At 44.6% G+C, this 121896-nt stretch overlaps 1 protein-coding gene and 1 non-coding gene across 2 annotated transcripts; both read left to right on the forward strand.

Moving 5' to 3' along the window:
• Window positions 1-61002: 61002 nt before the first annotated feature.
• Window positions 61003-61086, forward strand: LOC147678956 (small nucleolar RNA snR60/Z15/Z230/Z193/J17). The gene has a single exon (XR_015302010.1). It is a non-coding gene; the product is annotated as a small nucleolar RNA snR60/Z15/Z230/Z193/J17 (small nucleolar RNA).
• A 6790-nt stretch (window positions 61087-67876) lies between these two features.
• Window positions 67877-121397, forward strand: LOC147678957 (cofilin-1-like). The gene is made up of 4 exons (XM_086942691.1): window positions 67877-68002; window positions 77069-77370; window positions 83325-83401; window positions 120337-121397. Exons 1-4 carry the CDS (start codon window positions 68000-68002, stop codon window positions 120447-120449), a joined length of 495 nt encoding a protein of 164 aa, XP_086798817.1. The 5' UTR covers window positions 67877-67999; the 3' UTR covers window positions 120450-121397.
• The last annotated feature ends 499 nt before the right edge of the window (window positions 121398-121896 follow it).

Below are 121896 nucleotides of genomic sequence, written 5' to 3' on the forward strand. Positions count from 1 at the left end.
GTCCTTCATCCCAATACACCTTATGGGTACCTTGAGCATTCCCTGCAGCCTCAGCAGCAGCTTGCTGTCTGAGGGGTTCAAGTGAAGGGCAATCTAATTGAGCCTGCCCCAGGTCTGCCCTTGAGGGTCCCCCTGTCCCCAGAAACTCAACCTGTTCAGGTTCAAGCTCATCTGAGACAGTCTCCTCTTGGACTGCAGAATCAGTTTCCTGTGAAACTTGATCCTCAACCTGGGGCAAGTGGGAAGGCACAGCCTTAACCCTCTTGCTCCTCCTCTTGGGTTGTGGTTGGTCTATTGTTTCAAGATCCACCACTGGTTCAGGAAGGCACTTCTTAGCCTGAGACCTTGTCACTGCAAGGACATGAGCTGAAATCCCTAGCATTTCTGCATGAGTCCTGTACTCCACTTCTGACCAAACTGAGCTTTCAAGATCATTGCCTAACAGACAGTCTACTGGGAGGTCTGCACTCACAACAACTTTCTTTAGGCCATCTACCCCTCCCCAGGAGAAGTTCACAACAGCCACACTATGTGAAGTAGTGGAGTTGCTTGCATTGGTCACTAGGTAATTTTCACCTAGTACAATCTGACCAGGGTCCACAAAGCCAGGTGTCACCATAGTGACACTGGCACAAGTGTCCCTGTAGGCCTGAGCCAGTTTCTCATTGATTAAGGGAGTCTGCCTATATTTGCCCAGGTTACTGGGGCTTACTGCAGTGGGCAAAGGTAAGTCCACATCATATAGGAGAACTGCCTGTGTGGGGATTCTGACTAGGCCAGATTCCACCTCAGTGCCCAGGGTCAACCCTACTAAACCCTTTGGCTGTGTACCACCACTGTTAACTGTACTAGGGGGTGCAGGTGCTTTAGGAGCTGCAGTGGTGGGGACTGGATTTTTCTTAGTGCATTCACTGCCCCAGTGTGAAACTGATTTGCAGGTATTACACCAAGGTTTCTTTGGGCCATCATTCTTCTTTTTCTTGTTTCCATTTTGGGAACCCCCCTCCTTATTACTAGTTTGGGGGCCTGAAGACTTCTGGTCCTTTTCTTTATCTTTCTGATTCCCACCCTTCTGGTCTGTTTTCTTCTGGTCACCTTGGTTCTGGTTTTTCTGCTTAATCCTTGTTCTGACCCATTTGTCTGCCTTCTTTCCCAATTCTTGGGGAGAGGTCAAATCAGAGTCAACAAGGTATTGATGCAACAGCTGGTTCTGACAGTTATTAAGGATCTGTTCTCTCATCATAAGATTGTACAATCCTGTATAGTCTGAAACTTTACTTCCCTGCAGCCAACCCTCCAGAGCCTTAGTGGCACAATCTACAAAATCAGTCCAGTCCTGAGTCTGTGCTTTTTGGGTGTCTCTGAACAACAACCTGTATTGCTCAGTGGTTAGGCCAAACCCTTCAATAAGAGCACTCTTCAGAACAGAGTAGTTTTTGGCATCCTCAGGTCTAACAGTGAGGAGCCTGTCCCTCCCTTTCTCAGAAAAGGAGTACCATAAAATTGCTGCCCACTGGTCCTCAGGGACCTGCTGTACCATGCAGGCCCTCTCAAGAGCAGTCATCCATTTGTGGATATCATCCCCTTCCTTGTAGGGGGGCACAATTTTTGTCAGGTTTCTATTGTCATAGGCCCTGTCTTTTTCTTTAGGAACTTTGCTGCCACCAGTGGCATCTAAGCCACTTAATTTCTGTTCCCTAGCCAAGGTAAGTTTAGCTTGAGCCAAGGTAAGTTTAGCTTGAGCCAGAGCTACCTCCTCCCTCTCTATCTGGAGTTGGACAGCCCTCATTCTGGCCCTATGCTCTTTCCTCTGGGAGGGAGTCATCCCTCTCTGAGATTCTCTTGAGGCACTAGAAAGGTGAGAGTCCCCTGATAGAGATCTCTCCCTTCTGTTACCTGGGAGAATTTGGTTATGAGATCTGGGGAGGTGCTGGCCCTCTCCATTCCCATGTAGGTCTAGGTTGGCCTGGTTAAGCCTGGCAACCTGTACCTGGTTTCCCCTCTGATCCTGATCTTCAGGCTCTTCTACATCAGAGCCTTCCTCTTCCTCTTCCTCCTCCTCTTCTTCTTCTGGAAGATTCTCATTCTCAGGGGAGTTTATCCCTTCACCTGATTCTAAGGGAGCCTGACTCACCTTATCTAGGTCATCCTTTTCTAGGAGAGCTATTAGGGAAGGAATGGTAGGGCCTCTGCCCTTTTTTAGCCCCCTGGCTGTGCACAAGGCACTCAGGTCTTTGTGGCTAAGGTTGTCATATCTGGATGTTGTCCCTATAGGATCAACTTCTACAGGAGCAGAGCCTGAGGCTCTACCTGTATCAGACATGACTGCTAGTGAGGTGTAAGTGATGCACTTACCTACACTAAGTGTTTTCCTACTGTACCTTGCTAGTGAGTTGTAGTCAGGGTGTGCTAATCCCTTTAATCTACAACTACTAAGTTCAGTAGAACTTAATATGCTAAGCTTTTGATTTATATGTACCTAGAGGTACTTGATGTGATCTTTCAATTTGATAAAGATTGCAATGGTAAAACAAACAGCAAGCTCAAATCCGCACCGCTGCACACCAATGTGAGAAGTTGGCCTGATATGTAGTGTTTCCAATTCTGGAACCACTGGGTATCAGTCCAAACAAACCCCAAAGATGTCAGGTTGTAAGTCAACCTTGTAGACAAGCTATCCTAGTGGTAGCATGGACTAAGCAGCCTTAAAGGCTTAACTTAAGAGGTTGTGTTAAGCGAGCTGTTTTACCACATACAATCCTGTAATCAAATGAAAGGACACCACACAAGTATATATTGTAAAAATATATGTATTTATTTCTAAATTACTCCCCAGTACTCTTTATGAGGAAAGGGGCACAAGCGTTAAATCAAAAGCACAGTAAAACATATAAAGTTGCACAATTATGGATGAGGGCGGGTGGCCACTCAAACCATATACTAAAAAAATGGTATAAGGAACACTTATCAAACAATGGTTAGGCCTAGGGCCTAGAGATTCGCTGGGAGCAGTCAGGACTAGCAATGATGAAGTCGGGAGTAGCCCACAGGAGACGGGTGCAGCACGGAAAGTGCGGCTCGCACCAATGCAAAGTCAATGGTGCGTAAAAGTTGGATAAAGTGAATTAAATGATACTTCCGCTGAACCTAGGAACACAAAACTTTAGACACAGACCCTAGAGGTGTGTACCAGTGTAAGGACACCGGCGTTGCAAAGTTACCTCACCCACAGGCCGTGGGTACACAGGGTCGAAGTGGCGTCGGGTTCTGCCACGCAGGTTCTTGGTGCTTGAAGCTGTTGCAGCTGCAGGCGCTGTGAAGCAGAAGTGTCCGGTGCGATCCAAGGGTGGATCGAAGTAGAAAAGTACCTGAAAGCAGAGGGGACAGAGTCTGGGTCACTCAGCAGTGACCATGGTGGAACCAGGACGGAACCAGGCAATGTCGGGCGCAATCAGGCGGTTGTTGATAGGCTTCTCTCCGCTGTCACGTGGGCTCTGGGGCATCTGCGACGTCCAGGAGCAGGTCACGATCTGTCCCACGTAGGCTCTCGCCGTCAGCACCGTCGGCTTCAAGATTGCAGCAACCAGCACTTGGCAAAAGCAATCCACGCAGAACCGGGAGATTGCTTATCACTCGAACCAGGAGGGTCAGAGTGGGGGCTCCTTTTTACAGGAGCTGGTGCAGATCTGGAGCAACCAGAAAAGCGAGTCGTATTTCAAGTTTCGTTGGCACAGGGGCCACAAGCCAGCTGGCAAGTGACCGGGCCAACACGTCGAGCACACACAGGCAGAAGGGCCCCACGCAGCACTCGTCGAGTGTGGGGGGGTGAGCTTTGGTGCAAGTGGAGCTCGGGGCTGGGGCTTCTCAAACCCCGGTGTACAGCTTCGAGGGTCACTCGTGGGCTGCACGGTCAGCGTCTCGTGGCCTTTTCAAGATGGCGTGCCCCACGCTTCCGGTCGCCTCCACGGGTCTCAGCTCTGCAGGGACTGTGGATCGGGCAGGTAGAAGGCAGGCAAGCTTGATCTCGTCGATCTCTGTTGCTCGAGTTCCGGCGGGAACTGCAACAAAGCAAGGGTCGAGGGCTGGATGGTGCCTGTTTGCACAGGGTGGTCACTCCTTGACCACAAGGGAGATTCTTCAGTCTTCTCACGTCGTGTAGAAAGTCGAAGGGTCCAGATTTCGTTTCTTATGTTTCTTCAGGATGATCTGAGGTCCGTTGGGACTGCTCCCCCTCTTATTCGAATCTAGGGGGTTGGACATCCTGCTAGGTCCCCTCCTATGGGTGGGACCCAGGAAGGGGGTGGTTACACCCCTCTCCTTTGATCCTGGCCGCGCTGGGACAGGGGCTGGGAGGCCCCAGAACCGGTTTGGCCGGATCCTGCAAGGGGCAGCCTTGTGCTCCCCAGGCAGTGTCTGGTTTCTTTGAAACCTCCCTACTCCAATCCACTATCTCCTGTCTGGGGTGGTTTGACACCGCCCTGTGACAGGAAACTCTTTGTCCAGGCCTTCTCTGCCGGGTTTCGGTCAGCAGCAGGAGGCCAGACCCGTGTCTGTGGCAGGGGCATCCATTTTGTGGATCTGAGGCTCATTTTAAATCAACCGCGTTTCAGTAAAGTAACATGTCTTCTCCCTCTAGAAGGGTGGAAGGCTACCCCCGTCGCCAGAACTGGCGAGGGGGTAGTATTCCAATTCGTATGACACCTTACACAACATGTTTTGATAAAGCCAAACCAAAGTTGCTATATAACCGCGAGGATTATAAGGCGCTTAAGAGTATATGGTATGGCATTATCCCGGATCAGCTTAGGGAGTTGTTCCCGACAGCTGCAGACAGGCTCAGCTCATGCCAGAGCTCCATCTCACATAAAACCACGCACTCTGCCTCCAGGATTGATGAGGCCTTCCATAGGAGTGGCTCACAGGTTATATATGTGTCCAGATATAGGTTTAGATATAGGTATACTATATCTAAGCAAGGGGTGATTACACCCACTTGCCCCAGCTGAGTGATCAGCCAGTTGTGTCAATTTAAGAACCAGCCAGGGGTGGCAAAAGCTATGCTTCAGCCCCTGGTAGGCCTTGGTGGCACCTATGCCCTGAGCACCTATAGTGCATGGTACAGGGGCTGACAAGGAGTCCATTTCCAATTGTGGTATGTACCTATAGCACATGTATTATAAATTTAGAGAGAGAACAGCAGGCTGGGGGTCTGATTAGCAGGCCCACAGCCTCAGTAAGTCGAAAACCAGTGAAGCAAAAAGCAAAAAATTGGGGTGACCATAGGATAGCAGACCCTACTCTCCTACAGTATGTTGTCCCCGTCCTGGGGAAACACCGCACTTATCTCCTGAGTCAGGAGCAGCCTCCGATGATGCAGTTGGGAGCCACTTATCAATCCAGTACCCTGGGGCAGAATAGGTTTTTATTGGGGCAAGCAGCCTGTGCTACTCAGGCGGCAGCGTTGCCAGTATGGAGGGTCGTTGGAACGAATGACCCGCTCGGCGGGGGATGGGCCTCCCCCAAGCACCGACCGTCCCCGCTCCGCTCCTCTCGCTCGCACTGTAAGCACTCGGCGGCTCCTCACCTCCTCTCAGCCGAGCCCTTCTCCGTCAGCCACCATGCGTATGCTGGTATCTCGGCAGGGCTCTCCGGTTGCTTTGTTGTTGTCGGCGTGCGCAGCACTCTATCGCCGCCGTTGCAGTCCGTTGCCGCCATTTTCATTGCGGCGCCTCAAGCTCGTTCTGGGTCGCTGTTCGCATCAGTGAGCACCTCCGGTCCGGCTATGGGGGTTCTGACAGCGATATCTGCCCGTTGATCCGCGGCTACACCATGGGGGATCCGGCTGCGGGAGCTTCAGGAAGATCTGTCCGCCATCTTAGGCGGCTAAGCCACACCCCCCAGGTCATGCCATAGACTTAATGGAACAGCCACCGGAATCATTTGAACTCCCCCACCAAAAAAGGGTACAAAGCAATTGGTTTTAATACAAGGAGTCAAGACAGTGATCAAAAAAAATTCCACTTCTTGGGTGCCAGTGCGAGAGTAGGCTAGGGCACTGACCCTATTCTGGTCCAAAAGGCATCAGGGCACATCGTCCAGTGTAGAGCCTGAAGTGGGTGAGCTACTGGATTAAGTTATCTCAGCTCCACAAGATAAAGCTGCAGACCATAATACCTATGACCAGGAGATATTATGGAATCAATAGATCTGCAGAATGCCTGTCTGTATGTGCCCATTAAATCCTGCTCATCAAAGGATCCTTTGTTTTGCCTTTGGAGATGATGATTTCCAGTTCATTATCCTTCACTTTGGGTTCAAATCCTCCATGAGAGTTTTATTAAGGTGTTACCTCTGCTGGTGGAAAATCATCATGGTGAGGAAAGTTTTGCTCACCCTTATCTAGACGATTGGCTTGTACAGTCTTCAGGAGGAGTCATGCTCTTTACCACATAAAAAGAGTGATGGCTAGACTTCAGGAGCATGGATTCCTTATCAGTTGGGAAGGGTTCTCTCTAGCTCCTTCTTAAGACCTGATTTTTATAGGAGCTTATTTCCAAACTCGACTAGGCATAATTTCATTTCCAGAAACAAAATCGCTCAGGTTAAAATCTCATGTTCTACAGCTTCAGGATCACAGGCGCCCAAACATTTTTGACTGTCTTCAGGCCCAGGTAAAGTTTGCTTCAACTATGTTCATGATCCTTTGGGCAAGGTTCCATTTGCACAAGTTCATGAGATGTATAGTGGAAAGTTGATTGCCAAGTTGAGGAACTATATCAGGTGGTTGCTGAATCATGATCATCTTCTGAAAGTGATTCCATTGAGTCCTCCTGTCCTGGTTGTCATCACTACAAACACCAGTTGGTCAGGATGGGGCTGGCAAAAGAATTAGGAAGTGTATGGCTTCTGACTAGGTCGGAGGCTCTAAACGCATCCAACTGGAGATAACTCAAAGCTGAGCAATTGACTCTTTGAACAAACAGTCATCAGATTCTGAACAGGTGGTCTGGTTTGAAAAGACAATAAATTCACGAGTGGGATGGGTATACTCAGACATGAGTACCATTCTCTGCACACCACTGGAGTCAAGCTATCCTGGCTGAAGACGGCTGATAGCCAGAAACCGGTCCTAGGATGCTTGATTCCAGTCCAGGAAAGACATGGCTTGGCAGTTCGGGCTGGACTGTTCCCATGAGGCACAGGGTCAAGGCTGATTTGCATATGGCCATGTCTGAACTGGGGTGGTGTGGAGTGCAAAAAAACGATGGATTTAGGCCCAGATCTCTGTACTGGGGTGAATGTTTGACATTGTTCTGCATTCTGTCCATCAACTGTTGTTTTTGCATTTGTCACTGCGAGTTGGATGGGTATGCTCAGACGTGATCCCATGCTCTCCACACCACTGGAGTCAAGCTATCCTGGCTGAAGACGGCTGATAGCCAGAAACCGGTCCTAGGATGCTTGAATCCGGTCCAGGAAAGACATGGCTTGGCAGTTCAGGCTGGACTGTTCCCTTTAGCCACAGGGTCAAGGATGATTTGCATATGGCCATGTCTGAACTGGGGTAGTGTGGAGTGCAAAAAAACGATGGATTTAGGCCCAGATCTCTGTACTGGGGTGAATGTATGACATTGTTCTGCATTCTGTCCATCAACTGTTGTTTTTGCAATAAATTCACCAAGGCTTCTAACAACAAGCAAGGAGGACCAGATATTGCACCTAGAACACCATCACAAAGGCGATTCTCGATTGGGCTGCATATTTCTCTCCTATCTGTATCTGAAATTCACATACAGAGTGTATCCAATGTGATGGTGGACTATTTAGAGAGATTCCATCTTTTCTGGACTTTTCTTTTCATCCAGATCTGTTTGTGGCTCCTGATAGTGCCTAACTTCTGAGATTCTGCTAAAAGGAGACGAATGACTTAGCATGGATGGTGGTTGGTCTGACATGTCCGTGTACTTAGGGGTTAGTATAGGCATTCTCTCCTTTTCCCTCGATTAGGTAATTTCTTGTGCAAGTGAGACAGGAAAAGACTCAAGTTATGATGATCACTCCTCATTTGCTTCGCACAGATTGGTTTCCCCTTTTACAGTCCATGAGGGTTTCTCAGGATTGGAGGTTTCCCATAGTTCCACCTCATCTTGACTTTCCGGTGATGTCTGAGGACAATCTGCTCAAACTCAAGTTGACGGCTTGGAGGTTGAGCGGAGAGGGTTAAGAGATCAAGAGTTGCCCAAGGATCTTGCGGTTACGGTTCAGGCTTCTAGGAGAATGTCTACACTTCTCTCTTACAGTAGGCATTGGAGATCATTTTCTCGTTGCTATGAAGTTAAAGACTTAGGGGCTTATTAACACGCCCCTAGCGCTGCTGGGGCATCACTTTTTGTTACGCACCGGCAGCTCATTTTGCTCCCCCATATTTACAAGGACAGGAAAAGCCAACCCTGCATGTCATTTCCTGTCCTTGTAAATATGGCCCCTTTACACACAGCACTTTGCGTGAAAGGGGTGTTCCATAGGTGTTCTTGTGGGTGTTCCCACGCAACACCCATGGAACCTGACACATTTCCAGATTTATGAGAAATCGTAAATCTTGAAATGTGTCTTAATGCTACGCCTCCCCAGGTGAGGCATCGGAAGGGGCAAAGAGAAATGTATTTATTTCTCGTTTTTTTCCTGTTTCTATGCGTGCTGCATTCTGTGGCACACAGAGAACAAGGAAATAACCTATGGTGATAGTTTATGTACAGGAAGGTTCCCCTTCCTGCACATAAGCAGTCATTAAATAAAATGCTGTTTTGCAAGTTCTATGTGTGCTAAGGCAGCACACATAGAAGTTGAAAAACACCTTTTCAGATAGTATATGTGCAGGTAAGGGACACCTTCCTGCCCATAAACAATCATCCCAGTGATACAGACATCCTTGCACCATGGTGTAAAGGTGCCGATGATGATGGCCCATGGCAGCCAATTGTGCACCAGCACAGGGGAAAGCACAGGGATGCAACATATTATTGTAAATATGTTGCTTCCCAGTGCTTTGAAAGTGCCACAGCGTGACACAGCCAAAGGGCTTGCGGTGCCATGCTGTGGCATATTCTTGTAATTGAGGCCCCCAAATCCCACTTCAGTAAATTTGATTTTGGTAGTGGAACTTTTACAGGAGGGATCCAAATTGGGATTGACAGTCGCAACCCTTAGGGTGCAATGGGCAGCAAAAGGGCTTTTGAAGTTCTTGGAAGAATCTGGCAGATGAGATTGGGCTAATTCTCAGATTTCTTAAGGGATTAGCAACTTTGTATTCAACTTCTTCTCAGCAATTTCTGACTTCAGACCAGTATGTGGTTGTGGAAGCTTTGACTGTTCATCCTTTTGAACCTTTAGAAAAGGTAGATTTGAGTACTTGACTTTGCAAGACTTGCTTTCTCATAGATAGTACATGAGACAGAAAGTTGGAGGTATTATTAGGTTTGTCTTGCAAGCATCCATTTTGTAGGGTCTACCAAGATAGGCTGGTAAAAGGTCAGATCCATTTTTTCTTTCCCAAGATTAATCCTGCATTCCACAAAACAAGAGGAAATCTTTTTTTTCAGAATATTTTCCTTCTCCTGCTTCAGATGAAGAGGTCAAGGTATACTGCTTGGATTTTAGGGGATCTCTGATTCTTTATTTGGAAAGGTGTCCTTCAGAAAGTCTGAGGCTTTGTTGGTTAACTTTGGGCCCAGTAGGAATGGGAAGAGGCCATATATTTCTACTCTGAGCAGATAAACTAGGTTTGTTTGCCAGGGTTTACGAAGTAATGCACAAAATGCACCCTTCCAGAATACAGGGCAGATTTGCCCACAGCATGTCTTACTCTATTGGGAATTGCAAGGGGCCTCAGTCTGCAATATTTAGGGCAGTTACATGAGCTACACCTTCAACCTTTGTGAAACATTACAGGGTTGCAGAGGGTAGAAACATTACTGATGTTATTGTTCATTAAGTTATCTCCTCTGTGAAGTAATAGGGGGAGTATGCTCTGGGAAAACATAGTATTTGCTTTGGAGAATCCAAATCAGTTGTCTGGTTCCTTTTTATTGCATACGTCTCACTGGTGGTGCATTGAAGGGAGGTAGAGATGTGGATGTAATGTTTCAATGACTTACAGATAATCACTTTACTCCTAGTCTTACTCCCTTGCTTTAATTTACAGACCCTCTTGCCCTCCCAATCCGGAGCAACTGAGTTGGTCTGTGTGGTAAGCTCATTTACGAACAGGCGGAACTGGCTGGGGGAGCGGGTTTTATTACTGAGATTGGCTTAGGACTGTTGTCTGAGGAGGCAAAGAAGCCACACTGGTGCAAAATAAAAGCATAGAAGTAAAGTAATTACTGGTAAGGAATTAAACCATTCAGAGCAATTCTAAGAGTCGTAAGTATCAATGGTGCCGTATACGTACTGGCACAGAACCAAAGTTATTGTTATATTCAATTCAATTCAATAGAGACTTTATTTTGGTTATATTTCACACCATAAAAGTACACATATATACAATACAATTAAAAAACATTAGTCATAGTATTACATAATTTATAGTTGCATAAGAAAGTCATATTACACGTGGCCCAATGCCAGTTAAGTAAACCGGGTAAATAGTAAAGTGCAAATGGTGCCGGGTATGATACCGCAAAAAAATATCTTTCAATAGGTAGGCTGGACGGTCATTGGGAAATACAGTATCACTTGTCCCAGCAGTTTCTCAATTTAACAGTTAGTTTTAAGAATTCTATTACCTGGAGAACACTGTCACTGTACAAAAGCTGTAAATATATAAATGCTGGTCTGATTTGCTTAAAATTAAGTTTTCTTAGGAGGGCAACAAGATAACGTCTGCGAGGATATTCATAAAACCTACATAAAAACATAAAATGCAGCATATCCTGTGGAGACTTCCCGTTGCAGCCACAGGGAGCTGCAACCTGGTTAAAAATGTCTGACTTTGGTCTAATTAAAAGATGATGGAAAATATTGAATCTAAACCTTGACAACAAGAATTTTTCGTGAGAGGTAAAAGTACGCATTAAATATGGCTCCATACTGTCACAGGTTTTTAACGTAACATATTTCCTAATACTTGGTTTCATGAGCTCCTCACTTTCTCTTTGGGCCAGCCTGTCCTTGTAAAAAGCGTGTTTGATTGCAGCTACATCCCCCTTTACAATCCCGCTTGGGTTTTCAAACAAGTTCAGACAACCCAGCCTGGAAAAGCCAATTTTCAAGTATTTTAACCAGGGGATGCACATGCAATTATCCTGAGACACAAGGTCTCTTACAATCAAATGGGTAAGAGGTATATCTTGGTTTATCCATAGTTTTACCCAGCAAGTCAGAGGCCTTCGAGCAAAGATATCACATAGATACTGTGTCCCCAGTTCTTCGTGTACTGCCAGGTTAGGTGTACTGGTGGGGACACAGAGAAGACGTTTTAGGAAATTGTTTTCAACAACCTGTAACTGTTCTCCAGTTACATAACCCCATAGTTCACTGCCATATGCAGCTGTTGCAACCGATTTAGCATTATAGAGTTTAATCATTGCGTTAATTGGCTTCTTCCCCAATTTTGTTGCAAAGTTAAAAATAGAGGCATTAACCCTCGTCAATTACCCTTTCTTTTTAGCCAGATGAGGGCCCCAGCTAAGCTTGGTATCAAATAAGACACCAAGATATGAGAATGTTTGCGTGACGGGGATTGGAACATCATCCAGTTTAAAAACAAATTCTTTTTAGGTTGAAGGCCAACATGCCTAATGTATGATTTAGAGTTATTGACCAGTAGGTTTCTGTCAGTCATAAAGATGTTAAAAGCATTTAAAAGCACCTGGAGTACCTTCTCCGTTCTAGAAATTAAAACCGCATCATCTGCGTATAAAAGAACTGGAATACCCCGCCTGCCAACTCTAGGGCAATCTGCCTGTACCTTCTTGTGCTGACCGGAATTTTGGCTCTATTTCTGAGTGATGGTGACTTTAAGCTTGCTACCATCCTGGATCCCTATTCTTAGCTTGTTTTGGTCCTTTTCAGGCCTTTTTTCAGACCTAGAAGCATAAACTAGAGGATAGCCACTTTATATGATGATAGATCCCTTTTTCCTGACTCTAATCCACCTATTGCCTATTGGCTTTGACATAATTATGTGTCCTTTCATCATCCTACCTATAGTAGAGGGTGGATCCTGTAGTCCTGACTTTATATTACATATTGGTATGGTTTGTGTATGTACTCTAATAGAGTTAAGTCCTTTTCGGGCCTACAAGGCCCAGAACCAGAGAGACTCCATTTTGCTTCTGACTACTCCAGACTGAGATGCTTGCAGGGTAAAGGTGATGTTTAAAGTTAATCCTGTTATGTGCTAGGGGAAAACCAGCAGAGACTGGATCTTATCGAAAAGAATGTGTTTGTCTCTTGGGCCCAGACGTAACATGCAGATGGTCACTGCAGGCTGCGCAGGGAGCCTCGGAGCTGGCACAGGAATTCGGTGGGAGGCAGCTCTCTGTTGGACATTTCCATGAGGGGAGAGCATTCCATATTAGCAAAGTGCAGAAGAGGCGGAGCAGTCAGTCGGTTCTTGGGATGGTTCAAGTCAGTTGGAGCTGGAGAGAGAAGTGAGTTGGTGTTTTGGATTGGTAGAGAGAAGGCAGTTGGTGTTTGGAGCTGGAGAGAGAAGGCAGATGGTGTTTGGAGCTGAAGAAAGCAGTCAGAAGCAGTTACTTATCAGAAGGAGTTGTGATCAGCTGGAGCAGGCAGTTAACAGCTGGAGTCTGGAATGATGCCTTTTGGAAGAGACTGAAGTTATATCGTGGATTAGCCTGTTGGAGCAGCTGGAGTGAGTTGGACATTGGAGCTGGGATAATCAGACAGAGTGAAGAAGCTAGTGGAGCGAACGGTTATCAGAGCGGCAGAAACTTTATCATTAGACTGAAGTTGGAAGGTGAAGACAGTTCGTGGGGGAGAGGAATCCAGTGCAGAGTGATCAGCGCAGATGTGTGTCCAAGAGTGCAGGGGAGAATCTGAAATGAGCCAAGGCACAGACGAGAGAGGAACCCAGATGACAGCTAGAACAAGACTTCATATTAATCAGGTGATATCTGTCCTGTTATATTAGTTCCCATATACATTAATCTTGTCTTTTATTTCCTAGGCTAGATTCCCTACTGTATTGCTAATCCTTTTTCTTTCAGCGGTGTGCAGCCTGTTATAATTAGTAATAAAGCTTTCCATTATAATAAAGAGACCCCGCAGATCTGTGTATGTGTCTATTCCCCTTTACTTTTCAGGCTATGTCTAGATTGCTAGTTATTGTGATGTTATAATAATAAAGGAACCCCAGTTCTTAGTGAACAGTTGTGCGATTATTATTTCCTTATGATAAAGTTAACCTTTCTTCTAGCCAGATGCTGTAATGGTAACTGATGGATCAAAAGGGAGAAGGAGCGCCTACATCAGGGAATAACCTTTGCATATAGTACCATTGTGTAACTGTTATTATTCATAATAAAGTTAACCTTTCTTCTAGCCAGATGCTATAATGGTAACTGATGGATTAAAAGGGAGTAGAGGAGCACTTGTATTTGATAATAACCTTTGCATATTGTGATTTGGCCATTCTTGTGTACCACATAAAATATAGCAATTGTATATGAGACATCCCCAGTAGATATTAGATGTATGAGAGAAACTTCCCAACAGAGAGAGAGAGAGCTGAAGGTATTCATAGGACAGAGATTGCCACTAGAGAGAGAGTGGCATTAGTGAGAGCACTGATTGTGGTCAGTGTGTATACCCACAGGATTGTGGCTTGTGTATGTATGAAATAATGAGAGCACTGATTGTGGTCAGTGTGTATACCCACAGGATTGTGGCTTGTGTATGTAGGAAATAACAAGAGCACTGATTGTGGTCAGTGTGTATACCCACCGGATTGTGGCTTGCGTGAGCACTGATTGTGGTCAGTGTGTAATGGTAAGTTATCGGACCTGCCCCCTTCACTATGAGTAGGAGGGTAGCATAGTCTGGGTCTGAGTTGCCTCGAGACTATAAGGTATGAGTGTGGTGTAGAGCATGGACGTCCTTAGTAATCAGTGAGTATTCCTAGTAATCCCTATAGATTTAGTGGTGTTTTCGATGATATGAGCTTGCAAATTGCTAATTCCCCATCCTCAGGTAGGTACCCAGGTGCCTGGATAAATGGGTCCTGAGGAGGGAGATGGTTACGTTTCGGCTGGATTGGTGGTGTTTTGTGAGCTGATTCTATCTGGTCCGAAAATCCGGTCGTCACACTTCTGTAAAACAGCATCTAACTCATTAATATAAAAGTTAAAAAGGAATGGGGCAAGAAAGCAGCCCTGACGCACTCCTTTCTTAATGTCAAAGTTGCCAGTGGTATCCCCATTTACAGAATACCTGACGTTAGCACTGGTATTACTGTGCATTTCCACCAAAAAATCAACTATCCCTGTGTCCAAACCTTTCTCCCTCATGGACTGCCACAGCCTTCCCCTGTTAACCCAGTCGAAGGCTGACGACAAGTCCATGAAGGCGAGGTGGACAGTTCCCTTCTGCACAACAGTGTATTTGCTCAGTACAAGAAAGAGGTTAAGGCACTGGGTTATGGTGGAGCGCCCCCCCGCAGAAACCATACTGGGAGATTGACATGATGTTATTCTCGGACGCCCAGCATGTTATTCTCTGCAACAGAATTCTCCCCATAATTTTGACCATAGAATCAATTAATGAAATTGGCCAATAACAATGAGGACTACCCTTGTCTCCTTTTTTAAACACGGGAACAATCGTTGATAGTCCCCAGGACATGGGACAGCCCACTGTGGCAGCTGCATTAAAAACTGCAGCCAGGATGGGCGCCCCAAAACTCGGGTCAGACTTATACAGGTCTGGAGGGATCCCATCAGGTCCTGGGGCTTATCTAGCAGTAAGTCTTCTATGGCTTCCAAAACCTCACTGCTATCAAACCTGATAGTTCCTCTCCTAACGCCAGGGCGTGACTCAGCTTTTACAGGGGCCACTGAAAAATACAGTTGTTTAAAGTGCAATTCCCACTCCTCCTTGGTTATGCAGCAATCCAGACCGTCACCCAGCTCTTCAACCAAAAATGTTTTTTTAACTATTGCCCAAAATCTGGAGCTACATTTTAAGGTGGAGGGGTCAAGTATCTCGCTCCAAGCCTCTTCTCTTAAAAACTCCTTATGGGATTTGAGAACAGACTTATATTCTTTACGGTGCAATTTGACATTCTCCTGGACTCTCGGGGTAGCTGCCAGGGCTAACCTAAGGTTACGAGCAGCTTTGGAACAATCGTGATTAAACCACCTTGGCCCACATTTCTCCATACTCCTCTTTACTGGAACCAGCATCAGGTCTGACACCTTCTCTGACAGATTTTGATAAGCAATAAGTACCCGCCTTGGCTCTGCCCCCTCCTGGTTCACAATATCCTCAGTGCATGTATCTACAATATTTTTATATAGTAGATCTGGGGTAACCATTGACCATTTAAGTCGCTGCCTCCCGTCTGTTGTAACCAACCTCCCTAAACTACATGTCTGTTTTTCCTTGGTAGTACAAGGTCCCTTCAGGCGAATTATTAAAGGATTATGGTCACTGAATTCGCTTTGGACAATATCAAACGAATCCAGAAAAGGCAGCATTGACAGTGATAATAACATATGATCAATGAAGGTGCCCCTCCTGTGACCCTTAAAGGTAGGAGTTTCAAAACATATTAAAGGATCCCTAAGTGTCCTAGCGAGTGAGAGGTCCAGATTGTCCAGTAAAGCATTGCAGAGTTCCCCATCCAGTGTGTGTTCCAGATGTAAACCATCCATGCGCTCACAGCGTAATTCTGCTAGACATTTCTTCAATGGATCTCCACACGGGTGCACATTAAGATCACCCATTACCATGAGGTTATGACTGAAATCCTTCAAAGAGGAAGTAATAAAAGCATACAAAACAGATATAGGATTAGGTGCTGGAATAGCATTGGTAGCATTATAAAAATTCACCAGACCGACTCGACAATTTTCTCCAATTAGAGCTAAGCCATCATACCAGAGTGGTATGCATCAATTCTGCGAATTTTAAAGGTGACAAGAATAGAAACAAAGATCACCAGTCCTCCCTTTGGTCTGCCTCTAATTGAAGGTATAGCAGATACATAAAAGGCCTTGTACCCTTCTAAAAAGAGATCATACTCAACCAGCCATGTCTCTTGTAGGCAGATAACCTTAAATTGCTTAATATAATTGACCCAGTTTACGTCTGCCATTTTTGCAGCCAACCCCGCAATATTCCACGAGACAACATTACTACCACAAATTTTGTCCTGTGAGTTCACAATGGGTACTAGTTCATCTGAAATTATGGTACCCTGACCCGCAGGTACCTCATGTTAATCCCACATATCCAGGCCAGATAAAAGCTCGTACCTATTCTGTGTATTAACATTAAACCCGTGCATTAAACCCGTGCTGAGGATGACCCATGAAATTGATTTTATTCTGTGTGTTAGGAACATTTCCAGGTCCGCTCGAGTTAACAATATTGTATAAGAAGCGGGTGTCCATAACCGGGGTCTGGGTTTCAGCCACACGTCTGATTAGCCTTTGTTGAGGAGGTTATTGCAAAATGTGCATAGAAGTACCCCAACGGGTGCACACATATACTGCTCTTATTGTATATCAGCGAAGATGCTCTTAAGAGAACAGTGGCCACATGTTGGGGATGTTTAAAGTTCACAACGATGCAGTCTCCACTTCCTCTTTTTTTCGACGGGCCCACCCAGTTCACCCTCCTTACTGCCATTATCTGGTCTAGATACGCAATTGGGAAGCCACAGTTTTTGTTAAGCCATGACACTGTTTTATTTTTAAGTGAGGCGTGCGATTCATCATGGGGTGAGGCAGGGTGGGTACCGCAGGGTGGGACATTAGTCAAGACCACCACGAACGGTGCACAGTCAGGTGGTAGATTAAGGTAGCGGTTGCTCCTATGAGGCCTAATATCTACTCCATGCCTTGGGACTTAATTGGGCTGCGTCTGCAGGTCAGCTGTTGCTGGGGTGGCTGGTGTAATTACTGTTGTTGGTGCCCCACTCACAGTGGTAGGTGCTACTGCAGTATTACCGGTGTTCAACTGAGCTTTACCACGCGCCACCACTACCTGCCTTCCTTCCCCGGGATTGACCCTTATGCCGGTGGCTGCAGCCTGATAAGAAGATACCAGGCCACCAAGCCTAGCCACCTCCGTGGTCAGGGTGTCTATCCTAGTGGTTAATGGTCTAATCGCCTCCTCTAACTTAGCCTCTAATTTGGCCTCTAGGTTTTTTATAAGAGTAGCACATTGTTAAATATTTAGGTTTAAACTGCCTTCCTTATTTCCAGTGAATACAAAGGAGTTGATCAGTGGGGCATTACTGATAGCGGGTTCTACGTCGGTTCTTTTTTTATTCTGTTTCCACCCCCTTTTTGTCTGCGCTTTCCTACAAGTACGCACCGGCCTTAAGGCAGGTGAAACTTCCTCCAGTTCCTCACTTGATGTGTCATGATGATCTAGGTGGACCTCAGCCCTCACCGCAATCGGTGTTATCAGATCTTTTCTAACTGTGCCATTGGTACTTGCCTCACCCTCAGCGTCCACCGCTAACGGAGGCGGCTGAACCAGAGCCAATGGTGGGCTCCCCTTCCCTAAAGAAGCCAGACGTTCACTATTAATCTGGCTAACTTTTTATATCATGTAATTTTCAATAGTGCTGTGGCCAGTGGCAGGTTTGTAATTTTTAGATTTAGACATCCTATAAAAAAATATTAACAGTACGTATTTAGGAAATAAAGCGACTTATACACAAATATTAAGAATTAATAAAGTCTCACTTGATGAAATGATAATATGGGGATTGTTCAAAAAGACCAGGGTCTCCGGCCCAGTCCAGTCTCTTCAGGCCTCTGAGGGCCACAGAGGGCCCGCCCTTTGCCTGGTGCTGCCCCGCGCGCTCCTGCGCCGCGGGTACAGCCGGTGATTTTTAAATGCGCCTCCGGGCGCTCCGCCTTCACTTCCTGGTCCTGGGGCACCTGGGAAACGTAGTCTCCCTCCGCTCGGCGGCCGCGTTGGTAGTTGCGGCGGCGGGAGGGAGACAGGACAGCAGCAGGACCTCTGGCTCCGGTCGAGGTAATGGCAAGCTCTCCCCTCACAAAGCACAGCCCCCGCTCCACCGACACAGCCGGTGATTTTTAAATGCGCCTCTGGGCGCTCCGCCTTCACTTCCTGGTCCTGGGGCACCTGGGAAACGTAGTCTCCCTCCGCTCAGCGGCCGCGTTGGTAGTTGCGGCGGCGGGAGGGAGACAGGACAGCAGCAGGACCTCTGGCTCCGGTCGAGGTAAGGGCAAGCTCTCCCCTCACAAAGCAAAGCCCCTAAGCAGCAGTCGGGTCAGTTTTCTTGCTTTCAGTGGGGCATATAGTGGCCTTGCTTTGCCACAGTCATTACTTTTCACTGACATGTTTCTGATAGACCAGCGTTTCCCTTTCAGTTAATCCTCATTAAAAAGTCTACAGGGATCACACCAACCCTCTCTTGCTGTGCATGCTGCACTCAGGGGTGTAACACAGGCCCCCGCAGGCCCTGCAGTGCAGGGGGGCCCCGTGGGTCGGGGGGGTCAGGGGGCCCCCCTGGCCTCACTAGTCTCAGCAGGGAAGAAGACGGCTGCAAGCAATGCAGCATTGGGCTTAGGCGCTAACAGACAGTAGTGGGTTAAATGAATGAAACACTCTGACTGTATTAACACAGTCTCACCCCCCCCCCATTCCCAGGGCCCCCACGCACGCTTTAAGGGCCCCCTCACACGCTCCAAGGGGCCCCGCCCTCACGTCTCTCCTCTCGGCAGCCCCCCAGCCAGCACACGACGAGGGCCGGCCGGCCCGGGCTGTCTCTATTTAAACATTAGAGGCGTATCACAGGCAGCCACTGCGCAGGGGGCCCCCATGCTCCAGCCAGGGGCCCCCTCACTCTCAGCACTGACAGTAAGGAACTTCGTTAGCTAAGCCATGCCAAACAGTGCACGCACCTGCCACCGACGGTGACACAGTGCATGCCTCTTTTTTTTTTAACTCTTTGGTGGCGGTGCGTGCCGTATGTGCGCACTGCCTGCCGGCCTGCCCGAGCCTTTAAATTAATTAAATAGTTGGCGCACGCGCACTGCGCTGGGCAGGACGGCTCTTTGTCTTCACAACAACATAATTTAAAAATAAAATAAACAAATGGTCAGTGCTCGTGGGCGTGGCCGTGGCCCGTGGCGGCGCGCAGTTGAGTATCAGCCTATCAGGGTGCGTCTGCGCGCCGCGGTGCCGTGGTCTTTTGGGTGGGGAGTGCTCGCCTCGTGACCAGGGTGCCAATTTTGTCATGCGCAGCCGCATTTAGTGCGTGCAGCGCGTGAGTTTAGAAGAACAAAGAAGCAAGAAGAACCGGACCAGAAAGGGTGCGGCCGCCATGGTACTAAAGAGTAGTACGCACTAGTACTAGGCAGCCCCCTGGTCTCTGGTGGCAACTTCAAGCCCCTCGCCCAGTCAGTCGCCCCCTGTCTTCTGCCGCCCAGTGCAGTGTGCCCGCCCCGCTCGCCTTAGCTGCAGGCCGTCATCCAGGCCTAAGGTGAGCGAGTATGTATGTCGTGTGTGTGTGTTCTGCTCAGTCAGGACTCGGAGTCGGACGGATCAATGATAATGAAATCCTTATTTGCGTCTATCTGTGTTAGATAGACGGTTAGCTTGGTGGGTTCATGATGCGCCTACAGCAGTCATCCCACCCTAAAACTTAAGTGCAATATCATCTTTCTGTCTTCCGAGGCCTATAAAGATAGAACAACCCTGTTGGACTAATCTTAACACCTTTCATTTAAAATGCAACTGAAAGCTAGTGGTAATGAATATCAGAATTTTAAGTCAGCAGAGGTTTTACAATAAACGGTTCCTACATCCACGACAACAAGAGAGAGATCGGTAGTAGTGTGGCCCGAGGTTGTGAGTGAACGTATGGTGAGAACAGAATTTTGCAGAAACCCACCCCTACTTTAAATCTTGCAGTGAGGACTGTTTCGCCTCTAGGCACTTGGCTGGCAGTCCTAGGCTCTCCTAGTAAGACAAGATGAATGTCGTCTGGCACCGCAGACCGTGTTAAGAATGTCAACTTGTGGCCAAACAGGTCTCCCCGATGTCTAATTGTGTTGTAAATTTCACCCATATTCCAAAGCTTTAATGTCATTTTGTATCGTATCACGATAGGAGTGATGGGGGGGCGGGTATTGGGGAGAGTCCTTAAAGGAAGCCTGCCCTGCCTGCCCACAGTGCCCGCAATGGTGCACTCAGCCTCAGGGCAGGGGGGCAGGCGGCAGGGCGCAGGCAGCATTGGTCATTGGTGGCAGGTGGTATAGAAATATCCCTCGTTTTAGCACTGGCAGGGCGGGGCTCAGAGTGACGGAGTCCATTCAAACCGGTGAACTCTGAGCTTTGAGGAAGTCCGGGCAGCGTGGCGACTTCCCTGCTGCTGGAGGGTCCTCCTAGTGATGGAGTGGACAGGGGAGAAGGGAAGGGGTGCAGCAGGCCGCTGCTGACAGGATGCGGAGGGGGAGGGGGAGGGGGGGACTGGGGATTGCTCAGGTGCCAGCCAGGGTTTCCAGGAGGGGTGTTGGTGGCGGTTGAAGGCTGCTGGTGCCAGGTGTGAGGGGGTTCACCCCAGGGGGCGCCTGGATCCCGGTTTGTGTTGGCTGCTGTGGCACAGGTTTCAGGTTGTATTTGCTGGGGTGCTTGGATCCTGGTTTGTGACAGGTTTCGGGTTGTATTTGCTGAGCGTGGCACCAGTAGGAGGGGGCTCCTGGAGAGGGGGGCTCTGCCCGCAGGGTTGTCTGCACTGCTGCTAGTAGGGCTGGGACAGGGCCGGGATGCACACGAGAGGAGATAGCGTGCTGAAAGTGCAAACATTCAGTGTTTTTCTAATCTAGAAACACATCTCTATGATGTAATTCACAAAGTCCAGGGCTTTAGATCCCGAGGAATCATGCGGTGACTGGCGTTGAGGCGGATTCACCCTTTTAATGTGTTTATTTCATGATTTTCTCCAGAGGCGCGCCCTTTCCACGCACTCTGTTGCAGATGTTTATTCTTTAATGAATAACACAAAAGAAAAAAAATGCTTACATTTCAAAACGTTTTCTAGTTTTGAAAGCCTTTTGCCATACATTTTTTATACGTGTGTGCGCCAGTTTGCGCTCCGTGAATGAATTTATTAGAAAACATTTTTAATTCAAAAATTGCAAAGAGCCTCAAGAGAGCGAAGTTGTACTTTTGCCGTGCTGGTATGGCAGATGAACTAGGGGTTCACGGTTCGAGGATGCTTTTCTGTGCACTTCAGTTCCACCTGAATCTTTTATTTGTCATCGCAGATATTGTGTGGAGTTAGTATTTGATGGGCGGCCACGGTGGTCTGCTCACGCATTACAATGTCCTGCATAAGTAAAACATTTCAAAATACCCTGGTAGCTGCAGTTGAAAAACCCCGGTGTGGTAAAGGTTTTACAGTTGGTGTCTTGACCACCCCTAACCTTGAGCTATATGGCGCATGCACGTGACTTTCGACAAAGTAGAATAATTAATACAAGCTTAATTTGTGTGTGTTTTAGAGCCCGTGGCCTCCATGCTCCCTGCTCTGCATTGATTGAACCCTGATGGTGCCTCTTCACAACCCTAGTGAAAATCCCCGTTGGCCGATTGCAAAGAGTTTCTGCTAGATGTAGTAGCTACCATATTGTTTTTTGACACATGATGTTTTCCTGGGCGAACACTGCAATCCTGCAACTGGTTATTGGGATGTATTTTCCAGTGTACTCCCTTTTAAATCTCATGCTCTGTAACTGACCGAGTAAAAACATTAGAAGGTAGCCAGATGGATTTCCCATCAGGGATTTTCCATCTGAGAATACATAGATATTTGTGAGGTATTGTATTGTGGTTACGAATTTAAAATGTTTCCAGACAACAGTGTGCTTTCAAAAAGTTATTTATATAAGAACAATGCTGCCTTTTGAGTCACCGCTACTCAACATTGCTTTTGATAGTTATATTTATAAAGGGTTTTACAAAAAGTGAGTGTTCAAAAATGTATCACATGCCTGAATGACATATATATATATATATATATTCACTGAAAAAACCATAGGTTATAGACCATATATAGTTAGGAATTAGCATTTACAAAACCATGAAAATTCAATTAAAAAACCATGGGTTATATAACATATATAGTTAGGGATTAGCATTTACAAAACCTTATTTTACTCACACAAAACCAATGAAATTCCATATATAGTTAGTTGCACTAACTATATATCGCGCACCCGCAATCCACTGCTGATGATGTCACATATTACATCATTCATGACATGGTCAGTGACATCACTGATGACATCACTGATGACATCTCAAATGACATCACTGATGACATCACTGATGACAATATCCAGTGACTGTATGTTTCTGTAAAGTTAAAATATGTCTTACATATTGAAGAATGAGTGGATGTATAAGTGTCTGGGTGAAGGATTTAGTAGGTGCATGACTGACTGTATGAGTGAGTGATTAAATGTGTCTCACTGAGTGCATGGGTTAGTGACTAAACTGTCTTAATTTGTGCATCATTATGTCTATTGTTCTGTAAACTGTTGCATGTGTTGATAAGTAGCTATTTGAGTTACTATATGGGTTATTGATTGGTTGCCCAAGTATTTGTATGGGAGACTGAGTGTGTGTGTGGGTGGCTGGGAGGTGTATGACTCTGTGCATAGATGTGTGAGCAGTTGATTCACTAGATGTATGGTTTCAAAAGTGCATGTGGAAACAGCTGTATGGGCGGTTGACTGTGTGCATGAGTGTATTGGTGAGTGAATGGATATCTCATTGCTACATGTCAAAGTAAGTATATATGTAAAACACAGTACATGTGAGAGTTGACATATATAAATAACTGTGTATAAGAGCCAGTGAATGTGTGAGTGGCTGTATGGATCATTGTGAACTTGTATCAGGGATTGTATAAGCGAGTAAATATGTGTTAGTATATGTTTGAATAAGTAAAGTTTGTATAACTGTATAGTTGAGGAAAAGGAGGTGTGATTGATTCTTTGCATGACTGACTAGGTGTGTGAGTAACTCCATGGATGAGTGACAGTCTGTGAGTGTCTGTTTATACTGATTGTATCTAAGGTTATATTAGAGTCTGAAGAGGTTCATCGTATTATCAAATGAATGATATCATCAGTGATGTGATCAGTAATGTCAAATGAGATGTCATCAGTGATGTCATTAGTGATGTCATTTGAGATGTCATCAGTGATGTCATCAGTGATGTCACTGACCATGTCATGAATGATGTAATATGTGACATCATCAGCAGTGGATTGCGGGTGCGCGATATATAGTTAGTGCAACTAACTATATATGGAATTTCATTGGTTTTGTGTGAGTAAAATAAGGTTTTGTAAATGCTAATCCCTAACTATATATGTTCTATAACCCATGGTTTTTTCATTGAATTTTCATGGTTTTGTAAATGCTAATTCCTAACTATATATGGTCTATAACCTATGGTTTTTTCAGTGAATTTCATTGGTTTTTTAAAAGCTAATATCTATAGCTGTAAAATGTATTCTTCTTTAAATCTTAAAATATATTTTACATGTTTTTTATACAATTTAAAAAAAAATGTTTTTGTTTCGCTCCCAGTCCGCGAACCGGTTAGCTGCCCGTTAGCTCAATTTGGAGCCGCGACTCGGTCCGCGAACCGGTAAACGTTCCGTTTGCGTAACTGTTACGTTAGCATGACGTTTTGCGTTGTCGCGTAATACGTCATTGGACGCGCCAAGTTAGCGGACCCGGAAGCGGACCGGAAAGCGGAGCAAAGCGCAAAACGTAAACACAGCAGGTCATGTGACTCGGTAATAACACTTTTCATTGGTTCATTTCACTTTTGGTTTCCTAATGATGTAATACTAGGTCATGTGATCTAAAATTAACACTTTTCATTGGTTTAGAACTTTTGCTTTTCCCAAATGATGAAAACCCCTCCTTCTTTCCTCACTCTGACTTTCATCTTGGTGAGAGAAAGACCCTTTATTAACATTGAGATATGGCTTCATTAGTAGCTTCAGCTGGTTCTAACCCACCACCTCCACCAGATCCAAGGAAGAGAGGACCACCTGCTGAAGTAATTGTACAACAAGAAGAGGAAGAACACGAAGAGGAGGAAGAGGAGGAAGAGCCACTGTTTTTGCCAGAGGAGCCCAGGAGGTATAATAGGAAGGAGAACTACATTTGGCAATTTTTCAAATTTCCTGAGGGACAAAAAAAAGTAAATACATGCTATGTGTTTTGCCGTATATGCAATGATAGACTGTCCAGGGGGACTGATAAAAAATACAGTTACGGCAACTACACTATGCATCGGCATATGAGTAGGTGGCATCCAAACAACTATAGTGCTGCCCAGCTACGTGATGAGCAACAAAATCCCCCTGCAATGGCCAGAAGGTCGGTTGTTCAAGAAGTGACGGGACCAGAGGCGAGGGAGATGGTCCCAAACATACAAATGAAGTTTGGGGAAGTGAAGCAAGTGTGCGTGCGCTGTAATCAACTCATTTGCTACCGAGAAAGTAGCATTACTCTAATTATCAAAGCTCGTGATAATCATGTTTGCCCGAAACGCCCCAAACAATAAATTCTTCTTTTTTTTGTTGCTCCTGTTGAGCCCTTTTCAATGAATCGTTTTTGTTTCCCCCCTCCCCCCAAAAAAACAAAAAAAATCAAAATGTTCAGAAAATACAAAAAAAATAAAAAAAATGTTCTGAAAAATAATAAAAAAAATGTAAAACAACAAAAACAAAAAAAAAGTTCTTTTCAGAACTACCTCCCCATTATAAAAAAATTGGTAGAATTTTTGGAACTCTGCCAACCTCTATTTCTTTTAGTTCGCTCCCGGTTCGCACTCCGGTACGCGAACCGGGAGCGAATCAAAATTTTTTTTTTTTTTAAAAGAACAGTAAGTATAAGGGAAGGAAACAGACAGTTATGTTAAAAGAAAGACAGCTATAGGGAGTAAACAAAGGATACTGTTACCCGCAATCCACTGCTGATCATGTCACATATTACATCATTCTTAACATGGTCAATGACATCATCAGCAGTGGATTGCGAGTAACAGTATCTTTTGTTTACTTCCTATAGCTGTCTTTCTTGTAACATAACTGTCTGTTTCCTTCCCTTATACTTACTGTTCTTGTTTTAAAAAAAATTTTGAGATCAAAACCCATACTACTCAGGGTTGCATATCAAATTTATGCTTGTTGAAGAATACAGAGGAGATAATACATGTGAAGGCCTACCATTGAAGTAAAATATGTCCACTTCACTCTTAAACAACGGCCAGACCTCTTCTGTGTCCATAGACAGACCTAAACTTCATCTGCACAATGTCATTCGTAAACTTAGAAAACACAAGTAATGTAATTGAAAAACGTGGAGTTTCTTTTGCCCATTTCACAATCACATCACCTGTGTTGCCTTTGCTTAGGTATCTCATAGTGCAGATGTAGTCCAGCATAAAAAAACAGTACCCAGAAGTGCAGCAGTGTATGCATTAACTTTCATATTTACAGAAGCCTCAGTTTCTCCATGTCTACCTCACATTTCTAAATGTATATCATAAGTACAAAAAGTCGAACATTAATTATACATGTTAAATGGTTTATTTTTGCTGTTCTCAGAATGTATCAAATTTCACTTAAATCAGTGACTTGAAGGTATTCATCATGTAACAGCGGGGAAAAAAAAACACAATCAAAATGATTGTGTTTAAAAAACCCATACAACTTTAGAAATTTGAATTCAAAACTCCTTAAAATTAACTTACTTTCCATAACGTCGAAGGATGTCCTATGAACAGCGAACACTCTGTTGTGCTATTAATATTTTCAGCCCGCCACTTTCTGAAAGAAAACCTCCATCGTTTTGAAAAATATGTTACATACAATAAAAGGCTTTTCACATTCTACCACATGTTTCCACATGGCCAAATCATGTTGCAGCGATTTACAACTCTTGTAATTCTTGTAATCAAATCCCGTCATTTTCTATTTTCGCAACTTTCAAAAAGAAAACATTTAAGATTACTTTCACAATCCTGGACTACTAATATCTTACCATTCTTGCTCACTCATGTTCTACTTTTCCTTTGACACTGATACTGCTTACTATGAAGCAGATTTACTTGCATCAGGTTTATATAGTTGGATTTTTAAAATGACATTATAATTAAAAGTTTTGGACCAATAATCTAGACAGCATTGCAGACTTACATTCCCTCTACTTCATGAACCTTTTGCAATTCCTCAGAGCAAATCCCGAGATTCTTTCCTTAAAATTTTGGTTTTAAAAACACCAGGTAAGAATTTTTAAGGTCAAACGGCAATTTTTTTTTGAAAGTTACAACAGAATCGTTGCAGAATGACCAGCCGTTTCTAGACTTTAAATAAGCTGTGTAATGTCCTGATGTTGTTGAAGGACCATCGTGATAGATAATTGCTATAGTTACAAAAGTCCTTCCTGATATTGACAGCTGCGAAGCAACAATTTTTTTTATTAAAGTTGACAATTTTGATCCATCAGGCCTACATCGTTGGATCATTAAAATGACATACTGGCCATATCTTCGTATAAATAATGTGGACAGCATTGCAGACTTGCATTGGCTACACTCCATGTTGTGATCAGCTGCTTTCACTAGCTTATTAAAGGAGACTGATTTACTGTCTGGCAAAGTTAAATATATAAATCTTTCAGAGTCTACACTAGTAGTACTTGAAAATGTACAGTTCTCGCAGTCATGCTGCCATTGATAAGAAAGCCCAAACAGGTGATCTACATCTAAACCCTCATCTTGCAATACATCAAGCATATACATTAAAAACTCCTGACAATCCTGCTGATTATTTTCAGAGAAGTCTGTTTGACCTGAACATTCATCTAACAGATAACGAACTTCAGACACACTTTCTACTTTTGTTCGATCAGTGCTACATTTCTCTAACACAGAATTCAACAAACAGCATAAACTTTGTTCCGAATTGAACACAATCTGTTCTTTTAAAGTCTCTAGTGAAAAGAGAACATTAACCACTACATTTGCATAGCAGTTGACACCAGAACTGTTTTCAAATTGAAAACCGACAACATCTTCAACAGAATCCGTTTTCTTTCTGCTTACAATTTTCGGTTCATCGACTTTTGGGCTTTTTGCTACAACCTCCCTACTATTACTGATATTTCTTCGTTTACGGCCTACCACACGTTTCTCAAACAAAGGATATTGAGGCAAATGTGGCGCATACTCTCTTCTTAACCTATTGTATTCCTTAACACAATCTAGATCCGACCAAATGTTTGTGACATCACAATCAATCAAGTACAATCCCGATAAAGTTCTAACTCGTGACAATGCCACATATGCCATACCCTCCTTGAACACAGAACTGCCAATATTCACCAATGCACTATCTACACTTAAACCTTGAGATTTATGGATTGTCACCGCATATGCCAAGCAAACAGGAAATTGTTTACGGCGAACATATAAGTCTTTAACAAGCAAAAACCTAGCAGAACAACAACCAATTAGCTGTACTTCCTCAATGCCATCAAATTTAATTTTTAAAAATTCAATTCCATCTCTACTTTTGTATCTCTCAAAATCAACAGCATTACCCATTGATCCATTTACCAGACCTCTTTCAACATGTAAATTCCTTCTCAAAATGATTCGGCAATTTAAACACACATTCAAAGTCTTTTCAAAACCCGCTGTTTTAGATATAGTCTTCTCTAATGAATCCAATTTTGATTTTAAATTCTCAGACAAAATAATTGTTGATCCCATATGCTCTATTCTGTCAATAGCTTCAAGTTTCACAATCTCTTGCTTTTCTAAATTCAACATTTTGTTGTTGAAGATGGCACATTCTGCAAGAGTTGGCATCAAACATATTCCGGATTTCTTCTCAGTAATTTTCCGAAAAATATTCTCAGGCACAACGTCATGTTCTGGATATAAATTTGACAGTAATCGTGCATTTAAAGCTTCTTTCCCATGCTCGGTCACTTTTCCAATTCTAATATCTTGTAGAATATTCTTGTAATCTTCATCCTTTGCCTGACGCATATTTTTATGCAGTTCAGCATAATTGAAGTTTAACCATATATTGACGTTGCCAATGCTCCCTAGGCACTTCCTGGTATCTTCATGCGTGAGTATTTTGAACACAGGTTGTCCTTTTACTGGTGTCAACTGCAGAAGATCTCCGAAAACAATGATGTGTTTGCCACCAAATAACACATCATACTCAGTTTTAAGAACTTCTTGCATTCTCAAATGCACAAAGGCAAGCATGACATTGGAAACCATGCTTACTTCGTCAATGATAAGAAGTTTCATTTTCCTCAAGACTCTTGAAACTTCACAACAAGCATCCCCAAATAACTTGTGGTATTGTAATTTGTTGTCATGCTCCACTGGCAGCATCAGTAGACGATGCAAAGTAATACCTTTAATGTTATGTGCTGCCAGTCCAGTAGGAGCGGTAACAACACAAGACAGCGATGACTCAGTCCTTTCCTGCAAATAACAAGAAATTGCTTTAATAAGGAAACTTTTTCCAGTTCCCGCTTCTCCACTCACGTACAGTCGGACAGGCTTCAACGACGTACATGAGCACTCTTTCTTCCCATGACTTAATCCATGATCAATTTGCTTGGTAACTTCATCATATATTTTCCTCTGCTCAACGTTGAGTTGTTTTTCCAAGTCTTCTAAGTTAACCGCATCCTCCTGAGCATGTGCCATGGCTCTTTCCACTTCATTCATAGCAGTGGCAGCTTCATTTTCGATAATAGGTCCTCCTAGTGGATCCTGACTCAATGAAACAGAACTCTGACTGTCCTGAGAACTGTCTCTGGCAATCTCGGCTGCAATCGTTGCTTCCTGCTCAATTTCCAAAGTCAACATTTCTTGATATTTGGGAAAAGCAGGACATTCTATGGTCTCCTTTGCGGCAGTGAAAGAGTCTTCGTAACAGAGGAAATCTCCAAGCAGTTCCTCTTCTGCACGCCAAGGCTTGAACAGTTGCAAAACTGCTAAATAGAAAAACTCCTTTTTTTCTGGAGATTCGCCACTCAATTTTCGATGGTTTACTAATTGGCATTTTCTTTGCTTGACCAGACATCCCTCACTTCCAATTACAGCATACACTCCTTTCTCAATATCTTCTTTGATGTTCCTCTTGAATATGTAATTTTGTAGAACTTCATATAGACAAACATTCTCAAGGTGACTGCTTCGATTTGGATAATATGTATGTAAATGTATTGGCATTTATATAGCGCACTACTTACCCGTAGGGTCCCAAGGCGCTTCGACCACTGCGAAACCCTTCCTGGCTTCCCTGAGAGATGGTCCCTTAATGGGTATCTCCAGGGTGAGACCAGGCATCCCCGGCGGTCTGGTGGGGCCGTTAGTGAAGATGAGGCAAGCTAATGCCCAGAGTTGCCGAGTGTGATCGCTGATCAGAGTGGGCACCGAGGCGAGAGAATTATCGAGTCCGCTGACCCTGGTCCAGAAACCTGCCACGCCGGGAATCGAATTCTGGTCCCGGGCCGTCCTCTGCTCTCGGGTCTGCCGCCTCTAACCAGTGAGCCACACTACTTACTTAATATGTATCCAACATGTTGGTCTTCAAAATGTCGGTACTGTTTGGCTCCTTTTCCGCCAAATACTCAATTTCCCGGACAGGTTTTAGAACTCGATTTCGCGTTGCAGCAAGACCAAGACTCGCCCAAACGATACTCCTGGATTTGGCATAGAGACTTGCTGAAGACAACCGGTCAGAACATTCGTAAGCTCCGATTTCTCGATGCGACAACATCTTCAAACTGAAACTGTACAACTTCTTGCTGAGGCTTTTTTCATGGGAAATATCCTCCCACATATCCTTCAATTCTGTCTTTTCTTTTTTGGTGATGTAAGATGCCACATACCGAGCCACAGCCATACAGTTGTCAGCCACAAACTGTATATCCATGTTAGCATTCCACATGGACAAAATCACTGGGTTGTAGTCGTTGATGTACTTGGACTCTTCGTTCCTTTTCAAATTGTATGTATTTTTGGGTGATTTCCTTGTCACATTATGTCGCAGAGAAGACATCAAACTGTTCACTCTTCCTTTAGAAATCACCGGTCATGGAAAGTTGAAACGACATTTGGTGTAGAACTTGTCCTTGTTTCTGAATTTACGACGACAGTACTTTCCACAACGATGGGTTTGGAAACGTAGAACTTGTTCTCTTAGGCTTTTCTTCTCCGTTGCGTTTGGAACAGCACACGTAGAATACTGTTCTATGAAATTCATCACTAAGTCATCCGGATCTGTTCCAAATTTAGGTGCATCCTTGATCCACAGCAACATATGCATATGAGGAGCACCTCTTGCTTGGTACTCCTTTCTCCAGAAGAAATCCAACACCTCTCCAAGAGGTGGATTCTTCTTATTTGTGATGAAAGACATCATAGCTTCAAATCTATGATTGAAGTACCTGCATACATTCACTGGATCCAAAGAACACAGTTCTCCAGGTGTCTTGAATTCAATGTTTTCAATATTTCCATTTGCCTCTCGTAGAAATTCAAGTAAGTCTTCCCAGCCATACTCGGCACAGCTCAGAGTGAGGAACCATGTTGGAGTTCCTAAGTTCCTCAGCATACATTTTAAATCACCATGACGACGGTACCAGTACTCATTAGTACCACGCTGACACGCCATGAGATTAATTAGGTGAGAATCCAAAATACTGTCTTGGACATTGACTTTATGCATAAAGTCACTTGCCGAGATGTTTCGCATCTGTATACCACTTTTTAAGATGTGGTTCACTGCATATGACAGTCCAGACAGATCGCTTTCAAACAGGAGATGAAACAAATAGGGAATGCATTGACGAAACCTAGGATCTTCTGCATACAATCGTAAAGTCCGGTATTCAGACGCAGGAATTTGATGAGGTCGCTCATCATATCTTCCTCCTTGACCTGTTGGAAATAGCTGTGGGAAACACCGAGCTTCCAAACTTTCCTCCCAAACACTAATGGGACTCCCTTTGGCTTGTTTCATTTGAAACAACTCAATAGCATTCCCCGTGACTTCCTTGGAATGCAAAGGATGAACACTATAATGTTCAGATATTTCTTCACTTTTAGAGGCCTCTACTTTCTCAATTTGGCCAGCACACAAATCGCTATCCTCTTCATCACTTACTTCCTCTTCTGCAACATATACATTCTTATAGTACTTATTATTTTTCTTCAAATACAATGTTGCCTTTTTGACTTTCCTAACATCCACTAAATCTTGCCATATTTTCTTATTCTTTGTCGGAACCCCATTAACCAAGATAACCAGAGGTTCCTCTTCCACTTTTTCTACTCCAATTGTGTTAATGTTTTTGTTCAAATCTAGAGGCAAATAAACAACTCTTCCCTTTAATCCTCTCTGTAAATCTGATGGAGGCAACTTCCCTGTCTTTGGCTCCATTCTTACAATAGCCTGAAAGGGATGGATACTTTGAATCAAAATAGATTCATAAGTATTTAAATCCTTCAATTCAGAAGGAATCTCAACCAATTCCAGATTATTATGAACCGCCCTAGCAGGCATCTGGTTTTGGTTTAATTTGTTACAACAATAAGTACACACACGTTGATCCGATCCCAAATCAAAATAATTTTCTACCATCAAGTATGTGGCGAAATTCTTCCATTCACTATTATTTTCCCTTTCACATTTTGCATATAAATCCACAAACTTAGTCTGATTCTTGTAATAAGTGCGTCGACAACACACACAAGTGAAATTAGGCCTCTCACTTGATTTCATCTGAAACGTGGCAATTTCCTTCTGAAATTTATCTGTACTGGAAACCTGTACATTATCTTCAACATTGCCCTCTACTTCTGGGTCAATTTCAACATTCTCATCTTTACTTCCAAAGTAACAAAACTCAATTTCTTCACAAATATTCTTGACATCTATTTCAGAACCATGCAAAAGAGCAGCACATAATTGTTTAAGCATAATTGCTGGACTCTTAGCATGATACAACATTCTCACTAATTTCCTCACTTTATTATGATGCACTGCTAGCATCCTGAAATGATGAAAAACACTCTGGCATACTCTCCAGGAAAGACAAGCCAGTGAATGACCACGCAAACCTGTCATTTGTCTCACTCTGCAAGGATCTAATTCTTGCAACAACTTCATTTTCTGCTTCAAACTTTTCTTAGTAAATGTCCGTACAAAATCACAAAGCAAATTGATGGAATCCTGTCGCACACTGCAAATAGAACTACACTTCTAAATGTACACAGGACCTTTAGGACGTCTTTCTAAAACCTCATTACCTAACACCTCTTCTATCTCTGTTGTCACAAGTTGTTCTTTTTCAACTGGACAACCATCCTTCACTTCATAAGCTCGACCACTGGTGTCAACTGCAAACACCAAATCATTATCCTGAAAATAACTCTCCTCATTAAAAAATGCCTCACAACTTGAACTATGCATCCATTCTCCGGAAAAAACTTCACAAAACTTACTACGATTAACTACTCTCTTCCATCTACTATTTGATTTGAAATCAGAAATTACCTTGTTTAGTGTCCTAATTCTATTGATTACCAAAATAAATAACTTTCGCTTAATTTCAAAAGCATGATCAATAATTTTCTCTACATTTTTCTTTTTCTTATAAAATGCCACTTTCTGTTGGCCTTTCTTAATGTTTTTTAATAAATTAACTATTATCCTGTTGCGGAACATTCGTTTTCGAATGTCCCTAAACTGTTAAACTGTTGTTTCCTTCTACTATCATGCACAGAGTTATCTCTTGCTCTAGCAGTAACATTTTTGATTGGTCTTTCCTTTCCATTTAAATTGCTTCTCTTTTTCTGGACTGAAACATTTTTTGTTGAAATACTTTTTTTACTACAAATATTTCTAATGAATGATTTCGTGCTCTTACCCGGAGCTTTCTTGGTGATTTCACAAGTTTTTTGGGGAGAGGACTGCTGCAATAATAGATGATCCTGCTGTCTTTGACGTTTTCTAGCCTTTCTAATTCGATTCTTAGTTGGCATTTTTCAAATTTTGAAATGATCTGCAGTTGAATCTGTGGAAAAATATAATGAAAAATGTTATTAACCACTATTACCAAACAGTAAATGAATAACAGTCATCAAAAACTTAACACCCTACTTATTATTTAACATAGCAAATCTTTTGCACCACCACTGCGTCACAAAAGTGACGCACAGTGGTACAAAACAGGCATACACCTATCATAAATCTCTCCCTAACATTTTAAATGATTGTTTCAGGATGACGATAAGGTGTGGCCTATCTAGAGGTTTGTTTGGGCCCAGATCTTTGGACTGGGGTGAATGTGTGACATTGATCCACATTCGGTCCATCACCTGTTTTGTTTGTTTCAGGTGAGGCCAACACACGGTTGCAGATGAGATTTTCGCTTGTTGAAGAAAACAAAGGAGATAATACATGTGAAGGCCTACCAATGAAGTAAGTCATGTCCACTTCACTGTTGAACAAAGGGCAGACCTCTTTTGAATCTGTGGTCAGACCTAAACTTCATCTGCACAATGTCATTCATATACTTAGGAAACACTAGTGATGTAATTGAAAAATGTGGAGTTTCTTTTCCTCATTTCAGAATTACATCACCTGTGTTTCCTCATTGACTTAAAATGTCCTTAATACACATGAAAGCGTTTTTTTGATTGCCCTTGCACCATTATTGGGTCATTTTTAACATGGCTATGTAACTCCCATAATCAAAATCTAAATTTGCCAAGCACAGGTGGGAGCATATTTACAAGAAACTTGCCCCATGCAGAAAGCTCTTCAATTTAAATGGGAAAAATAACATCATAGCCACTCAAATGCCTTTTAAATATGCTCCAAACAACCTATGAAGCTCTAGTAGTACATATCCAGAAATGTAATTGTTTTCAAAAAAAGTTTTTGAACAGAACATATAAATCAATTGTATACCTACATTCAAGATGAAATGACTGAAAATGTCCTTGAGACACATAAAAGCGTATTTTTTTGATTGCCCTTGCACCATCTTTGGGTCATTTTTAACATGGCTATGTAACTCCCATAATCAAAAACAAAATTTGCCAAGCACAGGTGGGAGCGTATTTACAAGAAAGTTGCCCCATGGAGAAAGGTCTTCAATTAAAATGGAAAAAATAACATCATAGACACTCAAATGCCTTTTAAATATGCTCCAAACAACCTATAAAGCTCTAGCAGTACATATCCAGAAATGTAATTGATTTCAAAAAACGTTTTTGAACACAACATATAAATCAATTGTATACCTACATTCAAGAGGAAATGACTGAAAATGTCCTTAAGACACATGAAAGCGTTTTTTTGAATGCCCTTGCACCATTTTTGGGACATTTTTAACATGGCTAAGTAACTCCCATAATCAAAATCTAAATTTGCCAAGCACAGGTGGAAGCGTATTTACAAGAAACTTGCCCCATGAAGAAAACACTTCAATTAAAATGGAAACAATAACATCAGAGACACTCAAATGCCTTATAAATATGACCCAAACAACCTATGAAGCTCTAGCAGTACATATCCAGAAATGTAATTGATTTCAAAAAAACGTTTTTAAACACAGCATATAAATCAATTGTATACCTACATTCAAGAGGAAATGACTAAAAATGTCCTTAAAACACATGAAAGCGTTTTTTTGAATGCCCTTGCACCATTTTTGGGACATTTTTAACATGGCTATGTAACTCCCATAATCAAAATCTAAATTTGCCAAGCACAGGTGGGAGCGTATTTACAAGAAACATGCCCCATGAAGAAAGCTCTTCAATTAAAATGGGAACAATAACATCAGAGGCACTCAAATGCCTTATAAATATGGCCCAAACAACCTATGAAGCTCTAGCAGAACGTATCCAGAAATGTAATTGTTTTCAAAAATCGTTTTTAAACACAACATATCTGTTTCAGCTTACATGAGAGACCATGGAATGGGCTCCATGTACAACAATAACTTGTGTTACTGCATGCCAGATTGCTACACAAAATATGCAATTAAAATTTCTCAAAGAAACAAAATCTATTTGTATATCACTTGAGACAAAGCCACATTTTAAAAACACAGCTTTCTTCATCATTTTCTCCTTAAATCATACTATTCTCTATCTAAATTAAATAAATCTTTTCTCACCTTAGCAAATACTTTTTGAGTTTCAAAACAGTCTCAAAAATACACCAAATTGTCTTCAGCAGAACAAAGAGGATGCACTCCAGAGGCTGCAGCTATGGAAAGCACAGAAATGCTGATATTCATTACACATATCTCTCATATTAGCCAATCAAAACTCTTCCCTCACTTTTTTCAAATCAAAACCCTTCCCCCCTCTGCCCTCTCTGCCTTTTTTGCTTAGCAACCACCTCCTGAAAGACCTCTCATGTTTGCAAGTTCACACAACAATGTTTCAATTGAACTCTGAACTCTCAGTGCACCTGCATATCCAGTGCAATCTTTCATTAAATGTTTTTTCCTTGACCATTCAAATTACATCTTTCAAAGAACACATCCATGCACCCTAACTTTCTGTTTTCAGAAATGGAAATGCACCAATCACTGCTAATGAATCATTAGCACTGGAAATCCACAGTTTTTTTTCTTTACAAACTCCTACTGTTTCAACTACCCTTTCATTACCACACTTCATCTGACTGCAGCACAACCTTCTCCCACCATGTTTAATGTCTGGATTGTTGGACATAGTTACATCCACTGGGCTCAAAGGTATGCTGAGAACAGAAATTTACCTAACCTCAATTTACAAGATGTGGAAATTAAGTGGTTGGGCCAAAGAGGATTAAAATGTCACCAATTGATACTATTGGTGAAAACCTTTATGCATTTGCCAAAACCTGACCTGTTAATTGTGCACTGTGGAGGTAATGATTTGGGCACTTTGACTGGGGTAGGTCTGGAAATGCTTTTAAAGGACACCTTTGAGCAATTAATGGCACTTTTTCCTCAAACTGCCTTGGTATATTCCAATATATGCCAAAGACAGAAATGGAGGTGGTCCAACCAATTTTGTCCACAAATTGAGAAGTCGAGGAAGCATGTAAACAAATCTGTTTCAGCTTACATGAGAGACCATGGAATGGGCTCCATGTACAACAATAACTTGCGTTACTACATGCAAGATATCTACAGAGGAGATGGAGTTCACTTCTCAGATGAGGGAAACAGAATTTTCATTTTGAATTTAAGACTGTGCATAGGTACCTACTTATAAGTACCTAAATGTACCATAAACCCAAAAGCTTTTCTCAGAGCTACCCTACATCTGATCACTCACATTTATTATTTTTCTCTAACTTTTTTCTCTAATTTTCAACAAACTACGCTCCCCGGAGCGCTACCCGGTACGCGAACTGGAAGCTAACCGCGCAAAATTTAAAAAAAAATGTTTTTTCCCCGCACATATGGTCCTCCTCAGCCACCCTCAGAAAACCTAGGGGGTCAAGATACATCTACCGTGTCCCCTTCTACCCATTCTGAACATTATTTGCCCTCCATTTTGTATCTTGATTCGACCGAAACACAAAATGGTGGACTCCCGTTACGCTGCTGGTTCGCGGACCGGGACGCATACCGGGAAGTGGTCCAATAAAAAAGGTGGGAAAGTAATTCACAGAAAAACGACTGGAAACACTCTCACCAAATATACATTAGCTCATACTACATAACAATCCCATTCATTTTCACAAATTTGATTGAAATTCCATTTAGCCATTAAGCCTGTAGACCTCTCTAAATACCGTGAGGTAAATTACTTCACAAAACACATCTAATGTGTTGGAATTGACAACCAATGAAAATGTTACTTTCATTTTCTACTTTTATTACCTGACATTTGATTGGTTATATACCTGAATATATATAAAGGAAGAGAAGGAAACACAGCCATTTTGACTGCTACTTCTTGTTGTACATTACAATTCAATTATCACTAAACTCTTCAACTTGATTGTAAAGGTAAGTTGATATTTTTAAAACTGAAGTATATTGTGCACTATAAGTTAATATGGTAAACTTTTTCTGATAGTTATACACTATCCCTCTGTAGTAGTTATAGATTTAGATAGACATCTCTGTTATAGTTATGGATGGAGTTAGGCTTCTCTTGGTTAAATCACAGACACTTTTTTATATTCCTACTTCCACTCTCATACTATACACTGCCAAAAGATAAATTCACTGATAAAAACTGCCTAGCTAAAATGAATCCCAACAGTGCCCTATCTCTACTAATATATATATATTTTTATCCAAATTTCAGGCAAAATGGAAGGCGAACAAAATATTGAATTTAAAATTGTCATGCAAGAGAGCAGCCAAGAAAACATTAATGAAAATGAAAATGAATTTATGGATGAAAGTAGAGACCAGGAACTACTGCAATGTGTGGAGGCAGTAGATAACCTCCTTAAAAATGAGGACATTTTATACCCTCAAAGACTTCAAAGTATATTCAATGAGAATCATGAAATTTCTGACACTGAAATGTTAGAAAGTTTAATAAATTATGAAACACAAACACAATAAAAAAAATGCTTAAAAAATAAAGAAAATAAAAAATAATCAACAAAAACAACAAACAATTAACATACAGTATTTGAAAAGTCTATCATTCTTTTTTCCTTATAGTACGCTGCCCAGAACGCTTTCCGGTTCGCGGACTGGGCGCTCCCCACGCAAAAACAAAAAAAAAATTTTTTTTTTTTGCCCTGCTGGGCCTTTTTAAAACCTCCACATAAAACCTAGGGGGTCAACGAGGATCTACTATGCCCCCTTATGGTAATTTCCCCCTTTGTTTGGGCCTCCTCTTGTCTCTCGATCCTACCGAGAGACAAGATGGCGGCCGCTCCGGACTGTTTAGAATGTTGACAGACACCGGAGAGCCAATAAGCTTCGCATCGCAAAGCTCCGTTACGCGAAAAGTACGCAAACCGGAGCGCTACCCGGAGCGCTGTTACAGATATATATCTTATTTTGAACGTTAATTTCTCAAAATCCACTAAAGCACATATATTGAGACCTAGCAAAGGCACATTGGGCTAACAGTCCCTACAATTTTGCCAAGTTTCGTGCAAATCCATTCAGCCGTTCGGGCTAAAAGTGAGGCCAACCGCCCTATGGAAAAATGAATGGGAAAAACGCGTTTTGGGACCCCCCTTTTTTCTCGGCTCCCCCTTGACGAACCCCCCCCCCCCAAATTTCCAGGGGCTGCTCAGAAACAAAATGTGCAATTTTCCTGAAAATTTCAGCCGATTCCGTCCACAAACGCCAAAGTTATTAGACATAGAATTTTCAAAAATCCCATAGGGAAAAAATCCTAACTATATATACCTACTGGCGACCGCCAGTAGGTAATATATATATATATATATATTGAAATGTCTATTATCTCATTTAGCAAGCAATGGTTTATGTCAAGGTGATTAACGTCCTAAAATTATCATATTTACTCAACATTATAATTAACCAGAACAAGGGTGCAACATAATGGCCTGCATACCTTGCCGGTAATTTAACCATGCCCCCCCAGAGAGCGAGAGAGAGAGAGAGAGTTAAGTGGAGAGACAGAAAGTGGAGTGAGACAGTGGAGAGAGAGAGGGGTAAGTGGAGAGACAGAAAGTGGAGAGAGACAGTGGAGAGAGTGAAGAGGCAGAGTGGAGGGAGTGGAGAGATTGGAGAGAGAGAGTGGAGATTGGAGAGAGAGTGGAGGGAGAGATTGGAGGGAGACCGTGAAGAGAGAGTGGCGAGAGAGTAGAGAGAGAGTGGGGAGGGAGAGTGGAGAGACAGTGGAGAGAGAGAGTGGAGAGACAGTGGAGAGAGAGAGTGGAGAGAGTAGAGAGAGAGTGGAGCGAGAGACAGTGGAGAGAGAGTAAGGAGAAAGAGAGTGGAGGGAGACAGTGGAGAGAGAGAGGGGCGAGAGTGGGGAGAGTGGAGAGAGAGTGGAGAGAGAGTGGAGAGAGAGTGGAGAGAAAAAGTGGAGAGAGAGAGTGGAGAGAGAGTGGAGAGAGAGTGGAGCGAGAGTGGAGGGAGAGTGGAGGGAGAGTGGCGGGAGAGTGGAGGGAGAGTGGAGGGAGAGTGGAGGGAGAGAGAGAGTGGAGAGAGACCGGAGGGAGTGAGAGAGTAGAGAGTGGAGAGAGAGTGAGAACGAGAGAGTGGGGAGACGGTGGAGAGACAGTGGATAGAGAGAGTGGAGTGAGAGTTGAGAGACAGAAAGTGGAGAGAGACACTAAAGAGAGAGATAGTGGAGATAGAGCAGAGAGAGAGAGAGAGTGGAGGGTGACAGTGGAGAGAGTGGAGAGAGAAACAGTGGAGAGAGTGGAGAGAGAGAGTAGAGAGGGAGTTGAGAGAGAGTAGAGAGAGAGTTAAGTCTGGAGAGAGAGAGAGACAGTGTAGAGAGAGTAGATAGAGTGGAGAGTGGAGAGACAGAAAGTGGAGAGAGACAGTGGAGAGAGAGAGAGTGCTGAGATTGGAGAGGTTGGAGAGAGAGAGAGTGGTGAGGATGGTCAGAGAGAGTGAGAGTGGAGAGAGAGAGGAGAGGTTGGAGAGAGAGTGGAGAGGTTGGAGAGAGACAGTGGAGAGAGATTGGAGAGAGAGTAGAGAGACAGTAGAGAGAGAGTAGAGAGAGTGGAGAGACAGCGGAGAGAGATTGGAGAGACAGACAGTGGAGAGAGAGTGACCCATTGCAGATAGAGTGGACAGAGTAGAGAGAGAGATTGGAGAGAGAGCAGGGAGACTGGCTGACTGACTGACTGACTCAGACTGAATACTGACTGGCTGAGAGACTGACTGGCTGAGAGACTGACTGGCTGAGAGACTGACTGGCTGAGAGACTGACTGAGAGACTGACTGACTGACAGAGAGAGAGACTGACTGACAGAGACTGCCTGACTGACTAAGGTAGAGAGATACTGACTGACAGAGAGAGTGACAGAATGATAGAGAGAGGAAGAGACTGACAGAGAGAGACTGATTGACTGTGAGAGAGACCGACTGAGAGAGAGACTGACAGAGAGAGAGATTGACAGAGAGAGACTTACAGAGAGAGAGAGAGAGATAGAGACTGACTGACAGAGAGAGACTGACTGACAGAGAGAGACTGACTGACAGAGAGTGACTGACAAAGAGAGAGAGAGACTGACTGACTGAGGTAGAGAGAAAATGACTGACTGAGGGAGACTGACCAAGAGAGAGAGACTGACTGACAGAGACTGAGAGATTGACAGAGAGAGAGAGACTGACTGACAGCGAGAGAGACAGGCTGACTGACAGAGACTGACAGAGAGAGAGAGACTGGCTGATGGAAAGGGAGAGACTGACTGACAGAGAGGGTGAGACTGACAGAGAGAGAGACAGGCTGACAGAGAGACTGACAGAGAGAGAGACTGTCTGAGAGACTGACTGACAGAAAGGGAGAGACTGACTGACAGAAAGAGAGAGACTGACAGAGAGAGACTGACTGACTGAGAGAGACTGACTGACCGAGAGAGAGAGAGAGAGAGAGAGACTGAAAAACTGAGAGAGACTGACTGACTAACAGAGATAGACTGACTGACAGAAAGAGAGAGATAGAGAGACTGACAGAGAGAGACCGACTGACTGACAGACTGACTGACTGAGAGATACTGAATGACAGAGAGAGAGAGAGAGACTGACTGACTGAAAGAGAGAGACTGACTGACTGAGAGAGAGAGAGACTGATGGCATTGGGGTCACGGTGTGTATGAAGCTATGCAATGCCTCTTAAGATTGCTATTGTCTGCTAATAAAAATGAATTATAAAAATTTGCTCTTTGTAGTTACATCTGCTTTTAAAATACAGCATTGTCGCATTGTCTAATGTTTTAAAACGGAAACGAGAAGGAGCAGTGGATGCACTTTTGTCAAAACTGAACGATGAGTGGACCCGATGTTGTATATCATGACAGGAGTCTGCATCAGGAAACCACCTAAAATTGGGCAAACTTCCCCGGCCTACTGATGGCAGGGACCCTGGAATGAATAGACCACCACCTATGATAACCTGCGGGCAGACTAAGCCCAACTGTTAACTCCACCATCCAGTGTTACTTACAACGGCTGCGTTCGTGACAGTGGCGTAACAATAGCCCTGCATCCCCTGCAGTATGGCGGGTCGCTGGCCTGAGAGCTCTAGACTGTCACGGAGAATGGGAGGGGGGCCCCCTCCATGTAGTTTGCAGGGGGGCCCCCTCAAGTTTCGTTACGCCACAGGCTGCACTACTCATTCTGTGTTTCTCATCCTCTTTTTTTTGTTGCTCCTCTCTCTGACCTGAACAATTCCTTTCATAACCTCCTAACAGGTTCTCTTAAGAGGACAATGGCTAGGTTAGCGGGCTGCAACAAAACTGAATTTGATATATAGTTTGTCTCACTGGGTTCAAAACTTACTTGTGCCTTTTGTGGGCAAGTGGAAGTTTGTTTCAGCCTTTCTATTCCAAAAAGAGGCCTCACAGCTGACCTTAACTCTAGTGCTTAATTTGAAAAAATAAAACATTAGTGCCACCAGGGTTCTGGGCAGGAGGCCACTGAAGCTTGCACCACCATTACCCCTGCCAAAAGCTGGTACTGACATTGCCAACACTACTAACCATCATACTCCTACAAGTAAGCTGACCACTGGAAACTTCTGGATCAAATGAAGCACTGCTATAACTCTCAAAATATCAGCCTACATCATGCCCTCAACTCACCATTTTCTACTGTATTTCATTATCTGCAACTGCGCATAAGGAGCAGCGGCTCTGTTAGTGTATTGCTGAGAGCCCAAAGCACTATCACACATCCCCCTTTACTTTAGAAGGGTTGTGCAGTGAGAAGACACAGGGTAGCTGTTCCAATGAAGTGTGCAGTTTCAAGGGTCTCTCACAGAGCAAAGAGCTCAAGGAAGGGGGGTCCTGATTGCATACAAAAGACTGCAGGTTTTACAGAATAAACACAGACAGCGTGATTCTAATCCATATAGAGTCTGCAGCTCTGTTTACTGTCACATCCTGCTGAGCAGGTCACATGTATCAAACATTGTTTGCAGTAATTCAGAGTTCCTTGCCAAGCTTCAGCGTGGCAGTGGATTGTGGGAGTTGGTTACACACATGACTGAAGAACAAGCAGCTCTGTAAGATCTTGCTAACAGTGCGTTTTGTGGGTTATGACCTTCACAAGCTGTTCAGGTGGGACTCCAGGGCAGGCTTTATACATGGAGGCAGACACTCTGCCTAGCTAGGTTCAGAGCCCCCTGTAAGACTTGGCAGTCACTGGAAATGTAGATTAAACAGTGCCAGGGAGGTATTTCAAGTCTCTTGAAAACTGTCTCTTACTGTCACAGTCTGTGATCCATCGTCCTATTTATTAGTACCGTCTAGCTAGGGAGAGGAGTAGAGATTATTTCACTCTCAGGTGTATAAAATCGAAAAACATTCTGTCAGCTCACTGATTATTAGTGTTGTACAGTTCTTACTATTTCAGTAAGACTGCGTTTGGGCAACATAAGCATCAAGACTACGGGGACTGAGCCGACTCATACTATCAGATTATGTTGGCCTGATTCCTATCTAGCTCACAATGCGCCACCTGAACCCGTAAACCTCACAGGACACCTGATGGTGACTGCAATCTCAGAGCATGACAACCCAAGTACCCGGAAGAAATCATGGAAACAGATCTACTCTATCATTGTCATCTCAGACATTCTCAGGGAGAGGCACATGAACTACACAAATCAGCATTTTAAACATGTATTTAAGCAATTGGATTATTGCGTAAAATACATGTGCTGCAATGATTAGTAGAATGAAACAAAGCATGGTAACCAGCATTATGAGAAAAGTGAAAAAGATTAATAATTCAACCATTATAGTTAATGCATGGATTCTATGCATACATATAACTGTACTCCTACCTACTACTGCCTGTCCTAGAAATCATAGGGTTGATGCATTTCTAACAGATACCATAGAGTAGTCTAACTCCCCATTTACCTCCATGCGTGTGTCATCTGGTAGCCAGTCTGGTGTAGAACAAGCTGCTGTCCCTCTCAAGATAGGGATGAGATTCACCTGGGCTGAACTCAGACATGAAGAGACCACAACAATCCATAAAAATGCTTCTCTGCTAAACAAAGGTTAGGTACAGTTTATAAATTGAAACTCTATCCATTGTACCTGTGTCTGAGTTTTAGTCCGGCTGTCATTGTTGATTCGGCCCACTCTGAGCTGTTGCCGAACAATCAACAACAAACAAGGGCAGTTTTCTCAGTGTATTTGGTCCTTGGACACAATTTGCGATAGTATGATAATGTGCGTACGAATAAATATATTAGTAAGCAGAACACTTTCTGAGTACACTATTGTATGCAAGCACACAGCCAAATTGTGCTAAAATTCATCATTTAAAAAAATATTAACTTCAAACGTGAACATATAATATGAAAGTGTTTGTTCATGGCACCCATTAACTTCACGACATTAGTGTGACAAATGACTGGACTTGCTGTGATGTGAGAATTTTTATAAAATGTGTTATAGTGACCTGAGATACCTGCCACATTGCAGGGTTACTGACCCCACTCTCCCCCGCCCAGCCCCCTACACCCGGGCACCTAATAGAAACATGCTGAAGCTTCTTAAGCCCTCCTTTCCATTTGCTATCTGGTACAGTTAACCCTGGTTTATCATTAGAATTATAGGACTACGTCTCCCAGAATGCAAAGGAAATTGGACTGCATAAGTTGCTCACACATGATTTGAACAATTTAATATTTTATTGTCTCTAACTAATCAAAACGTTTTGAAATGGAATTAAGTGCATGAACCCTGAACTGCTAGTAGTTTTTGATCTTTCTGTAGTCTTTTTATGTCTGTGGGATGCAACAGTCTGGTCCTATTTTGGTTGGTGGTGTATTGTTGCTCTCCAACATCTGTGAGCAGTGCTGATGTTTAGAATATTATCATGAGTGAAAGAAAAGGAAATTAAGGCTTGGTCTGAAACAGTTATGGGTTCTATTTTAAGATTTGAAATTAAATAGCATAATTTCCTGGAAGAAAATAAATAGTTAGCACAGTAATATGTAGAATGGGCATTAGAAAGAAAGTAACATCGTATTCTGTAGGATGAGTCTTCATTGATCAATAAATAAAGTGTGTCTAAAATGCTTTAAATAGGGACTATGACTTTGGAGGATGAAATATGACTGTTTAAATTATTTCAAAAAATGGCTCAGAAGTCATATTAAAGTCTCCTCCTAGAATAAGAGGAATATTTCCAATATTCAGAATTTCTGAAGAAATTGGTTTCCAAAATTTAGGATCATCTCCTGGAGGAGTGTAAATATTAAATAAAGAAGCCGTATTTTTTTGTTAATTAATGTTTAGACATACACCTAACATTCATCAGAATTGTGTTTGCGATGGTAACATGTAATTTACGACCAACCTACAATTTAGTGACATATGCTAGAATATTACTATCTATGGGAGTTTCTTGAGGAAGGGAGCCAAGATGACAGCCAAGACAGATGTGATGTGAGTAGCTCCGCAACAGCAGAGTGCTTTTACATATCCTTATGCACAATGGTAACTTCCCTCTGTAATCCTCCCAGTGAGATGCAGTACAACAGAGACAGCTGAAGGAGGCAAGAGAGTCATGCAACACCGCGGTGGCCTAAGAGGAGCCAGTACAGAAAACTGGTGCTTTATTTGAGCTGGTGGTTTCCAGTACTCAGCATTGGCATTTAATTGTCAACACCGCCGCTTATGACAGTCTGCCACATGGTGGCACTATCTATCTAATTTAGAGGTGGACAGTCAGTTGTTTATTACTTCAATGTATTTTCAAAATGACATAGCCGCCACCCAAACCATTCTTATAGCTTTGGGGGACCAGAATAGTTTGAATTGTCACACTTGTAGAAGTGTTATGGTTATTAGTTGTAATGGTACTCTCATTGGCAGCGCTGGTAGGTACAATCTGTAGTGTGAGCTGAAGTGGCCTACTGATGAGGGCCCTGTCATGTACATTTTTACAAATTGAGCACTGCGAAGACTGCTACGCGCCCGAAACGGGACCGTGCCGCGGGATTGGGGGCTTTGTTCTCAAGCAGTGGAAACGCCTTTGTGTCACCAACACTGTTGTAGATGACACATTAGAACGCCTTGAGATGCCCAGCTGCCCAATATGAATATAGAGTCACGGACCGGCTACAACGAGCTCACGCATGTCCACTGCCTCAGAAAACGGCAGGTGGCCTAGCGCCAGTGGTGTAACGGACACCCCACAGCCCCCGAAGTGCGGGGGCGCCCCACTCTTCTATATATGAAGAGGGGCCCCCTCAGCTTGTTTGTCCAGGGTGTGTCTGGTGTAAAGCAGATGCAGTTTGCAGCCTGCTTAGAGCTGCTCTGCACAGACAGGGGCTGACTCAGAAGTGAAGAGAAACAAAATAGCAACTTTTGTTTCTCTTTCACCCTGAGCCTGCCAGGCTCCTTACAAGATCAGACACCCCCTCCTCTTCTCACTCCTCCTCACAGAAAGCGTCTTCCTTAGAGCACTGCTTTTCTGAGAGGGGAGGAGGCTGCACAGAACTTATTGGGGCAGAGATATGGTGGCTACCTGTAATTGCAACAGACAAATATAGCCATCTGTTCACAATTTAGCATTCTGCAAAAAGGGCCCAATATGGTTCTGAAATAGAACTTTATAAGAAATCATTGTTATTCATTTGAATATGGCCTTTCTGTCTTTGTCAGTTAGGGGTCACCAGGGCACCTGTATAGCCCACTTAAAGTGTTTTTTCTTACATTGTCTGTTTAAACTATGAACTAATAAGGGTAAAAAATGCCAATCTGAATTTTCTAATTGGTGTACTGGCCGGGACATTAAAATACAGCTCATGGCCATATAAAACCAGTTAGGTGGCAACCCTAGGGAGAGGATGTGTGCAACTCCAGAAGCATAACCAGGACTCTGATTAGGAGCAATGGAGGGACAAAATAAGCTAGAATGTGGAATGAGTGGTGAAGGATGTGAAGGGATGATTGCATATGAGTGATTGTAGTAGGTGATCGCTAAGGAAGTGGACCCCCTCCCCCAAAAGCACAGTTGTGCCTTGCACAGGAATCTTGTTTTGTTAATGTTCTGCTGTAAGAGGACAAGGATAGCATTCTTTAAATAGTTAAATGCATGCATGGTGTCCTCTGCACCCAAGAGGAGTTGTTGATTCAGTGCTTAATTTGAAAAATATTAAGTGCCAGGGCTCTGGCCAGGAGGTCACTGCAGTTTGCACTAACTATCGCTCCTGTCATTGCTGCCAAAACAACTAATAGCCATCTCTCTCGCCAGCAAGTGCTACAGTTCAGATTATTCGAGGTCCCCAAAGCTAAGGAATGACTATCACAGCAGATATTAGTAATTTTTAGTGTGTATTGTATTTATAAACAACCGTTCTGCTCATCTCTAAATTAGATGAGCAGCGCCACCATGTGGCAGACTGTCCTAAGTGTGGTGTTAACATTTAAGTGCCTGTGCGGAGCACCGGAAATAAATTAAGATTCAGGGGCATATTAGCTAGGAAGTGGCTGTGAGAGGCGTTAGCCTCCTTGGCTTAACGCCTCCAATCGCCACTTCGGAAGCGCCAGACTGCACCATATTACCAAGGATATGTTGCAATCTGGCGTTTCCCCCTACGATGCCACTAAGTCTCACGAATTAACGCCAATGCAGGCACACATGCACCAGAGTGCAAGAGTCCCTGCGAGCTGGGAGGTTTGATTATGTACAGGACGAGGCCGGAGGTGACTTTCAATATCATTATCATCTACAGCAGCAGGTACTTTATTCCATGTAATACATGATCACACCATCACCATTCCCACAAGCCACTTAAATCCTTGGTGTGTAGCTAGTGGTGTAAAATAGCCCCTGCAGCACCCCTGGTGCAGAGGGCCCCCGGGCTCCAGGGTGCCCCCTCCTGCACTGTGCACGGGCGGTGAGGTCCTTGTCCTTAAAGCTCCTGACTGGATCCAGAGCATGGCCCCCTCTGTGAAATTTGAAGGGGGGCCCCCTTAGGTTTCGTTACGCCACTGCCTTGCACAGAGCAGCCGTGCAGCAGCTGGAAGCACAAGCCCTGAAAAATGTAATAGCTGGTGACCATGGGTGAGGAATTCTAAGGGAAGACTCACCCGGCAATTTTACTGTGAGATAGTGTTGGGGAGGAGGACTGTTCACAACTTCAGAAGCCCAGCCTCGGGGCAAGAGTGGAGCAGTGAGACTCCCACCAAGCCCCACCAAGACAAGATCACACAATCGTGATGCCTCAGGGGAGGATAGGAGCACTGGCACGGTGAGGCTGCACAGCGGCTAGCTGTTCACACCCTTATCTGCCGTATAAGTCGCAGGCCACTGAGGGAGTCATCTGGAGTGTGGGCTTACCCCAGCACTTCCCAGAGAGACAGTGCTGTCTCTCCTTATTTTGGGAGAATGTCAACATGGACAGCGGAAGCTGCATGGTGTGAGAAGCGGCAGCGAGGCTGAACAGAGGAGGGCCCACACTGTCTGGGGACTCTTACATGTGGGATACCCAATGTATGCTCTAGTCCCAATAGAATAGCCACCTACATTAGCCCAGGACTTCCCCTCTAGAGGCTGGCCACATAATTAAGTATGGGCGAAATTTGCGAATTCGCGGTCCGCGAATTCACGCAAAAGCGAATTTGCGGTCCGCAAAATTCGCAAATTTGTGCGAACTTGCGAATTGTTTTATTTTGGCGTGTTTGCAGGGTTTTTTTTCAGTGCGGCTACTGCGAACTTACCCATGCGGTCGTTTTTGGGTGCGGCCATCTTGTTCGCGGGAGGAAAACAACTCGGCATCTCAGAATCAAGGTAAGTCAACACAGCGCGCGCAAGATTGTATATTTAAAGCGCGAACAAGCAAAAAACTTTGTGGAATTGCGGATTGTTTGGCAATTTCGTGCGATTCGCGGATCGCGAAATTGCCAAAAATCCGCAAATTTCGCGAGTGGAACAAATTTTCAGCCCATGCTTACACAAAATGGTCAGACAATGTTTCCCTGAAGGGGATGGAAATCTGAGGACTGGCCTGCATGCCCATGCACTAGGCCTATGAGAGTGACACCAAAGGCTCCCATTGCACACAAACGTCTGAGCCAATCGGACAATTTGAGAAATTTCTCTAGGCAATCAACGATGTAAAGATCTCACAGGACCGGAAAAAAGAAGCCCTAACGCTAGACATGGGTCCGCCAAGGGAGGACCAGGCCAAAATTGAAAGACCGAGTTGGGACAGTGGAATAGACCCTGGCCATGCTGCGCCCACAGTAGCTGACGTTCAAAAGCAGGTCGAAGACCACAGGCCAGCAGTGGTCTTCAAACTTTTTAATGCGGCACCCCCGCTATATAAAACAAATCATTAGCTCTCCCAGAATTTTTCACAATTATTCTATTCAATTTGCAATGTTTAAATATGTCGAGACTTATTTAAACATTACAGTTATGTTGAACCTTTTAAAAATGCAATCAAATTCATGATAAGTAAACATACTACACTGGTTAGGTAGGTCTTACTAACATGTAAAAGTATCCACAGTGCGGTTATCCGAAAAGGGGGTGATGAGGTTTGAAGACTATTTGTAGTCATTCCCTTTTGAAACATACTCCGCGCCTGATGTAAATGAAACAATATGTTATGAATGGCCTATTACAGAGTGGCTTACTTTTGATCATTTGTTTTAAGCTTAAAACAAAGCTCTGATATCAGCATGATACTTAACCAGAGACTGGGTCCCCCCCTGGGATCAGTGAACAGTGCACAGTGTCAGCCATGCAGCCAGTCGCCATATTATGACACTGGGGTCATCTACTGGTAGCACACATGCTAGATTATGCTACACAAGAGAGCAATTACTACAAATAGGTAAGATTGATAAAAATTGTTCTATAAAGTAAACCCCTTCTGGTACAGAAACTGACTCCCCGTCAGCCACTTCTAAGGAATGATTTAATGCAATGAGTAGCGGCCTTATCAGTGCCCAGTTATTAGTAAAATACTCCCTAGACATTAATTTGATGCTAGAGACCAATAAATGGGATATATTGTTGGTAATGGAAACATGGACCTCATGTGACTCACCCATTGATTTTGGCAGGGTATGCTCACCGGGTTTTGGAATTCAGCACAGGCCACAAAAATATATGAAAGGAGAAGGAGTTAAAATAATTGAAATATAATTGTACCATTTTAGCCTTAGATAAATTGATAGGCCTTGACCTAATGGGCTTTAAACTAAAATCAGGAAAGGACTGTGTTCTCTCAGGAGAGCTTTGCTACCGACCAAAGGACCCAACAAGCCCCTACTTACAATCGTGTATAGAGATCACATTAAATATGGCTCTTACATATAAAACTTTTTTCATTCAGGGAGTTTTTTTTATGTTGAGGGGAATCAATCACTCTCTTTTGAGGAACTGCATAGTTCCTGTGAACTTTTGGGGCTACGACATTTAGTCCATGGTCCCACTCAGCAAGGTGGCCACACCTTGGATCTTATTTTCTCACCAGAGTAGGTAAATTGTAATTGATGACATTATTCCTATGTGTTGGACTGACCACGCTTTGGTGGCTTTCGCATTAAGGTAAAGGAACAAAGAGGCAGATTTACAAGCTCCTTGCGCCACTTTTGCGTCACTTTTCCCATGTTAAAAGTGACGCAAAAGTGGCGCAAGGGGCTTGTAAATCAGCCCCTAAATACTTTGAATCTGGGATCAGCCCGGATGAGACAAGGCAGAGTCTGGCATAAACTAAACAGGCCAGCACAAGGTAAGATATTTGATTTGACCACAATATTTGATTCTACGAGGACAGTAGATGACAACAATGAAGCCTTAGAGAAAATAATCCTAAAGGAACTAGACAAAGAAATGGCCCTTAATAATAGTGAAACTGGGCAAAGGGCTCTTATCTACTTGGTATAGCTTATTATTAAAAACATTAAAAAAGCATTAAAAAGCTGGAAAGAAAATGGTTCAGTTTCTACTTAGAAGAGGAAAAACAACGAATAAAGAGCACCTTAAATGACTATCAGAAAGAGGTTTTTAAGGCAAAAGCTAGTTATTATGCTAATGCAATTTTTGATATCATGCGTGGATTATCAAATCCTCACACGCACTCTGTGATAATCTTGCTGAATTCTTCGAGAATAATATCAAAGCGAGTCTAGTGGACTTGGAAAATACTGACCAAATGACAGATCTTGTCCCTAGCGATGGCCATACAGATATGATACATTAAACATTCCTGACTATCCACTCAGAGACGGATGTCCCAAATATGGCTTACATTCCTGCTAGCCATTTTAATAAGATAGGATTTTTGGATCCAATGTCTGAGGACTGTTTTGGAGCAATAACAATGTCTACTACCTTTGGCTCAGCTTTAGATCCTCAACCTCACAGAGTCTGGAAAGATATGGCTGATGAATTAATATCCCCAATACTACAGATATGCAAGCAATCTCTGGCATTACACTCTGTTCCACAGGCCAGGGAAAAGGCTAAAGTTACCCCCCTACTGAAAAAGCTCTCTACGGACCCTCTGGTTCTTAGTAATTACAGACCAATATCATTACTACCTTTTCCTATATAATCCGAGAACGATAGATGAACAAAAAATTGTCTATGCAACTGGAAGATTAAAATCTCTCAGATGATGAGCAGTTTGGATTTACACCAAGACATGGAACTGAATCTTCATTACTATTGGCTTTGGATAAACTCCAGATGAGGGTAGATAGCGGCCAGTCAGCAGTTTTGAGGACCTGTCAGCCGCCTTCGACAGGATTAGTAACACAACATTACTTGCTATGAATGTAGTTAGTGACTCAGTACTGAATTTGACGCGCTCATACCTGTCAGATCACTGCCAAGTGGTTTCGCTGCCCCTTATTGCTCTGATTTTAAAACTGTCGAACATGGAGACCCTCAAGGATCTGCACTGAGCGCAATTGTTTTTAATATTTTTGAGCCCACTTTGTTTGATATTCATATGAGGCCTCTCATATCACTTATTAAATCCCACAACATCAGGCTTGCCAACTATCAGATGACACACAATTGTTTTTTTCTAGTGAAAGTAATAATCCTGATGCTCTATACTCCTTCCACAATTGTTTGAGCAACATTATAAATTGTCTAGACAAGTATTCCTCAAACTTTAATGGGAACAGAACTGAGTTTCTGTGTTGTTCAGCTAACAGAGCCCCCATGAAACTTCCTTTGAATTTCTGGCCACTGAATAATGATGATGAGTTAAAAGACTTAGGGCCTGATTCAGATCTTGCTGGACGGGTTACTCCATCAAAACAGTGACAGATATCCAATGCGCTGAAATATAAATCTCATTATATCCTACTGATTTTTACTCTGGTGGATGAGAAATCTGTCACTGTTGTGACGGTGTAACCCGTCCGTCAAGATCTAATTCAGGCTCTTAGAGATGGTTCTCAATCTAGGGGTCATCTTTGACAATAAGTTATCCTTGGATAACCATGTAAATAAAGGTTCTGCTACCTGCTTTGCACTTCTCTGGAGTCTAAGGAAACTCCTGCTGCCCGCTTAAGCTAAAACATTAATTGTGCAAAGTGTAATATTATGTAGGCTTGACTACTGCATTGCTTTGTTGCTAGTAATACCAGACTATCTGATCAATATATTGTATCAAGTTCAAGCCGCAGCTGCAAAATCAGCTGTAAACTGGCCAAGAATATTGTCTTCCTCCAGTGCTTTGAAAAAACTTCACTGGCTTCCAATAAAACAAAGGATAGGCTTTAAATCTCTTTACATAGGGCCATATTATCAAGAAAGGCCGACACATTCTCGCCGCTTTTATCCGCAGGAAACTGCTGCTAAAGCGGCGATAATAGGCTTGATAATAGGCCCTTGTGAATTCCCATAGAAGCCCAAGTTCTGGTGTTAACCTGGGCTTCTATGGGAATTCACAAGGACATATTATCAAGCCCATTATGGCCGCTTTAGCTGCAGTTTCCTGTCAATAAAAGCGGCGATAATGTATCGCCCTTTCTTGATAATATGGCCCATAGTTTTTAAAGCACTTCAGGGCAAGGGCCATTTGCCTCTGCAAAGAAGATTAAAAAGATGTGTTCCAAGGAGAAACTTTTGTTCAGCAACTATGAATCTCATCTGCATTGAAAAATTCCAGAAAACAAGACTGGGATTTCAGGTTTCTATGGTCAGAACGGCTCAGCTCTGCAACAAATTACAAGTCGCTTTAAGATCTGATCTACTACACTTTAAAAAGGCTGTAAAAACCTGTTTCTTTCCTGTTCAAGTAGCTTTTACTGATCTGGCTTTCTCTTAATAGCAGTACGTTCTTTGTCTAATTAGAGATACCAGCACCAGGATACCTGTATGGTGATCGTGTGCTTTATAAATGTAATTTATAAAATAAAAAAATAAAAAAGACCTTTTGCTACAAGTGGCCAAAAGCAAGCAACCATGGTTGGTACTCAATGGTAGAATCAATATTTACCCATATACACAACCGAGGTGCAGAGATGCCGGGGGCTCCTTCATGGTGATCAAACAGTAGCTTCAACAGCTGGGTCTCAAATGCTCACTCATGTATGCCTCCAAGCTCCAAGTACAGGATGCTGAGGGTACCCTTTTCTTCCCGACTCCAGCCAAAGTATGTGAATGGCTGGAGAACAAGGGGAGGCCACACATGGAATCAGACTCTCCATCTTACTCCAAATGGCAAACACGCTGGCCCAGACAACGACAAGATGGAAGGAACGTAGGATGGCCCTCCAAGGAGTAGAATTAGAACTTTGCAGTAGTCCCGAAAAGGGAATGTATGGAACCATGGCGGAATTGCCAGGGGGACACACAGACAGTGGTAGACAGTGGACTGGAACTCCGGTTAGGCTCGGACCTCCCTCCAATGAGAGTTGACCATGTCATTTGATAGGGGGAGGATGTATCATTTTGCACACTGCATTTCCATGGTGCTCAGTATGGTTGCCGGGGTGGAAGGGCCAGTGCATCTGTGCATAAGTTGGGGCTTGGGCTTTGCTGCGGCCCAGGGGAGCAGACCTAAAGAGGGTAAGAGGGAGGCACAATGCTTTTATCATCACATACCTACATGTTTATTTATTTAGGAGTTTTGTATAGCGCTGGCTAGACCAGGAGGTATCAGAGCGCTTTACATGAGGTTCCACAAAAATTACATTACAAGATTACATCAGTTCCAATTAACATCAGATGCTAGACAAACAAATACAAGAGCATAGAAGACAAGATGATTTAAGTGTAGAGGGGAAGGGGGTAAGGGTAAAGGGGTAGTAGGGAGATACGGCAGAGAGACGAAAGGAAAGTCTGTCCAAAGTCCGGCTGGGTAGGTGACGGTCGAGGGGAAGTCCAAAAACCCATCTCCTCTATAGCTATCAGGTAGCTCCGCCGGGCATTGGCCAAATAGCTCGGTCTCAATGGGAAAAACAATTAAAGAAATATGGGGGGCAAAATAAATGGAGCGTAGAGGGGAGGGGGCATGGAAGGAGAGAAAGGGGGGGATGGGGGAAGAGACAACAGGGAGAGACGAAATGAAAGCTGTCTAATGGCCGACTGGGTAGGTGACGACCAAGGAGGGAGTCCACGGCCCATCTCCCCTATAGCTAAACCAGGTAGCTCCATCGGGCATTCGACAAAATAGTTCAGTCTCAATAAATTGAGAGAGGAGAGAAAGAGAGACAAAAATTGAGGGAGGATGCGCGACGAGATGACAGGAGAGACGAAAAGGAAGTCTGGCTCCATCGGGCATCACACAAAATAGCTAGATCTCAAATGACGAGGGGAAATTCACAGATAGACAGGGTTGGGACTAAGTGCCAGGACAGGTGAAGGCAGAGTTCAGCAGCAGGAAAGTGGAGAGGAGTTGAGCGAGGAGATAAACAGGGTGGGAACTAGGGCCAGGACAGGTGAAGGCAGAGGTCAGTAGCAGGAAAGTGGAGAGGAGTAGAGCAAAGAGGGGTATGGGGAAGGTAGTTCGGCAAGAAGTTACCAAAGATCTGGTGGGCTATAGTTGCCAGCTTGGCCAATGTGCGGGTATTCGGCTGGTTCTCCGGAGCAGTCTCGGGTATAGTCAGGTTATACGTGATTTTTAGTTTCAAAGAATCCAACACAGAGGGAGGGAAGGGGAAAGAGTGATCAACAAATGTTGAAGCACTCAGTGTTTTGTAAAATACCCCTCACACACCAAAAGGCCCCTTGGTGTCATGCTTCATCATCGGGGTCTTCGCACCCCGTGTCACACCACATATAGTCATTACTATAAGTGCTCCCGCGTAGTCGTAGGTCGCAGCACGCCGCATCCCGATAGAGGGGTGCGAAGACCCCGATGATGAAGCATGACACCAAGGGGCCTTTTGGTGTGTGAGGGGTATTTTATAAAACACTGAGTGCTTCAACATTTGTTGATCACTCTTTCCCCTTCCCTCCCTCTGTGTTGGATTCTTTGTGTTTACTTAAGTATCCTTGTGGAGCAAGAATCCAACCTTTCGCTCTACCTCCCTCTTGTGTTTTTTGATATGATGATTTTTGGTTTCCCCATTGTGCCGCCAGAGTAAAATGAGAACCCCCATGTATGCAGGAGATTCAACAGTTCCAGGTCCCACAAGGAGGTGGAGGAAAGCAGGGACCGTGCCGACGGCGTAACACAGGCAGGTGTGCCCGCGTCTGGTCTACTCAGCGGGACTCGCTGCTCGAGACCGCGTCATAGAGACCCCAGTAACACAGTGGAAGCGGACGGAGGGATCAGAGAGAGTCAAGAGATGTGGGAAGGATAGGGGAAGCCGATGAAACCCCACCAACACTCACTCGCCACCGCTCCCGCAACTTCAAACCTGGAGTTTGTCCGCAGCCCAACAGCAGACGCCTTCTTCATCGATCCGATCGGGCCACCGCCATCAATAGTCGCATGTAAGGTTAGCAGTGCATGGAGGGAGGGACGCGCTTATGTGTCGTGTTTTGGCCACGACCTTGGGAAGGGTGTTGGTGCGACTATCGTGTTATTGTTTAAGTGGACCAACATAGTTGGGCAGCATATACCACAGAGACCATTCAACTGCTGGGGTTGGGTTGGAGATTTGTTAGAGATGGAGAAGACACCCCATGACATCGTACTGTTCTGGAATTATACCCAGATATAATCTTTTAACCTAGAATGTGTTGGGGATGCCTCCTCCAAAATAATACCACCAGACTTATGCATACTTGACACATAGACAGACACACATTGAATAGTTGCAAGTGACTCCGATGACGGCAACAAAATTGATCCAACTCACTAGGGGATAAAGGGGACAACAGTGGGGAACAGTTACTTTACATATGCAATGGGGGTCCTGATTTTAGTCTTTCATATGGTGCCAATGGTAAATCATAGCCATGAGGTGGATGCAAAAGGAAGGTATCTGAAGAATGAAGGCATTCTAGGTGGAGGTGCAATCTCAAGATGGCACTATATGCCCCCAACAACAATCATACAGAGTTTTCCAATAGCCTCCGACACAATATAGTACGAGATTTGAAAGTGCCAAGTATATACAGTGGAGACTTCAAGTGTGTGCACAATGTGGCACTGGACTGGTCGATTCCACCCACTACAGGGCCCAGCAAGAATTAAAGCCTCCGCCTCCCTCAGAGAGTGGGTACAGGATAAATAGTTACAAAACATGTAGCACAACATGCACCCTAGACAGCGGAATACTCACATTGCTCCTATTTACACCAATTACACACTCAGATTGACCTATTGCTCTGCAACACAGCAATTGCTCCTCACATACTCACCACTGAGTACCTGAGTCAGACCCTCTCTAACCGCAGCTCTCTCAAAATGGGGCAGTCACCGTGCTCCAATACCCACATAGGAACTGCAAACATACCCAGGTGCTACAGGACACCATCCTTGAGCCATGATAGGTCGGGGCATAGTTGAATATTTTGAGGACAATGAGGGGTCAGCATTGGGGGGTAGAATGGGATGCCTTTAAGGCAGTGATTCCTGGCCTGTGTATGTAAACCCAGTTAGGGGTGAAGACCACCATCCAAACTCAGCTTATCCATTTGGAGCATACTATGCAGGAGGTATGTGAAGGAGTGAGACCTGATGGGGGCAGGAACTCAGAGATTTCAGGAAGGAATAGATTAGGCAGACTAGATTATAGGGACTACATTCCCAAACCACAATCGGAGAGCGGCAAGGCGAGTCACTTGTTGGCCTGGCTTCTAAAGGCAGACCTGGACAGGACACTGTTGGGGAATATGAACTCCCTGAATAGAATCATGCTATGGATATTAACAAGGTGTTCCTTGACATCTATAAAGCACTTTACACTGCAGTGGTCAACATTATGTCCCTCTCGGCCTAGGTCGGGGGTATTCCAGTGCCACACATTGACCTGCTATAGTGACAAGAGGTGAACTAGCCAGTCACAATCAACGAGATTTGGATAGCAATAGATTAGATAGCCTGGAATAAAATTCAGGGATAGATGGCCTTCCGGTGGAGTTCTATTCCCCCTACACCAGTAAACTGTCACAGAGGTTACTCCAGCTGTACCGAGATGCTATGGAAGGAGGAGTCTGTCGAAGACCATGAGAGAAGCCCTGATAGTAGTACTCTCCAAGCCGGATGTGTGCCTCTGAAGGTGAGCTCATATAGACCCCTCTACCTCTTAAACATCAATTGCAAAATATTGGGGAACGACAGAGCCAATAGACTGAACCCCTGCATAACCACCCTGACCTACCCGGACCAGAACGGTTTTATCCTGGGCTTCAATACGTTCCTGAAACTGTGATGATTATTCACCTGACAACGGAGGCACCCCAGGAGGGTTTCCATACAAGGCGATGTCACTTGACTTTGAACATGCTTTAGATACACTGGGATGGCCATACCTGTTGAAGGTGCTAAAGAGAATGGGCTGGGGTGAGACATTATGCAAGGATTAAACTCATTTACTCCAATCCGAAAGCCAAAGTCCAGACAGGGGATGAAATCTCAGATGCCTTTGATATACGTAGAGACACTAGGTAGGACTGCCCACTGTCACCTATAATATTTGTCCTTGTCATGGAATCATTTGCGACCTTATTCAGACGTATGGTTCTAGTGGATACTAATTTTGGTAATAAGTATGTGCAATGGCAGTAAGTTTTTTAAAGGCCCTATTTTCCACTAGAACCATTGTTTTTTTGTATAAAACTAGTACCCTGGTTCCTTGTGAGTAGGGTTCCCCTGTCCTTAGCTGTGACATATTCATACGTAGGCAGCTGGACTGGGGGTGCTGAATGGCAACTCATGGGAAGTAGTGTGCCTGAACGTTGATGACGCTTTAATGTACATGTATGAAGTGCAGAGGGACTTTTACCTTGCAATGGAACTTTTGAATTAATTTGGCACCTTAATAGGCCTGAAGTTTAATTGGGCAAATACATGCTGGGTTATTACAAGCCGAAAGGGAGATGCTGCCAAATGTAGGACCCAACTAGTGGTCTGACATGATCTACTATCTGGGTGTCAACGTATATAATTCGGACAAAGCGACCTCAAAAGGGAGACAACTTGATATAGGTGGGCACTAGGAAATCAGTGGCTCTGTGTAAATTGTATAAACACATGGAAAAGGGAGGCCTGTATGCCCCACATTGCGAACAATACTATGCAGTAACCCTTTTTAGGTCGAGGACTATCGGTTCTGCCGTAAGGCAGAAACCGGAAGTCGGAGATTTAATGATTCTTAGAGTGCTGCATTTATCCCTCCCTCTTTTTGCTCTTTCTTCATTGGCTGGCTTCCTAAATGGAGGCCAGCCATTGGAGGAGAGAGCCATCCCTCCAAAGAAGCCCCGTCTTTTTCGGATTTGGGGGCGTCATTTTTGCTGTTCTTTAGACAGTGACGTCGTCCGTCACTCAGAACAGCAAAATACGCCCCCAATTCCGAAAAAATTTCAAAAGCTTGTGGCCGCCATTTTAAGTCTTCTTGTGATGAGGTAGGCTGCTGTCCTCGTTTCCCGCTGTCTTTTTCCCGCCCCCCCTCCCGCTGTCCGTCTCTGTTTCCGCCCTCCTCCCGCTGAATCGGTCGGCCGTTGTATTCTTTCCCTGCCGTGGTCTTTTTCCCGCCCCCCTCCCACTGTCCGTGTTTGTTCCCGCCCTCCTCCCGCTAAATAAATCATTCAGTGGTAGCCGTCTTTTTTGCCGCCCCCTCCCGCTGTCTGGTTCCCGCCGTCTTTTTTCCCGCCCCCTCCCGCTGGTCCTGTCCCGCCCGCACAGGATCTCATCGCAACTGGTATCTTGAACGCCGACCTTAATTGCAGGACGCTGAGGTGTGCGTGTTCAGGACTCGGGAGACGGAGGGAACAGACCGGAGCACTCCTGAGGAACGAGGACGAGCCAAATGAGGAACAAGGATGTGAAGCAGATGAGCTCATCGAGGAGCGAGGACGAGAAGCAGACGAGGCACCCCAATGACGTGCGGAGAGAGCCGGTGTTGAGCAGGAGGAGTGGACGGAAGAGTGGTGGCCACTCCCGGAGGACGTTGTAACGCCGCCGTAGCTCAGGAGAATTGCGGCCCCCGTGGTATGTGAAACGGGGCAAGGGTCACAGTAATCCGGGAAGATGGGGGGGGGGGGGGTGAGTCCGAGGGACTCAAGGGGCATGGGCAGCTGGAGTGCTAATCTCTCGTACCTATTCCCTCATTTCCCGCTCACAGCCTTCGTTATTCACTTTTGTACCACACCCTAAGTCTTGTAACCGCGGTTACATAATCACTGTTTTTGGGGGAAAGTATATGCAATAGAACAGAGCCCAATGGGGGACTTTCCAATCTGCACCTCACACTAGTTTATTTTTTTTGTAAATTGTCCTGCGCACAATTACTGCGGGGAAAAATAAATGCACTTTAGCACTGGTCAGCAGAGTCCTATGGCCAACAAAAAGAATCCGTAAAAAGAGACGGCAAGCAGGCAAAACGGTCGGGGGAGGACACCCTAAGGCTGACAGATCTAACACTCTAATATAACACTGTCACTGTCCTTCAAACTAAGGTCATTATTAGGTCACAGGATCTTCCTGTATATTTAATTTTGTGGGCCCACATTGTACAAACTAAGTTTTTGTTCAAATGTATGCAACTTTGGTTTTCATGCTGCAACTCTATCTTAATCTGGTGCCTCAAAAGCCCCGGTGAGCTTATCATTGCCTATTCTACTGCTCGGGACCCAAGGACTCCACGCGACGCGACTAGACACTGTAAAACAATGGACGACCGCAGCGCAGTTATATGATGTCTGGTGGATGGGTTAGCCGGTGAAGATAGAATACTCTTACTATGTTATTGGTAGAAGGGGTGTGCAGTTCCACAAGGTAAGAAATGTGAGAGGGATTAGAGATCCAGGGAGAGGAATGTGCTCCAATAGGAACACGGGCCCTCACACACCGGATGTGTATTATGCTTCATCATTGGGCTAGCTCCTCATCATGCCGGCGCTGCAATGCCCACTAAGGGGGGCTTTGCCAGAAATATTTTTCTCAGCCATCTGGTGAAGTGGGGGTATGTGGTCTCGAGTGTTGTTTGTAGAGTCACTGTTGCATGACTGATCACCATTACACAAATTGAATTCAGTCACAATGTAGTGAAGTTTTTTTCCTGAGGTCCTGAAGAATGGCCACATGATCACTACTGACATATACAAGGCGAAAAACATGGTGAGCGTGTTTTAGATCAATTTATTCACCATGCTAACTAGGGCCATTATTTTCTTGATTAGCACTTCACTTTTAATTAGGTGAATGAGCTCAATCTTAGTCTGACCCTCTGAACTGCCAATCCTAGCCTTGTCTTCAAAGAAATGTTGCTGGATCGCACCAGGACACGACACCTCTGGGTGCCCAGACACCTGCCGCCCCCTCCCGCTGTCTGTGTCCTGCCCGCACAGGATCTCAGCATCGCAACTGGTATCTTGAATGCAGAGTGCTGCTGCAACTCGGGAATGTGTCGTAACAAGGAACACTTGGAGCTGAAAGTGCAAAGGGCTGACTGGCATGGAAATGTACCCGTAGATAACGTGCTCACTAAAATACTGCTTTCATAATTGCAGGACCACATTTGCTGGAAATTGCACTGGGTCTGAGGTGACCGAGAACAAGCTGATTACATTTCAGTGGGCTGCCAATGGACGTGGCGCTGGAGAAACAGGACGTGCCCGGATGAAGCTGGTAAGTGGTGGTTGAAGGTGTTTAAATTCTCGTGTCAGTTTGTTTTCCTCACTAGATTGATATGGTTATTTTGTTGATGAAAGGGATGTAATTTTACTTAATCGTTTTTAGCCAAGTCACACTATCAGAAGTACACGTTTATCACCAGAGAGCTTTGCATGAAACTTCATAAATCGCTCGAGGGCATGTGATGCGTGCTAGCCCCTGCCCTAGTTAAACGACTTCTCAGGCAGGATTCCTTTGTGTTTCTTAGAGGGTGCCCGGCATGTAGTACTGTTAGTGTGTACTGCATAATAGTAGCACGCGATGGGTCTGCGCCGAGATCGATATCATGATGATCACATAGTTCAGCAGATGAACAGTGGTGAATAAGAGCTCTTGTCTTTCGCTCCTATCTGATGTATGCAATCGTTTTTTGGTAGTTTGGGGTCACCTGTTCAAAATGCCCGCTTATTGTCTTCTTTCCTCAAATGCTTAGGTGGCAAAAGCAAGAAACCTAATATGAATATTCAGACTATCCCAAAACAATTTATAGCACACTAAACTTAACCTGAAAATTGCAAGATGCGATATATATTATTATGACATCGTTCACTAAATTCCAAGAAATGGAAGAAGGGATGTACAGCGGCTTCAATTGAAAGGTTTAACAAAAAATGCTTTAGTAAGTATTGGAGTATTTCATAAAGAGAAAAAAAAAGCTTTTTAAATGAGAAGATATGTAACTCATTATTGAATAACCTTCAAACGATGTTAAAAGCTCAGAACGCACCAACTCATCCATCTGGGCCCTGGATATCCCCAAGGGAAATAACCTTTTTATTTTATAATAAAATGGAAGAAAATTGTGGTGTCCTTGGAATGCCATTTTTTGCTTGCTCTTTGAAGCTCTCTGGTATTTTTTATCCGGTGTTGCCCCTCTCTGCTTTTGACAGCATGTTAAAAGTCGAGTCGAGTGGTTGTTTTGGTGAACTGTGATCCGGATTTCAGCGCTTCAAATCCCAGTCCGGGCCTCTGTTTCCCCTTAAAGCCAATCTAACTAGCTTGGGCCTTGCCTGTTCGCTCTGGTGCCCTGGTCCTTCCTCACCTCCTGTTTGGGGTTTTGGGAATGTGTTTGGAGATCACTTTACAAAAGGCGCTGCAGCCTCTGAGGGATCCCTCTAACCCAAGGCCTGCTCCCAAGTGACAGCAGGCTCTCTCGATGGAGACAGGCCAAAGCAGGCCCACCAACTCCCAGGGGTGCTCCCCTCCCGCTGTCCGTGTCTTTTTCCCGCCCCCTCCCGCTGATGAGGTCGCTCTCGTTTCTCTTGAGCCTGGAGAGTTTTGCGGTGTATCAGGAAACTGTTGCCTTTTATGCCAGGTCCATCATGGGCAGTTGAACGAGCGCTAATGAGCCTTGGATAGATTGTTCTTGTTTCTCCTGACAGCTTATGCGTGCTGATCAGCGGCATGAGAGGTAAGTGCCGGTCTTGGGGTGGGAGGTATTTGTAGCATGCTTGTTTGTTACTTATTGTTAGCATGCATTCCACATCACTCTCAAACACACTACCTCACAACTTTACTCTTTCTCTATCTCACTAGCTCACTCTCTCTCTATCTCACTACCTCACTCTATCTATTTCTATCTCACTATCTCACTCTCACTATATCACGACTCACTCCCTCAAAAAATCACTACATCACTCTCTCACTAACTCACTCTCTATCTCACTACCTCACAACTTCACTCTCTCTAACTCACTACCTCACTCTCTCTCTATCTCACTACCTCACTCTCTCTCTTTCTATCTCACTAAGTCACTTTCACTCTCTCTTTCACTACCTCACTCTCTATCTCACTACCTCACAAACTCACTCACTGTTTCTATCTCACTACCTCAGAACATCCCTCTCTCTCACTACCTCACTCTCTGTCTCTCACTACCTCACTCTCTCTGTCTACCTCTCTCTCACTACATAACTCTATCTATCTCACTATCTCACAACTTCTCTCTCTCTAACTCACTACCTCAATCACTCTCTATCTCACTACCTCACTCTTTCTATCTCACTAACTCACTTTCACTCTCTTTCACTACCTCTCTCTATCTCACTACATCACAACATCACTCTATGCTTATATCTCACTACCTCACAACATCCCTCTCCCTCACTATCTCACTCTTTCACTACCTCACTCTTTCACTACCTCACTCTATCTACTTCACTCTCTCCCACTACCTCACTCTCTCTCTATTTCAATACCTCTCTCTCTCTCACTACCTCACTCTCTCTCTGCTAATGCAATAGGTATCACATATGCAAAAAAAAGCTAATACCAATTGAAATGACAATGCCATTTATTTAGGGATACAAAAAAGATTTAAAAAAATAATGAGCAATACTAATAGCTCTACCTATAATATTGCCGAGACCATTGCATTGTAAATGCTTGTTTGAATGTCTAATGAGATGGCTGTCAATGGTTCCCAGCCTGCGGAAGACACAAATGTGGCAGGACCTGGAGGGACAGTCACTTCTTGAGTGTCTGTTGTATTCTCACAACCAGCTGTACGTATTGGGTGCAAGAGGACAGAGTAGCTATACACTATTGGCATAAATAAGTACAACCCGAGGGGGCCCCGCACAGTACCCTCTTACTCTTCCTGTGTGGGCCCACCTGGAGCTCCACAAAAGTGTGAACAATCTTAGTACAAGACCATGGACAGCAGCAGTAATTATCATCATAGTTGACCTATACTCACACAACATGCTTGGGACATTTGTTAAATCATGACATGTGATAGCCTGCTACCCAGTACCTGGGCAAAATCAGTTGAGGGTCTGGTTATACAGTGGGCCAACCATGGGAACCTGTTCTTGGTGATGTGATGATGGCATGTGCACTAATGTGACATTGATGTGTTATCAATCTGTCTCTGTTAAACACAACAATAAAAAAATCACTTGTAAACACATGTGTGTCAGTTTCTTGTAAAAAAGAAAAAAATACCCATTTGTATTTACGTAAATATTCTAATATTTTCCTTTTTTTGGGGTGACGTAAGCCTTTAAAATGTTAAAAAGCTATTTTTAAAGTATATCCATTTGCTGTTGTAAAAAATATATAGAACAGTTTAAACAAGAGGCTAGAAGATTTTAACTGAATACAATAAATGAAGAGAGTAAGTCTCACATATATAACACTAAACAAAACATACAATCTGTGATGGAGACAGGGGACTGTGGTACCTGCTATGGAAAATGAAAATGGTGACATGGCTGAAAAACATGTGCCAGTCATAGAAGCTTGAAGCGAATGGAGCAAACAATCCAAATCAGCAATCAAGTTTGCTGGTGAAGAAAAGGACTGTACGAAGCATGTTTGCCATCGCAAACAGCCCGATCTGCAAAATCAGGCTGTTTGCAAAAGCAAAAATGCTTTTCCTGATGTACAAACATCCAAATTGCAGTTCTCCAGAATTCCAGTTTTGGTGTAGAAATTGCTGTTTGTAAGGTGCGTGTTTAGGGAGACCCTTCCAAATAGTAATTTCTAGTATTATGCATCAATGTTTAGCGAACTCAAAGTTTATGGGGGTGCATGCAAATAGGAAGGGGAGCCCTGCGGTATTCTTGCTCCTTTGTGAATACTAGAAAAATATTTTTAGAAGCAGGTAGTGGTCCCACAGACCACTACCTTCTCTTAAAAATTTTAAATAAAGTGTTTGCATTTTTCTGTTGTAATGCATACCATTTTCCTTTAATGAAAACAAGTTACATTTAAAAAAAAAAAAACTTTATTCAAAAGTAATCACAGACATAGTGGTCTGCTGACCCTAAGCTGACCACCTTCCCCCGTGAAGGCATGCATTCTAATGAGACACAAACAGCAATCTACCTTATTTAATATTATTGTGGTCGTTTTTTAGCGAACCGCTAGTAATCACAAGTCTGAAATAAAAAGTTTCATACATAAAAGGATAACGATTTGGATAAAACTGCTATTTGGAAATCACTATTCCTAATTTTTGTACAGTTGGCCCATGAATAAATGAGGGGATATTCTCGAAGAACGTGCGATAATCATCGCCAAAATCGGTGAACACAATGTTTCATATTGCCGTCTATCTCAGGAAAATAACTCTGTTGTGAATAGGACAGAGCGGTAACATGCAATAGTTTCCCGATAACGCATCAAATGTCTGCGATAAAGTCACCGGGAAGGCGATAAAAATCTAAACCACAACGAAAAAAGTTATGATGGGCCCAACTGCGATAAAAAAAATCTGCGATAATCTGCGCCAGGCCTGCAATTCACACACGCCAGGTGGGAAAAATCTCTATAAAAGTAGAAAAAAAACCACAAGCAAAACCAAAACTACTGCGAAGCACAATGGAGGTAGCCAGAGCAAGTACTTAGGACAACCAGAAGCTCACAAGCCCCAAGGAGCACCAGCCTGGGACTTCAAGGTCAGGGAAGGGCAATTGTGTCGCTGAGGGGCCATGCCGTTTTCAGAAGGTTAGCTGTCTTGTTCTGCGCTGCCTCTGTAGTAGTTGGGTGGGAGGGGTCCTGGGATGTTGGCGGTGGGTGTTGTGGCCCTCTTGGGTGTCCATGCTTCATGATTATTGGCTCCATGGCATCTGTTGGTCTTCAGATGAGGTTCTGGGTTGGGCTCCCTTTCATACTGAAGATAGTCGTGTTGCTTAACACCAGTAAAAGGCAGGTATTAAATCCCTGCTGTTAACGCGCCTTCTCGCTTGTTTTTGGATCGCATCGCAAATCTGGCTGGCCGTTGAGAATATCACGAAGTGGTGTTTTTGCGTGTTTTTGCATGGGAAGGCCTACTCTGCAAATCATAAGCTTTAGTTGTCGCTCTCATCCGTGGGGATGTTTTTTGCGGAAGCTATTGCTGGAAAACTGGCGATATTGACAGTTTGCACCAGCTTGAGAATGGGGCGATAATTCTTTCGCCACTTTTGCTGCGCTAAAGTGCCGATAACTCAGCAATAAATCCTTGCGAATATGCCCCATAGTTTTTCCTTATTCTTATGACTGATGGACCAAAAAGTCTGTATATGTAACCTGCTTTTCGTAGTCAAGGATGGAAATCAGAAAAATGCTTACACAAAGTAACAGTTATCTTTGCGAAGCCTTGGTGACTTGTTTGTATATTTTATTTTATTTCACCATTAATGATGGAAGGTCCCTGACAGCTTTACGAATCATTATGAGGTGGTGGAGAAGTACCACTTTAAATATGACTTTTCCCGATTTAGATTGGTTAGGTTTATGATGTGATGGTATGCAATGAGAATTATCAATTTAAATCTTCTCAGAAAATTTTAATTTGAATGACGATGGCAATAGATTTTCCAAAAAGGCTCTGTAAATATGACCCTTAATACTTCATGTATGTTAAGGATACACACTTCCCAAATCCAACAACATCCTTTTCATAAGCACCGTATGACTGACTACCTTGAGGTGGCAAGTGATCAATTCCAGCTTTATTGTCACATATCCTAATCTCATTATCAGTTACTGTCATTGCTAACCTTGCTAAGTCTCTTTGAATAGCATAGTGCTTTGAGGCCTCACGGTTGATTAGCCAGGCTACACAAGAACCCTGATTGATTGTTTGATTGAGTATGTTTATTATCAGATCAAATAACATCCATTGTATTACGAATTGCCTGAACTTCTACCACCATTGCTGCTATTGACTTTTCTTCTGACTTAATCAATTTGGAATTCGCAGTTGGTGGTGCATCAGTTTGCTTCCTTTTATTGGAAAAGGGCTGCTCTGTAACCTTCATTTCTAATATGACAGAATTGAGCATTGGGGCCTGATTACGAGTTGGACCACTGAACCCATGCTGGAAGTGCAGTGGCTTCAGTGGTCCGACGGCTGTATTACAAGTACGGCGGTCAGACCATTTTAGGACAGCAACAACCACCAGTTTCCTCACAGCCATCGGTCTCATTGCGGTGCTCACATCATGAAACTGCTGGTGGTGAGAAAACTAGCATGGCCCTAGAGGGCCCCCTGTTGCCTTTAGCCATGGGGATGAATGCAGGGGTGCACATGGTGTGCCCCGTCTGCATGCACACCCAGTTCCTGCATGTCATGGGCTTCACAGTCCGTGCCGTGCAGGAACTCGCTTTGGCGTTTCTCTTGTGTAGGACTGTCCACAGACAAGAAACATATTGGTAATCTGGCGGCCGACCTACGGTCGAGTTTGGTGGTGCAAGAGTTGGGTGGTGGCATGCCGCCCCACTTTCGCACCAGCAAACTTGTGATCAGGCACTTTGTGTGAGACAGCGAAACTAGGGGCATATTACCAACGTTTAGCGATATTTACCGCTAACGATGCTTAGCAACGAATTTTTAAACGCTGAGCATCGCCGGAAATTATCGCAGAGATAACTTGCTATTAGCAAGGTTTATCTTAGTAGTGATAAAAAATCCTCACGCTAACTGCCAATTGAGAGATTATCGCTGGAAAACCAACGATAATCTCTTGAAGTTGGGCGTTAGCCTGATGATAGGGGCTCACAAACTTAGCCATGATATCCACCTTCCATAGGATATCATGGCTAAGTCAGGAAAATACCAGGGGTCAAAAAAGCAGTGCTAACCGCGGTTAGCACTGCTTTTTTTGTCTCTAACAGGGTTAGCGAAATCCTTGATAATAGGAGAAATGTCGCTTAACAACATTTCTGCTATTATTTTTCTCTGAAACGCTCCCTTTGCATCTCATTACAGATGCAAGGGGAAGCGTAGAGAAAAAGGGTGCTAACATGCAAATTTGCGTGTTAGCACCCTGTTGCTGATGGGAAATAATTTTATCTCCGCTTTCTTGGCTTTTAAAGCCAAAAAAGCGGAGATAAATCCCTTGATAATATGCCCCCTAGTCTGCTACAAAAACTAGGTTCTTTCAAAGCTGAATTTCTAATTAGACACTGAGGTCAGCAGCTCAATGTATCCCTTAGAATATTAGTCAAGTGACTATAAGCATAAATGAAAGGGTTTAAATTTGCCTGCTAACATCAGGGTACACCTTTAAGGACTACAGGACAATATAGTAGGCAACACCTTTAAGAAAAGGCAAGAGTTGCAAATTTAGCTTTTCTCCTCAGGCAAGCCCTCCTCTCATCCAGTCACCTGACAGGAGCTGCTGTTGATAATACTCTGTCTCCAGCTGCATAAAAACGCAGAAAACACCAGCAATCTTCAGCTAGGAGCTTCACAGCAGCATCAGTAAAAGAGCGGGACAGGACGCTTTTCTCTCTCCTCCAAGCAGTGCCTGCAGCTGGGCTAGGGGCGGACTGCTGCCAGCATGGTGAGTGACTGGACACAGGTTCATTGTGTCTCTGCGCCCAAAAGACCGGAATACCACCCTCGAGCATTCTGTATTTCAAAATGCGACAGTATGTCAGAGCTAGATGCCAGATGCTGTCTCACCCGACCCCTTATAAGATCAAACGCAGGACTTCCACCTGAAGCAGCCAATAACAATAGGCTGACACTCTGGCTAAGATATGCTTTTCCTTTTCAAATCGCATGCACAGGACCTGCACGTGTGTCCTTATGTTAAAGATGATCCGTTCCTCGAGGGCATTGACTTTTTAGAAGCGGTGGGCAAACAGTTATTTTAATAAAAATTTTAAAAAGTATCCTCTACTAGAATGGTTACCTGCCCCTCCTGTGCTTCACACCATGGGGCAGATTTACAATAACTGGCACATCCCCAGGGATGCGCCAGTTATTGTGCGCCACAGCTCCGCCACCCATGGTGCGCCGCATTTACAATGCGGCGCACCATGGGGCAAAAACGGCACAGATGCGTGACGCATCTGTGCTGTAAAGGCGGCGCATTGCTGGAGTTGCGTCGCAAGTGCGATGCAGCTCCAGCAATCCTCTGGGGGGCCATATCTGTCCAATGCTGCATCAAGCCTTACGCCTGCTTCAAGCAGGCGCAGGGTTTTTACGCAGTTTTGTTGTAAAAGTGCCTGCGTGAAATCTTGTAGATTTCACGCAGGCACTTTTGCGAGGCGCACCTGCCCCGGAACACCCACCCTGCGCCGGAACGCCCACATGTGGCGCAGGGCTTTACAATGTTACGCATCTGCCTAGATGCATCACGTTGTAAATGGGTCGCAGGGATGCGCCACGTTTACGCAGCCGTTGCGTGACGCAACGGGGGCTTAAACGTGGCGCAAGTCCGACATAAATCTGCCCTCCTGTACTGTTAAGTTGCGAGAAAGACAGAGTGCCTATTAGTCATAGATGCAGAAGTCGGCCATGAATTGGTTACAGCTGAAGACCCTTCAGCCTTATACTGTCCTGCTGCTTTTTTCTTGGTGTAGCATGGCGGTCCCCTTTGTTAGGTTTCACCTAGAAAAGCATATGCGCTGTCTCTGCAAGAGGTGTTGCCTACGCACAGTGGGATTACAGCCCTCCCATAGCTTATCATTTGTTAGATTCAGATTCACTCTTATTTCTTTCACCCCCAAATGTCATGGCATACTGGTGTCAAGTCCTCTTCTTGTGTTTGCCCCTCACTTGGAGCATGGACTAAGTAATTGTGTCCATCCATTGTCCCCTTTTTTGGAGCTACTTTTTTTCTTTGTGTTCAAGCACTGCATATGAGTATTCGAGTTTTCAGTCCGTCTCGCGTATCCCCATTCATGTAGCTTGTATTGCTGCTGCACTTTATGCCACTGCACTCTAGTGTGCACTGCTCTACTGTATGCCACTGAAATCTACGCCACTGCACTCTATTCCACTCTACTCTAGGCAATCATACTCTATGCCACAGAACTCTACTTTACACTGCTCTATTGTATGCCACTGCACTCTCCACATTGAACTCTATGCCACTGCACTTCGCCCCACTCTACTCTACACAACAGTACTCTATACCACAGCACATTATATGCCACTTCATTTTATGCCTCAGTATTCTGCACCACTCTACACCACTGCCTTTATGCCATGGTACTTTACTCTGCAAAACTGCACCCTATGGCACTGAATTCTGTACAACTGCACTCTACTCTGAACCACTCTATGACATTTCACTCTCTGCCACTGCAGTCTATCATACTCTACTCTGCACCACTCTACTCTGTGCCACTGTATTCTACTTTGCACCACCCCACTCTATGCCACTGCACTGTACTCTGCACCACTCTACTCTAGTCCACTGCACTCTGTGACACTCTACTTTGCCTAGCCCAACTCTATTCCACAACACTTTACACCACTGAAATTTCTGTGCCTGGACTCTACAACACTCTATTATCCACCACTCTGCTCTATGCCACAGTATTCTATGCCACTATACTTAATGCTTTACCACTGTAATCAACGCCACTACACTTTATTCCACACCACTCTACTGTATGCTACTGCCCTCTATGCCACTGAACTTTACGTCACTCTATTCTACACCACTGCACTCTAAGCCACTTCACTTTACACCACACTACTCTATTCTATGCCACTGTACTCTCAGCACCCTACTCTGCAACACTCTATGCAACAGCACTCTTTGACACTCTAATCGACTCTGCACCACTCTACTTTGCACCACTTTATGTAACTGAATTGTACTGTGCACCACTCTACTCCAATCCACTGCACTCTTTGTCATTGTACTTTACTCTGCATCTCTGCACTACATGCCACTGCATTCTACACCACTCTACTCTTCACCACTCTGCTCTATGCTACTGTGCTCTATGCCAACTTACTCTCCTCTACACCAATATTCACCACTATACTCTGTGACACTCTACTCTGTGCCACTCTACTCTGGACACTTAACTTGACATTACTGTACTCTACACCATTGCACTCTACTCTACACCATTGCACTCTACTCTATGCCATTGCACTCTAAGCCACTCTACTCCACTTTGCACCACTCTAACCTATGCCACTGCACTCAATGCCACTGCACTCTACACCACTGCCCTTAGCACCACTCTACTCTATACCACTGCACTCTACGCCACTCTGCTCTACTCTGCACCACTCTACTCCACTGCACTCTACCCCAGGGCACTATATACCACTCTGCTCTACACTCCTCTACATCACTGCACTATACACCACTGCACTCTATGCATTCTACTCTACACTGCACTCTGCTCTGCATCACTACTCTTTGCCACCGCACTCTAAGCCACTTCATTTTCTGACAGTCCACTGTACTTTACTCTTAGCCACTCCACTCTAGTCTATGCCACTTCATTCCATTGCATGTCACTCTAAGCACCCTACTCTACACCACTCTACTCTATGCCATACTACTCGACTCCACACACTGCCACTCTACCCCATTCCACCCCACACAATGTCACTCTACTGTATGCCACTCTACTCCGCCCCACTTCACTCTATGCCACTGTACTCTAAGCCAACCTACTCTACACTACTCTAAGGCACTCTGCTCCTCTCCCTCTATGCCACTCTACTCCATTTTACTTCACTCCATTCTCCGCCACTCCACACCACTTTACGCCATCCCACTCCCCTCACCACCATTCCAATCTATACCTCTCTAGTCTACCACACTCTTTCTATACATCTCTACTTTGCTCTACTTCATGCCAACCCACTCTATGGAGCAGAGTTGCAGGGCCTGGCAGCCGCTAGGTAAGTGTTATTTTATGAATATATTTTTTTTTTACATTGCAGCCGTGCCCTCCCATCACCCCTGCCTCACCACCTGCATGCCGTGCCATCCACCACTGAGTCAGGGTGGAGAACTCAGCACATAAAAAGATAAGACTGGCCTATCTTATTTTGTGCAGAGTTCTCCGCCTGACTGCAGACATGAAGTTACTATTAAATCGTAGTTTGTGAATACTGATAAAGATCACCCAAACGTGTAAGTTTACCTTTGGAAAGCAGGCCCCTTGTCTTTCGCTTGCCTCTGCTTGCAAAGTGATTCAGGTGCAGGCTAGGCCTTTCCAAAGACCTCGTCCCCATCTGGAGGCCTCCTGTGGCACTCATTGACTTTGCAGTACCAAGCAAGATCAATGCTTTTTCAAGGCAATGCCTTTTTTAAAGTCACAAGGTGAGAGATAAAGTTATAATGTTTCCTAGTACGGAGGAGCAAGCTGTTGCAAAAAGAAAAAATACCGTTGGACGAGCTGCACTGAAGAAAAAAAAGGCACACGGCTCCCATTGTTCAAGATCAGGCACGGAGTGCTGTGCTTGTGTCCTTTTGCAACAGAATGCTACTCCATGCTAGGAAACAGTATGGGCCCAATTCACAAAAGTAATCTAAGACAAAATCCTAACTTTACAACTTTCGGTATTCACAAAAGGCATTTAGGAGTATTAAAGTTAGGATTTTGTCTCAGTTAAACTTTAGTTTGTCGTAAATTTAATTTAAGACCAATACTTAGAATTCACTGAGACAAAATCCTAACTTTAGTACTCCTAAATGCCTTCTGTGAATACCGAAAGTCATAGAGTTGGGATTTTGTCTCAGATTACATTTGTGAATCAGGCCCAATAACTTTATCTTTCTCCTTGTAACTTTGAAAAAGGCATTGACTTTAACCCCTTCACTGCGGCGGCTATTCCGCCGCAGTGCTAAGGGGGCGGGGCGGCCGTGCGGCGGCCGCATGCTGGTGACGAAACCGCTCCGTCAACAGCGTCGGTTGACCTGTGCTTCTGACGGAGCGGTTCCGTCATGGCCCGCCCCGCTCAATACAACGTCAGCGCAGGCGCGAAATTCGCGCCGCGCAGGCGCGCCGAGCGGGCCATGACGGAACCGCTCTGTCATCAGCACAGCTCACCCGTAGCTGATGACGGAGCGGTTCGGTCATCAGCACTTAAGGGGTTAAAAAGCCTTGCTCCTGCTCGGCGCTGCAAAGATTTAAAGTCCATGCATTTTTTAAAGTTATGAGGTGGGTGATAAAATTCCAATGTTTCCTAGTACGGAGGAGTAAGGAGTTGCAAAAAAAGAAAATACAGTTGGGCGAGCCCCGCAAATTATAAGTTATGCGCATGGCCGCCGCATTTGTTTTTACCACTCGGAAATTGTCTTTTGTCTTCTTTGCGGGCAACATTACTGAATGTGTTGAAGATCAAGCGCGGCATGCAGCACTTCTTAAAAAGACATTATATTAAAAAAGAGTGCTTAGCGAGCTGCACATAACAGAAGAGAGATGCGCAGGCACCAATTTTAAAGTGCGGCGTGCATTTAAAGATGTGGGGCCAGATGTAGGTAAATTAGATTTACCGATTTTTAATTACCGAATTTTACCGATTCGGTAATTAAAAATCGGTAAATCTAAAGTGTGGATATGTAGGTATATCCAGATGTTGAAATACTGAATCTTTAACAATCGGTATTTACCGATTCTGTAAATACAGAATCGGTAATGCCCATTCATTCCTATGGGCTTCAGAGCCCATAGGAATGAATGGGCATTACCGATTCGGTATTTACCGAATCGGTAAATACCGATTCACACAAGGGTGCAGGGGGTGTCACTTTGACACCCTCTGGCACCCCCAAAACAGGCACAGGTGCCATGTGGCAGGCCTACCTGCCCTAAGGGCAGGTCTGCCTGTCACATGGCATAGGTGTGCATGCACACATGTGCATGCACACCTGAATCCGTATTTTACCATCAAATTGGATTTGATGGTAAAATACAGATTCGTTAAGGCTCCTGGGACTCTGAAGAGTCCCACCTACATCAGAGGATTACCGAATCGGTAAAAATACCGATTCGGTATTTTACAGAATCGGTAAATTTACCGATTCTGTAAAATTGTGCCCCTACATACCATTTCAGGTATACCGGTCGGTAACGGCCGAAAATTCAGATTTTCGGCCGTTACCGACCGACCTACATCGGGCCCGTAGTGTATACGCCGGCTGTGGAGGGTGGAGGGTAGGGAGCTCTTTCATCAGCAGCTAAGAGAAAGTCATGAACAAAATATTGCTCACAAACCATAAATAACACACACTAAACAACAACACATGTGACAGGGGCAGTACTTATGGGTGGTTACAAGAGTAAAAAAGGACTACTGAACATACAAACAAAAGAATATTTTTTACAAAAGACAGTCACTAGAGGCAATTGAAAACATAGACAGTATATGGGCAGAGCTTAAAGCCCAGGTCCTGAACACAGCATGCCTCGAAGAGACAGCTCAAGTGCTGCCTAGACGAGACACTTCAAGGTTTCATGCTTTTTCTTTTCAAACGGCATCCCGTTTTCCTTTAAGGAAAACGGGTAGCATGAAAAAAACTTGCTTTATTAAAAGCAATCACAGGTATGGTTGTCTGCTGACCTCAGCAGGTCACCATCCCAGTGATGGCTGTGCTCTCTAATTGGTCGCAAGCTACCTCATTAATATTATTGAGGTAGGTCCATTTGTGACACAAGGAATTCTTAAATGAAACTTAAATTAGTTTCATACATTAGGAATTATGATTCCTAATAGCCATTCAGAGAGAATCGCACTTTGGAAATCGGTATTACTAACTTCTGCACATCTGGACTTTTACCCTCAACATTTGCTTAGTTGGTGAGACAGTCCTACTGAAAAGACTGTTGTGTTCTCCGGTGCACCGATGGAAAGAGAATGCCCTTGACTGATGCGACCAGGGCCACCAAATCTGGGTCACCCACAGATCTTTGCCCACCACTAGTGATAAAAATGATCCATGATGTTATTGCTATTAATCTTACTGCTATTTCTAATTCTATGTACGTGACTGGACTTTTTCCATCACTATTGAAAAAAGCTTCAGTCTTTCCCCTATTAAAAAAGCCCAGTCTCAATCCTGAGGATTCAATAAATTATGGCCTTTATCCAAAATAACCACCTACTGGACCCAACACAATTTGGTTTCAGACCAGGCCACAGCACAGAGATGGCATTATTCAAATCCACTGATTAGATCAGGGCTACGCTGGATAGTGGAGGAACTGCAGCCTGGTTCTCCTCGATCTGTCGGCTGTATTTGATACGGTCGACCAATCTTTCTTAATTCACTGGTTGGAGAATGTAGGTATAATGAGTAAGGCTTCGCCTTATTGAAATCTATTTCTCTAAAGAGAACAAATAGTGGCTGTAGATCCAATTGTATTGAAGGAGCCAATTTCCATGTTCAAGATCCTCTCTGGAATCTGAGGTCGATGGGACTTTTTGTCAGCATGAAAGCATGGAGGGGAGAGAAATTGTTAGCTAATCAAATATTTCAGTTCCAATTTACCATGACTCCTAAGATTCACAGACTCCCAGTCAAGTTTAATCCGTTTATTACAAAGCCAAAAACAGCTTGATGTACAGGCATCTCAAAGTGAGGATGTAGAAATACATTGGAACTAATGCCAAGCCAAATCTACGGATGAGGTTAAGGCTGTTCAGCACGCACAGGATAACCAGTTTGAGAATCAGGATACAGAAAGTAACAGAGCAGCTATCAACATTCCCCTTCATTAGAAGTTTGTAGGTATGAAGCATTAACCTGTACCTACGCTACAACTAGCGCATCCCCAACGTAGCATTTTCCAAGGCAACATTAATTAAGGTGACTGCATGCGAAGCCTTCCTAAGAAGTCTCTTAACATCAGATGGGTCAATTAGCATGAAGCTACAGAGCTCGTTCTAAGAAGCTCTCTCTCTCAAGGCAAGGCAGAAGTCCCCAGACACATTCCCTAACTTCGATACCTGACCTGGGAGCACTACCTAAAGTATCAAAGGAAGTAAAAAACCTCATGATTACCATGAACTCAAAGCTATCAATGAACGCCCAAGTGGACAAACTAGCAAGATCAAACTTTGTTACTATAAAAATTTGGCGGCACATCTACCCCCATGTGGGATTTCTACACAAGGTCCAGGTTACTATCTCTATTGTTCTGTCTAAACATGATTAAGCCAAAGAAATCTACCATGGATAATCTTTAACAACTATGAAAAGACTAGATCAGATTCAGAACTCTGCAACCAGAATACTCTTACATATAAAGCCACAAGCCCACATCTACCCTGCCTTGAAAGCCCTACGTTAGTTCGCGGTTGGCAGAATATCCACATTCAAATTGCTTTGTATCACCCACAATCGATACATGGAACAGGACAGATCTTCATCAGGAATAAAATCACCAAATACATTCAACAAAGGTACCTCTGCTCGCCTCAAAATCCCACCATACAAGAAAAAAAAACATAGGTGCCACATCCTTCTCTGTTCAGGCAGCCAAGCGCTGGCTCTTCCCCACATAACCACTATGCTCAAACATAAATATACAGCATATCCCTCTGTATATGAGCATTTGCTTGGAATATAAATGTGTACCCACATATGTGTTCTGCTTTCTACAAACGTATATCATAAATATGTTTTTAAATATATATTCGTTAGCTACGCTTAACAAATGTACATGTTACTTATAGTTATATTATTCTATGTTAAAATATATATGTGACTGCATGAATAAGTAAATCTTTTATCATGACTATTTATCTATAATTGCTTCACTATTGAATTAAAAACATACTTAAAGTACAGCATCACTTGAAAGTATGAGTTTATTAAATACTACTTAAATCAACTTATATACCTTACATGGACTCGTGTATCTTTTTATTTATTACTTTGCTTATAATTCAGCATTCCAAAGCACTGCCCTATATCTCACCCTATACCTCTTGCAATATATCCTCTACCTCCACTCTGACTCATCTCAAACTTCATTCTACTACTCTCTTCAATGTACTACCCTATTTCTCACCTTATACTTCTCTATATATCCTCTACCTCCACTCCCTCAAGCATCTCAACCATGTTTCAATACTATGATCCCCCCAAAAGAACCTCTCTAGACTCTTCCTTTCTCTACCCCTCCGCGCATCCTCTCACACTTCTTTCACTATTCTCCCAAACAAACGTTTTTAACCCTTTCCCTCTGTCTCTTCCCCCTCTAACTCCCCTTTACTCATCCCTAACCTCCTTCTACTGCTATGAACTCCCCAAAAAAATCTACATTTTCTAGACCCTCCCCTCTTCTATCTCTCAACTATTACCTTTCAATCTACTAATCCTGTTTGGGTTCCGGAGTGATGTGCTACCTGCCGAAAAGCTCTTCAACACCTTATCAGGGGTTGCAGGTGCTATATAAATTCAAAGCCTTCTCTCTTCTATCCCTCCACTAATATTTTGCAATCCAAATAACAGACTAACATGTCCCCCGCTCAAATTGATGTCATATTTCCCTATACTAATTCACCACTAATACTTTTTGGGTTCTGGAGTATCTTGCTACTTGCCGAAAAAAGCACTTTGATGCCTCATCAGAGGTAGTAAGTGCTATATCAATGCAATTACAATTCCAATGCCATCGCTTCTCCTTTCTAGGCTGCCAGTGTTTCTGTAGCAGACTCCGTCATCGCGGCGAACAAGGAGATGCACGGGAGTGGAGCTGGATCGACAGACATGAAGAGGAGGAGGAAGGCTGTCTGGTTATGCTTAAGCCCTGACCTAAAAACCATCACCATTGACGAAGGAAAGCAGATCCTCGTAGGCGACTGCGGTGGAATTGATGATGTGTATAAGCACTTCCTCGACATGCTTCCGAGAGACGACTGTCGCTATGGCCTTTACAATGTCTCATTTGAGACCAAGGAAGGGCAGCACGAGGCTCTGCTTTTTATCTTCTGGTAAGTCTTTCTGACAGATGTTGGTCAAGAATTTCCCGGCGCCCCAAAGCTTGCATCATCCAGGGTTGCTGGTGAAGGACAATTGTGAAAGCCAGATGGGCATGGTGGCAATACAACACAGACAATGGTGTATCCATTCAAAAGGAGTCGTTTCGTCATGTGTCTTTATTGCAGGAGAAGGAATTAACTGTCTCTATCTCAAATACATACATTCCATACCACAACATGGAACCTACAGTGAACATTCCTGAGCATCATGCACAAACACTAGGTCAGTCACCACAGCAGTATATACTGCCAAGGGCCACGAGCAGCCACCAAAAACACCGGTCTTGTTGCATCATTGTTGTGGTTGTAAGATAGGGAACCTGTGGATGCTTCTTTTGTGCAGAAACATTTGCGGTGTATTTTTGATTGGCTGAGTTTACTGGGAGCTGGTGGACAGTTGTGGCAGTTTTCTCGGGTGGTGGCGTGTTAGGTGTGAGCTTGTTTCCAACTTGCAGCACGTTTTTGTGATACACAATACTTTCATCAAAAGTTCACGCTGAAGTTCAAACATTCTTCGTTTAAAGGGTAATCCTCAGACATGTATGAGGTAAGTTGTTTAGTTTGACAGGCTAGGTTTATGCAAACACCATCTCTCGCAAGTAATTGAATGCCATCTTCTTGACCTGATGTGCTCCTGTTTCTTCCCATTGATTGGGTCGGTCGTCCTGCTTCAGAAAGTAGCAAACTGGCAATCCTTTTACTTTTGTGTGACATTTTCGAAAGGCACCTTTTTTGTGTAGTCATACAGCATATTGTTTTAATTCTGCATTTGCTACGTGAGAGGGTTTAACACAATTTGTTGTAGAAAATCAAATTATATTGAATAATTGATGTAACTTTCGGTGATGCTGTGAAGGCTAGCAGAGGACTGACTTTTCCAACATCTTCTGTAATAAGAGCTATGTTCAAGAAAATCATCCCAAATACTTTTATTAGTTTTGAAATAGTAAGCAAATAAGGCAAGATGACATTAGTGCCCCCCCCCCCCCCCCCCATGCAGGATTATGAGCCGTAATCACCTCCATGCATCAGACTGGATGGGCAGCGGTAAGGTAAAAACGCTTTATCGATTTGCCTCTGTGTGAGTAATACCTAGCAGCATTTGCTGCAATCACCCCGACACTAAGCTAATGATATGAGTGGTGTGCCTCCCCCAACACACTGGAGAGAGGAGGAGGTAAGCAGCCCTACGCTGTCCCAGAAAGAGACTATCACCACACGAAATGCACAACTACAGGTTGAAAATACAATGTAAGTGTTTGCCTGAAAACGAACATTCAATTTGTCACACTTAATATGCCTGCCCAACACACAAGGTTTATCACTCAAATATCCTCTTTAGATGTATTTTAGAAATTAAACCCGTTTTCTATAGACACCGGCAAATGGTGTCTACAAATACACATTTCTTGAATGCACGCTTGTCAATGTTGGTGTACATCTAGGAATTCAACCCAGTAAAGCAGATGGATGGCATCCTTGGATTGCATTGCTGGCTTTAGTCTTCAATAGGCCTATTTGGCAAGAAATCTCGATGAGTAGATGCAACAGGTCTGTGGTGTTAGATGCCTGTGTCCCTAGTCAAGTTGTAATCTATGAAGTTAGGCTACTGAACATAAACCTTTGCCAATGCACTGGTGTCCACCCTGGTCACTTCACTGCTTCAACCGCTGGGGAATATAAGAAGCTTTGCAGGCATTACTTGAATGTGTAGAGATGGCTACCCTGACTACTCTTCATCACATGTGAAGGACTTCTGTCCTCCTCTATCTTCCTATTTTGCACCTCAAGGAGCACACCCCATCAGCCATTGGTAGCTACCATGCACTGCCCCATTAGCCATTGGTAGCTATTAGTCACTGCCTCATCAGCCATTGGTAGCTATTAGTCACTGCCTCATCAGCCATTGGTAGCTACCATGCACTGCCCCATCAGCCATTGGTAGCTATTAGTCACTGCCCCATCAGCCATTGGTAGCTATTAGTCACTGCCTCATCAGCCATTGGTAGCTACCATGCACTGCCCCATCAGCCATTGGTAGCTATTAGTCACTGCCTCATCAGCCATTGGTAGCTACCATGCACTGCCCCATCAGCCATTGGTAGCTATTAGTCACTGCCCCATCAGCCATTGGTAGCTATTAGTCACTGCCTCATCAGCCATTGGTAGCTACCATGCACTGCCCCATCAGCCATTGGTAGCTATTAGTCACTGCCCCATCAGCCATTGGTAGCTATATAAGTCACTGACTCATCAGCCATTGGTAGCTATTAGTCACTGCCCCATCAGCCATTGGTAGCTATTAGTCACTGCCTCATCAGCCATTGGTAGCTACCATGCACTGCCCCATCAGCCATTGGTAGCTATTAGTCACTGCCTCATCAGCCATTGGTAGCTACCATGCACTGCCCCATCAGCCATTGGTAGCTATTAGTCACTGCCCCATCAGCCATTGGTAGCTATTAGTCACTGCCTCATCAGCCATTGGTAGCTACCATGCACTGCCCCATCAGCCATTGGTAGCTATTAGTCACTGCCCCATCAGCCATTGGTAGCTATATAAGTCACTGACTCATCAGCCATTGGTAGCTATAAGTCACTGACCCATCAGTCCTTGGGGCTACCAGTCACTGCCCCATCAGCCCTAGGTAGCTATCAGTCACTGACTCATCAGCCATTGGTAGCTATCAGTCACTGCCCCATCAGCCCTTGGTAGCTATCAGTCACTGCCCAATCTACCCATCAGTCCTTGGTGCTATCAGTCACTGCCCCATCAGTCCTTGGTAGCTATCAGTCACTGCCCAATCTACCCCATCTGTCCTTGGTGCTATCAGTCACTGCCCCATCAGTCCTTGGGGCTACCAGTCACTGCCCCATCAGCCCTAGGTAGCTATCAGTCACTGACTCATCAGCCATTGGTAGCTATCAGTCACTGCCCTATCAGTCCTTGCTGCTATCAGTCACTGCCCCATCAGCCCTTGGTAGCTATCAGTCACTGCCCAATCTACCCCATCAGTCCTTGGTGCTATCAGTCACTGCCCCATCAGTCCTTGTTAGCTATCAGTCACAACCCCATCAGCCCTTGGTAGCTATCAGTCACTGCCCCATCAGTCCTTGGTAGCTATCAGGTACTGCCCCATCAGCCCTTGGTAGCTATCAGTCACTGCCCCATCAGTCCTTGGTAGCTATCAGTCACTGCCCCATCAGCCCTTGGTAGCTATCATGCACTGCCCCATCAGTCCTTGGTGCTATCAGTCACTGCCCTGTGCACCCTAGGTAGCTATCACTCACTGCCCCATAAGCCATTGGTAGCTATCAGTCACTGCCCCATCAGTCCTTGGTGCTATCAGTCACTGCCCCATCAGTCCTTGGTGCTATCAGTCACTGCCCTGTGCACCCTGGGTAGCTATCAGTCACTGCCCCATCAGTCATTGGTAGCTATCATGCACTGCCCCATCAGCCATTGGTAGCTGTCATGCACTGCTCCATCAGCCATTGGTAGCTATCAGTCACTGCCCCATCAGCCCTTGGTAGCTATCAGTCACTGCCTCATCAGTCCTTGGTGCTATCAGTCACTGCCCTGTGCGCCCTGGGTAGCTATCAGTTTCTGCCCCATCAGCCCTTGGTAGCTATCAGTCACTGCCCAACAGCCCTTGGTAGCTATCATGCACTGCCCAACAGCCCTTGGTAGCTATCAGTCACTGCTCCATCAGCCCTTGGTTCTATCAGTCACTGCCCAATCTACCCCATCAGTCCTTGGTGCTATCAGTCACTGCCCCATCAGTCCTTGTTAGCTATCAGTCACAACCCCATCAGCCCTTGGTAGCTATCAGTCACTGCCCCATCAGTCCTTGGTAGCTATCAGGTACTGCCCCATCAGCCCTTGGTAGCTATCAGTCACTGCCCCATCAGCCCTTGGTAGCTATCAGGCACTGCCCAACAGCCCTTGGTAGCTATCAGGCACTGCCCATCAGCCCTTGGTAGCTATCATGCACTGCCCATCAGCCCTTGGTAGCTATCAGCCACTGCCCCATGAGCCCTTGGTAGCTATCATGCACTGCCCATCAGCCCTTGGTAGCTATCAGTCACTGCCCCATCAGTCTTTGGTAGCTATCAGTCACTGCCCCATCAGTCCTTGGTAGCTATCGGTCACTGCCCCATCAGTCCTTGGTAGCTATCAGTCACTGCCCCATCAGTCCTTGGTGCTATCAGTCACTGCCCTGTGCACCCTAGGTAGCTATCAGTCACTGCCCCATAAGCCATTGGTAGCTATCAGTCACTGCCCCATCAGTCCTTGGTGCTATCAGTCATTGCCCCATCAGTCCTTGGTGCTATCAGTCACTGCCCTGTGAACCCTCGGTAGCTATCAGTCACTGCCCCATCAGTCATGGGTAGCTATCATGCACTGCCCCATCAGCCATTGGTAGCTGTCATGCACTGCCCCATCAGCCATTGGTAGCTATCAGTCACTGCCCCATCAGCCCTTGGTAGCTATCATGCACTGCCCAACAGCCCTTGGTAGCTATCAGGCACTGCCCATCAGCCCTTGGTAGCTATCATGCACTGCCCCATCAGCCATTTGTAGCTATCAGCCACTGCCCGTCAGCCCTTGGTAACTATCAGTCACTGCCCCATCAGTCCTTGGTAGCTATCATGCACTGCCCCATCAGCCATTTGTAGCTATCAGCCACTGCCCCATCAGCCATTTGTAGCTATCAGCCACTGCCCCGTCAGCCCTTGGTAACTATCAGTCACTGCCCCATCAGTCCTTGGTAGCTATCATGCACTGCCCCATCAGCCATTTGTAGCTATCAGCCACTGCCCCGCCAGCCCTTGGTAACTATCAGTCAGTGCCTCATCAGTACTTGGTAGCTATCAGTCACTGCCCAACAGCCCTTGGTAGCTATCAGGCACTGCCCATCAGCCATTTGTAGCTATCAGTCACTGCCTCATCAGTACTTGGTAGCTATCAGTCACTGCCCAACAGCCCTTGGTAGCTATCAGGCACTGCCCATCAGCCATTTGTAGCTATCAGTCACTGCCTCATCAGTACTTGGTAGCTATCAGTCACTGCCCCATCACTCCTTGGTAGCTATCAGTCACTGCCCCATCAGTCCTTGGTAGCTATCAGTCACTGCCCCATCAGTCCTTGGTGCTATCAGTCACTGCCCCATCAGCCCTGGGTAGCTCTGCTGCTTTCAGTCACTGCCCATAAAGTACCTTTGGACCATCTGCCCTCCCAGACGAGTCCCAGCTGGTTACCGGAAGTCACCTTTCGCTGCTCGCCTGGGCTTCTGACGTCAGAGGCACAGGCCGATATCAGTGGCGCAGAGCTGAGGCGTGGCTTCACTGGTTTCAGTGTCTGCTGAAGATCACTTGGATATTTTTGCCACCGGCTGCTTCTGAGCCACTAACAGACTGTCTGGTGGACGGATTTGATACTGGAAATGAATCCCTCCACATTTGCCACCCTGTCTGTGAAGTGGTACAAGCCCGTGCTTGCTTGTGTGTGAAGCGGCAGCACTCAGATGTCGACTGGCACCAGTCAACAAGCCAGGCAATTCCGTGCGTTCCTCTCACCCGGTCTTTGTTGCTAATTTTCTCATGAGACCTAGCTAAATGTCGGATAACACAGACCAGAACTATTTTATCTGCGAGAATGATTCGAACTAGTCGCCTGGAGCGTTGAGGCAAGTTGAAATGAGGTCTAAGCTGGTCCTGCCCCTAAATTGGATGCAAGTCCCCTAAATATTTGTGAACCAGTGGATGTTGTACCAAGTTGTTTGCTCGCTTATTACATTTTTTCCCAATTGTATGCTTTCGGAATTAAAGGCGGTAATCTTTGCACAAAGCGCGTGAATGTCCAGAGTTGGCTTTATTTCAACCCTCTGACCTTTTCTTTTCAGGAATCCGGACAGTGCCCCTATGAAGAATAAAATGATGTACGGTGCCGCCAAGGAGGCATTGAGCAGGAACCTTCAAGGTAAAGAAGAAAAGAACAGTTCTAGTTTTGGTGTCTAGATAGTCGGGAAGGTGGCAATAGAGAAGATTGATTTGCTTACTCTTACTTAGGGTTGAGTTCTTTTTTGCCCATTGATTTTATTTGGATGTAAAAGTCGAAAAATCAATCTGACCTAACTTAATCCTGTACTGTCCTTTCTCCTCGGTTACCCTTATCCTTTCTGGTGGTGAGACAACTGGAAGTATGGGACTACTCACTTGGCTCTTCCCGTAATCCCGTAAAACTGGAAGTATAGGACTCACCATAATCTTCTAAGCAACCTCTGCCAACCTCTCTCAGCGCTGGGAAGCCCTTGGGCAGCTATGCGCTTTACAAATCCATAAACATAAACTACAGCATTTATTACCTGGCAGGGGAGACACCATGATCACGAAGGTGGTTCTCCCGCTGGGTGTAGTATCCAACGCTTCTCTGTCCTTTGGCTAAATCAGGTGCAGTTTGAGATGTGCTTGATGGGCCAGGGGGTGGGGAGATGTCGTAACGGCTGAGATGCTTCATTTGCATGTAACATGGCAAATGATTTTCTCGAGCATGATATGGCGGTTGTGGGGCTTGAAAGTCGGGATGCTGGTGTATAAAGCCGGCTGACCGGCAAGATGGCTTCACAATGCCTTGGCTGAGATGTCTTCGTCTGCGGTTTCGTGGATGATGCTCTCGAGCATGATTTTGGCTTCGGCAATTGGCACTTGATTGACTTCAGGGGGTAGTGGCCGGCTCTAGGAGTTGGCAAGGGGAAAAAAAATAATTTATGTTGTGAAAAGGTGCTCTCAGGACCCTCACGACGAGTGTGTGTGTAAAGCTCATGGCTGCCTGTTTGTTTTTCAAACCTCCCAAAAAGCCTGGGGGGCGTGCTCGTGTTTGTTGTGGGGGCAGTGCAAGGGAGTTTTTCCAGTGCTGGATCTCTTGAAGGCCCCAGCAAACTCCAGAATGAGAATCCAGTGCTCCCTTCTGAGCTGTCTCATTAATGTGTAACATCATTAGTGATGTCTGTCATCATTAGTGATATCACACATAAATGGGCTTGGGGGGGGGGGGTTCCCTAACACCTTCTGGGTTCATCAAATGATCAAGCTGGTGAGTCTGCCTGACTGTGGGCATGGCCAGCTGTTACTGCCCCAACTCTCTCTCTAGCCATGGGCACAGACTGAGACTCTTTTTCGGCTGGTGGGAGAAATCATGGTGAACAGTATTACAAAGTACACTACATAGAATTAGTATATTAATGTATTTATTAAGTTACATGGAGCAACCCCTGGGCATGTCAGCATCTGCCTCAACTGCCCAACCAAGTGCACATTCCCTCAGAACATTCTAGCTAACATTGTAACCATCACTAGGCTACATTCATAACATGGTAGCTGGGATACAACACATCTCCCTTCCTAATCTTAAAATACAACAAGAAATAATACATATACTCCTTATAAAGATAATAGAACATGAATGATGTATTTCTACTATGTAATGTTAAACATGTAATTATACACCTTTTAATGAGAAACATCAGAATATTATTCGCATTTGTTGTTATATACATAACAAAAACTTGACTTAACTAATCAACAGACATAGTCATCTTGCCATCTTGGTAATCTTCTAATGCGTGGCACTGTATTCCTTGCATGAACATTCTCTTTCTCCATTTCACTTGACGAACCTCCACTTGATTTTCTTAACCACATGTGTCTTTCCACTGCATTGCACAGTGTGATTCCACAGACATTCCACATCTGTACCTGGCATCAAGCGGCTGACCCCGCTTGATGCTAGGTACAGTGTGAATTCTATGCTGATGCTGTATTGCTGAAACGCAAAGCCCTATAGCGATATTTTAGAAAGCTTGATTTTAAAAGTTGACAGAACTGTGTATTTTAAACGGTGACACAATATTCTTATTCAGGGCTTAGACGCTTATCTTAGGCATTGACAGGCATTGACAGGGGTTAAAAACTTACGTGTACACTCAGCGCTCTGTGTTACAGCCTGCCCGCCCTGGTCCGACTCGGTATCCAATACCGTTGAGCGGAGGGCGGGACAGGTACGAGCCTGAGTGACACACTTCCGCTTTCCCGCTGCAGCACTGAGCGGGTAGCGTTCTAGCCTTGCTGCTACTGGGGCTATTTAGCCACTCGTCGGGATCAAGCGCGCAGCGATTGCGCGCAGGGAGGCGCCTCTAGACGCGCCGAAGACAAGCCAAAGACTTGCCCGTCCGCGCCAGGACGGTGCCAGGGGCCATGGCGGTCTCATCTATCTCCCCGCTTGTCCCGCTTCCAGCCAGGACTACCTACTCAGCCCAGGTACTTAAGGATCTACAGATTGTTGATTGTCATGGAGACCTTAAACTAATTGTAGAAGGGCCTTTTACATGCTTACATTGTAAATCCCAGTTCACAACTCTGAAAGCCCTGATAGATGTGTGAACAGCCATACACCATCTTACAAAACATCTAAAATTGCTGGTCATAAAAACATTCTTAGCAATGTACGCTCTCTACCTAAGCATACCTCTGAAGTATGGGACCTAATCTCTACAAATGAGCCTGACTACTGTTTCATGACTGAAACGTGGCTTAAATCCCATTCCACTCCTTCCATTACATTGGCCATTCCTTCGGGATATAAAATGATCAGGTTAGACAGACCTAAGAAAATAGGTGGAGGAATTGCTATTGCTCATAAAAATCACATCAATTGCTCTGTTTTGGCTGAACTCTGCACTCCGGACATTGAATTGCTGATTTTTAAAACAACTCATTCCACCAAACAAACCAGATTAGGAGCCCTGGTTTATCGTCCCCCTGGACCTAGCTCTAACTTTGTCAACATATTACTGGAAAATCTTGCGCCATATGTTCAAAAAGACAAAGAATTTTTGCTAATAGGTGACTTCAATCTTCACAGTGAACTTATAAATTGTAAAGAAGCACAGGCCTTTCTTAACGATCTCTCATTGCTAGGTCTCCAACCTCACAATGTGGGCCCAACTCACGTGGCCGGACACACTCTAGACCTGATTATAACCAATTTCCCTAGTGTCACATGCCTTCCCCCTACACAGGTCAGCTGGACGGACCATTTTATCCTTGAGTTTTATACTCCCTATCCTGCAACCACTACCCTCAAAACTACCAATATCCCTGAAATACGGCGGCAATGGCATAAAGTTAATGAGGCCTCCTTTGCTGAGAAATTTGTCCAACCCTACCATGTGATTCCTGATGATATCAATAAAGCTATTGATATGTTTAGCAAAGACATTAAAACAGCCATAGATAAGATAGCTCCATTAAAACAATTTAGACCCCGACCAGCCAAAAAACAAGAAATCTGGTTCTCTGAAGAGCTCAGGAATCTCAAGAAAGCAGCCAGGAAATTAGAAAAGATCTGGAGATCTACCCATCTGGTAACAGATAGGAAACATTATTGGGACGCTCTAAGTATATATCATAAAGCTATCAGAACGGCGCGAAAAACCCATATTACCACTCTTATCACGGCTGCAGACAACTCCCCCAGAGTATTATACCAGGTCCTTCATTCTTTCACCAATCCTACAGCATGTGAGAGTGCAGACACTTCGTCACAACTACTTTGCGACAATATATCGCAATTTTTCTGCAACAAAATCGATCTCATCTATGCTAAAATAGTCAACTCGAACAACAATTTGACTACAAATACAGTCCCTATCTTTCAGGATTCAGAACTTGATAGTGGCCATCATACTTTAGACCTCTTCTCCCCTATCACTCCTAAAGAGGTGTCCCTGCTCATGACGCAGATTAAAAGTGGAAGTCCTGATGATATCATCCCGGCAAGACTCATGCCCACCTTGCTCGGAATCCTATCTCCCACCATCGAAAAACTTGTTAACTTATCCCTTTGTACAGGATCTGTCCCCAAGCAGTGGAAACAGGCCTTAGTCAGGCCTATCAGGAAGAACACCACAACTCCATGGACTGACTTGTCAAATCTCAGACCTATTTCGTTGCTGCCATTTTTGGGAAAGCTCACTGAGAAGTATGTTAATCGTCAGTTATCCAGCTATATTGAGAAAGCTGGCGGCCTAGACTACTCTCAATCTGGGTTTAGGCCGAAACACAGTACAGAGTCCACCCTCCTGTCTGTCACTGACGATCTGCATATGTTTCAGGACAAAGGCTACTCGGTAATTTTGGTGTTATTAGACCTCTCAGCCGCGTTCGACACCGTGTCACATAACATCCTCATTGACCGGTTGTCGAACGTAGGGGTTAAGAACAAGGCCCTTGCTTGGCTAAGGAGTTTTCTTACGGATCGGACCCAGACTGTCACCATGGGTAGATACAGATCAACTGAGGTAGAGATTACGAAAGGGGTGCCACAGGGCTCCTGTCTGAGCCCAACACTCTTTAACATCTACGTGGCACCCCTGGCAAGAGTGATGCGCAAATTTGGTTTCATCCCCGTGTCATATGCGGATGACACGCAGCTCCTCTTTCCCTTTCAAAATCTCACCACAGAAATAAGAAACTCCTTCTCCGCTGGCATGAAAGCCGTCGCACAGTGGATGTCTACCAACTTCCTACAGTGCAATGTCAACAAGACGGAAGTAATGCTGTTTGGAGATGCCAAATTACTGTGGACCCCTGACTGGTGGCCATCTGATCTTGGTACTGTTCCGGAGCCCAAACAGATTGTCAAAAATCTGGGGATACGCCTTGATCACGACCTTTCCCTCAAACAGCACAGTAACATGGTAGCTGGCTCATGCTTCCACATCATCAGCATGATGCGCAGAATATTTCCACTGCTACCGGATTCCTTCAGAAAAACTTTGGTGCAAGCCCTTATATTGAGTCGTATTGACTACTGTAACGGACTGCTCCTTTCTGCTAATGAAGGAGTTCTGGATAGGCTCCAGGTGGTCCAGAATACGGCAGCTCGCCTTGTCCTAAATGCTCCCCCCAGAACAGCATCAAAACCTCTATTACAGAAACTACACTGGTTGAGCATTCGACAAAGAGCCAAGTTTAAGATATGTTGCATTATCCATAAATGCTTAAACGGAAATGGCCCTACATACCTGGAGCAGAAATTTACCCCCTACACTCCCTCCAGATCGTTGAGATCTAGCGAGAATTTTCTGTTGGCAGTACCTCGTGCAAAAAAAACCAGACATGGAGGGAAAGCTCTATCTGTTGCAGGGCCCACACTGTGGAACAAACTGCCTCTGGCCCTCAGGCTCTGCACAGACCATTTAAAATTCAGGAAGCAACTGAAAACTCTGCTGTTTACTGACAAAATCTAGACCTTACCCCTCATCTGCATATTTATTTAGACTCTATTGGTATCACAGCGCAGAGATACTCCGGTTGGAGTCGATTCCAGCGCTATAGAAACCCATAAATAAATAAATAAATAAATAAACAACCACACATTGCTTCCCTTTACCTTGACAATGCTTTTGGGTTTAGACCATTTCGACAAGCTAGACCCTTGAGTGCCGTATGCCTTCGTTCTTACCCAATCACTGACAGCAAACTCTCTCTTTTCCCTTTTTAATTTGTCATTATGTCTCCTAGAATATTTGTTTTGATGTTCTTGAACCCTATTCATCAAACCCTTCCTGTCTAGGCGATATGTGCTTCTTTTAAGCATCCATGCTGGAGACACTCTAGTGCCAGCCTGCCTTCACTTTAAAAGCATGAAAGGATTTTCATTGGTGACCAAATGAGGTGTAGAGCGATAGCTCCATAACATCTCCTTTACAGCTTCTTTGCAATCGTCCCCACTGCTTACATACAACTGAACACACTCCTTCAACACCCGGTTAAACCTCTCGACCAGATCATTCTCCCCAAGGTTGTAAACTGCTGTGGTGTGGTGTACAATACCCATCTTGGATAAGTACGTTTCAAACACTTCAGCCGTGAACTGTGGCCCATTGTCTGTAACTAAGATATTCGGACACCCTTCCCTGCGGGAAAAATTGATAACATTAGACACTTTAACTTCATCAGAAAACACAACCTCAGGCCATTTAGAGTGATAATCTATCATCACAAGGGCAAATATATTCATTATGCCTTTGACACTAAATGGCCCACAGATATCCATAGCCTCTCTCTCACACGGTTTATCAGGAAACTTGGTCGGGACAATGGGAGACTCTTCGACCCGATGAGATTTATCACTACACATGCACTCCAAACAATCCCATACACACTCTTCTACATCCCTGTCCATTCCTGGCCACAAAAATGTCATTCTCGCTCTTCTCTTCATCCCCGACATCCCACTATGTTCTTTATGTAACAAATTAAGTAACCTGCAACGTAACCCGTTCGGTACCACCAATCTTCCATCCCTACGTACTATCTTGTCCACAATAGTTAAGTCTGGCCAAACCGTCCAGTATTTGTCAATTTTTTTTTTAATACCCCATTAGAGCTAGTAGGATCACTCATATGCTTCATGCGCTCTACCAGATTGGCATCCTCCTGCATTGCGGTCTTCCACTCACCTTCCGTGATGACACTGGCTACCACATATTCAACACCTGTTTCTTCATCATCATCTCTACACTGTAATGGTAACCTTGACAAACAGTCAGCATTTATATTACGATTTCCTGACACATAATTCAATGTGAAATCATATCCTTGCAATCTGTACAACCATTTAGCAATTCTCGGCGTTGCCTTTCCTGCACCCTTGGTAGTGAAAATATCAATTAGAGGTCTATGATCAGATCTGACCTCGAAATGTGTGCCCTATACATAATTTTTGAAATAGTCCACACCCCACCAACATGCTAAGGCCTCCTTTTCAATGACTGAATAGGTTGACTCAGCACCCTTCAATGTCTGTGACGCAAACGCCACCACTCGTTCCTGACCCTGGTGTTTCTGCATAAGTACTGCCCCCAAACCATACGCACTTGCATCCACCACAATAATACTTTGATCCGAGGGGTTAAAGGGTTTCAAAGCCACAGCCTTCATGATTTGTTCCTTAATAGTTTCAAATGCTCTCTGGCACTCATCCGTCCATACACTTTTGCTTCCCTTTTTCATCAACACCTTGTCGGCAAAATGGTGAACACATTTTGAATAAAATTCTGCCAACCCAACGAATTCATGTAATTGTTCCTTGTCTTGGGGTGACGGCGCAGCGGCAATGGCATTCAACAGTTTCTTCTTTGGTTTAACCCCTGTGTTTGATAATGTGTGACCAAGGTATTCTATTTTTTTCAACTCCAAATTTGCACTTATCCATCCCTACAGTTAGGCCTGCATTTTGCAATTTGTTAAGAGTCTGGTCTAATATGGCATCATGTTCCTCCTTGTTCTCTCCCCACACCAAAACATCATCCGGGAATACTAAAACTTTATGTGAATTCTGCAATATTTTGCACATTACCCTCTGAAATACAGCGGAAGCAGATGCTAACCCAAATGACATTCGCACAAATCTAAACGCACCTTCTGGTTTTATGAATGACGTGAGATGCTTTGATGTGGGGTGCAATCATACTTGGTGATACGCACTCGAGAGATCAATTAAAGAAAAATATGCTGCATTGGTAACCGTGGAATCCATCTCATTAGTATGTGGCAAGGGATAACGATCGACTAAAATGTTGCGATTGAGATCTCTTAAATCGGTGCACATGTGTATATTTCCATCTGATTTACGTGCTAAAACTATGGGACTAAGCCACTCTGAAGACTCGATTGGTTCAATGACTTGTGCATCGCACAACCTTTGCAGCTCTTTCTTTAACCTCTCTCTCAGTGCAAACAGAACATTCCTCGTCTTGTGTACACATGGAATATAATTCGGTTTAAGAACAATACAATGCTCAAATTTGTTTAAGCACCCAAGTTCACTTCTAAACAACTTAGGATAGTTAAGACTGCACTTGTTTTTCTCAGAATCTTCTGTTGCTAGTACTTGATCAGGGTGGTTCGGATCTAATTTGATCCCTAACATTTTTTGTTCGCACCATCCTAACACGGTCCTCCCTTTTTCTACCACATATGCCTTACAAATATGTCTTTGTGTTTGTGAGATAGTTTACAATTAAAAAATCCTAGCAAAGGCAGCTTGACTCCACAATAACCCACAGGTTCAATGTCCGAGGACCTCAATTTGCATTTACCAATTTTTAACCATGCATCTTTGTCTATGATGGTATACGGAGAGCACAAATCTGCCCAATCTAGAATTTTGGTACCTTTGATGCCAAGCAAACACTTAGGAGGGTTGTACCATTCACAAATTTCATTAATTTCGTCCTCATATATCACACAAACTTTAACTGTATCTCTTTCATCAGAGGACTCTTCATCACTGTCTTCCTGTATGGCATGTACTGACGTCTCCAATTATTGGAAGTACTAGTTTTGCACATGCGTGTGCGAAATGCCCTATTCTTTTACACTTGTAAGATTTTTCCTTAATTGCTTTACATTTATCAGAATCAGCTGTAGGTCTTGTGCTGCCACACCCATAACATGTACGATTATACTTGGGTTAAGCATTTTTGACAGATTGAACATTTTTAACAATCTTGTCACTTTTCTTCCTATCTTTTTTTTTCAACCGCACATACTTTAGTAGGATCCCCCTTGTCTTTGCTTTGGTTTGAGTTAAGTTCTTTGACATACTTAGATGTATTCTCTAGGCGTCTTGCTACTGCTATTGATTCTTTTAAGGAGGGATCTTTTAAGTCTAACAGTTTTTCTTGTATTTTTATGTTATTCGTCCTATTGATAAATTGATCACCTATTATTTATTCTGTTAGATCTTTAAATTTACATATTGATGCCAATGTCCTAAGTACAGAAATATATTGCTCAACCGATTCCCCTGATTGTTGCGCTCTAGGGAAAAATGTCTGTCTTTCAACTACAATGTTGTTTTTTTTCCTAAAGATTTCTTCCAGGGCTTTTATTATTTCTACATATTCATCAAAATTACCATTCTCTGTTTCCTCACCTTCGTTAGATTCTTCATCTGCTTGGTTGGTAGAATTCACTCTTACATGAATAGGTAATGTTTTTAACACCTTACTGCCCTCAATCCCCAAATTATGCTTTAATAAAGCTATCCTTGCGGGACGATACAAAATCTTCTCCGCCTATTGAATCTAAATAAGTCTTAAAGGACTCAATGCAATCCTCCCAGAGCATCATGGGTTCTCCAGGATTTTGTAAGAATTTTAGCAGAGCGACAACGGATGACAAATCCATTCTTATTTTAACTTGCTAAAATTAAATGCTTACTCAGTATAATTTTAACTTGCCAAAATTAAATACTTGCTTAGTAACAGCACTTTTAACACTCCTATCTACTTTATATAATATCCACTACAACACAATACCATATCATTATATGTCAATAGTAATGTTGTTCACCAATTATGTATGATGGTAAATAAAAATAAAAAATTAAAGTGGTCACCGCTGTCTTTCAACTCGCCATACATCTTCCATTTGAAGCAGTCCATGTCTAGTTCTGCTCAGCTCTTTCAGATCGCTGCCTCTAAATGCACAAAATACTGATCCTTCACTTGGTGCAGTATTGTTTTCTCTCCTCACCTTAATGGAAACGTGAAACTTGTTCCTTGATGATCTCATTTGACGCTACTCACAAACGAGATCACGTTAGCGCTACTTGCAGATTGACACGTCACTTCCACTTGATGTTCCTTACAGTGACACACTGCAGGTGAAACCAGTAAGAATTTCCTCGCGCTTAATCTTGATGCGCGTTTTGTTTATTTGCATCAGTAATTGGTTCCACGCGCTGGTTTTGACGCGCACTCCGTTTACCTTCAAAGGGAAACAATTATCAGGCTTCCTCGCATTTCCTCTCAACAGGTGTAGTGTTAGCGGTTCAGTGTACGCACGTTGCGTCACGACGCGACGTGCGGCGGCAGCCATCTTAGGATGCGCGCGCAGCCGCGGGGCAGAAGCGCGAGTGCCGGAGCACGGAACACAACCGGCTCGGCACTCTCTGGCACAAGTTATTCAAATAAACAGCGTGACCTCACAAAACTGTGTCCTATCGTTATTTGGGGTAATCACAACTTCACAATGGCGACGAGGACGGGATAGAAGAAAATAAAGGAAGGAACCACCCCAAGAAAAAAAAAAACGATCCGGACAAGGGAAAGTCAACAGCCTGGAACCAGCACAACTACAGGTTATCCTGAAAACAGTACCACGCACAGACAGGCAGACACCAGAGAGCGCGACAGAGCCCACAGCTACACAAGGGGAACTGAGCACCGTGGAGGAAGCAAAAAGAGCGGGAAGGGGGCACATTGTTCTGGACACCCCTCAACACAACATAACTGAGGGTAGGAGCGCTGGCTACCTCTAAGAAAAGCGAAGGGGCAGAAACAGAGACCCCCCAGCTGCAGACTGAGGAACGAGAGGAAAAGAGTGCACCAGGTAGCCCCAGAAGCCACGGTGACACCCCACCCACAGAAAGGCGCGAAAGGATGTGCGCGCAAGCAGCGTCAGCGATGGCCCCTGTGCAGATCTTACCCAAACCAGGGGAGCCCCTCATGAGGTGGGAAGATTGGAGAGACTACATAGATAACTTCATAGAAGTGTTGGAGGATGAAAACGACGAGAAGTTTTCCAGTAAACGGAAGAGGCGGATATTACTACACAATCTAGGCCAGGAGGGGCTTGGGATTTTCAAGAACCTGGTACCCAAACCACGAGGAAGTACTGATGACGACGTGTATGATCACGCAATTGAAGAATTGAACGAACACTACAAACCAACCGTTTGTGTGTCAATAGACAGGTACAACTTCCAGCAGAGGAAGCAACAACCAGGAGAGTCGGTGGAAGAATATGTGGCGGCATTAAGGAAGTTGGCATCCACATGTAGATACAACGCATTCCAAGATGTATTCATCAAGGATCAAATCGTAATGCACACCACGAGCACCGCAGTGCAAGACAAGCTGTGGCCCAGCGGTGACGCCACGCTGCAGGAAGTAATGATAATAGTCAAGAGAGCGGAATTGGCGCAAAGATGTGCGGAGGCGGCAAAAACGGAGACTGCGGCGATCCCGATGGTGAACAGGATTGACGACGACGAGCACCGCAAAGAAAACAGGAACAAGGGGCCCACATCGAAGGGACCGAACAGGTGGCAAGGGAATCCGGGACCACCAGGAAAACAGACAGGGAACAACAAGAAATCTTGCTATAGATGTGGAAGTTGGGCACACGAAGCCCACGACAGGAAGTGTCCGGTGTTTCGCGCCAAATGCCTGTATTGCGGAATCGTAGGGCACTATGAAAAAGTGTGCCGCAGGAAATCCTCCAGGAGTGTGGTCAAGTACATTGACCAAGGACATGAAGACAGAGAGGAGGAGGACCACGAAGACGAAGACACGGTACCCTGCATCTATGACCAAGTGTTGAGCGTGGACAATAAAAGGTCAACCAAGCCAGTACTGGACATGACCATTGGTGGCGTACCGATAAGCATAGTGGCAGATACTGGATCACCCTATACCATTGTCCAGCGAGCAGTGTGGAACGAAACCTTCAAGCCGCACCTGGGCCCAGACCTGGGGAGACTGGACATAAGACCGGTCACATACAACGGTGACCGCATACCTATGGTGGGGTTCAGACCGCTTAGATTCGAATTCAGAGGACGCAGTGCCAACTGCAAACTGTACATATCTGAGAAGCGATCATCGGCGCTAGGATGGCTGGACCAGGGCGACCTGGGCATCAAACTGGACCCGGGTGGCAAAGAGCAGATCCTACTCACCGAACCGGAAGTGTGGCCAGACCTGGATAAGTGGAAGAGAGAGTATCCCAAGGTTTTTGGAGGCACCGTGGGCAAGCTTGAAAAGTTCGCGCACAAAATTATCCTCAAGGCAGGCGCCATACCGGTATCTCACAAGGTGAGAAATGTACCGCTAGCAGTGAGAGAGGCGGTGCAAGTAGAGCTACAAGAATTAGAAAGAAGAGGAATAATCGAACCGATCACAGGCGCTGAATGGTTGGCACCGCTGGTAGTTGTTATGAAACCCAGTGGAAAGGTCACGCTATGCGTAGACCTACGTGAATTGAATAAAAACATTGTGGTTGAGAAGTTTCCTTTGCCAAGGATCGAAGAGATGCTGGCCAAAACGAGAGGTATCAAATGGTACTCCTCCATTGACCTAACATCCGCATACCATCAGATCGCTTTGCACCCGGAGAGCAGAAAGTTAACATCATTCATTACCCCCTTCGGGTGCTACCAGTTACACTGTATGCCATTCGGACTAGCTTCGGCGGCTGCGGTGTTTCAGAAATTGATGCACCAACTGTTCAAGAATATGGACGGCATCCAATATTTCCAGGATGATATCCTAGTGATGGGGCGAAACAAGTTAGACCACGATGCAAAACTCACCAAGGTGTTGAGAGTGCTAGAAGGAAAGGCCTCACGGCGGAATGGGGGAAATGCCGCCTGGGCATGGAATCAGTAACTTCCCTGGGTCATGAAATTGGAGTGCAAGGCATCACACCCAAGACTGAAAATGTGAAGGCGATCTGTGAGGCACCCCCGCCCACCAGTAAAGAAGACGTCGGGTCCTTCTTAGGTATGGCGGAATACTACAGTAAATTTGTGCAGCACTTCGCAACAAAGACGCACCGTATGAGGAAACTAACAAGAGAAAGCTCAGTGTTCTGCTGGACGGAAGAAGCACAATGGGAATTCGAGAGCATAAAGAAAGATGTGGTGGGAGCCATACCCTTACAAGGATACGATCCCCAGGGAAGAACGGTACTCACAACAGATGCCAGCGATAAAGGATTGGGGGCAGTGTTGATGCAGGACCGAGGACAGGGAGTGATGGAAACGCTTAGTTTCGCCTCTCGCACATTGAGCGACACAGAAAGAAAATACAGCGTCAATGAAAAGGAGATGCTAGCCGTGGTGTGGGCGATGACAAGATTTAGACAATTCCTGTGGGGTACCCGATTTCAGATGAAAACCGATCACAAACCCTTGGTGAAGGTGCTAACCTCCAGTGTGCACGCAAGTGCCACCCCCAGGATCTCGAAAATGACACTAAAGCTGCTGGAATTTAGGTATGATGTGGAGTACATTCCAGGCAGTCAGAACAGAGTGGCGGACTATCTGAGTAGGTCGGCGGCCATGGAACCAGGAGAAGAAGACCAGGCTGGTGGAGAAGAGATGGTGGCCCTGATGGATGACCAAGAGAAGGTCATCAGCAACCAGGAGTGGAGCGAAGCATACAATGAAGACCCAATCATGCAGTAGGTGAAAAGATGCATAGTACAGGGCTGGCCAGAGAAAAAGCACACCAGTGAAAACCTAAGGATGTACTATGAAGTCAGGGAAGAATTGTCGGTGGACGACCAAGGTGTGTTCGTGTATAGGGGAGACAAGGTCATTCCCCCTGCAGGTGTAGTCGCAAAACTATTGGCGATACTCCATGAAGGCCATCTGGGGATAGTTAAGATGAAGCTGAGAACCAAGCAAGGATTCTGGTGGCCAGGTATGGACCTACGAGCGGAACGATATGTCAGGGAGTGCCCACAGTGCCAGGGGGCAGACAAAACACTCAAGCCACTGCGCTCGGCGCTGGGAAGATTTGACCCCCCACAGAACCCGTGGGAAGAGCTCTCCATCGACGTATTGGGCCCGATACTGGATGGACAAGGTATACAAAAATATGTGTGTGTCCTCATCGACAGATACTCGAATTGGCCTGAAATGAAAGTGGAAGAAGTAATGGACACTGAAACAATTTTAAAGTTCTTGAATGACACTTTTGTGAGAGAGGGTATTCCTAAATCGATCTTAAGCGACAACGGCCCTCAGTTCACTTCAGACAAATGGACCAACTTTATGGAAAGAAATGACATCCTCTCCAAGCACACGTCGATCCATCATCCGGCAGAAAATGGATTGGTAGAGCGTTTTAACCGGGTGGTGATGGGATCGGTGCAAGCAGCGATAGCGAATAACAAGGACTGGGAGAAATAAATATGGCAAATGATATGGGCATACAGGATCACCCCCACAGGAACAGGATATAGTCCATTCCAAATCTTGAGGGGACGTGACCCTTTCACGAAGGACAATCGATTATGGAAGGATAAGACCATATTGAGTAAATGGTCCCCGGCGGTGGTCCAGGCAAACTTAGAGAAAGCACAGGCCATGTACGCAAAGCATTACGACAAGCGTAGAAACGTAAGAGACACAGGCCTAGAGGAAGGTGAATGGGTGCGAGTTAAGTTGGTGACGATGCAAAGAAAAGGGGATAGCAAATACAGTAAACCCTTGCAGGTAAAGGAGGTGTATGACAGAGCTGCCCTGTTGAGTGATGCGAATGTGTGGTCTCAGGACCGCATGGCGAGATGCAACAAAGTTCTACAGTGGAGCCAAGGTGGACGAGAATCAGAAAATACGGAGGAGCCCAGTGCAGGAAATGAACTATTCAATGAAGAGATGGACATGGGGGGAGAAGAATTTGGCGAGGCGCAAAGTAACAGAGGTAGCCCCAGGGTGGAGAAGGAGATGAACATGAGGAGACCAAGGGAGAGCCTGGCCGCGCAGAACAATGGGAGAGAGAGCGCAGAGACTCCTGAGAGAGAGGCCACGGCCGCTCCGGTAAGACTGACCCGCACGGAAAGAGCAGTGGTGAAACCCGCCAGGTTCCAGCACTTTGATATGAGCGGCGGACTGTAAGTCATAAGTTTTCATTGTTTGGAAAAAAGGGAGATATGTAGTGTTAGCGGTCCAGTGTACGCACGTTGCGTCACGAAGTGACGTGCGGCGGCAGCCATCTTAGGAGGTGCGCGCAGCCGCGGGGCAGAAGCGCGAGTGCCGGAGCAAAGAACACAACCGGCTCGGCGCTCTCTGGAACAAGTTATTCAAATAAACAGAGTGACCTCACACAACTGTGTCCTATCGTTATTTGGGGTAATCACAACTTCACAACAGGTTCCTTGCTGTCGGTGCTGACGCGCGCCTTGTTTGTTTTTGAAAGGCAGTAGTCAACAGGCTTCCCTCACGCTTGTTTCTAGACATTCATCTTTCAATTTTTAAACAAATGCTCAAATCCTCTGGCGCTTACTCTTCAAGTTTGTTTACTTTTAGATCAGTAATCACCAAGTTGGCCTCGTGCTAGTTCAAACGTGGATTTGCTTCACAGTACTTTAAATGTAGACAGCAGGCAACCTTCCCTTAACGCTAATCCTTCTGGTATTTCAGGATACAAACGCTCAACAGACAGTTTACTTTAGTTGTTGAAAGGCTTTTCCATTTCACACCGCAGGATGCTTTACTTTAATTGAAAGCCCCTTCAGCGCTGCTTCTACAGTACTGATCTTATTAAAGGTTCCTCTTCACAGGTAATTCTCCATTCACGCTAGAGTAGCGCTGTAGTACTAACAACAGTCAGATTAGTACACATTGAGCCGCTGGTGCCATCACTGCACTTCATCCAACGATATTATATGTTTTATTCTGCTGCTGGTGCATTCATGGTACAAAAGGGGGTGGTGATGGACGGAGCATCTGAATCAATCAAACACTCACACCCAGTCAAAAGATCTGGGTTTAATCCATCACGGTTCTTTAGCCCACTCTGCCACCCCAGTTCAGACATGGCTATATGCAAATCAGTCTGACCCTGTGCTTCATGGGAACAGTCCAGCCCGAACTGCCAAGCCATGTCTTCCCTGGACCAGAAACAAGCTTCCGAGGACCGGTTTCTGGCATTCCAGCCGTCTTCAGCCCGGCTTGTTTGAATCCAGTGGCAAAGTGAGCAAGGGACTCATGTCTGAGCATACCCTGCCACACTTATGGCGGCCAAAAGCGGTACAAAAGGGGGTGGTGATGGAAGGAGCATCTGAATCAATCAAACACTCACACCCAGTCAAAAGATCTGGGTTTAATCCATCACCGTTCTTTAGCCCACTCTGCCACCCCAGTTCAGACATGGCTATATGCAAATCAGTCTGACCCTGTGCCTCATGGGAACAGTCCAGCCCGAACTGCCAAGCCATGTCTTCCCTGGACCGGAAACAAGCTTCCGAGGACCGGTTTCTGGCATTCCAGCCGTCTTCAGCCTGGCTTGCTTGAATCCAGTGGCAAAGTGAGCAAGGGACTCACGTCTGAGCATACCCTGCCACACTTATGGTGGCCAAAAGTGGTACAAAAGGGGGAGGTGATGGACTGAGCATCTGAATCAATCAAACACTCACACCCAGTCAAAAGATCTGGGTTTAATCCATCACCGTTCTTTAGCCCACTCTGCCACCCCAGTTCAGACATGACTATATGCAAATCAGTCTGACCCTGTGCCTCATGGAGACAGTCCAGCCCGAACTGCCAACCCATGTCTTCCCTGGACCAGAAACAAGCTTCCGAGGACCGGTTTCTGGCAATCCAGCCGTCTTCAGCCCGGCTTGCTTGAATCCAGTGGCAAAGTGAGCAAGGGACTCACGTCTGAGCATACCCTGCCACACTTATGGCGGCCAAAAGTCCATCACCACCCCCTTTTGTACCGCTGGTGCATTCATGACGCCCCCACTGCAATACTCTTGTCACTAACCTTAATTTCAGTTATCCATGACAGGTTCCAGACAATTGCAGCCAATTCCAAACATGGTCCATGAATCAACAGCTTCCAAGCACTGTACACAAATGCTCCTTGACTTGATTCTCTTCACTGCCAGAGGTTCTCCAACTAGATCTAACCAGTAGTTAGTATCTTCATAATCATCTTCAGAATTTCATCCTCGTCACCACATTACAAAGTACACTACATAGAATTAGGATAGTAATGTATTTATTACGTTACATGGAGCAACCCCAGGGCATGTCAGCATCTGCCTCAACGGCCCAACCAAGTGATACAACAAACAGCGAGATAAGAAATTAACTAGCTTGGGAGGACTGGAAGACAATGCATTAGGATTGTTCCTATTCCCCCCCCCCAACCCCCATTCACTCCCCTCTTCCAATTCGGGTATATATTGCTTCTTCCTCTCAAAAATGTTTTCTGTCCAAAAATGCCTCGTGAGAGGGAGCTACACATGTGCACAATCTGAAGACAGACACTTTTTTGATATTTTCGTAAGATAATTAAACATCCAGTTTCTGCCTCATTTCTGGTACCCAAGTTTGTGCCCAAAGAAGAACCCAGATGTTTCAAATTTTTTCTCGTAGCCTAAGGAAAAAAATACCAGCAGCATCTGGCTCTTTGCTGGGGCACAGGCAGGTTCCCTGGCAATGAGCCAGATGCTCTTTCGACAGCTCTGGGTGCCAGCAGGAGTCAGACATGCTGTGGCTATTTTCTTAGCCTAGGAAAAATCCAAACCGCGTCTGACTCCTTGCTGGGCACAAACACACTTTGTGTGGGAGATTTGTGACTTTCCATGCAACAGGTAGAGCTGATTTAATTTTCTGTCCCTTCATACAGTAGGAATTGACCCACCTGTATTGCATTTATTCAAAGCCATAATTTCTAAAACTTTTACAACGCATATGACTTTATCACGCATGCCATTATAACGCAAATGCATCTGTGGTACAGTTATATACATTGTAAAAGTGCATTATTAAAACATTAAATATATGTTTGTATATATGTGTATATATATAAATTCTGCCATTCGAATGTGTAACACCATGTGATCAAGGCCTGTGAGAGGCCGAAACGTTATGCTGATGTTTGTTGCTGAATAAATAACAACTCACGGAATACCTGGTCCTGCTGTTTTCTTTAAGGTAGCGTGGCTGATCGTTGCTCCGAGTGCCTTGCTGAGGACCCGTTTGGATATATATATATATATATATATATACACATTTTTTAAATTTAATTGAAACATTTATTTTTTTAAATTGCATTATCTATATTATATTTATTTATTATTTCATTTTAATACCTTTTACACCCTAAAAATTAATCCCACCCTGGTCCCTTTAAATACCCCTGCACCCCATAATCACGCCCGCAGCATTTGTCACGGCCCCAGCGTGTCACGCCCCCAGCGTGCCCCTTCATGCTGCGCAATTGGCGCTTGTATGTACGACTCACATGGCATGAAGGGCGGAACATACCACACGCCCCCAGCGTTTGTCACGCCCCCAGCACACGCCTACGGCAGTTTGAGTCACGCCCCCAGCAAACGCCCACAGCAGAATGCAGACTTGCCCACAAGGGACTACTTTGCTGGCACGGTTCTTTTACCTTTTAAATGTATATGGTGGCCGTCTGCATAGCCTATGTCCTTCTGCTTCAACTGCCCTTTCCAACGCTGTATTGGGTGTTGTGATTGGTGCTGTGGTTACTGAGATTACCCGCCTCAAAGGTTTGGGCTCTCTCTTTATAATATTAGTATGGATATAGGGGACCTAGGGTCAGATGTACAAACATTTTTCTATTTCCAAAGCGACCAAATCTGTGAATTGGGCCGTTTGCCAAGGGCCCAGTTCTGCAATCGGGCCGTTTGCGACCACAAAAATGATTTTCTAAATGTAGAAAATGCCATTCTGTAACTTGGTACCGGATTGTATTTTGTATTTGCAATTCAGTGTTTGGAAGGGGCGTGTTTAGGGCGTCCCTTCCAAATAGCGACTGGGTATGTTATATGTTACTGTTTTTCGGTCGACGTATAGTAAAACTTTACCACACATCCTTCCCCTTTCAGAATGCAAATAACTATTTTTTTAAGAGCTTAGTCCTACTCTTAAAAAATTAAACTTCAAGGTTTCACTATTTTCTTTCTTTTTTTTTTAAATTATTTTTATTAACATGCATCAACATAAACATACAGTAAATGGATTTGACATGGGAGAATACAGTGGTGACAGACTATGATAAAAAATACAGCATAGTGTTCCGTTGGGTGCTATGGAGAAGGGATATCATCGCTGTCGATGCTGTGGGCGGGATACATATATTCCCTCGATAAGAGTTCCATGGGCCCCAAATTTTGGACCATTTGCGGGGGCAACTTCGAGCTACGTAGACAGGCTTTTCCCTGTACATGCACCAATCAAGGTTTTTTTTCCCCGTCTACCATCGTGGGTGCATGTGTGGCTTACCAGAGCTGTGCTATATTTCTTTTGGCTACCATGAGCCCAGTGTAACCCATTGTGTTGTGTGAGTGTTGAGGTCAGTGGGCCTCCAGATGTTTCACTATTTTCTTTTTAAAAGCACCCCATTTTCCTTTATGGAAAACGGGCTTAATTTAATATATATATATATATATATATATATATATATATATATATATATATTACTTTATTACAAAGCAATCAGAGAAATGGTGGTCTGCTGACCTCAGCAGGTCGGTACATATGAAAGAGGGGTCCCAGTACACAGTCTTTTTGACAAAACAAGCAATTCAAAATATTCATGTAGATAAAGACAAACAGAAAAAATACAAACACAAATTAAAACGTTTAACACACTGTTGTTTAATCACAATGTGTAAAAGGAGAGGAAAGCATACATCTTTAGCGTATTCATGTACAATAACATTGGTGCCCCAAAGGAGTGTGAAGATATAGATGTGCACGTGAGGAAATAAGTAATGAGAAAGTTTGTTTGTGAAAGGTAGTGAATTAATCTTTCACTACACAATTCTAATTGGCAGTTGGTAATGGACCACGGCCAACAGGTTGCACACTATGAATGAGCGCTTTATTATTAAAATAAATCATGCTTTTTGCTCATCAACCTGTTTATATATCTGAGATGGCTTTAGCTGGTAATGGGAAGGTAGAAAAGTCAATGTTTCGACCCCAAGGGTGATCCTAGGCAAGTGTAAAGCCTTCGAGCGGGGTCTTCATCAGGACGGGGATGGAAGGGAAGGGGCTTCAGTAATCCTAAAACAATGAAACGCTATAAATATGACAAAAAGGGGAAACTACAGAATAAGATGAAAAAGCCAATGAATGGTCAATAAATCAATTACCATGTCAAATAAACATCACTAAACTGGGCCGACCAACTCTAAAATGGCGGAGGGGGATAGTCTGTAATATATACAACAAGAACGCAATTAATTAATAATGTGCCCAAGAGGGATTAATCATGTAAGGTTACCTATTAAGAATACATGAAGACTCACAGTTAATGGTAACAGAATGCAGTAAATGGATTAGGGATTTCAAAATGATGGCGCTTTTATCTGATGATACTGCATTAGGGAACATTAAAACACACGGAGGGAGCAGCATTAGGAGCAACTAATAACAAGGCAGCAAATACCGAGAGAGAAATCGGAATGAAGTGGGAGACAGAGGCTACTCACTTGGGGTAGGCTTGACATCCTAGAGTCATGTGATGGAAAGGTCACGATGTTCGCCGCAGCCGCGGTCGAGACAAACTCTGGAAGACAGGTAAAAATGCGGGATATTAAAGAAGCTGATCCAGGTAGGATCATAAGCTGGAGGACTGGGTTAATTAAGGGGGAATGTCAGTGGGAGAATGCATACCTGATAAATCAGAAGAACCTTTCTGTCAACACGCGGGGATCTGTGTTCACCCTCCTACGTCGGCAAACGAGTGAGTGACTCTGCTGCCTCTAATAATGAATGTACACGTAGCTTCAGGCACGTGCACGTCGGTTCATGCCGAATGCGTATGTAAATGGTGGAAAGACTACGTTAAGGCATGCCACACAGAAAAGAAAGATATAGGACGGTCCCGTATTCCCAAGATTAAGATTACCCTGTGTCATAAATGAGTATGATTGTGGCGTTCCACAAGGGTCGGCACTAAGCCCTTTACTATCCAACATTTATTTGGCCCCGCTCTTTACATTAATTGCCAACTGGGGGGTCACTGCAATATCTTACGCAGACAACACCCAGTTGGTTTTTCTATACTCAGAAGTGTCAGAGGCAGCCTTTGCCAGCTTTTAGGGCTGTCTCGGGGATGTGGCAACCTGGATGAACACGAATAAATTAAAATTAAACCCGAACAAAACAGAGGTGATCTTTTTCGGGAAAGGTACTCCTCCCGCGGCAGATTTATGGTGGCCCGTGGAGATGGGGCCTGCACCTCTACCCAGCCATTCAGCAAAATATTTTGGTGTTAAATGGGATGACAGTCTATCCTTTTCCTCCCATATTCAGCAGGTGACTGGGTGTTGACCTAGCAAACTGAGGAACCTGCAAAAAATTCTCAAGCTGTTGCCAGAGAAATGTAGGAAAACGGTGATCCATGCCACAATTACTTCTAGGCTGGATTATGCGAATGGCCTATACTTGGATCTCCCGAAATACCTGATCCAGCGCTTGCAAACAGCGCAGAACGCGGCGGCTAGGCTGCTAAAGTGCATACTGTTTAAAGACCACGTTACCCCTCATCTCCGCTCTCTGCACTGGCTGCCGGTGACCAGCAGAATAAAATTTAAGGCTCTTATGCTGGCGTTTCGAGCTTTGCACGGAAACGCTCCACATTATCTAAGATCTCGGCTGCCCAGATACTCCCAGGCCCGCTCTCTCCGTTCGAACTGCCGGGTCCTGCTGCTCAAACCACGAGTGAGAAGGGCTCGACTGGGGGGCCGGACGTTTTCGGTAAATACGGCTCGGCTCTGGAACACTTTGCCTTCGGGCCTCCAGAGCGCCCCCTCGAAATCTAGCTTTAGAAAGCAGTTAAAAACCTGGCTTTTCACACAGGATAGTTAGAGATTCTTTTCTCAGGGTTCTTAGATCTGCTCTGCTCTCACAGCGCCGGGACACCTCCTAGTTGAGGTAGCTGTTCACGCTATACAAAAGTCTGTATTATTATTATTATTATAAAAAGGCATTTAGAAAAACAGGCAATATGGACAATGAGGGCGTGCACCTCTCCACACTTGAGGGTGTAGCGCCCATGGTGACAGTATCCTACTGTGTTATTCAACAAACTTTATTGGCACAATATAATCGAGATTGTAAAATGGGTCACTTAAGAAGAGGCGGTGGGGGGGAATTTAATCTGGAATACACCTTATAGGGGTGAGGCAGCATTTAACAGTTAAATGAGATGCCAAGCATCGAGAGACTTATAATAAATCTAAAACAAGAGCGCACGACACTCGGAAAATGGGGGTGTCGCATACCAATCAATGGTGGTTAAATTATAGAAATAAACATATGTGAACAGACACGCATCTCTCAATCATGATGATGAAAGTGTCACAACATTGTGGTGTATTGACAAAAAATGGCTACAATATGTAAACATATTAGGTTGACATGTCCCTGACTAGGCAGCCCCCATTGTCATGTAGGAAATGTCATGTGGGAAGGTTGGTGGATTATCAAAGAGGTGAAACCTATGTTTACCACAGTGTGGTGACGTGTTATTCAGACAGTGTCGCTAGTTGTGCACGGCTACTTTCCAGTTCGCTGAGGCCATTATTAACGGAATCAAACAGAGTCATCGATTTGGATTCTTGGATGTTAAGAATCATGCTGATATTGCCCCCTCTGGGGCCCAGCGTAACTTTCTCAAGGACAATCCATTTCAGTGTATCAGGAGCATGGCCCAGTCTCTTAAAATGTTCAACCAAAGGTGCCCCTTGTACTTCACACCGTATCCTGCTATAGTGTTTTAATATTCTGAATTTCACATTTTGTTGAGTTTGTCCCACATAAAGCTGATCACAGGCACATTTGATTGCATATATCACATTGACTGAATTGCAGTTTGTGTGCGCTTTTAGAGTAATTTTGCGTTGGTTGTGCTCAAATTCTTTGGATTGTATTGTCATCGGGCAAGCTTTACATGATCCGCACCTATGGTGGCCCAGAACGAGAGGAAGATTCCACAACGACAGTACGGTTGGTTGGTCTGGAGTATCAAGGAATTAATGGACCACTTGATCTTTTATGTTCTTGGCTCATTTGTATGCATGCAGGGGAAGCGCATGTTGTTGGATGTCATCGGAAATGAGTGCCCAATGCTTATTCACGACTTTCTTAATGGCATTGCTTTTTGTAGGAAAAGTTGTAACACAAATCATCCGTTCAGTGTTAGGGTCACTTCTATCTCTTGGTTGAAGCAGGTCCTCTCTTGGGCTGTACCATGCCCGCTTCCTTGCATTTGATGAGTCTTGCAGGATATCCCCGATTTTGTAGACGATTGGTAAGTTCCTCGGATTCTGACATGTAATCTGTTTTACATGAGCAGTTCCTGCGGAGGCGCAGAAACTGCCGAAAGGTAAATTATCCCTCAACCCTCGCGGATGGTGGCTACTGTATTGTAACAAGGAATTCCGTCCCGCCGGCTTTCGGAAGAGAGTAGTTTGAAGTCGACCTTCTTCTTCAAAGATTTTAATATCAAGAAAATCAATATGTTTCTCATGTGATTGTATAGTAAACTTGATATCAGGGCTGTTGGCATTCAGCCACGTGTGGAAGCACTGTAAGTCTGATGTTGTTCCAGTCCAAATCAACAGAACGCCGTCTATGTAGCGAACCCATAGGTCTATGTTTCGGCTGAATGGATTAGAGTTGTTGAATATATAGTGTTCCTCGTAGTCGGCCATGAAGATGATAGCAAGATCTGGGGCAAATGCAGTGTCCATGGCCACTACCTTGGTTTGTAGAAAAAACTCATTTTGAAAAATGAAAACATTTTTCATCATGGCTATTCTCAATAAATCAACAATAAAATCGGTAGGAACAGGAACAGGTGCCATTCTACGGTCAAGGGCTTTTTCCGCAATGCTGGTGTTGAATTTGATATATTTACGTGCATCTACAATCTTATCCACCTCTTGCGACACCACCTCCTCATATGCTAGTATCTTGTTAGTCATGGCATACGTAGGTGGGGAAAACGTGGATGGTTCACGTAAACCTGTCTGTGATGTTCTTTGTTGTGTCGTAGAGTTCCTGAAGTAGTATCTTAGACGGATTTTCCGAAATGAGCTATAAAGTTCGGTTTTCAAGGCAAATTTGTTTGGTGGAGAAGTAGGTACATAAAATAAACCCTTGCTAAGGACTTTGATTTCTTCCTCGTTAAGGTTGTGAGATGAAATGTTAATGACCGGATTGGTTATCAGCGGTAGACTTTCCTCCTTGTCGATATCTCTCCATGGCTCTCTGGTCGAAAGGTTACTTGCTTCTGGGCTTGGCCTCGACCCCCCGTCCCAGTTCGGGTCGCTCTGTGGGCAGCCGCGTGGAAGTCCTCTGGACCAGTTGTTTCCGTGACCTCTCGGTGGTCTCCATGGGGCCTGTCCTAAAAAATGGTATTGAGGGTATTGGGGTGGGTATCCAAATTCTTGATAATTGTACGTTGTACTTGGGCCTGGTTGTTCAGTGTCACTACCAGAGCTATACGAAGAATCAGAAAAAGTAGTAAAATTCTGACGGCCTCGGTAGCCACCTCTAGGTCGGTTGGTGAAACGGCCTTGATTGTCTTGCTTGTAATAGTCAGGTAGTAGATATGGGTACACGCTCTTATTGTCAAAAAGGCGTAGGTTACGTGCCAATTTCTCGAGTTTTTCTGTCTGGGTGTTTACTTCAAAGTCCTTTAAAGTACCCTGTAGGTTGGTCAAAGCATCCTTGGCGTTCGTGAGCGTGGTATCACCAGAAATTTCAGCTTTTAGGGCGGTGATTTCTTTAGTTAGTGCCTGGATTTGTTCTGCTGCGGTCTCTACTTTCAGCACCATGCAGTGCCGGGAGCAGTTGTTCGCAACAATACTAAAGCCCTCCTTAAATTTAGGGACGTCCACAAACATTGCTGGCTCTATCTTTATCTGGCAACTTCGAGCTACGTAGACGGGCTTTTCCCTGTATATGCACCAATCAAGGTCTTTTTTCTCGTCTACCATCGTGGGTGCATGTGTGGCTTACCAGAGCTGTGCTATATTTCTTTTGGCTACCATGAGCCCAGTGTAACCCATTGTGTTGCGTAAGTGTTGAGGTCAGTGGGCTCCCAGATGTTTCACTATTTTCTTTTTAAAAGCACCCCATTTTCCTTTATGGTAAACGGGGTTCATTTACAAAATATATATATACATATATATATTCACAGAAAAAACCATAGGTTATAGTGGATATATAGTTAGGAATTTGCATTTACAAAACCTTGAAAATTCAATGAAAAAACCATAGGTTATAGGCCATATATAGTTAGGAATTAGCATTTACAAAACCTTATTTTACTCGCATAAAACCATTGAAATTCCATATATAGTTAGCTAACTATAAGCGCTAACTATATATCGCGCACCCGCAATCCACTGCTGATGATGTCACATATTACATCATTCATGACATGGTCAGTGACATCACTGATGACATCACTGATTACAACATCCAGTGACTATGTTTCTGTAAAGTTTAAATATGTTTCACATATTGAAGAATGAGTGGATGTATAAGTGTCTGGATGAAGAATTTAGTAGGTGCATGACTGACTGTATGAGTGAGTGATTAAATGTGTCTCACTGAGTGCATGGGTTAGTGACTAAACTGTCTTAATTCGTGCATCAGTATGTTTGTTGTTGTGTAAACTGCTGCTTGTGTTGATCAGTAGCTATAAGAGTAGCCATATGGGTTATTGATTGGTTGCCCAAATATTTGAATGGGAGGCTGAGTGTGTGTGTGGGTGGCTGGGAGGTGCGTGACTCTGTGCATAGATGTGTAAGCAGTTGATTCACTAGGAGTATGAGTTCAAGAGTGCATGTGGAAACAGCTATATGAGCGGTTGACTGTGCATGGGTGTGTTGGTGAGTGAATGGATTTCTCATTGCTACATGTGCAAGTAAGTACGTATGTAAAACACAATACATGTGAGAGTTGAGATATATAAATAACTGAACATAAGAGCCAGTGAATGTGTGAGTGGCTGTATCGATCACTGTGAGCTTGTATCAGGGATTATATAAGAGAGTAAATATGTGTTATTATATGTTTGAATAAGTAAGATGTGTATAACTGTATAGTTGAGGAAATGGAGGTGTGATTGATTCTTTGCATGACTGACTAGGTGTGTGAGTAAGTCCATGGATGAGTGACAGTCTGTGAGTGTCTGTTTATACTGAGTGTATGTAAGGTTATATTAGAGTCTGAAGAGGTTCATTGTATTATCACATGAGTGATGTGATCAGTGATGACAAATGAGATGTCATCAGTGATGTCATTTGAGTTGTCATCAGTGATGTCATTTGAGATGTCATCATTGATATCATTTGAGTTGTCATCAGTGATGTCATTTGAGATGTCATCAGTGATGTCATCAGTGATGTCACTGACCATGTCATGAATGATGTAATATGTGACATCATCAGCAGTGGATTGCGGGTGCGCGATATATAGTTAGCGCTTATAGTTAGCTAACTATATATGGAATTTCAATGGTTTTATGCGAGTAAAATAAGGTTTTGTAAATGCTAATTCCTAACTATATATGGCCTATAACCTATGGTTTTTTCATTGAATTTTCAAGGTTTTGTAAATGCAAATTCCTAACTATATATCCACTATAACCTATGGTTTTTTCTGTGAATTTCATTGGTTTTTTAATAGCAAATATGAAAAGCTTTAAAATGTCAAGTACGTGATAGATAAAAACATTTTCGTATTTATGCACGCTGATGTGCTTTGAACGCTGCCCCCCCCCCTCCCCTCTTTTGCCTTTGTTAGTACTCTCTCTTTGCAGATACAGAAGGGCAGTTAACGCAGGCCTTTACCCCCGTTGTAATCCGTCGTACCTCCTTGTCTCTCCATTTGATTGATTGTTGTCCAAGCATTTACTGTTTTAGAATTGGTTCTCTTTGGATCATTCTCTATTTACAAACAAGCACAAAGTCGCAATACTCTGTTTAGTCTTTGCAGATAGTGAAAAATCGTGTAAAAAAATAAAAGTAATCGAGCAAAATCAGTAGGCCACTAATTGGATCTCTTTTTGACCTCGCTAAAATAGAAATATTAGGAACAACCCTTCTTGAGAAATACGAAAATAGTGAGATGAACTGAGCTCCACACCATGAGGGCTGCAAGACAGCTCGGCTCCATCACCCATCCCGCACAAAATAATGACAAACCCTATGCAAATATTAAAAATATAGACAACACACCAGCAAAGAAATAGGGTAAAACATTTTATTAAAAAACTATTTACATAACGTTGGTTTATAAGATGATGTCAGTAGTGGACCGATGTGTGAATAGATCGAAAACAGCACAAGGCTCCAAGATCCGGATAGCAAGCTCCTGGATGTTGGGTGCCATAGTTTAGAGTTCTGAATTTCAGCCTTTTTCAATGCCTGTGCTTTGTTGAATCAAAATGGCGGTTTGACACAAAGCTGACTCAAGCGTTGTTACTGATGCTATGCAGACCAAAACTGGTTTTCAGTTTGTACATTTTTCTAGATTTTTCAATCCAAGTTTGGTTGACTTTGTAGAACGATGGCTTCAGATTTTCAACATACGGTGTGGTGGCGCTGACTGGGAGGGGGCGCTTCGCTCCTGCCCCCTCCCCAAGTAAGATTTTCATACGTGAAAGTACGTTAATGGTTTTGGTCCCCGAGATGCTTCGATGTCACTACCATTCTCAAATAGCATAAGTTCTGGATGTTGGGTGCCATAGTTAAGAGTTCTGAGCAGCGCTTGTAACACTGTCTGAAGCTTATTTCCTCCTACTGCAGCTTCACTATTCTCAAAGTAAGTGAGTGTCGTTTGTGGACCTGACTGCATTAGAAAACAATATGATATGTTACCTTCCTAAACAGCTTGACGGAGGCCCCTGAGGGGCGCTGTGATGGCCATGGACTCGGAGAAGACGCTTGGCTCCGACACCCTCCCCAAGTCTTATAGCACTGGTGTAGCCTGAGATCGCCCCCGACATAGGCGGCCGGCTCCCGGGGTCCGGCGGTACTTTTTGCCTTTTGATGACTCTTCAATTCTGGACCTTGTCCCACAATCCGTTTGACCTGAAGACAAGCTGTAGTGAGGCGCCCCTTTATCGTTTTAGTTGCCATTCCGCCCGCTTTTGCTACACTGTGCCTCTTCCGCCATTCAGCTGTTTTCCGCCCGCTCTTGCGACTACAGCGTCTCGCTCACCATGTAGTTGAGATGCGCCCGCTCTAGCGGTGCAGCGATAGGCGGCTGCCACAGGACTCTCAAAATGGCGGCCGGCTCTTCGGTTTTGGGCCTGGTCCACTAAAATGGCCCTGGGACACCTTGGAACTCGGACGCTTGTCTGCTAGGGCTTGGATCCCATTCTCGAAAAGCGTCCCCTCAGCCGTGAAGATTCTACAAAAGTCATGGGGGCCTCCGACTCCCGCAGGCTTCTGGTGGGGAGCGGCTGCCATGATTGCTCGTGGAATGGCCACGACGGAGCTACGAGATGGTAGTGGTCTCATGCTGACGCCAGCTTTAGTCTGAAACATCCAGAAACACTGTAGACTACCAATTCGATCAGTTCCGGTAGCGCCCCAACATGACCCGGAAGAGAAGAACTTGCCCTCCCCTCTTTGACTGATGGTTCTTGTTGCCTGTCCCCTCTGTTGTCATTTAACAGAACTTTTTGGACTACTGAAAGGGGTTGTGTTCTGAACGCTGGTTGGTGGAGACATTTAGACTATATTCTTGACCTACGTTGTCGCGTAATGCGTTTTATGACACGCCGCGTTAGCGCACCCGGAAGTGATCCGAGGCGCGGCGCGCAGCGCGTAACGTAAGCATAACAGGTCATGTGACTTGTTAATAAAACTTTTCATTGGTTCATTTTACTTTTGTTAATTTAATGATGAAAAGCTTGGTCATATGACCTAAAAATTACGCTTTTTATTATTTTCGAACAATATTTTTTTTTCAAACATATGTTATAATATTCCAGGCTAATGTACTTTCCCGGAAAATTTACAACTGTCTGGCAAGTAAAATATATTCCTTTTTCGAGAAAAAGGGCGTTTCTTCCTTCCATGACGGAGCCGTTGAGTAAAAGAGATTCGGCCTGCTGTCTTAGTCGCCGATGCGCCTGATTATCAGATTCTTATCGATCACTTTATGTTGCAGACATGAAAAACACAACTGCCCTTGACCATTTATCTTTACTGCGTTCCTACATATTATACCTTTTATCCGTCATGTAATTGGACTGCTTTATTTCACTTGCCTTTTACTGATTCGAAAACAGTCACTAAAAGTAAAAACTTTACAAATGAAAATACTACTACCGTGTTTTGTTTTAAAAACCTTTATTGTGAAAATGTCAGTATACAAATACGGGCCTATAACCACGTGGGCCGGCCACGGAGCAAACTCAAATCGTATATGATGAGGAGACATTTACACTGTAGAAGAACGTAACGAGCGGGCCATTAGGTGACAAGAACAAAGGTGTCTAACAGTTGCGGAATCGGTGGACGTACATTTTGTAATTAAAATACGACAGGGCCACTTACAATAACATTTTCTAGATATACATTTGCGGGCAAAGAGTTACGAGTCCCATTTATACCGGCGCCATTTTGGGCGAGGCCGGGCAGGTCCAAGATATAGTCAAAATGTCTCCACCAACCATCGGCCAGACCAGAACCCCTTTCGGCCCTTTATGCTACAAGATGGTGTCTTCCATTCAGAAAATATTGGTGGCAGCATTTTGAAAGGAAACAGAAACAGCCGTTCTCCTAGTGAGTTTCACATTGTTACATTTAGGAAGAATGTTGAAGAGTAGTATGTGGAAAATCTGAAGCCATTTTTCTACAAACTCTCAATCAGACTTGGATGGAAAAAAAAACCTGAAGAATGTACAAACTGAAAACCAATTTTTGTCTGTATAGCACCAACAGTAACGCTTGAGTCAGCTTTGTGTCAAGCCGCCATTTTCATTCAATCAATAGCGTCCCCCTGCACACATTCAGGGACCTGGTCGTGTCTTTAGATGAAACGCATTGTAGGAAAAGAAGCAGAAAGGAAAAGGAAAAAAGTTCCGCCGGACCTAGTGAAGCTGCAGCAGGTGCAAATAAGCTTCAGACAGTCTTACAAGCACTGCTCAGAACTCTCAACTGAGGCACTCAACATCCAGGACTTGCCATTCGGATCTTAGCGCCTTGTATTTTTGTTTTGTTCTTGATGGAGGGGAAACAACAAAAAACAGGCATTGAAAACGGCTCAACTGGAGCAAAAAAAAAATTACTTCTTGGGTGCATTAGGGCATTTATGATTTTCGAATGCCGTATTCATCATGTTGATGCTCATGTTGCCATAGGACAGCATAGCACCACAGTGTATACAAGTTAACTTCATATGTTCAGATGAGGCAGGTGGCATATTTAGCATTCACCTTCTTTGATCCAGGAGGGATGGAGAAAAACTGCCAGATGAAACTTGAAACTTGGCCATCCAGATCTCGGCGCGTTCGACTCACTGTACCGCAACAGTGACCGCAACTCAGCTGGACACGCCGTCTTTCGGCGCAGCATTGTAGGATGGCCACACCAGTGCGGCAATTTGCTAGACACCACCTCGGTGCCATCCGGATCTCGGCGCGTTCGAGTCACTGTACCGCAACAGTGACCGCAATTCAGCTGGACACGCCGTCTTTCGGCGCAGCATTGTAGGATGGCCACACCAGTGCGGCAATTTGCTGGACACCACCTCGGTGCCATCCGGATCTCGGTGCGTTCGAGTCACTGTACCGCAACAGTGACCGCAACTCAGCTGGATACGCCGTCTTTCGGCGCAGCATTGTAGGATGGCCACACCAGTGCGGCAATTTGCTGGACACCACCTCGGTGCCATCCGGATCTCGACGCGTTGTGCTGCCTTCGGCCTATTCGCACATCGGTCCGCTACTGACAGTGACCGCAACTCAGCTGGACACGCCGTCTTTCGGCGCAGCATTGTAGGATGGCCACACCAGTGCGGCAATTTGCTGGACACCACATCGGTGCCATCCGCATCTCGACGCGTTGTGCTGCCTTCGGCCTATTCGCACATCGGTCCGCTACTGACAGTGACCGCAACTCAGCTGGACACGCCGTCTTTCGGCGCAGCATTGTAGGATGGCCACACCAGTGCGGCAATTTGCTGGACACCACCTCGGTGACATCCGGATCTCGACGCGTTGTGCTGCCTTCGGCCTATTCGCACATCGGTCCGCTACTGACGCCGCCTCACGTGCCAACGGATTTTCTACGCTTTTTGTAGCCCTATGCCGCAGAACAGGTCATGTGACTTGTTTATAAAACTTTTCATTGGTTCATTTTACTTTTGGTTTCCTAAAGATGGAAGGCTTGGTCATATGACCTAAAAATAACACTTTTCATTGGTTTAGAACATTTTTTTTCCCAAACGATGAAAGCCCCACCTTGTTTCTGGATCATTCAGACTGAAGCTGGCGTCAGCATGAGAGCACCACCATCTCGTGGCTCCGTCGTGGTCATTCCGCGAGCAATCATGGCAGCCGCTCCCCACCGGAAGCCTGCGGGAGTCGGGGGCCCCCAAGACTTTTATACAATCTTCACGGCTGAGGGGACGCTTTTCGAGAATGGAGCCCAAGCCCTAGCAGGCAAGCGTCCGACTTCCAAGGTGTCCCAGGGCCATTTCAGTGGACCAGGCCCAAAACCGAAGAGCCGTCCGCCATTTTGACAGCCATGTGGCAGCCGCCTATCGCTGCACTGCAAGAGTGGGAGCAACTCCACAACATGGTGAGCGAGACGCTGTGGCCGCAAGAGCGAGCGCAACTCAGCTAGATGGCCGCCACCTGGGGAGGCCCGTTCACGCCGCCTCCCCCCCCCCCCCCCCCGGGCCGCCGCACGCCAATTTTCGGAGCAGCATTGTAGGATACCAAAACCAGTGCGGCAGTTTACTGGACATCACCTGGGTGCCTGTCGTACATGTTGTGTCAGCCATGTGACACTGGACACAGACCGCTACTGACGAGGCCTCCCCCCGCACCACCCGGGACGCCCCACGCTGTTTTTCTGTGCTGCATTGTAGGATCCCTAAACCAGTGCGGCACCCAGGCGACATCACCTGGGTGCCGTCCAGAACTCTGCACGTTGTGCTGCCTTGGGACTATTCGCACAACAGACCGCTACTGACGAGGCCTCCCCCCGCCCCACCCGGGACACCCCACGCCAATTTTCGGAGCAGCATTGTAGGATCCCTAAACCAGTGCGGCACCCAGGCGACATCACCTGGGTGCCGTCCAGAACTCTGCACGTTGTGCTGCCTTGGGACTATTCGCACAAAAGACAGCTTCTAACCATTGTTGCTTTTTGTGTTAATAAATGTTTAAATGTTTTTAGTTTTTGTTCTGTTCATTATCGTTAAAAGTTAATAAAGTTTTATAACCTTACTTTGTTGGAGTGTTATCTATTTTTTGAAAAACGGGTGAATGGGGCCTTGAATCGGGTTATTGTCATGTGTGGGCTTTGGAAGTGTGCTGCTGCAGGATCGGACATTTCAAACTCAAATGCACGTTCTTTTTCTTACCTTTCCGAAGCATGGAGCGCAATAGCAAGCAGAGAAAGGGTGATGCACGTGTTGAACACTACCTGACCTGGCAAGTTGCTGGCAGTGCCCCCCCGCCCGCTCCTGAAAGAGGGCACACACACACCGCCGCCCCGAGTACTTCAGAAATCTTTAAAAGACCATGCGCTTGTTCATGAGGCTTAAATGGTTTATCACCTCTTCTAGAACCCCTACATCGACCCTCTGACGTTTCATGGAAAAATTACCATGTAACACAATACCAAGCCCTATCAGCTGAAACCCCCAAGGAATCGTGGGGCATATTAGCAAGGGGGTTTATCTCCGCTTTTTTGGCTTTAAAAACCATGAAAGCGGAGATAAAATTATTTCCCTATTATCAAGCTGTCGCTAACACCAGTTAGTGACACCTAAAAGGAGATAGCGACCATCTTGGGCCCGGCTTTGCATGTCAGTGATACTTATCACTAATGACATGCAAAGTGGCGTGCCAAGATGTTAGCGACTGGAAACAGTCCCTAACATCGCTACCTTCTATTACCAACTTTTGGAGATATTCGCACTAAGCGCGAATATCTCCAAAAGCTAACACCTGCCCTGAGCAGGTCTTAGCCATGTTATCCAATGGGAGGTGGATAACATGGCTAAGAGCATTAGGTCGATAATACATGAATATCGCTGACTTTTCTGCGATAATAGCAAGGTTTATCTGCGATAAAAATCGCCGATGTGCGGCGATAATTTTTGTCTCTAAACAAGTTATAGACAAAAATTATCGCTAGTTGTTAGTAATATGCCCCCGGGTTTTTGCTTGCAGAAATCGGGAGGCGGGAGACTAGCACTGAAATCAGTACTCACACGCCTGAATCAGGAGAATTGGCATGTCTGAATTCTCTACAGCTGGGGCCATAAACTACATCCGCAGGGGTAGGTGATAGCCTGGGACCAGCCTAGCATCTAAAATGGCTGCCGTGCACGACAAAATTGTGGCATTCGAAAAAAGGCAAGATGGCGCAGCCGCTGGAAGAGATATATCAACATATATCAGCCTCCTCAGCCACCCTCAGGAAACATAGGGGATTAGGATATGTCTCCCGCACCCCCTTATACCTAGTACTTTAATTAACGAAGCACAAAATGGCGAATTCCCGTTTCGCTACCAGTTTGCGGCCCAGTTCGCGGCCCGTGAAGCGCTTCTACCGTGAAAAATCATTTTTTTTTTATTTTCCCCACGGGACCCTTTAATAACCCCAACAACATTCCTAGGGGGTCAAGAGGGGGATACCTTGCCCCCTTTCATTAAATTCCCCCTTAGTTTTTCACCTTTTCTTCTCTCTCGATCCTACCGAGAGACAAGATGGCGGCCGCTCCGGACTGTCACGCAGCAAAAAAAAAAAAAAAGCTCACGCACAGCCGCTGGAAGAGATGTATCAACATATATCAGCCTCCTCACCCACCCTCAGGAAACATAGGGGATTAGGATACGTCTCCCGTACCCACTTATAACTAGTAATTTAATTTACGAAGCACAAAATGGCGAATTCCCGTTTCGCTACCAGTTCGCGGCCGCGCTTCTACCGTGAAAAATCATTTTTTTTTTATTTTCCCCACGGGACCCTTTAATAACCCCAACAACATTCCTAGGAGGTCAAGAGGGGGATACCTTGCCCCCTTTCATTAAATTCCCCCTTCGTTTTCCACCTCTTCTTCTCTCTCGATCCTACCGAGAGACAAGATGGCGTCCGCTCCGGACTGTTTAGAATGTTGACAGACACCGGAGAGCCAATCAGCTTTCTGCGCGCAAAGTTCCGATAAGCGAAAAGTAAGCGGACCGGATCGCTGCCCAGAGCGCTGTTACAGATATATATCTTGGTTTGAACGTTAATTTCTCAAAAACTACTGGAGCACATATATTGAGACCTAGCAAAGGCACATCGGGCTAACAGTCCCTACAATTTTGCCAAGTTTCGTGCAAATCCATTCAGCCGTTCGAGCTAAAAGTGAGTCCAACCGCCCTATGGAAAACTCAATGCAAAAAACGCGTTTTGGGACCCCCCTTTTTTCTCAGCCCCCCCTTGACGAAACCCCACCAAATTTTCAGGAGCTGCTCAGAAACAAAATGTGCCATTTTCCTGAAAATTTCAGCCGATTCCATCCACAAACGCCAAAGTTATTAGACATAGAATTTTCAAAAGTCCCATAGGGAATTTATCCTAACTATATATACCTACTGGCGAACGCCAGTAGGTAATATATATATATATATATATATATATATATATATATATATATATATATATATATATATATATTACTTTATTAAAAAGCAATCAGAGAAATGGTGGTCTGCTGACCTCAGCAGGTCACCATCCCTGTGATGGCAGTGATTCCTACCTCATTTATATTCACGAGGGAAGCAGTGGAAGGGCTGGTGCGAGACAACACTGGGACTGGAGCCAACCCCAATTGTTTGGAAGAGATATCTGAAATCAGTATCCTCATTTCATTATCCTTCACCATACCTTCATCACACCACAAAGGGTGGGGCGTATGTTCCCCAGGGTGTCCACCGCCTGCCTCCGATGCAATACTCAGGACGCTGTATTCCTACATATGCTCTGGCGCTGCGCTGTGGTCATCGGATTCTGGGAGGATGTGTTGCCGTAGGTGGGTGGCCTAGCTGGGGTGCCCCCTCCTCTCGACCCCCTACAGACCCTGTTGGATGTGCACCCTGCATGGAAAACTTAAACAGTTTAATGAACCTGGCCCTAGTGTTGGGCAAGCATGGGGTCGCCATGGCATGAAAGTCCAGAGTGACCCCATGGCTGCAGTGGTGGAGCGCTGACCTGTTGCAGCGGGCCAGAGCAGAAGTGAGTGAGGTCCACCGTGTGGTGCCACATGACGAGGGAGGCTATGACAAATGGGATAGTTTTATTGAAAAGTTAGAAGACAAGTCGGACACGTGGTCCCGTAGGGGGGGGACTTGCACCACTATTTATAATAATGTGACTGTTGCAGTGCGGCTGATGGCTGGCTGTGGAGGGCGGGTTCACCATGGTCTGCTTTGGCTGCTGAGGCTGTAGTGCCAGAGTGGACTCCTGCTTTGTTAAGGATGGATCCGACCCCCGGACGGTACTTGTGTCAAATGCAGTCTGTCAATCTAAGCTCTGGTAAACCTGTGATACAATGCTTCGTGAGTCCCTGGTCCTCTAGTCGATCAATAACTGATTGCTTGCTGCGTTTCTTTGTATTGTTTCGAAAAATGCATACAGATCATTAAAAAAATGCACTCACCTGCCTCAGCCATTGAGGTGAAGGTGCTGAGCTGTCCAATCCCCGTGGAGGCCGAAGAAGGTTAGACTTGCATCTCATGTTGGGAGAGAGGGAACCATGAAGAGAGCTTCACTTCACCTGTGTATTCAGCTGAAAGTATATTAAAATACTATTTATTTGCTCTCCTGGCGTATCTTGGACCTGTCCCAGTTTGTGCAATGCAGCAGTTGGTTTTGGGTGATTCTCTTGGCAGTGATTTTGATTGCACCATATCAGGTGCTTTGCAGGAATAAACAAGCTGCTCTTGGGGCTGCTGTGCGGGCTTCTGAAAGATGCTTTGGTTGAAGATGGGCGCTTACAGTGCCTGTGCTTCTGGGCCCCTCAGGGCAGTAAAGTGACCCGTGCAACACACGTGCTTCAGAGGCTGATGGCGCTTGAGATGGGAGTCCAGCCCTTTTCCTCTGTGTGTAAAGGGAAGCTTGATTCTCTGCTAAGCGCCAGAAGTCCTTTGAGTGGTAGTTGCACTTCAGATTTCAATACCTATGTGATCAGCGGTGTTATTGAATGCTTAATGTGCCTGCCTTGTGCTGGAACACCTTCAGCAAGAGTCGGTGCCTGCCTCCTTGCTCAGGTCTTTGAAGGGAGCGGCGTTGGTGAGGCGGCTGGGCACTGTATGGATGCTTGGCGGCACTTGCTTGTGCATTGTTCCCCCTGAGTTTCACCAATAATCAATCTACACTGACTTATCCTAGATCCAGGCGAGATGCATCAACTTCAGAACTGCACCTGCTCCTCTGCGCAGGGATCCAGTAGTTTTCCTGGGTGAGGTTCAGGCGGCTGGCATGAGGTGGGGTGGGCAGTGTACCCTTGAGTGCACTGTAGGATTAATGATGCGTCTTTGGTTGGCTTCTAACTCCTCCTTGGCTGCTTCATATTCTTTGGCTGCTGCACGTTAAAGGTTGTGTAGTTTACCAGAGGGCCTCAGCTTCTCTTGAATGCCAACCCTTTTTCATTTCCACATGCTCCTGACTCCAAAATATTCAGTGGCATTGACAGCCCACCCAGATTTCCAAGTCATAATACTGCTACTCTCCACCGTGAAAGTGTCGTTTTGTCAATGGACGATACAGTGGGATATAGGAATAATTTTCTTTTTTTCTTTTTAGGAGTCAAGTTTGAAATTGAAGCAAAAAAATTAGAAGATATCCAAGATCGCCGCAAATTGGCTGTGGGGTTCGGCGGAGCCACGGTGGTCAGCTGGGAGGACAAACCCGTATGAAGCTGCCATCTCGGAGCCAGCTGCTGGGGGAGCTTCTGCCTTTACGTCTTGTGCTATCTTTTTTTTTAGGGGGAGGTGCTCAGGAGGAGAGTTTAACATCTTGTCAGGTAGTTCTTCTGCTCCTAATCTGTCCCTGCCCTTTGCTTGTTAAGAGCTTAATGTCCGATTCCAATTGAACCCCCCTAAAGCTAAAGTCAGTCTGTAAGTGATTGCTGTCCAAACCATTTGCTAAACCTGAAGTTTAGTATAAAATCTACAAATTACTCTATCTGTGGTTTTCCACAGGGTTGACAAGTAACAACTGGCGCCTTCTTAAATTCCATATCTTAATTTGTTTTGCACATTACACTTTTTTAATGAAGTGTTGTATCCATTCTGCTTAAGGTACACATTCCTTTGTTTTGTGGAACGACTGAATTTTTGGCTTCGACAGTTTGCAAAGAATCTTAGCACATCCCTATAGCATCTGTACTGGCTGGGGTCTTCCCAAGAGCATTTCAAGTTTTTATTGTTGTTTTTTTATGAGCCAAGAGCTCATTCCCTCAGTTCAACTTCCTTCTCCTCATCCCATTAACCCATGCAGTGCAACTTTGCATAGTGGCAGAATCTAGGGGCAGTCAACCCCCCTGAATTGCTTTCACACGAACAACACCCTTAAGTCTCACCCATCAATGGACAATGACTCCTTGCGAGAAGGAGAAAGCACTTTCCATCATCTGTTGTATCAGTGCTCAAAATTAACTTGATTAAAAAACCATCTGGTTATTTGTGTGCATTAATGTATGGCTTGCATAGCGAGACATTCTTATCTTGGCGGTTCTTTCATTTGTAGGGCTGCATCCCTTGCGATGTGTTCATCATAAATGTTGGAATGGGGTTCCTGATTGTGATATTAATAATGAAGCAGCAGCAATGGCTCAACTTTGAATAAAATTATTAACGCAAAAAGTAGTTTCCTTCCTTCTGGCATGGTGTGTTGGTAGGGTTGGGAGGGAGGTGTTGGACTGTGTTTGTCGTGTTTTGAGTAGCATTTGTAAATGGTGCACTTCAGGAATGCATGCCCAGTGCCCTTGATAAGTCCTCCTAGAATGAAATTTCCATACAGCATCACCAAGGATATCAGCGGTGAGTGATAAAACTTCTGCCAGTAGTTATCAAGGTTTTGCGTTGCCCTTGCGCCACTCAAAGGGATGCAAGGGCGATGCAAACACCAAATGAGATTTACCAAGCCACGCAAGTCCACCATGCATGGCCCTGTGTGGCAAGATAAATCTTGAGTAACTCAAGGCTGTGCAAATCGCTGCCTTGATTCACTCAGCAGGAGTGCCATGGGTGGGTCGCGGGTGTTCCCACCCATGCACCAATGCCTTCTGACTAATTCCCATATTTAACAGCCCTGGCAGACCTGGGAATGCATCAGAACTGTTGGCCTCCCAACCAGAGGCGC

This window comes from Lissotriton vulgaris, chromosome 11 (assembly GCF_964263255.1).
Source record: "Lissotriton vulgaris chromosome 11, aLisVul1.2, whole genome shotgun sequence".
Classification (NCBI taxonomy): Eukaryota; Metazoa; Chordata; class Amphibia; order Caudata; family Salamandridae; genus Lissotriton; species Lissotriton vulgaris.

Coding starts and splice junctions, on each gene's coding strand:
- LOC147678957 (XM_086942691.1), top strand. Junction 77,371..83,324: donor GCTCTGCTTTTTATCTTCTG/GTAAGTCTTTCT, acceptor TTTTCTTTTCAG/GAATCCGGACAGTGCCCCTA. Junction 83,402..120,336: donor ATTGAGCAGGAACCTTCAAG/GTAAAGAAGAAA, acceptor TTTTCTTTTTAG/GAGTCAAGTTTGAAATTGAA.